The sequence below is a fragment of the Rhinolophus hipposideros genome, assembly GCF_964194185.1.
Source record: "Rhinolophus hipposideros genome assembly, chromosome: 22".
Classification (NCBI taxonomy): Eukaryota; Metazoa; Chordata; class Mammalia; order Chiroptera; family Rhinolophidae; genus Rhinolophus; species Rhinolophus hipposideros.
The window spans coordinates 24,621,637-24,736,368 of NC_138068.1; the positions used below are offsets into that span (position 1 = coordinate 24,621,637).

Consider the following 114,732-nt stretch of genomic DNA (forward strand, 5'->3'; position numbering starts at 1 on the left):
ACAGACTAAGAACAAAGAAGTTTCATAATCTTCCTCAAACCCCTGCTGGTGTCCAGATAGCTACAGTCATCAACCACCTCTTGCCGTTCCCATTTCTCCCTTCTCTTGATATAAAAGAAGCCTGAATTCTGTACTTTCTTAAGACTTTTTTTAGGATGCTAGTCCACCATCTTCTCGGCTTGCTGGTTTTCCAAATAAACTTGCTTTCCTTACCCCAACAACTTGTCACTCGACTCATTGGCTTTCATGCAGCAAGCAGTACAAACTTGGATTCAGTTACAGTACGGGCACTTTGGAAGACATTTTGGCAGTTTCTTACAAAACTAAATGTACTCTCTTACCATAGGATCTGGCTGTCATGGTTCTTGGTATTTACCCAAAAGAGTTGAAAACTATGTCCACACAAAAGCCTGCACATAGATTTTTATAGCAGCTCTATTCATAATTGCCAAAACTCAGAAGCAACCAAGATGTCCTTCAGTAGGTGATGGATAAACTGTGGTGCATCCAGATAATGGGATATTAACTAAAAATAAATTAATTATCAAGCCATGAAAAGATATGGAGCAATTTTAGATGCATATTATTAAATGAAAGAAGCCAATCTAAAAGGCTACATACTATATGATTCCAACTATGTGACATTCTGTAAAAAGTAAAACTATGGAGACAGTAAAAGGCTCAATGCTCATCAGGGTTTGGGGGAAAGGAGGTATGAATAGGCAGAACACAGAGAATTTTTTAGGGCAGTGAATCTATTCTGTTTGATAGTATACGAGGTAAGATAATTAAGTTCTCAAACTCATCCTAAAAAAAGTGCTATATACCTCATTGTTGAATATCACTATGGTCACCTTCGAAATACTCCCCTTGGGAAGCTATGCACTGATGCCAGCACCTCGTCCACCCTTCAAAGCAATTTTTGAACTTTTTCTGGAATGGCCATCAGAGCTGTCGTCGTATTACCCTTGATGTCCTGAAGTCATCCTTTCAAAATTTCCTTTATCTTTGGGTAAAGAAAGAAGTCATTGGGGGCCAGACCAGGTGAGTAGGGAGGGTGTTCCAATACAGTTATTTGTTTACTGGCAAAACTCCCTCACAGACAGTGCTGTGTGAGCTGGTGCATTGTCATGATGCAAGAGCCATGACTTGTTGGCATAAAGTTCAGGTCATCTAACTTTTTCATGCAGCCTTTTCAGCACTTCCAAATAGTAAACTTGGTTAACTGTGTCCAGTTGGAACAAATTCATAACAAATAATCCCTCTGATATCAAAAAGGTTAGCAACAAGTTTGTAAACTTAATTGTCTGACCTCATATATGAATGGACACATGTCATTATACATTTGTCTAAACACATAAAATGTACTCCAAGAGTGAATATTAATGTAAACTATAGACTTTGGGTGATAATGATGTGTCAATGTAGACTCATTGACTGTAACAAATGTACTACTCTGGTGCAGGATTTTAACAACAGAGGAGACTATGCATGTGTGGGGGCAAAAGGTATATGGGAAATCGCTGGACCTTCCACTCAGTTTTGCTGTGAACCTAAAACTGCTCTTTAAAAATAAAAAGTCTATTTTTTAAATAAAGAAGCAAAAACGGTAGGAAAGCTTTGCAGAGTTTTTACTTGCCCCGTGCCCCATTCCCTTCCCTGGCTCAGTGATGGTCTGGAAGATGGTAGCCTGCATTCAAAGTGTAGAACCCTGGTCTCAGCTTCTAGAGTAAGCAGAGCGGAACTTATTCTTACAGAATTCTAACCTAAAAATGAATTCTCTAAGACTTCTGTCCTAACCTGTATGGAGACTACCTGAAGGACTCACATAGGGCTCCTGTCTTTGTTCCACCTAAGGAACTCACTCAGATCAGAAAAGAAGTTACACAGACAGCATCCCCTCAAACACTGGAAGGCAAATGAGCAAGCAGCTGTCATCTGGGGAAAAGATTACAGCTGAGGCAAACAACAGAATGCTGAAAGCCTGGGAGAAGCTGAGGAGAGAATTTCTTTGGAAAACTAGGGCTAATATTAATAAGCTCCTCTGGATACTGGGTAATTTCAAAAACCAAGCATATGCCCAGGACAGGATACATGTTCAGAAAAGACCTGAGCTAAAAAACAGAGGAACACACATTTTCCTCAACTGCACTTTAAGACCAAACTAAATGCAGCTTCGCGAAGTTTATGAACATGAGTTTGAATCACATACTGTTCTCAAATGAACCTTCGAAAGGATTCAGAAGTACTTGAAAGTCCTCAAAACTTCAAAGATCTCAGAATTTTTCTTTGGGGGAAAAAGTGCTCCCAAATTTTAAAAAAAGTGTTCAAAAGCACTCAAACTCCAATTTCTTTTTTCTTGTTAAAATTGTTACCACAGACTCAAAAGGGGTCCGCTTGTCCGTGTCCATCCAAGTCAAAAGAAAACACGAGCAAGAGTTCACAGCAAAGAAAGTAAAGATTAATTTAAGGAGTTGGTGCCAAGTCGGGACACACAGGTGAGCTAATGCTCTTAAAAACCTGGCTCCCAGATGACCTCTAGAGGCTACATTATATAAGGGGGAAAATCATTAATCATGTTTGCTATGGGAACTGGGGTGGGGGCTCTACTGATTGGTCGGGCTAAGGCAGGGAGCAATAGATCATGGCTTCAGGTTCTGATGCCAGTCAGCATTGTTGTCCTGCGGGGCGGCCTGTGGGGTCTCAGCTCCCGCTCCCCACATAAGAACGCAGAATATGATGAGGCCAAAAAGGAACACCCACGGAGCCATAGGTAGGGGAGTCATACCACTATAGTCTCAAGGGAGGCTGGATTCACACGATGTGCGACCTGCTGTCCGCTTTTCTGCCAACCGACTGACTCCTTCTCCCCAGCACAGCCCCGGCAGTTATATCAGTGGCCAATTGGCTAACCGGCTACAGCTGACGGCCAACTACTAATCGAGCCTGCACCTTTCCAAGTGAGGCCGAGAGCCTGGAAACTGCTCTACCGGGCTTTGTCTCCACAATTGTTCAGTCAGGTTTCCAGGGGATGTGGTCTCTGGGACCATTCTGCTCTCATGAGTCCGGAACTGAAACGTAACTGAGGCCAAGGTGTTAGCTTAGTTGTATTGAACGTTGTTTGAGGTTTAGTTATTACATACTACTTATGGTTGATAGACCTGAAACTTTATTCTCTCATGAAGCTTTATTCTTAAGTGAATTTGGTATTGACCAGAACGCAATGTCCTAAGGGCTTCATGATTAAAAGGAGCAGACATATAGTATAAGCAGAGGTAGGAGGCTCTGGGGAAAGAATGCAAGTGAGTTATAGTTCTGTCAGGATAAACAAAGCTAGCTCGGATTAAAGCAGTATGCATGCTAAAGGAATGAAGCTCATGTATGATTACGGAATTACTACTGCTAACTAAATAACCAGATAAATAGTCATAAGCTGAAAAAAGGTATGTTCTAGAACTTCTCTTTTATATATTCTAATTACTCTAATTATGTCTGGGTGATTCTGGGTTATCTTATTATCTTTACTGGTCACTAGTTCTCACTAGTTATATTAACAAGCAATAAGTTATTGTTTAAGGAACTGTATGCTGAACCTGTATGCTTGACTTTGACCTTGGATGTGTGTGGGGACAAAGCCCCAAAAAGCAGTTTCCAGGCTCTCGGCCTCACATAGAAAGGTGCTGGCTCAGGTAGTAAATGGCCATCAACTGTGACGGATGACCATCAGCTGTGGCTCGTTGGTCATCAGCTGTAACCAGTGAGCCACTGGCCACTAATATAACTGCTGTGGCTACGCTAGCAGGAAAATGCGGACTAGCAAGAGCGGATTGCAGAGAGGCGGATGCGCCGGTGAGAATGTAGTGATATGACTCCCCTACTTATGGCTCCGTGGGTGTTCCTTTTTGGCCTCACCATGTCCTGCGTTCTTATGTGGGGAGCGGGACCAGAGACCCCCCCTGCCGCCCCGCATGACAATGTGGACTTCAACTTTAGATTGTGAGGGTAATGTGAGGGTGACAGACAAGGTCAGCGTGGTAGAGTCAGAGTGAGAAGCACACGGTCAGTAAGATGGTCAGTATCTGGGTCATGGTGAGGATTAACATAAGGGTGTCAAGGTCAATAATTTCATTTATACTGTCAGCGAGCTGTGCTCTGATTCACCCTAACCAGATATCATCGAGAAGAATGCATCTGAACTTGCATAGCTCTAACAATAAGTAAGAAGTTTCATTTGTAGTATGTGAGTGGCATTAAGCTTAATTTTGCATCAAATTCCTAGTGTGAACTCGATTTGCCCTCCTTATAAAAAGTTAGGTTTGGGAAGTGTGGTAGTTAATTTTATGTGTCAAGTTGGAGGGGTTTTTTTTTTTTTTTAGATGAGATTAACATTTAAATCCGCGAATTTTGGGTAAGCATGAATAAGCTCTCCATATTGTGGGTGGGCCTCATCCAATCAGTTGAACAAAAACCATAGAATAAAAAGAACTGGCCTCGCACAGCAAGAGGGAATTCTCCAGCAGACTGCCTTTGGACTGGAACCACACCATCAGCTATCCTGGCTCTCAGCTTGCTGGCCCACACTGCAGATTCTGGATTTGCCAGTCTCCATCATCAATTTCTTATAATAAGTCTCAATATATATGAATACACCCACGCGAGCGCGCGCACACACACACGATTTTGGTGCTATTTCTCTGGAGAACCCTGACTAATACAGGAAGAATGATACATTCTGAGCTGGTTTGACATAATCACTTAATTTCATCTAAACATGCTCTCAGAATAAGACATTGCATTTGAAATGTTCCTGAATCTGAGCCTGGACCTTAGTTGAAAGTGTGGTTTCCTGCCTATTTTCAATTATTTTGCTTAGTTTCATATGGATTTTATCTAAGTCACCAGAGGACGTTACGTTAGATATGAATGCATGATTCTGGTATTGTTGTCACTTAAAGTCATCCTAATTTGCGGCAAGTCCCGAAAATAAGGAAATTTAGAGAACAGTGTGTGATTGTAAGTTTGTTTTCTCTAAAAATGGAGTATGGAAGGGGGGTGCAGCTTCTGGGGCAAGAGGTAAGCTCTGCAGCCAAAAGTGAGACTCAGTCTCTATGAAGGGAAGTGTGCACCTAGGCAGTGGGCATGTGGTGGAGACTTAGCCTACGAATGGAAAAGTGGGGTCTTAGCCTCCGGTGTGGGAGAGTGGGGTGTTTGCCTCTGGAAGGGGAAATCTCCACTCAGCCTCTGGGGGGAAAGCAGGGGCGTAGTTGCTGGTGGCCTCAGTCAGAATCACTTCTGTTTGTTGTCGGGGAAGGAGGGGCTCTTGTGCCAGGCCTCAGGCACTCCCCTTAGCAAGTGAGAAAATTTTGAGATGAATATGTGTTTCTGAGCTTGTTTGCACATGTCAAGTTTACAAAGTCTTATGAAGCTTATAAGATCTGTTTGAAATGAATAAGTGATTTCGAGCTTGATTTCATGTAAACTCTTAGACACATTCTAAGTTACCCTAGTGAAGTAGGAATATGTTTCTGTGAGTCCCCAAATGATGTAGGGAACTTTGGAGTGAGTGAGTGGGTGCCGGGATCGTGTCTCATAAGAATGAAGAATGGAAACACGGACCCAGGAGAGGCAAAGAGTTTTATAAAGAGGATGGTTCATTGAAAACATAGGGTCAGAGCTCTGGAGAAGCAGGGGTCCCGAATGGGGTTGCCCAGTGACTGAGGCAAAAGCTCTTACTTTTATACCTTCCCTTGCCTGTTTGGGGAAGGGGAGCTGTTTGAAGAAGGGAACTGGCGCCTTGTAATGAAATGCATCTACCAGGTTTGTTCTGCTTGCCCATCGTGGAGGAATTAGCAAAATAACCCACTCTTACCAGATCTGCTCCGTTTGTCAGGCCAAAAGGAATTTTATGATTAACCTCAAGGCCTTGTTACATTATGTCCTGGAGCGAAGGAGTGATTTCAAAACCTGGAGTTTTAGGATATGGCTGTCTTTGTTTATTCCACCAGGGACCTCCCTGTCTACCTAGGGACATGCTAGCTAACCTGTCTCTATGGGAAGGTCCTTTTGAGAATGCTTGAGTCTGCACTTGTTTTAATACCAACTGTTACATATGTATTATCTTTAAGGAGCAATAAGAAGTTTCATTTAAAATGGGTGAGTGATTTTGAGCTTGATTTCACCTACAATGCTTAGTATTGACTATATTTAATTTCTCATAACAAGGTAGATTAAGGAATAATGCCATATTCCCTACTACTGATTAGATTTATCTAAATTGGTTTTAAATCATTTTCATTTGCTCTTTCTCACACTAGAAGTTTTCTTAGAGGGAAATGTCTGATTCTTAGCTTGTTTACAAACATACCGCTTGTTTGTAAACATAATTTAGTTTCATCTTCATTGTCACTAACTCGAATAATAAGGTACTTTTAATTTACCTTAATATTAACGTGTGATGTGACACTGTTTTTACTTAACCTACTTAATTTGCTCTAATTTGCTTTACTAAAGTATTTTTGAGTTAACTGTGTTTCTGAGCTTGTTTGTGAGACAGGTTAGCTAGCATGTCCCTAGGTAGACAGGCAGATCCCTGGTGGAATAAACAAGACAGCCATGTCCTAAAACACCAGGTTTTCACATCACTCCAGGACATAATGTAACAAGGCCTTGAGGTTAATCATAAAATTCCTTTTGGCCTGACAAACCAAACAGATCTGATAAGTAAGAGTGGGTTACTTTGCTAATTCCTCCACGATGGGCAAGCAGAACAAACCTGGTAGACACATTTCATTAGAAGGTGCCAGTTCCCTTCTTCAAACAGCTCCCCTTCCCCAGACAGACAAGAGAAGGTATAAAAGGTATAAAAGTAAGAGCTTTTGCCTCAGTCACTGGGCACCCCCACTCGGGACCCTAACCCTGCTTCTCGGGAGCTCTGACCCTATGCTTTCAATGAACCATCCTCTTTTTAAAACTCTTTGACGCTTCTGGGTCCGTGTTTCCATTCTTCGTTCTTATGAGACACGATCCCGGCACCCACTCACTCATTCCAAAGTTCCCTACATCATTTGGGGACTCACAGAGACATATTCCTACTTCATTTGCACATAAAAAATTTCTATAGTACTTTAACGCTCATACATTTTATTTTAAATGAGTAATTTTAAGCTTGATTTCACATAAAATCGATTTGTTCTACTTTCCCATGTGAAGTTAGGTTTAGAACTACTACTTAGATTTATCTTAATTTGCTCTAACTTGCAACAAGACATTTAGATGTATGTGAGATGTGTCTTTTTGAATTAATTTGTTAGTTTGCTTTTCTGAGTTAATATGCTCTAGCTTACCATAAGAAGTCAATATAGCTTAGTTTTCATTTTAACTGCTTAATTACATGTATATTTGCTCTAACTCACGATAAGAAGTTACTTTTGAGATCAAGGATCTGAGCCTGTTTTAATGACACTATCAGATTCATGTAAAGTTGCTCTAACTCACAAAAATGCTTATCTTGGCAAAGAATATGTGATATGAGGTTTTTATTATTTGTTGTTGTTTTCACATATGCTGGTTAGTGTCTACCAGTGCTGCTGTCCACTCAGTCTCCCCTTGCCTCTGCAAAGGCTGTTTCTGGTTCTGGCTCCAGAGTCTATCCCCGGGTTTGCCTCAGTAGCCAAGGACCGATTTGGCAGACAAGGCATGCTGGACCCAACCTCCAGAACTAAAACAGGTCCTGGTTGGGACCCCCACAAAAGAGGCCTCGCCTCTCCCTGCCCTAGAGCTTAACAATTGATCAACCGCCTCCCTGCGGCTTGAGTTTGGAATGTCCCGTCCCAATTCCTGAGCTTAGGATGTCCCCTGTCCCAGTTCTCTGCTTTAGGTAATTATCCTGAAACTTAGCTTGCTTACTAGTCACAATGCCCCCCCAATCCCGCTCCCCCTCAGCCCCCCCACCCCCTCCGGGCTTGTCGATTACAATCTTTATGGCCTGGCATTTTTTCCAGATTACTGTCATCACTGCTCCTGGGTTGGTGACCACGTGGGGGACCACATCACCAGAGGGGAGGCCCCATGCAGACCTCCGAAACCATCACATAGCCTCTGGAGGAACACCCAGGTTTTCCCTTAAAAACCCCAAGGTGGTCTGAGAATATTAAGGCAGTTTTTGAAGGTGTTAACCCACTGCCTTCTCAGACCACCGGTGCTCTGATAATAACCACTTATTCTATGACCCAACTCCTATGTTTGTCTATTGGCTGAGTGATGCAGGCAGCAGGAGCCCCAGACTGGTTTGGCCTCTGGTTTCAGGACCAGGGCAGGTAAGCAAGCTTCCCTGCACAATTTCTCAGGTTAGGGGGTTGGGGGTTGGACAGCTGTAGGGACAGCTGTGGAAGCCACAGGGAAGGCCCCAAGGGCTTATGCAGAGGGTGTGTAGCCTATCAGGCGGGAAGCACCGGGTCCCACTGACAGCAACAGGCCAGCCCCCTCTGCCACCTGGTCCCTTCCTGGCCCCAGTTCTAAGGTGGGGAGGATGGAAAGCTGCAGGTCTGACATGCGAGCCTTGGGGGACACGCGAGGCCATTTACAAGGGACCCTCTGCACAACTGGCCCCAGAGGCCAAATTCCGTGTTCTCCGTTCAGAAGCTGAGTTCCTCTCTCAGAGTCTACCTGGATCCCGGATGCCCACACAGATGTTTCGTGCCCCCTCTCCCTCCAGGGACTAAGGCCCGACTGTTCCCTCATGAGTCTCGAATTGTTCACCCCAGAAGCTGAACCCAGAATTTTTGACCCAAGGCCTAAGTCCCGACCTTTCGCTCCTGAGACCCCCAGACAATAAAAACAAACGTCAAAAGAGTGATGAATGATGAAAGGTGACCCAAATGACTGAGGGAGGTAAATATTGTCCCTGACAGACATACACATCTCAGTAAGTGAAGTCCCCTGCATCCTTCCCAGCTTCCTTTGTGGTGGTCCACGCTTACCAGGCAGAGTTCCAACCACAGGTCTGGTGGTTTCCCAGCGGTCTTAAAACAAGGGGATCGACAGCTCAGTTAAGGTATTTTTCACCACTTCAAACTGTGCGTGATTATCCTGATACGAGTATTCTAGTTTATGGGATGAGTAGTGTCTTGGTAGGAAGAGTGCTAGAAACAAAGCAGCGGGTGAATCCAAAACATGGGGTGGAGGGCTGGGGCGGGGAGTGTCTTGTGGCAGAAATTGCCAAGGAACTTCAAGGTGTTAAGTTGTCCCTGTTTGGGGTTTCTTGCCCTGGGCTCTACTACAGTCACACTGGGTTACCCACAAACTATTGATGGCAAGTGATTGCACACCACAGCGGAGAATTCGTGTTGCTCTGTGGAATAGAGTAGAAGCTGCTCTCCTAGACAGCACAGTAGATGCCAGAGGTGGGGCAGCAACAGGGTAAGTTTGCCCCTCCCATCCCCCCACCCCCGCCACCACCACCATGTGGCCACACCGGGGTAAAGCAATTACACACCATAAAGAGCTTGGTGACAGCTCTGTGGAGGAGCAGAGGAAAAGGGGCTGGTCTGTGCCCTGGTTAAAGTGAGGCCTGAGATGCACCACAGGCCCCAGGCCAGGACTGTGAGCAAAGTGACAGTAAACAAGAATTCCGCAGAGACCCCTCTGAACTCTGCAGGCCTTCGGGTGTTCCCATATAACCACATTATCTCCCTCACTTCCCAAAGGACCCTTTTAGGAGTCAGAGCAGAAGGACCTCCATCCACCAAGCTTGTGAAGAAATGGAGGCATACAAGTTTTCAGTATCTTGCTTATGGCCCATACATCGTGGGGAGCTGAAGAAGGATTTGTCACCTGTCTGATCAGGTGACATTTATAAATGTGGTTTGACTTTACTCATTTAACACATGTGCTTGTGAGGTGCATTCCAGTTATCAATTGTCCTTATCCACTATGGGAAGAAGTAACAGAATCCTTGCTCCCAGCCCCTTTTCCCATACTGCCTCCTGGGAGAGAGGGGGTAGAAGTAGACACATAAAACCATGGCTTGTAGACACCCCCAGCTGCAGGTTTCCTCGTGGGCTGTTTAGGATATGGCCAGCCAGGTCTCTTGGTCTGGCTTATCTCTGGCAGGAGCTGCCCCTTGCCCTGGTGATAATGCTCCCTCAGGTCGCAAATACCTGGGTGTGGGTCTCCCTGACTTAGAGCCAAAATGGCAGAGACAACGCCAGCAGTTCCTTGCAAACAAGACTCTCTGCTCCAGCTTCAATAATGATGGAGAAAAAGTTGGGCACTAAGGAGCCTTAGAAACACCCTGTTCATAATACACACCCCCAAGGCTTGCGGGGGACACGTGGCTGCCATCCAGAACTCATGGCCACTCTGCCTCCCTGCATCACAAACCACCCCAGCAGTGAGCTCTTTGGTACAGGTTAGTAGGTGATGGGCAGCAGTCTGGTCACAATAGCAGCTCGTGTTATCCAGCTAGTGTGTTACCTTCTGTCACAGGATCCTCTCCATTGTGCTGGTTTACAAGGTTCTGTGAGCGACACTGGATGTTTTGTAAGCAGATACACATAGCTAATTATATATATGTATTTTTAATTAGAGAGATAAATTAACAAGATGGCCCAAGAAGCTTCCCCATTAACAAGGGGTTTTTAGACAAAAGCACCACTGGATTTGGATGCCCTACAACTTTTAGTTGAAATTGCATGTGTTATTCCGTCATCATATTGAATTTTAGGGTTTTATTTTCTCAGATCAAGCCACACCCATGAGAGAATTACTACAGTTTACCATCTTCAACCCTAGCAATAGAAATGTTCACCATGCTGATAAAATATTAAGAGCACACCAGTCTGATATTATGACTCTTTGGAGCAATGTTTATTTATGTTGGGTTGAACACCCAATAAATGTAACTCAAGTATTAATTAGCTAAAGCCTGTGTTAAGCAGAATGAAAAAAAATAATATTTTATGAAAAGTTAAAAGATGTGTTTTTGTGCCACCTAATTTGGCTTCACTGTCCTCAAACTAGATTACGTTTTCTTAAAACTTGCAAATACTGGGGGTGCCAAAAAAATGTACACAAGTGGACACTTACGTGAACGTTGCTCAAGCAGTACTTCGCCATAATCAGAAGTGCCTGGACGCTGATGGTAACCACTTTGAGCACCTCTTGTAATTGCAGATGTCAAACGTGTCTTGTATTCATCTTTTGTTATTGGTATATATTGAGTATTACAATTTTAATAGTTTTTCCTTAACAAAATGTGTATACATTTTTTTGGCACCCTCTGTATGTGAAGTCAAGAGGTTTCACATTACAGACGTGGTGAAATCACCACAAAGACACACAGAGGCATAGATAGGGAACATAGAGTGGGTGGAGATAAATGAGGTCCGGAAGGACCCAGAACATGCAGCTGGCACCTCCCAAGGGTGGACAGTGGGACATAATGTCCATTTATGGTGTTCTCTGGCCTGTGCAGTTTCCTTTCCGTTTATCCCTCACAAGTCCCAAAGAGGATCCTCCTATCCTCATTTTCCAGATGAGGAAACAGAGGCTCAGGAAGAATAAGTAACATGAAAAAGGTCGTGCCAAACTAGACTCTGATTTCCAAGCTCACGTTTTAAATTGCTTCTATAGGCTGCCCTTGCTGAGCGCCCAGAAAACTCTTTTGGGAAACATCATTCCAAAACATAGTTTTTAATGTTTCGTGGCCAGTGTGCCCAAGGCTCTGCCACAAGTCCTGACCGCAGCATCCTACAGAGTTGTGGCCCCGGTAAAGAAGACAACAGAAACAAAAACAAAGGAAAACAATAGTACAAAGCGAAAGCAAGTTGCATTAGTAGGTTGGAATGGCTGGACTGAAATGGAGAGGCAAGTGGGGGCCAAAGAGGCCTGGAGCCCTCGGGGGCCTTAGAAGCCACAGTCTGAGTTTTATCCTGATATCATGGGGTTCCACGGAAGGGCTTGAAGTAGAGGAGAGATGAGATCCGACTTCTGCTCAGGGGCTCCTGGGGTTGTTGTGTCGGAGAGACTAAAGGCCCAGGACCAGAAGCCAGGTGCCCAAGTGGGAAGCAAATGCAGGGACTTTTGGAAAGGAGGAAATGGTGTGGTCCAGACGTTTCCCAAGAGGTCAGAAGAGTGTAGAGAATAAAAACCTGGGCCCTGGAGTGAGAGCAGCCAACAAACAGGGTTATCCCTGTCTCTGGGGACTGTGGAGACTTATCTCAGCCTCAGTTTTCTCATCAATAACATATATATATATATATATATATATATATATATATATATATATATACACATATATATGTATGTATATATATGTATATGTATATATATATATATATATATATATATATATATAGAGAGAGAGAGAGAGAGAGAGAGAGAGAGAGAGAGAGACTGTCTGCCTCAAATGGTTGTTGTGGTGATTAAATAAGTCATTTCAAGGGCTTGACAAGTGCTTAACAGAAAGGAATAGGAGGTCTTCCAGTGAGCTCCCAGGCAGGACCTAGCACAGAGCAGTGTACAACACATGTGCAACGTGGATAAGAGTTGTGGGGTTTTTTTCCTTTTCTTCCGCCTCCCCTCCCACTCCGGTTCAAGCCATTATTTCTCAGTCTAGTTGTGTAGGACACAGCTCCCTGGCCCATGCTGGTATAATGAGCCTTGTGCTCCCCACCGGCTGAGGAAGTCGGTCAACGGTTTCCTTTCAGCCGCTCACAGCAGCTCATGATAGTTCTTGCCGCCTGCATGCCACTCACACTGGCTGCCAGCCACCGGCCGCTCCTGGCAGCACACAGTAGCCGGCGGCAGCACACCCCAACCTCCAGCTGCTCACGGCAGCCCAGCTCCAGGGAGAGCCGTTGTTCACAATCTTAGCTGTAGAGGGTGCAGCTCACTGACCCATGTGGGAATCGAACCAGCGACCTCGGCGTTAGGAGCATAGTGCTCCAAGCACCTGAATCACTGAGCCGGTCCTGTTGTTGTTGTTTTTCTAATTAGAGTTTATTGGGGTGACAATTGTTAGTAAAGTTACATAGATCTCAGGTGTACAATTCTGTAATACATCATCTATATATCACATTGTGTGTTCACCACCCAGAGTCACTTCTTTTCCAGCGTTTTTAAATATCAATGTCATTCTGTTTTTCTTACTCCTTGAACAAGTGGCTCAGACCCAGGTCTCTGTGCCTTGCAAGACCCCGTCTGCTTTCTCTGTCCTCTGCTGCTGCCCAGAAACCCTGTGGGTGCGCCCCACAGAGATAGGACCAACCCACCTTCCTCCTTTGTGCAGAGACCTCACTATTCCCTGAAGGTGTGTGTACCTCAGGAAGCACTAGAGATGATATCAGGGTGTGCACCAATAAAGCAAAACACTCCGTGTTCAGCGTTTGACTCCTAGACTTGGATTTTGAATTCCATAGCAATAATTGTCACAGGCTTTGTTGTGAGTGAGAAGAAATTTCTAAATTCCCACATGGCCCCTTCAGACACCACAGATTAAACCTAGCCACCTCAGATGGCAGAAATTAATCAGGGGTTTCTGCTTTACTCACTGATGGGTCCCCGGTGTCTGGAACTGAGTCTGGCCCTGGGGTGCTCTTTGTTCTCTGTAGAAGGAGAGAAGTGGTGTATTCCAGTTTGAAGACAGGACAGGTGCTGGAACATGAGGGGATCCCTCGGGAGATGAAAGTAAGATAGAAAGTCTTCTTCCCCTGACAAAAGAGAACAAGGAAGGGAGGGCAAAGGGCTGCTGTGAGGGCCCTCACTCATCAGGGGACAGCGAAAGGGTGGGAGAGCTGGGAGCTGACCCTCATTTCTCTGGGCAGGTGGCCTGTTGCTGCCCAGTCAGCACGCAGGTGGGGGTGGGGCCCTGCAGTAGGGTCACCCCTGCTAGGAAGGGGCTAGCTGCAGGCACCCCAGGGCCCAAGTGCTAGAGCTGGAGGACAGAGAATGCAACTGAGGGTCCCCTCATTGCCCTTGTACTCTGGGGTTAGGGAGGTGCGGCAGGAACCATCAGATCAGAAAGATGAGGTCACATTTAAAGCTTGAGCTGAACTGCCATGTATGCATTTTAGACAAAACGTGGGGGTTATTTTGCTCCTTCCCTTCGCCAAAGTTGCCAGAGGGTCCAAGGCTGAGTCGGGTCCAAGGCTGAGTCTGTCGGGACACCTACGTGAGATTTACCTTGGGGTAGGTCCTTAATCCTACAGTGTCACAGAATCCTGATGACATCCATAGACCTCTTCTTAGAACATTAATTTAAAACTCTAAAGATAAAATACTGGGGTTACAAAGAAGGCCTACGATCCTGAAATAGGTATCAAAGTCATTTTTAAAACGTGTCACATAATGACACGTATGCTTCCTAATAATTAATAACATCTAGAGGTAGCATAAGTGATATTTTGAGATATCCCCAACAGCTTACTGTGCTGTGAAAAGAGCCATGACTTCTGCTGGGGACAAAACTCACACCTTTTTAGGGAAATGCTAAATTTCACTTAAAGGCTAGGAAAAATAAAAATATACTATTTTCCCCCATGTTAAGAACCCCACTCTCTGGGGCCTGACTGCTTTCTAGATGGTCAACTTTGAAACTCTGCTCATGGTTTTCAAAGCAACCAAAGGTGTCCTTTTTGAAGCCGGCAGCAGTGGGCAGAGCTTCCAATAGGGTGAGCAGGCAGCAGGAGCTGGAACACTTCTTCAGCGTGGGCTCAGGGCTCCTACATCGGGGTTCAGAGTGCAGAGTCCGGGGGCCCTGCCTACACCTACTGATTCAAATGCCCAGTGGTAGTCCTGGGAATCTGCATTTTAAACAGCCCCTGGTGATAACTTTCACAAATGTCCTAAAACTTCCCTGGTGCTTGTCCCAACCAAGGACAAGATAGAGGGAAAGGGCCCTGGGATGCTCCTCACACCTCGTCTGGCCAGGGTGCAAGTGGAGATGAGCTGACAGCTCCTGGCCCCTCGGGGCCCCTCTGTTGTAAGTGATGCCTGAAACATGAGGCCACACCAGCCTCTCTGCAGGGAAACCTGAGCTGAGGAGTGTGCAGCCGGATTGAAGGACTGGGAACTCATCGCCTCACCTTCTTCCTGTCTGTCCCCACACTTCACTCACTTCTGCATTCAATCTCAAACAAGCCACGGAGCCCTGGCTGCTGGCAGCTCGGAAGGGAGGCCAGCCACCATGCGGGCAGAAAAGCACGCCAGGCTGAAGGTCCATGTGTTCCAGCAAGCCGCGTGAGTCCACGTGGGGGCCGAGCTAGTCCTACTGACCATGAGCTGTCAACCAAAGGGCCGGGGGGAAGAAGGTAAGTCGGTCCCCATCTCCGCGGGGCCCACCCATAGAGTTACTGGGCAGCAGCCCGAGACAGGGAAGCAGAGGGGTCTTACGAGGCACAGGGACCCGGGTTTCAGTCCCTCCCACTTGCCCACTGAGCCACCTCAGTCTGGTTATCCAACCTCTTCTTGCCTCGCGAGATGAAGGCAGCCATTGTTCCTTGCAGGGCCTTTGGAGGGATTAAAAACAATGTGTACAAAGTGCCTGCGTGAATGTTGAGGGCAGAGACTGTCAGAGCCACTGGGGTCTTTCAGCCTCTGGCTGCCTGGGTTAGAATCACCTTTCCTTAGCAATCCCTTCCGTTGATTTCTCTGTCTGTCTGTCTATCTCTGGCAGGGAGTTGTGGGGATGTTCTCACCTCATGACTTTGCCAGGGTGTCAGAGAAATGTCAAGACCAGGGACTCTGGAGCTTGTTAGTAAAATCATGGAAACCAGGTTCCCGTCTGAGGCAGCTGTAAACCAGTGGAGGATTCCCACAGTGAAATGGGGTGGTACAGGGAGGGGCACTTTCCAGAGACCAGTCATTCATCCCTGTCCATCTCTTGCAGCAGGAGGTGCAGCAAGAGGAAGCGGGAGGAGCGGCTCTCCAGGTACAGGGTGACACGTTCCTGGGGAGCCTGCAATGCCAGCGCAGGCTGGCAGTCCAGCCACCACGTCTTCCCTTCCTCCTCCCTCCTCCCTCCCTCTCTTTGTAAGGAACCCTCCCAAGCAGGAGGTTTCATTGGGGAAGGGGAGATGCTGCACACGGAGGGCCTGTCTTCAGCCCTGGCTGTCAGGAGAGACGTCCAGAGTTAGTGACACTTTGAGTTGAGTCTCAGGAAACAGTAAACACTTACCAGCCTGGGGGCAGGGATGCGAGATCCAGGCAGCTGGTAGGTGGCAGAGCCAGGACTCACACTCAGGCCACCTGACTCCAGATGGCACACTCTTAACCTCCACAAAGTACCAGCAGTAGTAGGTACTTGACCACCTTCCCATCAGGACTGTGGCCACAGCTCTTCTGTGAGCTGGTGAGGGCTTTACCTGGAGAGGGGCTGACCTGCCCCAGGAAAAGTCAAAGGAAGTCATAGGCAGGAGAGAAGACCCTCACTGCCATTAAGAAGGCAGAAGCCACGCCCACAGGATGAGTATCCTACACTTCATGTCACGAGACGTGTGTATCTGTTGCCATTTTCTCCTCCTCGACTCCCAGGCAGGGCCCTACTTGTAGATGAGGAAAGCAGGATCTCCAGGAGTGATGCACTTCGGGGAAAGGGGGTTGGAAGAGATCCCCCCACCTCCCACCCCATTCTGAAGGGAAGCTGGCTCTAGGATCCACCTCATCTGCCTTCTCTACCAAGCTCTTCCCTCTTGTCACCCACTGCTCCCCCACCACCGAAGGGCCTGAGTCCTTGGGGAGGCAGCTCTGTGACAAGTGGGGAGATCCAAGAGCAGGTCGTGCAGAGGAGCCAGGGCTGTGGGCCGGAGAGAGGCACCACTGGCTATTCAACACTCCTACTGCCCCTTGGTCACAATCCCTACCTCTCTATCCACTCCCACCCCCCTCCCACCTCCCTCCCCCCACCCCCATCCAGTCCTTACTTCCCCCTCCAGGGACATGTAAGCTAGGGTGAGAAAATGAGCCTCTGTGTGGCCAGATGCAAAATCAGTCGTCATGGAAGGTCACCTCTCTTGGTGACAGTTTGCAGAATGCTTGGATCTGGTTCTCCACATTCCATCTCCCCTGTTGTCCTCTAGTCCCTGTCCCTTTTGCACCCATCCTGGCTCCCTCTCCACCTCAGCTGAAGGAGCTGGCCTTGTGGGGGTCACCTATGTGCAAATGGTCCTTGGGCAGTACTGAAATGAAAAGTTGTTTTGCCTAAAGCACAAACTGTCCTACTGAAATGTGACACACACACACACACCCCTCACCCTTTGCCATTTTGCCTTCCCCATGGAAAAGAGGAAATGGGTCAGACTTTTCACTTCAGGGATCCAAATGGTCAAAGGATGTCGTGAAGTTAAGTAACGGGACTCCATTAACTGAAACCCAATTACACAAAGATTTCTGTTTAAAAATCTCTGGCGTCACCACTGAAGGGACCTGATATCCTATTCTTTTAACTTAAGTTCTACAAGAAGCAAAAAATCTCTGAGAAGGCAAAGGGCTTTTTCTCAAAATAAAAACATTTTGCTATTCCATTAGTTGAAAAGGAGGGTCAGAACTCTCCCTTCTCCTGTATCATTTTGTAAATGCACTTAACTATTAAGATCCCGAGTCCGAGGGTGAGCTGGACCTCTTGGGCCTTGCAGCTTCTCCTGCTACATGTAAGAGAGAGCATGTTGGGCCTGGAGGTTTTCTTAATGTGGCAGCTAGCTGTCTTTCTAGCTCCTAAATTATGCATTTTGTGGAGTCTATTCAAAACTGACTATAAAACAGCAACAGCTAAAACAGCAGCTAGTTTTCTGTTCAGGAGAGGTTGGGGAAGATTGAAGGGCAAATTCAGGCTTGCTTTCCATATTCCACATGAATTTTCAGTTGTGAAATGAGATGACAACAGGAATTGTAGCTTGGGGAAAAATGTATGAACCCTCCAAGTTATCTGTATAGTTAACTATACCAAGAGTTCTTGGTACAGTTTGTTACCAAAAAAAAAAAAAAAAAAAAAAAAACCATTTTATTAGCTGACTGAGGAGGATCCCTAGAGTTTAGAAGAGGATGAAAACATATGTTGACTTTCTTATCCAGTCTTTTCAAGCAATATGGAGCTGGGTCTTGGACAGAGGCCCAGAGACTCTTCTCCTTAACCCCTCACCCACTCCCTCTACACCGCTGTGCTCTTTGAGAGCTCAGCTCAGTTCTAGGGCTCTCCCAAGGGTCACAGCTGAAGTGACACACACGATTCCATGTCTTTGGAGGGAGTGGATTTGTTTCTGGACATCCCTCCTCCAAGAGGGGCCAAAGCCTTCCAGAGCCATGGGGAAAAACATTTACAAGACAAACCCATCTCTCAGTGGCTGATACTGACGAGCTTCCTAACTTTGATGAGTTATTATTATGTTTAAATAATCTTTCTCTACATTGTCTTACCAAAAACCCTTTTCCCATAGGAGGTGAAAAGGAGAAGAAAGAGGTTAGGGCAGGACTGGATGAAGAAAACCTGTCTTGTCACACATAGGATTATCTGTTTTTGAATCTGTAAATAGCACTCAATACTTTTCTAAGTGCTTACATCAGTTGTCTCATCAGTTCCTGCAGTAATTGCAGCAATTGGAAACTGAGTCCCAAAGACATGGAGATGGTTAGTGGTGAAGTCAGTCCTCTGACTGGTGCCTCTTCTTTCCTTCACAGCAGTGAAGCAACCATAGCAAACATGCTCACGGGGCTTGCCCCAGTACTTTGTGACTGGGAACCAGTGTCTCCACCCCACAACAGCCTCTTCAGTCCTATTAGTGTTATCCATTAATGCAGACCACATCCTGCAAAACATGCTCCAGGATCACACCCTTGCCCTCTAGATTTCAACCCAACTCTCCATAGGCACGTACTGCTCTCTGGACAGCCTCCTCTTTCCACACTCACGGCCCCAGCACCAGATGGTACACGAGACCCAGCTCTGCTTTTGTCACTCATGCCCCAGACCCTTGGCATTTCCATGGGGACTCTCAATCCCCTGCTTCTACCCAGAATCCCCCCACCTTGTGACTACCATCACCCCTTCTCTAGCTCAACCCCTTTCTTCTCTCGGAAAGCTCCTGTTTGTCCTTCAAGATTCAGAGTAAACATTAGTTCTTTGTGAAACATTTCTAACCATCCCAATTATAATTCATTGCTCTCTGTTTCCATGGTCTTTTTTCTTTAGTTCGCCATTTAGTCCTTCTTTTTTAAAACAAAATACATTCATCTAACTTATTGTCAAAAGATGGCTCCAAAAATTATCAAGAACCCAACGTGTTTATAAGACGAAGCTGATTTATAGCTTACAGGCAAAACTTCAGCAGTCTCATAGAGGGGAAGGTAAGGTCAGAATTGATTGAGAATTGAAAGTTTGATTTAAGGCAGCTCTTTCAAAATGTAAGGAGGAGGGGACTTGATTAGGATTGGGTAAGAATCATAATAACAGTCTACAATAAACAGCAAGGCCAGGATTTGGAGGCAAAACATTCAAAGAATCTTAGGGTGCAAACTGTCTGTGATGCTTTTCATTGAAGAGTTGATGGGTCTTTGGGAAAATCCGATAATGAACAATTAACCCATTTGCTTGGGCAAGAAACTCCTGGAAAAATAATCATGCTAATGAAGACAGGAGCATAGCACAAAGTCATCTTAATATAGACCCTAAAGTGTAGTTTGGATTCTCTACGTCCACACTGAGTGTGGGGTAGATGGTTTCAGTTCTCAGCTTGCCCTTGTGGTCATTCTTCAGGCCAAGCTGAACAGTGTTAGATGTACAGAAAAATTACGCAGAAACCACAGAGTTACCATATACAATCTTCTTTCTTCCCCTCTCTCCTGCCCCACAGCTTCTCCTATAATTAACACTGTGCAGTTGTATATGTGCTGCCGAAGCGAGCACGACACTGTGCATTTGTTACAACTGATGAACCAATATTCATGCATTATTATTAGCTAAAGTCCACAGTTTACATTAGGGCTCACTCTTTGTGTATTGTGTATGAGTTTTGACAAATGCATGAAGTATCTGTTCAGATTTTTTACCCATTTTAAATTGAGTTATTTTCTTATTGTTGAGTTTTACTTATCCTTTTTATACTTTGGATACAGATTTTTTGTCAGATATGTGTTTTGCAAACATTTTCTTCCAGCCTGTGGCTTGTCTTTTCATTTTCTTGAAAGTGTCTTTTGCAGCGCAGAACTTTTTTATTTTAATGAAGTCCAACTTATCAGTTTTTCCTTTCATGGATCATGCTTTTGGTATTGTATCCAAAATGTCAAAAACTCAAGATCTGAGGGCCAAAGGTCTTGAGCAAAGCCCAAGATCACCTAAATTTTCTCTTATATTATCTTCTCAGAATTTTACAGTTGTGCATTTTATATTTAGATCTATGATCCATTTTGAGTTAGTTTTTGTGAAAGCTCTGAGGTCTGTGTCTAGATATTTATTTATTTATTTATTTATTTATTTATTTATTTTGCATGGGATATAATGTCCAATTGTTCCAGCACCATTCTGTGAAACAGACTATCTCTGCTGAATTGTCTTTGCTCTTTTGTCAAAGCTTAATTGGCTGTATTTATGTGGGTCTATTTCTGGGCTCTCTACTCAAGTCCATTGACTTCTTTGTCGATTGTTTCCCTAATGCCACACTGTCTTGATTACTATAGCTCCACAGTAGGTCTTAGAGTTGGACAGCATCCATCTTCCATCTTTGTTGTTCTCCTTCGATATTATGTTAGCTATTCTGGGTCTTTTTGAAATTATTCAAACCAGCCCACTCTAAGCCTGCTTACCTCACTGATTCCTTCCCTCCGAAACTACAATAAAGGCTCTTGCCCACATTGTCCCTTTCTCCTTCTGCCTCATGACTGAACCTGTGGTCCTGCGGAGTTTGGAGGAACAGAACCTGAACTGGCTCTGCTGCTCTTACTTTCTATCCCTTCCCTCATGCCAGCCCGGGACACATGAGGGGGCAGCTCCTGGAGAGTGGAGCCAGCCAGGCCCTTCCTGTCTCAGTGGTCCAGCCTTACCAGAGGCCCATGCTTGGCCTTGACCCTGGGGGTCAAGAGATGACTCAGCTCTGACCCCAAGGGGCTGTAACCCAAGAAGAGGACAGGCATGTGCCTAGATCTCTTACCTCAGGTTAGACAAAGTGTGGGAATGCCAACCAGTCAAAGGAGGGAGACACTAATTTTCATCCCAGACCAGAGACTCCAAAAGAGGTGGCCCTTGGAGCCAAGAAGTTCTAGGAAACATCTTAAACATCTGATTTCTTACAACTAGGGGCACTTTCCTGGGGTTGAGTCCAGTGAGGCCAGAATTGTCCATTTTCTGCCCCTGCAGGTGACAGGTCTGAGAGAAGACCCTCCAGGAAGCAGGCCCCCAAAGCCGAGGGTGCAGCAGGCAGGCGCGGAGCCCTGCCTGGCCAGAAGGAACAGGCCAGGGGCAGCCCACGGGCGGGCTCCCCCCGGAGGAAGCAGGTGGAAAGCAGGAGACACCGAGAGGAGCTGGGGGACCAGGAGCGGAGCATTGTGGAGAGGACCCGAGAGGGGAGGAGGAAGAGAAATGGAAGGACTTCCCTCAGGGAGCAGAGAACACCCCCAAAGAAGGAAAAGGAGGTGCCGAAGAAGGAGGAGACACAGAAGCAGCGGAAGAAACACAGGTGTGTTTTGATTGACTCAGGTTTTGTTTTCAATCATGCTCTCCCTCTCCTGTCAGCCCTTCTCCTTCCTCTGATGAGAGGCCCATGTCCCCTCCCTCATGACTAGGTGGCCCCTGCTCTCTTTTTCCCCTGCCTTTGCCATCTCTCAGCTCTCCTCGCCTGGGGCAGAACCAGGAGGAAGGTCACGACCATCCAGGTGGAGAAGTCCCTGGGCACTCTCGGCTCTAAAGCCCATGTCAAACCAGTGCAAGCAGAAGCTCCAACTGGGGAGGTGACATGGCAGCAGGGAGGGACTGAATGGAAGTCTCCTGAATTCCAGCAGGTAACTCACCACAGGTCTTGCAAAGGAGCTGAGGGAAATGAACAAAATTGGGTTTAGGACTCATCAGAGTGCCTTATGCACAGCAGGTTCCCAATCTGGAGCCATGTCCTCTTCTGTGAAATGAGGCATTGATCTAGAAGAACTTGAAGCGTTCCAGCAGCTCTGAAGTTCTAGGATTTGGGGTTTGCGTTATCTCTTTCCTTTGTTCATTTACATGAGCACACATGGGTTGGTGGACAGAACCAGTTTACGTAATCAGCAAGTTGGGATTTTAGTTCCCTGTTCTGCTCCCAATTTTGGTGGGACATTTCCCTCTCTTTGCCTCCTTCTTTTGCTTTACTCACTTCTCAGGCTGTTTTAAGAATCCCTGTTGGATATGGGTGGGGAGGCTTTTGAAACAGTTGGAGGTATAAGGATGATGGTGAAGTTGAAATTCCTTCTGGGTTCCAACAAACCCTCAGTCATTGCCCACTGTACCGCTCCACCTTTACCCGGACAGATGGGGCCGCGGATTTCTTCTGTCACCCATGCCAGCCCTCCCTGACTTGTGAGGGCTTTTGCCTGCTGTCTGGTTGTCCCTGGACATGAGCTAACAAAGTAAAGGATACATCGTGCCCTTAGTAATTTAGAGAGAACTTGCATGCACCTTCGATGGGTCCCATGGTGTCCTGAATTCTAGAGGGAAGCTGCACCATCCTAAATGGACCACAAGTGTCCGGATGGAGGATGTAAAATAAGGGGTAGGGTCAAGCACTCCTTCATGCTATTTTCGGCTGATGCCATGGCAGGGCACAGAAAGATGAAAAAGATTCAACCCTGTTCCCCAGATGCCTACAGTCTATCGGGGAGATAGAGCATAAGACAAGGCAGGAAGCAACACGCATATGAGAAAGGATTTGACGGGGTGCTGGGCACCAGCGTTCCTCCATGAAGAGAAGCATTTCAGTACGGCTTGTAAAGCACAGGTGGAATTTAAACAAGCAATGACTGAATGACCCCCAGACTGAGGAAACACCCTATGCAAAGACTTAAAGGCAGATATCATGGGGTGTGCATGAGGTGTGGGGAAAAAATCCCTGTGCTCTAGGCCCCCTCCTCTCCACCTCCTTCCTATGACTTCTCCTTTGCTCCTCAGGAGTTCATCAGAAGTTAAAACTCATGGAGGCTGCTGCAAACTGGTCTCTAAAACCTGCAGTAACCAAGCCCGCATCCCGATATTTCCATTTATGATCCTTGCTGAGAAGGCTGTCCTGGCACAACCCTTCTCCAGCCCCTCCTCTCCACCTTCCAACCCCTGGCTGCTGTCAGCTCAGCCGAGAGTCACCATTCTTATGAGTGGAGGAGGCTGTGAGAGGCACACACAAGAACTTGAATTTTGTGGCAGTTGAGCACACAGTCTTGTCTGTGAGATGCTGAGGGTCATCACAGGACAGGGTTTCCAGCTGGAAGTCCTCTACAGCTGTGCTGTCCAACACAGTAGCCACCAGCCACACATCGGGCACTTGAAATGTGGCTAATTTGACCAGGAAACTGAATTTCTAATTTAATTTTTTTTAACACTTCTTTTTTTTTAACTTTTGTTTCTTTTCTTTTTTTTAAAATTTTTATTGGGGAACAGTGTGTTTCTCCAGGGCCCATCAGCTCCAAGTCATTGTCCTTCAATCTAGTTGTGGAGGGCGCAGGTCACTGGCCCATGTGGGAATCGAACCAACAACCCTGTTATTCAGAACTCATGCTCTAACCAACTGAGCCATCCAGCTGCCCCTTCTAATTTAATTTTATTTCGATGTTAATATTACTGCGTTGACACAAGAGTTAGTGAATTTACTTAACGTGGATAGACAGGTGTAGTTTTGAAATCAATTTTACTTTGAAGCCAAAGCATTTCTTCTAAAAAAAATAAAAAGACAAACTAATTTTGCCAATGCAGATGTGAATGCCAAAGGAAAATGATATTCTGCTATTCGAGTCACGTATCAGGAAACTTTTTATTTTTTTAACCTACCTACCTACCATGGCGCTGGTAGTCTGGCGCCTATCAGGAAACCTTTAAGTATGTCTCAAACAACTGGGGTATGTGCATCTACTTTTTCAACTATAAATTTTATGAAATTCAAATATAGATCAAATACATTCACTGAAAATTTGATGTCTGAATTGACACATACTGTGACTGTAAGATGAACACCGAATTTTAAAGACAGTACAAAAAGAACGTAAAATATCTCATTAATAATTTCTATATTGATTACATTTTTAAATTATAGTTTTTAATATATTGGATTAAATGAAATGCATCATTAAAATTCATTTTACCCATTTCCTTTCACCATTTTAATGTGGCTATTAGAAAATTTTAAATTACAGTATGTGGTTCACATTATATTTCTCTTGGGCCGCACTGTGTGATATGTGGGGAGCACCCAAAGAAATACAGTTTGGGAAGCAGCCTTCCCAGTGCCTTGGGCTACTGGACAGAGTTGTGGCCTCCTCTGACAGGCGGTGGGAGTCACCAAGGCGCAGGCTGCGAGGGGTGGTCAGAGCTGTGAGCTTGGGAGCACAGCCCACCTGCCTCACTGCGGGCTCCTGCGCATTCCACACTCACCTCCTTTTCACTCTCCTCTGCTCACCCTGGCTCTGTTCCAGATTGCCCTCCGTAGCCTCCAGCGCCTCTGGAGGGGAGTCTCTGTCTGAGGAGGAACTGGCCCAGATCCTGGAGCAGGTGGAAGAAAAGAAGCGGCTCATTACCACCATGCGCAACAAGCCCTGGCCCATGGCGAAGAAGCTGACGGAGCTCAGGTGAGCAGGTGGTGGTCAGGCGGGTCCTCTTACTGTTCACTCCTTTTGGGCATAGTAGTCCTCTCCTCCTCTCTGCCCCAAGGGGGTTGGACAGGAAGGGGGATTCACCCTCCCACTCTGCCTTGGTCCCGCTCTGTGCCCCCTTGTGTGTGGAGCGCACACAAGAACTTGAATTTTGTGGCCGCTGAGCACACAGTCTTGTCTGTGAGATGCTGAGGGTCATCACAGGACAGGGTTTCCAGCTGGTAGTCCTCTGCAGCTGTCAGAGGACTACTGTCCAACACACCAGCCACCAGCCACACATGCGGGGAGGGGAATTGCTGAGGGAGGGTTGCTGTTACAGCCAAGACAAGCGTGAGCCAGGACTGTTGACTGAGGTCCTGCTGTTGGCCAGCGAGCAAGGTCAGGCGGGAGGCACAGGACTACAGTGCTCCAGCCTCCGCTCGACCCTTCCCCTGCCTGGCCGCTCCTTCTGCCTCATGCCCTATCTCATCTGGTGGCTTCTGCACCTTCCTCATAACCCAACACAGACAAGCCTTCCTCAGGAGCTTTCCACAACCCCCTCCCTCAGCCAGTTCAGACCTCTCTTGTGTTCTTTAAGAACACAAAATCCATGTGTAGCACACTCCCGGTTGTGGAAAGCAGAGAGAGCATCTGTCAGTGACCCTTGTGTCCAAACTGCCTAACACAGAGCCAAGCTTACAAGGATGCTCTGTGTCTATTGCTTCAGCCTCGTACCCAGGCCCCTGACTCGTATTTTCAACTCAGTCGCTTCTCTGATTTCCATATAACAGGCTGGCACACTAAGCATTTTATGATTCTTGAGTCTCCCCTAAGTCTTCCCTGGGTGTTTCTGCCACAAGGTGGGGGTGACACTCCTTTTCCCCTTTACTCTCTGTAAATCCATTTTCCCTGGCTTCTCTAACACCTGAGTGTCCTCATTGCTCCAGTCAAACACCTCCCTCTTCCTTTCGTAGAACAATTTGGCGGACCTATGTTGCACCTCACATTTGCCCCCAAGAGGCACAGCAAAGATGCTGGCTGCACAAACACGGTGCAGACCCTGCCAAGGGATCAGGCAGAGCTTACTCCACTGCCCCACAAATTATTACATTGTTTCCTACTCGGCTGCGGGAGAACTGCCTCCCTGGCGTGCCTCCAGGCCCGTGCTGACCCACAGAACTTTCTGGGATGATGGAAATGCTCTAAATCTGTACTACCAGAGTAGCCAATAGCCACATGTGGCTACTGAGCATTTGAAAAGTCGTCGGTGCGACTTGGTACTGAATTTTTATTTTTATTTAAATTTAAATCATCACACGTGGTGCCAGATAAACTCTGACTTCTGAAGACAGTACAGAAAGAATGTAAAAGTCTCTCATTAGTAATTTTTATGTTGATTACATGTTGACATTATAATCTTTTAAATATATTGCATTAAATGGCTACAGTTTGAGCTGTAGGTACTACTCCAGGCAGTGGCTATCTTCCCTTTGTCTGAGTCTCCTCTCCCTGCTCCCTCTCCCTGCTCCCTCAGGGCCTGCTTCTTCCTCCTATTAGCCAAAGCAGAACTGTCATCTGTCACTCTAACAGAGCCTCACTCCCACTCAGGTGTCACCTGAACACATCTTTTATTAACAGTGGAAAAAGAGCAACCTTGATGCTTATGGAAATGAGATCTCCAGCTGGCTGGAAGTCTCTGGAAGCATGAAAATCCCTCAGCGCTATTCTGCTGCCCAGAGGAGAAGTCTGAATCCCCTCCAGGCCTGAGGAATACAGTTCCTCCCTTGGTGGGAGTGGGAAGTGGCTGAGTCACTGAAAAGACTTGTCTCTGTCACTGGCTCACTGGTGCAGGCCTTCCTGGCAAACAGTGGTCTCCTCCCTCCAGACCTTCCTCTTTCCTCTTCACTCTTGAGACTCCTTTTCCCAGGCTCAAGTCTAAGGTGGTCCTGCATCTGGGGCTCCATTCCAGCTTGTGTCTCTTCCTAGAAGGTGTCTCCTTTCTGCCAGCCTACCTGGCTAATTCCTACACCCCCTTTGCAGGGAAGTCCCCATTGTCCCTCTCCACATTCAGGCTGAGTTCCTTACTGCCCCTCTCATCCCCAAGACACTGACCCCTCACCTGACTGGGTGCTCTTGTCTACAGAACCATGTCTTATTCACTTTCTATTCTTCTTTCCTTTTGGTATATAGCTGAGCGCTCCCTGTGTGTCAGGCACTGTTCTCAGTGTTGTATGTATAACAATTCATTTAATCCTCATAACCACCCTGTGGCGTAGGTACTATTATTGCTGTCCCCATTTTACTGATGAGCAAACAGAGGCACAGAGCAAGCAAGTAATTTGCCCAAGGTCACACAATGAGTTAAGTGGCCTGGCCAGGATTTGAACTCAGGAATTCTGGCTCTAGAACCTGCCCTCTTAATTTGTAACCACCTCTCCAGAATTACTAGACATTCTAGACTGCACCCCTGTGCCTTCTGTATACCATGTTTCCCCAAAAATAAGACCTACCCCGAAAATAAGCCCCAGTTAAGATCATCAGCCAGAGGGATGTATTTAGTTATGACAAAGTTCCAAAAGAAGATGACATGACTGTATTTGAATAAATGTAGATTGTTATACATGAAAAAATAAGACATCCCCTGAAAATACGCCCTAATGTGTCTTTTGGAGCAAAAATTAATATAAGACCCAGTCTTATTTTGGGGGGAATACGGTAATTTCCTCTTCTGGCGGTAAAGTCTTCCACAGCAGATAGTATCCCCAGACTACCTCCTCCTTTTTTAGAAGCAATGGTGTGGGGACCCAGTCTCAGATCCACTCAGGCAGCTGGTTGACCTGGGCACAGTTGTTGTAGACAATAGAAGGATGGCAAGGCATAAAAAGCAGCAGAAGTGAATTGGAGCAAGCCTGCATTCACTCTTCTGCCACATCTGGGTGGCTTTGGGTGGCTGTTTAATCCCTCTCAGTCTGGTTTCCTTCCCCTTAACCTCTCTGACCCTCATACTCCTCATTTGTAAAACAGCAATAATAATACCTACGTTGTACAGTTGTTCGGACAAATTCAAAATATTTTTGTTAAATGCCCAACACATAATATGCAACTGGTAAAGGGTAGTCTTCGCTATTATTATAGTGTGAGCATCTTTTGTGCCCAACACTACGTTGAGCATGGAGAGATGAAGATGGGGAACAGAGATGAATCAGAAAAGACATTATTGATGGACATTATTAATAATGACACAAGGTGGGTTATGATGTTGGCAAAGAGCTTCTAGTGCCCATAAGTCAGGGAGGTTTGCTTTAATCACAGAATTAATCAGGTGTGTCCTTCAGCTTTGTCAGAAGTCTGATGATTAGAAAATTACCCAAACTGCTTGCTTTCTTCCGAGAGATGAAGAATTCCATTTCCAGGAAGGTGGAGTAGACACGTCCACTAATTACAACTAAAACTGGGACATTACATACAAAGTAAATATAAGAAGACTCAGAAGGTAGAGAGAGGAAGGCAGACTAGCTAAGAACCTCAGGATAAAAGGAATGACGGGCATTGAGTTCCGGGGTTTGTTTGTTTCTTTTTGCCCACGGATCCCAGACTAGAGAAGCTGCCAACCTAGAAACACCATCAAGCATAGACAAAAAAAATTCCTGAATAAAAGTCTGCTTTCTCTGGCCCAAGGACCAGGAAAGGGACAGCCTGGCAAGACAGAAAACTTTTAGACAATAACAACCCTCTTCCAGCCAAACCTCACAAACAAAACAGCAGCCCCACGCCCACCCCCCAGCAGAAAAAGCCAAGTGGAGAAGCCTAGATTATTTTCCTTTGCCAGGTTATAACATAGTGCTCCCAACACCCCCACCAGGGTTGAGTCAGAGAAGATTGAGTGGAAAGCAGGGATTTTCATCCCCACGAGGCAGTAATAAGCCCTCTCTCTCCCCGTGGTATCAGGGGCGGCCATGTGCAGAGTCTGGACTTTCACTACCAGCTGGCAAGGTGTCCCTCCTAGTTAGGGTGATGTGAGTGGAAACCTGGCAGTAAGCCTGAACTCCCATTCCTGCTCAGGAGTAACAAGGAGCTCCTGCCCAGCCCTGGGTGTCAAAGGAGGCCAAGTGAGGAACCTGGATTTCCACCTAGAAGTAACCAGGCAGCATCCCCTTTCACCCACTGGAGCAGTGGCAGAAGACGCCTGTTAAAACACAGGATTCAAATAAGATCCAGAGTCTCATAGCATAATATCCCAAATGTCCAGGCTTCCTTCGAAAATGACTCATCATACCAAAAACCAGGAAGATCTCAACCTGAAAAATAAAAAAGATAATCAACAGATGCCAACACCAAGATGAAATAAATGTCAGAATTATCTGACAGACATGACAGATCTATCTACAAAGATTTTAAAGAAACCGTCATTAAAAAAATGCTTCACTAAGCAAGTAGGAAATCGTGACACAAATGAAAAAAGTAAAAAGTCTAAGAAAAGAAGATATAAAGAAGAACAACTAGAAACTTGAGAAGTAAAAAATATACAATAACTGAAAATTTTAAAAACTCAGTGAATGGGCTCAACAGCAGAATGGAGAGAACAGCATAAAGAAACAGTGAAGTTGAAGGTAGAACAAGAGAAATTACCCGATCTGAACAATAGAGAGAAGATAGTCTGGGGGGAAAAGGGAACAGAGCCTCAGGGACCTGTGAAGCTATAATAGATGACCTAACATTAGTGTCTTCTCCAAATTGCTTGCCCTGGATGTGAAGGAGGAAAAGGGAGTCCCAGAAAGTAAAGAGGGTGCACTGAAAGTCTTCAAAGAAATAATGACCGAAAATTTCTCAAATTTGGCTTTTGTCCTTAGTTTGAAAGGACACTTCTGACAAGCAGGGGACAGAAACACCTTACAGAAGTAAGATTTGCAACAATTGGGAAGGGCAGGACCCAGTGTTTCCATAAACCAAATACTATCTCTGGTACGGAATGACATGAAAGTGTAGATCACAGGTAGCATGTTTAAAGGACTTTGATATAAAAAGGTTAATAGTTGTTATTTATATGCCTTCACTGGATCCAAAACAGTGTGCTGTGTCCATCGAAATTCTTCAACCGGGTGGTCTCTTCATAGTGAATGGTCCTTGGAGTTTGTACCCATTGCTGGGCAGGGCCCTCTCTTCTCCTGAGGGCTCTGGGGGGTCTGGACCCAGAGTCTGGGCGTTGAGAAGTGAAGCATTTATTTGCAGCTCAGGCACCCGAGCAGCCTTACTTTTCAGAATTCTCATCTGAAGTCCCCAAATCTTAAAAGCTGGCACATGTAAACTCACAAACTCCACGTGATTACAAGTCCCTGCCCACTCATAAAATACAGAAAGAGGACAAAAGTATGAGTTTCATGAAAACATTCTTTGATGTCTCGTTGGTAGTCACTGCCAGGACATATCCTGCCTAGATGGGGAACAGGGAGCTGATCCCATTAGGACGCCTTAATCCCATGCAGCCCAGTTTTAACCCTGGGCTCAGGACCTAGACAGTCGGCCTCACAACACCATGTTTCCCGAAAATAAGACCTAGCCGGACAATTAGCTCTAATGCATCTTTTGGAGCAAAAATTAATATAAGACCCGGTCTTATTTTACTATAATATAAAACCGGGTCCTATATAACATAACGTAACGTAACATAACATAACATCGGGTCTTATATTGATTTTTGCTCCAAAAGACGCATTAGAGCTAATTGTCTGGCTAAGTCTTATTTTCGGGGAAACAGGGTATTGAGACATCCTAATAAAGCCAGCCCCTGGATTGACCCCAGGTTAGAATGTGACTTTGACACATTCCACAGCCCGCACTTATACTTTGGAGGTGGTGTAGGTATTGTGTAGCGAGCAGTGGGGGCGGTAGCAATGACAGTGAGACACAGCAATACCACGCCCCTTCCATCTACCCTGAGATGGTCTTCATTCTTCATCCACTTGTTTGGGTCTATCCCATGGGTGCTGATAAATTGGTCCTCTGGGGGATGAGATGGGGGAGTCCTGCTTTGTAACATTTGCGATTTCCATGGTCTAAATGCTCCCGCCATGGCCAATTTCAAGCTACCATCAATTCAACAACTGGTCAGCCAAGTTCCTGAATAGTTAACAGTAGGTCCTCAGGAGCCCGTCCTTACCAGCTCCGCCACTCCGCCTGAGTATATTTAATTGATTCATGTAATTCTCACCCAACCTGTCCCGACCGGCAGGACAATGCAACGTGGGACGAGGGGAAGAAACCTGTTGAGGATGAAAAAAAGGGGAGACAGGAGACGCGAAGAATGGAGGCAAGACAGGGATCTGATCAAGCCTCAAAATTTTATTACGATGGCGGGTTATATATATAGCTATGTCAGATGGGGGTGGGATATGCTATGTCATAGGGTGGCGAGGTACTTGTCGCGGGCTGATAGGCTAGGACAGGGCGATGCCATATGAGGTACAAGGAAATGGGCAGGCTCTGGGTTTGGCGCGCGCGGGCTCTGGGTTTGGCGCGCGCGGGCTTTGGGTTTTGTGACCAGGAAGTTCTGCCTAGGCAAGGCCTGGGGATTTCTATGGCTTCCGACATCTCCTCCCTTTTTGTTTGTTTTAAGGAGGTGGGCCTTGACCGAGTGAGGGGACAGAGGCCTGGTTCCTCCAACGAGCAGAGCTCGTTATTGGATGGTTTTGGGTATCTTTTGTGGAGGAGAGGTAGAGATTTTTTGATACCAACCTCTATGCAAACCAGGTATGTTCTCAGGAAAGTTAAAGGGAGCCGACCGTTGTGAGTCGAGCCCTTTCCTTGCAAATGCTTTGCTTTGCACTCACCTCGGTGCCCATACCCCTCCCCAACTCGTGGGGGGAGTAGACATACCCTTAGTATTATGTCGTCCCCGTGGGGAGGAAGCCAAGATAGCCTTCTTCGAGGCCGTCCCCTGTTGCTAGCCGCTGATAATGGATTTGGTTTGGTTTGGCCAAAACAGCATCGATTTGGTTTTTAATGAGGTCAGTAATGCGCCTAAAAGCCCATGGCCCGAAGGCTATTAAGAGAAGGATGCATAGGAGGGGGCCAAGGGTGGGGAGCAGGTAGGGGAGAAGTCCGTTGAGACCCGTCCAGAGTGGGTTTTCGAAGAGTTCTTTGCGTCTTTTTACTAGGTCCTCTTGTAGTTTTTTGATCTTGTCTCGGACGATCCCAGACTTGTTAGCATAGAAGCAGCAGCGTTCCTGTAAAGCTAAGCAGATACCTCCCTGTTCTGCAGTGAGAAGATCTAGGCCTCGACGGTTTTGTAAGACTACTTCAGCTAAAGAGTCAATCTGATCTTGGAGATCATTGATGGTCCCAGAAAGTGTTTGGACATCATCTATCAGCTGGCGTGATAGTTTATTGTAGGACTGGACTGCAACACCTACTCCCGCGGTACCCGAGGCTATTCCAGCAGTAATTCCTAGCCCTACGAGTAAGGGAATGGCTGTAATAGCACGCTTGTGGCGCCCGGTGGCAAATTCTAGGCTGGGGAGAGGGACAGGTGTGTCTCCTGGGATAATAGAGATATCAGGGAGGAGACTAGCTGAGACACAAAGTCCAGTCCAGTTGGTGGGTAACGTGGTGTAAGCGAGGCTGTTCCCACATATGAAAACTTGTCCAGGGCTAGAACACAAGGTTCCGTTAACTTGAATGATGTCAGAACAGTTAGTAAAAGTGACAAACCCTAGATCTACATCAAAAGTGTTGTTTTGAAATCGTCCCTGATAGCAGGGGGAGGTATTAAATCCTACAGGTTGAACTCTAAGAGGAAGGGAGAGACGGGAACAGTTAGAGATTTGTGTGTTTACTGTGATATTGGAGGGGATTGCAGTAGGTATGGGAGTTCCCATAGTCATGCAAAGCCAGCAGTCCTGGGCAAGAGAAGGGTTGGAATGATTTAAGGCCCAGAAGGTGGATTCGAGAATGTTGTTGGTTTGTGTGTCTAAATCCATATCCCGGGATTTTGGGAGAGCCAAGGGGTGGTAAGTTAAAGGGGGGAATAGGTGGTGGAGTATTTTTTGAATGTGCTCAGTGACAAGAGTCTCTTTTAATATGTCATTTGGCCCTCCGCCATCTGAAATGTGGACAGGCATTTTAGTTGGCCAACAGACTTTATTTCCAACTGTACCACTGCAGCCCGCCTGACTATATTTGTTATTGTCAGAGAGGGAGGTGGAGTCCCAATCGCCTCCGAATGTGGCGGACCTACGTCTCAATAACATGGCTGTGAGATAAGTTTGGTTGTCTGAGCCAGTACAAATTTGGGTGGTTGTGTAGCAGGAAGAATGCATTTGATCAAAATAGCTGCATTCGCTGGGGCAGGGCGGTGGTAGTCCTGCAATGGGGGGAATAATGTGGGGCTTATTGGTACAGGTCCATTGTGAGGGAACCGACACTTGAGCTGGGAGGATCTGAGGACTTGGTTGTTGGGGAACAAACCTGACAGCCCCTAGGTTGTGTCCCGATGGAGGGGCCAGGGGCTGGCCCCGACTGGGGTTTCCCGGTTTCCTGGAAAGGGGGATACCTTCAATATCTGTTTTAGAATAACAATCAGAGGCCCAATGTTTGCCCCGTCGACATCTTGGGCACACGGTGGAAGGCATTGGTCTGGAGGGTGTCGGTGGGGGCTGTGATGAATTTTGGGGTTGTGGACCTCTATTTTTTATTGGGCAATCTCGACTAAAGTGTCCAGGTTGTTTACAGGAGAAACATAACCTAGATTGTTGATTAGGAGGCTTGTTTGAGGCAAAGTCTCGGAGGGCGGCTCCGATAGCGAGTCCCAAGGTATGGGAGGCTCCAACCCCTGAGCATAGTTTAATGTAGTCAGCAAGGTTGCCTCCACGGTGGGGGCGAATGGTTGCCTGGCAAGTGGGGTTAGCATTTTCATAGGCTAAATGTTTAACAAAGGCGCTGTCGTTCTCGCCTTCTCCGACCAACCGTTCGGCGGCGTCGGTGAGTCTGCTGATAAACTCACAATATGGCTCCTCGGGGCCCTGACGAATCTTTGCCAGGGAGGTGGTAGCGGAGCCTTTTGGGGGTAGGCGGCGCCACGCCTTGAGACCAGCGTTCTGAATTTGAGCTAACAGCCCCGGGGGAAAAGTTGCCTGGATTTCATTGGTATGATAGGGTTTTTCTCCTAGTAATTTATCCCGAGTCCATGATCTTGTTGTTCTATTTTCACTATTGCGCTGTGCTATCTCTCGGCAGTTTTCTTTAAACTCTGTGTGCCAGAGGACGTGGTCCCCCCCAGAAAGGGTGGCACGAGCTAATTTAAACCAATCATTGGGTGTGAGCCAACGGTCACTGAGACCTTCAAGAATTGCCAAGGTGTAGGGCGCTGTCGGGCCATAAGAGCTTACTGCACCTTTTAAATCTTTAATATGTTTGATGCCTAGCCGGTGATATTTTTGGCCAGTGGGATCATTGGAGTTGGGAGTGTTATCTTCTGGGTCTTCTGTGTCAGAGGCCTCATCGGCCGAGGGGGGATTATGAGAGTCGGGGGGTTCATTGTCAGTCTCTTCCATTGTATCCTCTTGAGAGGGTGGGCCACGGTTTTGGCTGCGGGTAACTGGAAAGGTCATTAGGGTCTTTTTATTAAGTATTGGGCCTTTTTGAGGTTTTTCAGGGTTTTGGTTAGGCATTAAGGTTTTAAGTTCTTTTTCAAGGGCATGCAGCTCCTTTAGGAGTTGCATATGTTCGCGTTTTTGTTGGAGTGTCTCTCTAAGAGAAGAAATTTCTTGGGTTAAAGATATTTTTGCCTGCCTAATGGGATCGGTTAAGGATGGGGTGTTTTGAACTAGGGTGTCTTGAGGGAATAGGGGTGGGTTTGGGTTTAAGACTGGGTTATAGAATGTTGGGAGTTCCTGAGGGGGGACATAAGGGGGAGGGGTATGTATTTTTTGTGAAGGGGCGCGCAAGGTTGGCGCGGCGAGGCCCCAGGGATCTTCTTTTTTATTATAGCGGGCAGCTTGTTCCTCTAAATCTATCTGGTCTCTTGGGGAGAGCTGGTCCTGATTATTAAAGGCCAAAAGGGAAGGGTAGATTTTAGGGGGGTCTTTTAATGGGTGATTCTCTAAGGCAGAGGCTTCCTGATTATCAGCTTGTTTTTTAGGTTCCTCTGGCATGTCTATTGAAACAGATTGGCAGACAGAAGGGGGGCGGGAACTCTCTTTTAGGACTGTTTCCCCTGTCTGTAAGATCTCTCTAACATCTGGGTCTGAGGAATGTATTTTTAGGATATCATTAATCAGATTCCAATATGAGAATGCCGATACAGGGACCTTGTTGGGTCCAAAAACCCGATAGTAATCATTAAAACAGTCTCCAACTCTCTTCCAATATTTTTGATCAATCGTTCCTTCTTGGGGGAACCAGGGGCAGATATCAGAGACAAAACTGAAAAACTCACGTAAATCTTTTTTTCTAGCCTTAACTCTCCGCATCTTGAGAGATTCCTTAATACCCTTAAGGAAGAGTTCATGTGAACTCAACTCCTGTCCCATGTCAATCACCTACTCACCAATCTCTCGTCCTTCGCTGGGCGGCTACTCCAACGTCGGGCAAACTTGGAGTCTTTTCTTACGGGTGAATACCTCGTGAACTCCAAACGAGCCTTTTTACTGCCGAGGGGGCTGTCGAGTCTTGTCCCTTACGGGCTCGAAACAAGCCACACTCGCGCCGGGGAGGCCCTCGAGTCTTGTCCCACGAGTGAAAACTGCGTGGGCTCGAAAGAAGCCAGCCCGTGGAGGCTCAGGGAGGGGGGGGCCGCGGCGGTTTCCAGAGTAGGTGTCCTCATAGAATCTTCGTACCTCGGGCCCCACGTTGGGCGCCAAAATGTCCCGACCGGCAGGACAATGCAACGTGGGACGAGGGGAAGAAACCTGTTGAGGATGAAAAAAAGGGGAGACAGGAGACGCGAAGAATGGAGGCAAGACAGGGATCTGATCAAGCCTCAAAATTTTATTACGATGGCGGGTTATATATATAGCTATGTCAGATGGGGGTGGGATATGCTATGTCATAGGGTGGCGAGGTACTTGTCGCGGGCTGATAGGCTAGGACAGGGCGATGCCATATGAGGTACAAGGAAATGGGCAGGCTCTGGGTTTGGCGCGCGCGGGCTCTGGGTTTGGCGCGCGCGGGCTTTGGGTTTTGTGACCAGGAAGTTCTGCCTAGGCAAGGCCTGGGGATTTCTATGGCTTCCGACACCAACCTTCTTTGGATGTTCACTCACTGATTCAACATTCATGCAATCTACAAATATCTACTGAATGTTGTATTCATTTTCTACTGCTGCTGTAACAAATTACCACAAGCTTAACAGGTTAAGACCACACTCACTTGTTAGCTCATAGCTCTGTCTCTCAAAGTCCAGCATCGTGTGGCTGGATTCTCTGCTCAGGGTCTCACTGGACTAAAATCAAGGTATCGGCAGGCTCCCGTTCCCATCTGGGGCTCTGGGTTCCTTTCCAAATTCAGTGATGTTTGGCAGAATTCGTTTCCTTCTCTTATTTTCCATGAGTCCTCTTCCAGAGGGATAGAGGGTCAAGAATTCTTCCGAGCAATAGAGGGTCAAGAATTCTCCTGCTTCTAACTTCCCTGATTTTCCACTCTGCCACATCTCTCTCTGACCCTTCTGCCTTCCTCTTCTCTTTTTAAAGGATCATGTGATTACACTGGGCCCTTCCAGATAATCCAAAATAATCTCCCTATTTTAAAGTCAGCGTTTGCCACGTCCCGTTTGCCATTCACGAGTGTACCACCAGGGGGCGAATGTCATCGGGGGCCAAAATTCCGCCTGCAGGTACCTACCCTGTAGCAAGCACTACACTTGCCTTGGGGAAATTCAGGAACAAAGCAGACAAAATGCCCTTCCTTCATGGGAATGATATTATACTCAACTTGGAGTATAAAAGGCTTTCTAGCCACATAGATAGCCTCATGGTTCAGATTTCGTTTGGTTGGGTGTTAATTGAATTCCTGCCCCTGCCCCCCCCCTTTTTTTTCTGTAACCAGGGAGGCCCAAGAGTTTGTGGAGAAATATGAAGGAGCCTTGGGAAAAGGAAAAGGCAAGCGACTCTACGCCTATAGGATGCAGATGACTAAGGTGGGGTGCAGAGGCTGCAAAGTGTGGAATCTGGGTGACCATCACAGGCACCTCCCAGCCTCACCATTTGTGTCCAGCTCCCCCAGAATCCTGAGCGAGAGGTCCAGTTGACCATTCCAATTCATCCAGGAATGGTAACCAACTGTATCCTGTCAATTCCTTTACATGTGAGGGTTTCGATACATTTGACCCTTGTTTCCTCTCCAGTGAAGAACTAAACTCTCAAAATTAATGATGTTAGAACCACTGGGATCTTCTTTTCCAAACCCTAAATATTGTTTGATGAATCATTTATTTTTATAGAATACTGGATCATTTTTCATGTAGTCCCTGGTTAGTGGTGTATTTGAGTTTTAACTTGTTCTTGGGGCCATTTTGATATTTCATATTTTTCCCCAAACTTGATCATTTCATTAAGATTTTCATATGTATTACTAGAAAGTTGCAGAGGGTGGTCCCATAAGTTTTGTAATTACTTTATGTATTTGGTTTGAATGTTTCTTATTCCTAATATTATTTTTTTTTCTTTTTCAGTTTTAATTGCCTCACAACTAACTATGAGTCATTTTATTAATTTTATCAAGGAACTATTTACCAGTTAACAACTGCACACTCAGATCTTTTTTCCCAGCGGAGAAGTGTGCTCTTCAAATATCTTTGATAAATGATTTTGTTCAATCATGTTTCTATTCAAATATTTCTAACTTATTCTTTAGGAAAAGGATGTCTGCCCTCTATTTACCTTTCCTCATTGTTATTAATTCTTCTCTCTCTCTCTCTCTCCCTGCTCAGACATTTCTCAGGTTTATTCTCAATATCATTTAATCAATTATCTTCTGTCTCAATTATAGTATAATGTTTATTTTCATTCTATTACTGAACTTTTAGCTAGCTACTTTGTAATCCTTCCACACTTCAGATTCTAAATCTCAAATTTTTATCCTTTACTCTAGAAGCCATATTTCTTGTATCTAATTCAGAACACAAAACCATTACTCAAATTTTATTTATGTATCCCAGAGGAAATACTTTTCAAAAATTTCAGAGTGGTGTCCCGTTTTCCTTGTTCTGCCGTATTATTTCTCAGGCCTCACTGGTTGTTTTCCATCATTCATATCCGGATTTCATCCACACACAGGATGTATAGCTTGCCTGTGTCTTATTCAACCACTATTTGAAATCTTTTTTCCTCTATGTAGCTGGAGAGCAAGACAACATGCACAATTAATAACCCAGTCCTGGGGCAGCAGCTACCATCGCACACAGCCTGAGGAAGTGTGTGGGGGTCTTCTCCAGTCTTCTCCCAGCCCAGTTTTCTGATTCTCTAAACCAATAAAGAATAAGTGCTTCCACGCAGAACTTCTCCCAGACTTCCTTCTGCCTCTGCCCCACCTCCATGGCATCACTTTTCAGGCCCAAATGCCCACAGCCTTTAGGAACTGTCAGATGGCTGCCAAGTGATTAATTGCCAGGCTGGGTCTCATAGGCCTCACTTGGCAATGTTCCTTACCCCTGTTGGCCCTCCACCTTGCAAGCTTATATTTTGTACTGATTTTATCAGCATCCTGACAGGAGATCCATCTCTCCAGGAAGGACTCACATTAATAAAAGCTAATGAGACTGATATATAAAACCAGATGCCGGATCATTAATTTACAAGGAGATACAGAACTGATGCAAGAACCGGAAAACGGAAGTCCACATCAGTAGTGCCTTTTATTTTTAGGAGAATTAGTTATAAGGGGAAGCTAAACCATAGTCCCAATTCCAATCTATTAATTTGCAATGAAAAATCACTGCCATAGAAACCAAAATACTCAGAGCACAGGTGATGGGCAAATGTTTTCCTTACAGACAGACCTACATAGGAAGCCAAATAAGCCAAAGATGATTTTGAGCACAAAATCAGAACTAAGAAAAGTAGATGAAGCAATGGGACCAGAGTACCCAATGGCTGCCACCCCACTGTCCCCCACCTCCCTCCCTTCCTTGCTTAGGGATATCTTTGCCATTATTATCAACCAGTCTTTTGCTTATGGGTCCTTCTTCTCCTTTGCACCTGTGACCATCTCCTTCTTCTGACAGGTGGTTTCCCTCCTTATACAGTAATCACCCAATCAGGATGTGGTCAAAGCCCTCGGGTCTGGAAGCCTGTCGTATTCCTTCAGATAAATTTTCCCTTTTGTCCTTTAGTGAATTTATAAGGAACAATCTTATGTCCTTCAGGAACAAGTTATTAGGAGACTTTTGTAATAGAAACTGCTCTTAGGATCTTCTCCATACTGCCAATTTGCTGTTTTCTGTGAGTTTTTAAAATTCCAAATGGATTTATTTCCAGGGGATGGAATTGCTGGAGAGCAGCCCCTTGAAGAGTGGACAAAATTTCACCCAGCCAGCAGACAGGCAGCCACTCAGGTTTCTGATTGGCACCAACTCGGAATCTTAGAGCTGGGAACAGACTGTGGAAAGGGACATGAAGCCTTCCAACTCGTTTCAGAATAAAACCTGGCTTCTGTTTCACCAGGAGAAAAATGGGAAGCCATGGACTGAGGCCTCTATCAGTTCCACAAGTGTCATAACTTAGTAACAACTTTCAGATTTAAGCACTTGGCTATCTGCCAAACATGCTGTGAGAATTGTGAGATTTCTTTTTTCCTTGAATGTTTGTTTTACAGTAAAGGAAGTTGTATCAGACCTTGCTAACCCAATTTGATCTCTCAAACCAGAAATTATACACAGAATTTCTAAGTTCATATACAAAATTTTATCAAAACTGTATCAACCTGAAATTTTATCAAAACTGTAGATAACTACAAGGTATTGTGTTGCCCTGGTTTCTCTCTCACTCCACACCTGACTTTAGAAAGTGAAGATTTAACCATCCACCTTTTAACATCCTGGGCTCAACAACTCCAAGATGGCAGCTTCACCACATGTAGACCTCATGTTGACACATCGTCAGCATGCACCTCCAACATGCCCCTCCCGGCCCCAAGGCAGCATGTTAATGAACTGAGAGTATTACCTGTTTAATTTCAGAAATGGATCAAGTTTAAGAGAGACTTTGATAATTTCAAGAATCAATGTATTCCCTGGGAAATGAAGATCAAGGACATTGAAAGTGAGTATTTTGGTGCCACTATTTTTAGTTGGTTTACTGAAGTTTTCCAAGGGCTGGGATTATGCTCTTGACCCTCTGATTAGATTATTTTGTAGGTCCTGTTGTATTAGAAAAAAGAATGAGCTTTGGACTAGTTAGGCAAAGATTTAAATTGTGCTTCTTCACTTTCTGATTGTGGGAGCTTGGGCAAATCAGCTCAGCCAATAGAGCCTCAGGTTATTTATCTGGAAAAAGAAAATGGAGATCAGGATGTCCACTGCACAGACCGATGTGAAAACCGGATCCATCACACACGTAAAATGCTCGGTAGCATTAACTTCCTTCTTTTCTTCTCTAGGTCACTTTGGTTCTTCAGTGGCATCGTATTTCATCTTTCTCCGATGGATGTATGGAGTTAACCTTGTCCTTTTCGGCTTAATATTTGGTCTAGTCATAATCCCAGAGGTAAGAAAAGAACTTCCTGTATCTTTGAATAGTGTTAAGGCTTATCATTACCACCATCTTCATTTATATTAAATACTTTCTGTTTTACAAAAATGTCAGTCATTCATTTTTAAATTCTATACTCACATCAATTATTCAGATATCTCAGTACAAAAATATGGAAACAAAATATTTGTGAATTAAGAGGTGGACCCTACATTATTCTACCTCTTATTTGACTTTAAGATCAGTGGAGAATTAATATCTCAGTGAGTTGGTTTTTTTTTCCTTTTACCCTGAAAAAAAGGTAGGAGTAGAATTCATTGTATCATAATTTATTACCAAAAACCATTGCATTTGAATAGCGCTCCTCACTATTCTTTCAAAATAATCCTATTCTGGATATAGGTATAGATATATAAGATAGATCCTTACCTATAAATGAGCAATTGAGAGATAAAAACGGAATAAGCGACTTGTGCCAAGTTATACAGTAAATTTGTGGTGAATGAGATTCCGGGTCTCCAGAGTACTGGCCTGGGATCTTTCCAAGGACACCGCTGGTTCATTAAGCACTGAGCACACAAATTGCTATCGTCCTGGCTCAGATGCTTCGTGCTGGGTCTGGGTACACAAGTGGATTTACTGCAAAAGCTTTCCTGGAAACAATAGTCTATATTTGGTATTTTCTTCCTTCTAGGTTTATACATTGGTTCTGTGATAGTTTACTCATTCCTATTTTATTTTAAACAGTTCCATGAGCATATTGGAGTCCATCTAACCATAGTCACATCCTTGGGAAACGTTTCTGCATGTCTGTCTCTCAGGAAATTAAAAGGCTTCCATGTAATGTGAATTAAATTAGATTAGTTGGAAGAGGTTGATGGTGTATTATAGTAACATTTGATGGCAAAGAAGTATTACATTATTTATAAAGCCATTGAATTCTTTTCTACAGTACTTAACAAGTGGACTTACAAATGTGTCATTAACTAGTCTTTATACTCCTTTATATACACACCTGGAAATCCAGGGTTATGATTCCACTTAGTCCTATGTCTACTCTTAAGTCATTATCACTCTCTAACTTAGATGTAAGGATTTTAAATCTTCCAGCAAGTGTGCACAAATGCACTTACACTAAGCCTGGTTCTCCCCAAGGGGAAAATATTGTCAGAAGCTAACTAGAAGTAGCACTTCTTCCCCCCACCCATAGCCAAGGAAGTGTCAGTTTTCCCAGTAGCCACTGAGGAAATTTACTTTTACAAATCCTTTGCTTTCTACCTGGGAGTTTTTATTCCAAATGGATTTATTTCCATGAGAAGAGAGCACATTAAAATGCAGGCCTTTGAGACATGGCTGGAATTTTGTTCAGAAAGGCAATCTTTTGGGGAAGTTGAATAATTTTAAGGACACTGAGTTTTGTTTTTGTTTTCTTAAAGGAAACATTACATTTTATGTAATTTATATAAGTTGGTATAATTTATAAATACTTCATATCAAGGGGGACATTTGTTTGGGACAATGAAAATCTAGTGATTGGTGTATTCCAACGAAGCAGCCAAGACTGAAACTGTCTAAGCAAGAGTACCTTCACTTGATTGGATGATGATTGGGAAAGTGATGTGGGAGTAGGGTGGGGGAAAGGAGAGAGGGGTGGGGCTGGCTGGAATGAGGAGCCCTGGGTAGAGAGGAGGGACAACTATCATGTTTCCCTGAAAATAAGACCTAGCCAGACAATCAAATTAATATAAGAACTGGGTCTTATTTTACTATGAGACTTATATAACATAAGACTGGGTCTTATATTAATTTTTGCTCCAAAAGATGCATTAGAGCTGATTGTCCGGCTAAGTCTTATTTTTGGGGAAACATGGTAAGAGAGGCAAAGACAAGTTAAGAGCCTAATACAATAGCTCAATCCCAGATCAGGGTATTACCAATGGGAATGGATTAAAAGAGAAGAATTAGAGAGAAGCAGAACAGACAAGACTTGATGACAGGTTGGATAACAGCAGTTGAGGATGTCAGTGTCCCAAGATGTCTTCCGAGTTAGGATAATGGGAAATTGGCCACATGGGAATCACACACATCTAAACTCACTGAAAATTGCCCTGTTGGTCAAAGACACGAATAACTTCAGGGCCCAAGGGTTTTCAGCATAAGCCTAATGAACAGATATCCCCAGGGCTCATGGACATCTTAAGGCTAACTGATGAATCAGAGGGTCTGGGAATAAGAATATTGACATCCTCAAATGTTATGCAACTTTAACAGAATTCCTCCTCATATTCGTCTTTCTTTGCCACAAATCATTAACACCATTTTAATGGAATTAAACAGCTCTGAGTGCTAGAATAAATCTTGTTCAGCTTTTATGACCTGAGGCCGCAGAGCCCAGTATGCTTACCTGGTCCCTGGGAAACCTTTAGTTATGCTGCAGGAGCTGGCTGTCAAGGCCATCCTGGATGATGCGTTCATGTACTCCTCATCTCAACATTGGCTGCATGTGGAAATCACTTGGGGAGTTTTGAAAAAGAGTAGGTCTGAGGCCCACCCCAATCAATTAAATCTGAATCTCTGAGACTGTGGTTGTAACATCCCTATAAAAGCTCCTGTGGTAGGCAGATAGCTAAGATTGCCCCCAATGATCCCCACCTCCTGGTATCAAGTCCTTGTATAATCCCCTGCCTTTGAATATAGCCTAAATCTAGTGACTTGCTCTTAACAAACTATAACCAAAGGCTGTCCCTTACATGATCAGGTTATAAAAGACTGACTTTCATCTTGCTGGTATTCTCTTTTGATTCCCTTCTTGGCTTGCATGCTTGGATGAAGCAACCTTCCATACTCAAGAGGCCCACTGGCAAGGAACGTAGTGTGGCCTTCAGACAGCCAGCAAGGTACCGAGATCCTCAGTCTAACAATCCATGAGAAATTAAATCTTGCCAGCAACCACGTGAGTGCATTTAAAATCAGATCCTTCCCCAGCCAAACTTTCAGATGAGACCGCAGTCCTGCAGACATTTGACTGCACTTGTGAGGGACCTTAAGCAGAAGACCCAGCTAAGCCACACCTAGATTCCTGACCCACAGAAACTTCAAGATATAAATGTGGTTGTTTTAAGCTGCTAAGTGTTAAGGTAATTTGTTATACAACAATAGATGACTCATACAAGTCCCCAGGTGATTGTAATATACAGCCAAGGTTGACAATTGCTGGTGTACATTAATTTAATTAACTAAAACCTTATGAGCTCTGCTCAAGAGATCACTTAGACAGCACTTAGTATACCTCATATAGATACTTCCTCTAAAAATAACTATTAAAATATTTCAGACACATGGAAAGGATTAAAGAAGGATCTTATTTGCCCACCACTAGGTTTAAAAATAAAAAATTATATATACACTAAAGTCCTCTAACTACTTCTCCCAATTTTATTACTTACATAACCCTCACATGTAATCACTCTCCTGCACTTTCAAATTCAGCAATACATTTTAAAATATATTGGCTTAAAGTTAAACACAGTCACTTCTTGTTTTTTAAAATCACTCATGTATCTGAAGTTATATCCCCTCTTGCATTACAGTGTAATATTTTTCTCATTTGCATCAAAGCTTTGTTCCTTTTAGTTATTTTATTAAAGAAACAACTTTGGCTTTGTTGATTCTTTCTGATATATCTTTCTTTTAATTCAGGTTTTCTTGGGACATAATTTACGTACTGTAAAGTTAACTCTTTTAAGGTGTACAGTTCAATGAGTTATGACAAATATATACAATCAGATAACAATCACCACAATGGAGATATAGAATATTTCTGTCACCGCAAAAAGTTCCTTTGTGCCTCCTTTACAAGCAAAATCTCTCCTTATCTCCAATCCTTGTCAAGCAATGATCTGATTTCTGTTCCTCAAGTTTTGCCTTTTTCAGAATAGCATATAAATAGAATTATGTAGTATATAGTTTTTTGTGTCTGGCCTCTCTCACCTAACACAATGTCTTTGAGATTTGTCCATGTTGTTGCATGTATCAATAGTTTGTTCCTTTACTGCTGGATAATATTCCATTTTATGAATGTACCATAGTTTGTTATAAGTGTCTATAGACCAGTTCATGGACATTTCGGTTGTTACCAGTTTGAGGCTATTATAAATAAAGTGACAGTAAATATTCACATTCAGGTCTTTGTATCATCATTGTCTACATAATTAATTTTTTACCATCATATTTCTTTCCTGATATTTGGGTGTATATTAGTTATCTATTGCTGTGTCATAAAAAATACCTCATTTTTTTTTGCTGAGAAAACAAGCTTTTATTATCTCACAGTTTCTGTGGATCAGGAGGGGCATACCCAGGGTGTTATAAAGGCCTAGTGATGTTCTGTTTCTTAAACTAGTAATAGTGATACATGGTAGTTAATTTTCTTTTTGTTATGGTCAACTATACATATATGATATATCTATACTATTCTATATGCAACATGTTTCCCAATAAGAATATAAACGTATAAACAATCAAAAATAAATAGGGAATTACCTAAAAATGATAAACTAAATGAAAAACAAAAGAAATGTTACAGTAAATGGTGAAATACCAAAGTCTGTATTACTGAAAATCAACAGCAACATTGTATGCCCCATCCCAACTACTTTTCAACATTATTTTGAAATTTCTACCTAACACAATAAGTCAAGAAAATTAAACTTGTGCATTTGGTACAAAAAATACAAAATCACTTTAGTTTGCAGGTGATACTATTATATATCAAAATAAAGCTCCCAATGAGTCTACCAAAAGTTACTTGAATTAATGAATAGTATATTGAGATGGCTGGAGTCATTTTAAATAAACAAACATCAGTGGCGTTTTCTACACTCTCAATATCCAGTTTGAAATAAAATTTAAAATTCTCACACTTACAGCTTCCAGTCAAGATGACGGAGTAGGTAAACACTGTGCTCGCCTCCTCTCTTGACCACATCAAAATTACAACTAAACTACACAACAACCATCATTGAGAATCACCTGAAATCTAGCTGAAAAGAAGTCCTGTAACTAGGATATACAGAAGAAGCCACATTGATACTGGTAGGAAGGGTGGAGACGCAGAACAGGCTGGTCTCACACCCACATGTGGCAGTTAAAAATCAGGAGGGATATCTCAGCTGCAGAGGTACCTCCTGAGGAGAAAGGGGTCTCAGCCCCACACCAGGCTCCCAGCCCAGGGTTCCAGTGCAAAGTCCAGGGAGCAAAGTCCCACAACTCCTGGCTGTGAAGTAGAGAGTGCAGCTAAGTGAGACAGAGGGCTTCTGGAGTCCTAGGCATTCCTCTTAAAGGGCCCACATAGGACTTAACTTGAAGACAAATTTACTCACTTCAAGCTCCAGTGCTGAGGCAACAGCTCAAAAGGCGCCAGGGACAAACTAGGAGGAACTGATTTTCTGGCTTCAGAGCAAGGGCTGAAGTTCTCCCAAACAGAAGTTCTGGCAGAAGGCATTATTCCTTTGTTTGACAGAAGGCATTATTCCTTTGTTGAGCCCTCCCCACACCCAGCATGATGACACAGGTGGCCTCCATATCTGAGTCTCCATTAGTCTGGCTAACACCATTTGCCCTGCTCTAGTTATCCTGACACCCTGCCCCACATAACTTACGAGCCCACCCAAACTGCTTCCAGTGGCTATTCCATACAAATGGCCTATCTTGGCTCATGCTGTGGACTTTCCTAAAATCACTCAAAGGTTCACAAACCCCAGACAAGCAGTGTCTGGCCTCAGCATGTCCTGTACCTCTTGCTAAGCAGCCCCAAGCCTGGTACTAGCAGCAGCCGGCCTCAGTTCCCAACTTAACCTCTCCCAGGCACCTTCAAGCCCAGAAGAAATGGCAACCATCTGCAGGCCACTTTGTAGCTCATACCAAATGGCCCTGGGCAGGGCAGAGGCAGCAGCTGACCATGGCCTGCAACAGAGCCCCTCCCAAGAGGTCCCAGAACCAACATACCTGGTGGCCAGCTTCAGAACACACCAGAGCACCACCCAACAAGCTCCACAAATGACACACCCAAAGGGCAGACTGGGCAGGAACCAGAGCCCTGCTAAAGCTAATCATGCTCCTTAGGGTCAACCCCTGCAAAATAGCTCCTTCACTAAAATCAAGGCCAGTCCTCACAACCAATCAGCCTGAGGGTCCATTGTCCCATTATGTGCAAACAGCAACCAATGCTCAACTACAACAGGAGCGCACACACAACCCACACAAGGGACACATTTGGAGCACCTGGCTCAGGTGACCAGAGAGACTGTGCCATTGTGTCCCACATGGCACCTACTACACAAGGCCACTCAGCCAAGACTGGGAGACATAGCAGCTCTACCGAAAAAATAGAAACAAAAACAGAAATGCAGCCAAAATGGGGAGACAAAGAAACATGTCCCAAATGAAAGATCAGAACAAAGCTCCAGAAAAGGAACTAAACAAAATGGAGACAAGAAATCTACCAAATGCAGAGTTCAAAACATTGCATCCAATCCAATCATCTCAGTGAGAACTTCAACAAAGAGATGGGAAACATAAAAGTGAAGACAGAAAACATAAAAAAGAAACAGTCAGAAATGAAGAATACAATAACTGAAATAAAGAATACATTAGAGGGAATCAACAGCAGATTAGATGAAGCAGAGGATCAAATCAGAGATTTGGAAGATAAGATAGCAGAAAACACCCACTCAGAACAGCAAACATTAAAAATAAATAAATAGATAGATAGATAGATAGATAGATAGATAGATAGATAGATAGATAGATAAAAATGAGGATAGCTTAAAAGGCCTCTGGGACAACATCAAGCATACCAACATTTGCATCATGGGGGTACCAGAAGAAGAAGAAGAGTAAGAAATTGAAAAATTATTTGAAGAAATAATAACAGAAAAGTTCCCTAACATGGTGAAGGAAATAGACATACAAGCCCAGAAAGCACACAGAGTGCCAAACAAGATGAATCCAAAGAGGCCCACACCACGACACATCATAATTAAAATGACAAAGGTTAAAGACAAAGAGAATCTCAAAAGCATCAAGAGAAAAGCAGTTAGTTACCTACAAGGGAGCTCCCATAAGACTCTCAGCTGATTTTTCAACAAAAACTTTGCAGGCCAGAAGGAATTGGCATGAAACATTCAAAGTGATGAAAAGCAAGATTTTCTACAACTTCTTACCTACAACTAATTTCTTACCTACAACTAAGATTTCTCTATCCAGCAAAACTATTATGTAGAAGTAAAGGACAGATAAAGAGCTTCCCAGACAAGAGAATGTTAAAGGAGTTCATCACCATGAAACCAGTATTACAAAAAATGTTAAAGGGACTTCTCTAAGAAGAAAAGGGGGGAGATCAAAATTATGAATAATAAAGTGACAATAGCAACAATCTATCAACAATTACTTTGAATATAAGTGAGTTAAATGCTCTAATCAAAAGATGGGAGGGCTGAATGCATAAGAAAACAAAATCCTTACACATGCAGCCTACAAGAGAATCACTTCAGATTGAAAGACACAGACAGAAAGTAAAGAGATGGAAAAAGATTTTGTTTTTTGAGAATATCATGTAACATAAGAAATTAGTCATAAAATAACCAGACTTCAATATATATAAAACTCGGAAACAACTGAAAGGATTCACATGACTATCTAACAACCATTATCTTTAGGATGGGAAGGTGATAGGTAAATCTTTAAATGCTCTTCTGTACTTTTTCACATTTTCTACAATGAGTGTATGGTACTTTTAAAATCAGGAATGTGATTAATGTCATTTAAAGAAGAAAATAGGTATATCTGATTCTGAGAAGGAAAATCTCTAACCCAGTATTTGAATGTCTCCATGCATTTGTATTTTCTCCACATATAATTGTGTCATTCTGTCCTTACACTAGGTACTGATGGGCATGCCATATGGAAGTATACCCAGGAAGACAGTGCCTCGGGCTGAGGAAGAAAAAGCCATGGATTTTTCTGTCCTCTGGGATTTTGAGGTACCATTGCCAACATGCCAATGCACTTCTATTTTGTGATTGTGAGTGCTAACGATTGCATGGATATGTGTGAAATGTTGCATTTAACTATTGAAAGACCAGTGCTTTAAATGAATAGAATTCCAACACTATGCAAAATGAGCCAACCAACTATGTCCTCCTAGGGCCCCTTTATAGGTTCCTCTCTCCAGGCACACATGCTGATGGATGTGAGTCCCAATGAAGATACTGTTCCCCTCATTCTGCCAGATCGATGTAAGCTGATCTTACAATATGGGTTTCTCCCCATACCCACATAAAGACCTCAAGTATATTACTACTCCAGCCTTCCCCCAAATGTCACATGGCAACTTCAAGTGAATGTCTTACTGCTTGCTCCTCAAATTCCAACATCTGTCCAACCAAACCCACATATTTATCCCATTTCCTTTATTGGAATCACCATTCATCCAATCATCCAAGTCTGAAACCTGGAAGTCATCCTATGTTTCCTTTTCCCCACTACCACCCCCCACATCCAATCAGCCACTAAGTCTGAGGCTGCCTACTAAACATTTCTTGAATTGGTCCCCTTTTCTCCATCCCTCTTACCTCTCCTTTTAATATGCCCCCACTGTACCAGAACTGCTGTCAGAATTGACTACCTCTGCTCTCTTCCTTGGCTTTGCTCCTACAATCTCCATTCCCTCTGCTACCTGACTGATCTTTCTAAAACGCAAACCTGACCTTGTCATCCCCTACTTCTGATGTTCACTTATTCCCATTCTCAAATGGAATAAAATCCAGTGTTCTGAATTGGGTTTACAAAAGAACTGTTCATGACCTTGCTGTTCCTGACCTCTCCAGTCCCTTGTCTACCTAAGAACTCACACTTTATGCCCCAATATTACCATGTCCATGAATGCATCACACACTTTTAGTGCCTCCCTGCTTTTGCTCAGAGTCCTGTGCCTGGAATGCCCTTCCCTCCTTTTGGAATCCCAACACCCCCGTACCTCTGTGGGACTTGGTCTGCAGGCTCTAAGGAGTTTCTGAGTCTGGGTGTCCTGGCTGTGATGCTTCAAACAACAGGTCGTTGCTGCTGCCATCCTTCTCTCTCAGGGTCAGATTCAAGACCCCTCAAAAATGTGTGAAAGTGAGTTGGAGTATTTTCCCAAGTCATTTGGAACAGGGGTGTTCCAGATAATGACTATACTGCTAAGGATGATATAGTACTATTACAATATATTTCTGCTAAAGATGATATACTACTACTATTCTATGTACTACTGCTAAGGCTTTCCTTTGTTCTTTATTTCACCCAAGGACCCCTGTTGAAACATTCTATCTACCCAAAACAAACTGGATTTATTCAACAATAATCCCGTTTTGTGTTCAGCAAAGACATAAAAGAAATACTAAAATTCTAAGTTAATACTATACCTAAATAATTACACCTAAAAAATGTACTAACTATACCTAAAGCCAATTATACCTAAAAACTAAAACCAAAACAAAACTTGAATTTCAGGTTAGACTGTGAGACTTATCAGATATAGTTTTCTTTAGAAGTTTTGAAATACTGAGCAAGTTCCCAGGCTCCCATCTACTTCCGGAGTGCTAAATTTAAGACCCTGGGAATGGGGAAGGCGGTTGAGAAACTGGAGTTATTTGTGCATGTTTGTTCACACACACACACACACACACACACACACCTTTATCCTTAATTTTATCCTGAATGTTAACAACATTCTCCTCTCCACCCTGTATCTCTATGCATTCTGTATAATGGAGAAATAAAGAGAATGAGGAAAGGAAAGAAAGGGAGACGTGGAGACATGGATAGACTCAGGAGCAACTTGGGGGAAGTGCAGGAAGTGAAGGGAAGTACAAGGACATCCAGAACTCTTCCTTCATCCCCTCAGACTCCCACTAAATCCCTGAGAAAGAAATGCCTAGTACAATGGAAGTGTCTGATGACTGCACTGAGCTTACAAATCCAGAGCATTTGGATTTGCTGTCCCACAGGGCTACATGAAATATTCTGCTCTCTTCTACGGCTACTACAATGACCAGAGGACCATCGGGTGGCTGAGGTACAGATTGCCCATGGCTTACTTTATGGTGGGGATCAGCGTGTTTGGCTATAGCCTGATGATTGTCATTAGATCGTAAGTATGACCATGTTATTTGCACGCTTTTAATTTTCTTCACACAAACAACCCACTCCCATAGCCACTCGGTGCCTACTTACCTTCTTGTGGGGGATTTAGAGAGAGAGAAAAAAAGAGAAAAAGCAGATTGTCATATGGCTATAAAAAACAAACATGGTAATGTGGGAAGTTCTGTGAAATGGGACAGAAACTCCTTTACAGGATACTGAGAACAGCCAGCCATACTGAAAGTCTGGGGCACAGCATTTCAGATAAAGAAGGAGAATGTGCAAAGGCTCTGAGGCAGCAAATATCCTAGTGAGTTCCAGAAACTGTCAAAAGGCCAGAGTGGTTTGAGGGGAAGCCTGGTACCTGGTAAGGTAAGGCTGGGGAAGTTTGCAAGACCTGTTTTTGCTTACTCCAAAGCTCAGCTTTCTCAGAAAAACTCTTCTGTTCCTCTATAACTCTAGCTTGCATATGAGAACCTACCCCAGTACTTGCAAAAATATAAACAATAAGCCTAAATGAATGTATGTGATTAATCATGGTGTCCTCTCTGGCCCCAATTCTACCGGTCTCTGCAGTCAGAAGTGGACTTGGTTCTTAATTGTGTCTTACTTATGTCTGTGGTGCTTAATTCATATTCTCTAAAGAGAAATTTGGCCCAACCCATGACTCACTTTCTTCTAAGTCAGGGGACCCCAGTCAGCAAAGGCTGGAGCAGGATGGGTGGCACAGTCTCCTGCACACACCTGACTACCAGAGCCCACCACCCTTCAGCAGGGCCACAAGGGGTCACTTCTCTCAGAAGAGCAGGGGTAGCTGTGTCTGCAGAAGAGGAGTAGAGAACTCTCGAAGCCTGGTTAGAAGCCCTGAGAGGGTCATGTGTGGGTCCAGCTTGGCTTTCTATCACATCATCTCAGGGGGAAATGCTGCTGTTCACAAAAGCCTGTGTGGCATGCAATAGTGACCATGAGGTGACATGTGGCTGTCCAGCTCTACCAAACAAAAAGAAAAAAACAAGGAGATGGACTTGGTTTTATTCTTAGCCTTCATATAGTTACATTTTCCCCTACTATTATCCCAGGTACACATAGGGATATGGAATGTTTCCTTGATGAACCAAAGAGCTAACTAAGCCTGTCAAGCCCCTGGAACAGCAAATCCCAAAAGCCAATAGATAAGATAAAGTTAGAGAGGAACGCAACTCACCCCCGCACCCCTCCACCCCTTGCCATTGTGTCTGACCAAGCCCCTGCTTGTAATTCTGATTCCTATAGCGCTGAACTCCACAAAGCACAAAGAGAGGATGAGCATAGATAGGATGAAATGGGTGGGTAACAAGGCAAGTTCAAGGTACTTTCAACCAAGTTTGCTTAAGAAAAGAATATGCATGTTACCTGGGTGCAGTAACAACTGCCTCAAGGCTTACTGGATTTTATATCAGAAAAAAATATTTTTTTTTCTATCCAAGAAAATGAGTAAATTAGAAAGGGATGCTCTTCTGTGAGAATAAAGCGTTCTAAAATATTCGCAGGCAAGTCAAACCACAGGAAATCAGACATCAGGGTAGAAAACATGATTAAGTGCCCCATATCCTGCTGGCTGCTTCTTTCCCAACTAACATCATGTGTGTTCACAGGGGACTCTGAATTGGGGGGAAGGATTGTATCAAATCTGTCTTGACCCATGTCCCTGCATGGTTCATTCCCTTCATTGGATGTCTGCTACCTGTGCCCAAGATTGGCACAGGCTGAGGTTCCCTTGGGCTGACATAACAACAGGGCTGTGCACCCCACAGAATGGCCAGCAACACCCAGGGCAGCACGAGCGATGGGGAGAGTGATAACTTCACATTCAGCTTCAAGATGTTCACCAGCTGGGACTACCTGATTGGGAATTCAGAGACAGCTGACAACAAATATGCCTCCATCACCACTAGCTTCAAGGTAACCACCCAGGGTAGTTCCTACTTCGTGGCGGAACTTTGGGTCCCTCTGGTCATTGGGAGACTTCTCCCAGCTGGGGCATGGGAAATAAGATTGCCAAGTAATCTGTGGCAAGAGCTTTACCAGAATCAGGAGCCCAGCTTTCAAGAATTCAAGAAAAATGCTTGCATCTGGTACCTACCATCTATTTCTTAATATGGCAGAGAATCATGGATACTGGGACCTGCTCCTGCCTATTTCCTTGTGGAAACGTTTTCTGTTGGAGGATATGAAAGGATGCATTTGGGGCAGCAGTTTGAATCACCTGAGGAGATTTAAAAATCTTCTCATTCCCACTCCTAGAGATTCTGGTGTAATTGCTGTGGGATGAGGTCCTGGCATCGGATTTTTTAAAAAGCTCCTCAAATGATTAGAACACCAAGAAAGAGTTGAGAACCCTGGTTCGGGGGTGTGGGAATAAAGGAATCAATTAAGTATACACCTCCACACTTAATTATCACATTAATTTGTTCACAAAAGAGATGTGAGGTGACCTACACATCTCATTTTATAATCTATTAGGTTGGTGCAAAAGTAATTCCGGTTTTTGCCATTATTTTTAACCTTTTAAACCTTAATTACTTGTGCACTGTCGTGCGGGATGGCCGGTGGGGTCTCTGCTCCCACTCCCCACATAAGAACGCAGGACATGGTGAGGCCAAAAAGGAACACCCATGGAGTCATAAGTAGGGGAGTAAAACCAATATATTCTTGCTGGCGGCTGGGCTGGAGACACAGGAAGCAGGATCTACATAATCTGCCTAACAGCAGTCCACGCTTGCCAGCCACCATCTTCTTGCTAGCCCCCATTCCTGCTAGCCCCCATTCTTTTCCATTCCTGCTAGCGTAGCCACAGCCGTTATATTAGTGGCCAATGGCCTACGGGTTACAGCTGACGGCCAACTAGCCACAGCTGCTGGCCATCTGATCACAGTTGATGGCCATTTACTACCCGAGCCAGCACCTTTCTATGTGAGGCCGAGAGCCTGGAAACTGCTTTTTGGGGTTCTGTCCCCACAGCACCAACCTAATAAAAACAAACTGGTGGGTAAGCAAATCAGCGAAGGCAGTAGCTGTGACACTGAAACACTACACATCTTATTTTTTTCTTCCAAGACTGTAAAAACCGTTCAGAATTCTTGATAGTTTAGTATTTCTCCTGTCTGATCTGTCAGACTTTCTCCCAGGACCTGACAGAGGTCAGAGGTACAACACAACTGTACTTGGTTGTGTCTTCTTTCTTCTCCTCTCTCCTAGCCCTTCCTGGGAAGAGAAGTGATCTCCTGCCCACTGACCAATGCCTACAGACAGCAGGTACACCCACAGGGCAGGGCGTGGGCTCAGCAACTCACCTACGTGGCTTCCATGAGCCCCAGAGTGCTGTCAGCTTGGCAGCGGGTGGAGCAGGGAGCTGACTCAGTTCTCCTCCCCTTCTCACAGCAATGGGGAGCCTCTGATAGAGTGTCCAAGGGTAGGGTAAGAGTCAACAGGGGCTTTGACTCTTCCTCCAGGCCTATCGGAGAGAGACAGAAAGATTAATATCTATGAAGCACTTTGAATATCTGGGAAGGAGAAGGCTTCTCCTCTGAGCCTATTAAAAACCAAGATAATACACTTACACAACAGAGCACATGTGAGAATTGTGTGTGTTGATATATATTAACTGCCTGATGAATTAGTTAAACCTGAACCTGAACACTGTAACTGTTAATTGATTAGCACTCTCTTTCCAAGTACTTTGGTTTCCAAGACATCTCGCTTTCCACCCCTGTCTGCCACATACTAATTGTGTCTTCATAGAGTTACTGATGCAGGAGACATTTTATTAATAATAAGACAATCTATTGTATTTTTATACAATAGCAGCAAACAATTTGAAAATAATTTTTAATTCCATTTACAATAAAATAACATAAATTACAAAAAAAAATTCCTAAGAATAGATTTAACCAAAAAAATGTGCAAGATTACTACACCAAAAGTACAAAATATTGCTAAAAGAAATTAAGAAACTCTAAATAAATGGAGAGATATACTATGCTCATGGATTAAAACAGGAGTCACCAAACTATGGCCCAGAGTCCAAATCCAGACTGCTGCCTATTTTTGTAAATAAGTTTTATTGAAGCAAAGCTATGCCTATTTATTTATATATTCTCTATGGTTACTTTCATGCTACAGTGGCATAGTTAAGTAGTTGTGAGAGAGACCATATGGTCTGCAAAGCCAAAAATATGTACCATCTGGCTGTTTCTGGAAAAGGTTTGGCCAGAACTTTCTTATAGAAAAGGCTGGCCACTGGATTAGAAGACCCAATAATGAGATTCGATGTTAATCCATTTGATCTATAGATTTAAAACAATCCTCATCAGTTACTGAAATTTCTCTGGTCCTTAATGTGGGGACAAAGCCCCGGAGAGCAGTTTTCAGGCTCTCGGCCTCACGTGAAAAGGTGCTGGCTCCGGTAGTAGATGGCTGTCGGCTGTGGCTAGTTGGCCATCAGCTGTAGCAGGTTAGCTAATTGGCCACTGATATAACTGCTGTGGCTGCGCTGGGGAGGGGAGTCAGTCGGTTGGCAGAAAAGCGGACAGCAGGTCGCACGTCGTGTGAATCCAGCCTCCAGTGAGACTATAGTAGTATGACTCCCCTACCTATGGCTCCGTAGGTTTTCCTTTTTGGCCTCGCCATATCTTGTGTTCTTATGTGGGGAGCGGGAGCTGAGACCCCGCAGGCTGTCCCTCACAACACTTAGTATCTGTGATATGGGTAATAATAATAACTGCTTTATTGGTTTGTTGTGGGGATTAAGAGGGATACTGCATGGGAAGTGTTTAGTACCACATCTGGTACATTGTAAATATTCAATAAATCTAAACTTTTGTTATTTAATGTACCAAACAGTAACAATAACAACAAAATATGTTTTCATAAAGGAAAGAACTAATTCTCCATAGGACCACAGTACTTTATATCACCCCTCTGTATTATTTCATTTATGGAAATATAGAAAATAGTCATCTGAGGAACCCAGCAACCACAGTTCCTGTTGGGTCCTGGACTGACATGATTCACATCTCATTTTCACAAATGAAGGAATCAATAGTGGATGAACAAGAGAGTAGCAAAGAAGAAAATATCCACCTGACAAGATTTCTCCGTGTCCTGGCCAACTTCCTGATCATCTGCTGTTTGTGTGGCAGTGGGTATCTCATTTACTTTGTGGTGAAGCGATCCCAGGAATTCTCCAAAATGCAGAATGTCAGCTGGTATGAAAGGAATGAGGTAAGAAGGCCATTCTGCAGAAGTGAATATTGGGGGCAAATACTGAAATTACACTGGTCCCTGTGCCATTCAGCTGAATAATTGAAAGTCTGGATTATAGGACTTATTTTTAAAAATGAAATTCCATCCCCAGTAAAGTAGTATGAACATGTTGAACAAAGATTCAACTGTTATGAGGCTTTTGCAGCTAGATAAAGGTGGATTTAATTAGCATGTCCATCAACTGGATAGCCAGTTGGGTCACCAATTATTAACAAGGTGATCTTTTCCTCACAGCTCTACAATGTCATGTATCATAAGTCAAGTGTCTAATATTTCATGGCTGTGATTCTGAGCTCCCTTTTCTATTCCATTGGTCTATTTGTCTATTTCTGCACTAATGACACACTCATTAACTATGGCTTTATAGTATGTCTTGCTCTCTGGTAGAATGAGTTTTCTTATCGAGATCCACAATAAAACACAGTAAGATTTTATTGTTATTATACTGAATCCATAAATTTATTTTGGGAGTTTCACATCTGTCATAGTTGGCAAAAATGGCAACAAATTCTTCTCATCCTTGTATGCACATTTCTTTGTAATGTGATATTTTAGCTGCTCACATGAAGAGGTGGAATCTGTTTCCCCATCCCTTGAATCCAGCTGGGCTTGGTCATGTGACTTGCTTTAGCCAGTGGGACAGTGGAAACCATAATACAAGCAGACTTGAAAAGTGCTTGTGTCTCTTGGGAACCCTGAGACCTTCACCATGTGAGCACTCCCTGACTAGCCTGCTGAATGATGAGAGACATGGCCCAGTTACTTCATCACCCCAGGTGATAGTCAGTCAATGCCCAGACATGTGAATGAAGCCATCAACCATCAGCTCACTATAGATTCATGAATGAATACATGAATACATGTGAGACCAGCAGAAGAACCACCTAGCTAAGCTGAGAAACAAACACTGACCCAGAGAATCACAAGCTAAATAAATAATAAGAAAAAAATCCATCTTCCTCCACAAAGAAAGAAAGGATAAAAAAGGAACTGGTAGGACAAATATAAAGCATAAAATTAGATAGATTTAAATCTGTATCAGTGATTACAATACGAAGTCTGACAATTAAGTTCGTGAACTTGTTGCAAAGGTGTTGTTAATCTTTTTTTGATATCAGAGGGATTATTCATTATGAATTTGTACCAATTGCACAAACAGTTAACCAAGTTTACTATTTGGAAGTACTGAAAAGGCTGCATGAAAAAGTTAGATGACCTGAATTTTTCACCAACAATTCATGGCTCTTGCATCACGACAATGCACCAGCTCACACAGCACTGTCTGTGAGGGAGTTTTTAGCCAGTAAACAAATAACTGGATTGGAACATCCTCCCTACTCACCTGATCTGCCCCCCAATGACTTCTTTCTTTACCTGAAGATAAAGGAAATATTGAAAGGAAGACATTTTGATGACATTAAGGACATCAAGGGTAATATGATGACAGCTCTGATGGCCATTCCAGAAAAAGAGTCCTAAAATTGCTTTGAATGGTGGACTAGGCACTGGCATTGGTGCATAGCTTCCTAAGGGGAGTACTTTGAAGGCTAACTAGTGATATTTAGCAATGAGGTATGTAGCACTTTTTCTAGGATGAGTTCACGAACTTAATTGTCCAACCTCATAAATATAAATGGATTAAAGCTACACTTTAAAGTCAATAATAATCAGATTGAATTTTTTTAAAAGATACATGCTTCAAATATATGGTGATGGAAAGAGAACTGACTCTGGGTGGTGAACACACAATGAGATTTATAGATGATGTAATACAGAATTGTACACCTGAAATCTATGTAATTTTACTAACAATTATCACCCCGATAAATTTTTTAAAAACTATTTCAGAAAGCCAAGTTCTGCATAATCTTTCATAATTTAAAAAAAAAAAGAATAGGAAAAGTCTCAAACTTTGAGTGTAGTACTGCATAAGAAAATATAATATAATTGTATAAATAATTATATGCTGTTGTTGATTAGTAAAACATTCTGTGTACATTTAATATAGTCTTTTTTGAATAAAACTGCATTATATTTATGACTTGACAAAAAAAAGATACATGCTATTTACAATTAATTCATCTAAAATATTAAGTCACTAAGCTATGAGGGGTACAAAAGTTGCCCAAATGGATTCTGTCCTTAAGCGATTGCAGTTTTTTTAGGTAGGAAGCAGGCCTAACAAGAACAAACCAGGGCAAAAACAGCAGTAGGCAGGAATAACGTGATCCAATAAGATGTTTTGGGTTACAGATGTGTTGCAGGTGGAAACGTCCATCTGAGCTGGAGAGACAGGGGCATTTTGTGGCGAAGGCAGGAATTAGGCTGAGCATTAGGCAAACATGTAAAGAAGGGCAGTGATGGATGTGGTAAATGGATGGCTCTCCCAGTGGGAAGAACCGGAGTGAGCAGGTGTGCAGGAGCGAAGGTGATGAGAAGCCAGGCCACGTCAGTGTGAGAGAAAGAGGGAGAGTCAGGACCAGCCCAGAAGTGCTGATCAATCTGCAATTTGGTCAGCCGCTCAAGGATTTACCCTCCACTGGGTGAGCAGTTTTAGTTGCAGAGAGAATGTTCAATGTGGTCAGGTTCAGTTATAGTCAGGATTCTCCCGAAACTGGAGGTGAAATTGAGTGCTTACCTCTTACCAGGCTCTGAACTGGAGATCTGTGCTCACGATCTCCTCTGACTCTCACAACAAGGACTGTCCTCACTATTTTACACATGAAGAAACACGAAGTCCTGAGAAGTTAGGTAACTTTTCCTAAGCTTCAAAGCCAGCATGTGATAGAGCTGGGGCTCAAATCAGAGAGCTGACTCCCAATGCCATAGTCTCAACCACATCCCTCTACTATGATCTCTTTCTGTGATCTGAGCTTCCTCTCTTCCCTGTTCCTGAAATGAGGGCTTCCATGGTGACCCTTCCCTAGCTCACAACTTTACAGAACACAAAGCATTGTCCCATAGGTTAACTCATTTACTTCTCAAAGAAAGTTTGCTGTTTTTATCAACACTAATAGCAACAATCATGAGAGCGACCAGTCACAGAGCAATTATGATGTGTGGGACATATGCTGACCGCTCAGGGCATGTTGATACCTTCTCCAGGGTCACACAGCAAGTTTTGGAGACCCAGGGCATCTCCAGAGTCAGAGGAGGGGTCAAAAAGGAGACAGAGATGTATGGCCCTGGGGGTGCAGAGATGGTGACCAACCAAGTGATATTGATGACACAAGTAACCCAGGCTTTCCTGACCTCTCAGGTAGAAATTGTGATGTCCCTGCTTGGGATGTTTTGTCCCCCTCTGTTTGAAACCATCGCTGCCCTGGAGAATTACCACCCACGCATTGGACTGAAGTGGCAGCTGGGACGTATCTTTGCGCTCTTTCTGGGGAACCTCTACACATTTCTCTTGGCCCTGATGGATGATGTCCACCTCAAGGTAAAGACCAACCACAAACATCCCCCAGTCCCTATTGCCCATCATATTTTAAATATGATAATCTCCTTATGCATAATTCATATTAAAGAAATAAATTTTGGAAAGTTCAAAAAGTAAAATCAAGAAAAAAATATCACCAGGATAAGACCCAAAGACAACCATTGTTAACATTTTGCTGCAATTTTTGCTGTATTTTACTTAGGTTGTCTTTTTTCACATCATATCCATGTCTCTTGATACCCTTGATATTTTATCTACAGCCTTTCCCATATTGTTTCATAGCTGCCATAAATGTTTACCAGCGGGTAAGGGGGTGGGGGGTGGGTGATGAGGGTAAAGGGGATCAAATATATGGTGATGGAAGGAGAACTGACTCTGGGTGGTGAACACACAATGGGATTTATAGACAATGTAATACAGAATTGTACACCTGAAATCTATGTAAATTTACTAACAATTGTCACCCCAATAAAATTAATTAAAAAAAAATGTTTACCAGCTAAGTAAGTGTCCACTGAGATGGTATGTCATAGTTGACTTAACCTTTCATCACTACTCCCCAGATGCTTATGGAGCACCCACTCTGTCAGGCCTTGGGGGTACAGCCTAGAGCCAAACACATTCCTGATCCAAGGGTGTTCACACTGGGCTGGGAGACAGACTCATTCATTACAGCATGCTGCAGGATATGTTTCAATGGGGGTAAGCCCAGGGCAGAATGGCAGTGCCCGGGGGGGGGGTTCCAGAACCCCCTGGGGAATCTTAGTTACAGAGGGAAAAGCAGAGGGAGCAGTTGGAGCAAACAGAGAACTGCAGGATGGCTGAGCAACAGAGTAGAGGGAAAGAAGTGGAAAATGAAACTGGGGGAAGGGCCAGATGATGACGCTCCTCTTTCCCTCCTCTCCCTCCTCATTATTGAGCTGCATGAACTTTTCCCTGATTAACAGGAAAGCTATTAAAAGGTTCTAAGCATGGAAGTGACTGGATTTGGCCTTTGCCCACCCCTCCAACTTCATCTCTGGCTTCCCTCCTACCCCAGTACACTGTTCTACCCTGCTAAGCTTCACATTTCTTCCATGGGCAAAATTCTCTCTCCACCCTTCTCCCCATGTTTGACTAGTTGACTAATCCTCCCTGAGGTTTTGGCTCAGATCTCTTTGCCTCCAGGAAGTTTTCTGTGGCCCCCCATTGTCTGATGTGGATTTTCTCAATCCCCAGAGAAAATTTCCCATAGCCCTTATCACTCTGTTCTGTAATTGTCTGTCTGTTCATGTCTGTCACTTACTAGACTATGAATTTTCTGAGGAACGCTCCATCTCTCTTGTTCACTCCTGTGTCACCATTGCCTTATACATCCAGAATAGACCCTGGATAAATTATGCTCAAAAGAAGAATGAATGATTGGATGGATGGATGGATGGATGGATGGATGGATGGATGGATGGATGGATGGATGGCAACTTAGAAAAGATAACTTCATGGGAAAGACCCAAGGACTTCAGCCAATTGCCTCCCTCTTCCATTTAGATTTTTGGGGAGACTCTGTTGAAGGGTAGGGCAGAGTTTAGGTGGTAAGTTTGTGGCATGTGCTGGCTTTAATTGTTGTTCCTGTGGAAACGGTTGTACCATCCCTGGCTCCTTCCAATCCCACATCTCCATCTTGCGTTCCAGCTTTCTAATGAAGAGACAATAAAGAACATCACTCATTGGACTCTGTTTAACTATTACAACGCCTCAGGTTGGAATGAGAGTGTGTCCCGGCCACCCCTGCACCCTGCTGATGTGCCCCGGGGTTCTTGCTGGGAGACAGCCGTGGGCATTGTGAGTAGTTGTGCTCTCCTGAAAAGGTTATCCCTCTTCTCAGTTCTTGTTAGTCCTTCCTTGATGTTTCCATTTTTAAGCCACCAAAATGTCCAGCCAGTATTCCTTAGGAAAGCTCCACCTTTTCACTTTCCCATTTTTTTCCAGCGTCCCACATATTTCTCTAGATGCTCCATTTATGAACCTAATACCACTTGGATTTATTAGTTTTACTGCAGATTTTACAGAAAGCCTGGGGTTCTCCACCAGGAAGTCATGAATAAATACTCCTAAAAATTGGATGCAGGATTTTGTGTGTACATGCATGTGTGTCTTTTTCTGTAAAGAGAATTCATGGTTTTCACTAGAGTCTCAAAAATTAACAACTACCATTTCCCCTTATCTACATTCACCACTGTTCCTGTACGTTGCACAGTGTGGACTTCAAAGCCTTCGTAGGCAGAAACTTGAAGTATTCATGAGTAACAAAGGGATCAGCTGCCCTCTTTTCCTCAACTCCATCTCTTTGCATGGGGTTTCTATTCATCACCCACCCCAGTGAGGTGCAGCGCTTATTACTTTTTTGTGGGTCCCCTAAAGAATCCATGCATGTAGAGCCCTAGACAACAGAGTTTTAACCGAGTATGATGATGTACTGTGGAGGAGGGGAATTACATCACACACTCCATTGAACGCTGCCTACACCACCTGCAAGTCCTGTAGGAAAAAAATACCTGTTCTTTTCCATGCGGTCCTGGGGGCTTTTTCTCCCCACTTCCTTCATGGTGAGCTCAGACTCACCATTTCTTGCCTCCTCCGGTCCAGATTCCCAATACTCTTCAAACCCTCCTCATTTTCAATGTGCAGAGCCACTCAACATCCCCAGCTGCCACATTTCTCAACCCATCACAATGTGTAGCAGAGAAAGAATCTTCAAATCAGTAAAGCCCACCTTTTTAGAACACAGAAGAGAGTTCATGACCTATACGATTCCTTTGGAATATTCTACTATAGAATTTCTCATTTCCTGCCTCACATCCTTGGGAGGCATCTCTCTTGCCCTCCTTCCTGAATACCCGTCACTGTTCCCATCACTGATGAAAGCTTCTTTCTTTCCAAGCTTGTTGGTAATGATGGGTTTGAGGCTTATGTCCTGCTTACCTGTGTCCTCCATCATTTCTACCCCAAGTCCCAGAGTGTCACTCTGAACAGAGCAGAGACCTGAGACATGTTGGGTTGTTTATTAAGTGGGGGCATTAACCTGAATTCTTATAGAGGAATAACCCTGAAAACTCATCAGCTCATCCAGCAAACATTTATTAATCATCATGGAGGGTATACAAATGAATAAAGCAGACCCTGTGCCCCCTAGGAATTCCAAGTCTATTAGATATCTTAAAGGTTATGATGAGATCTGGTAGATCTTTTAATTTTTCAGAAAGAAAAAGTAATAAATTATACATACTCTACAAAGCAGAACAATCTTTATTCCTTTGTTTTGGATCTTCAGCTATGTGCCTCTAAAAAAAACCTGCTTTATTTTCTTTATGTAACAAGAAAAAAATCCAATTAGCAGGAGGTAAAGAAAGCCAGCTGTGGTTCCCAGTGACGTTGGTCACGTTGTCTTAGCTGGGGCTGCAGGCACTTTAGAGCAGGTGGAAGAAACAATGTGGGTGAGCCTTCACATCCTATCTCTGTGTAAGAGTGCTGATAACTACCAAGAACTGTGTATTGCCAGCATGGCAGGAAATTTACATACATAATCACTAAGCTTCTTATTAACCCTGCAAGATTAATATTATCAATGTCAAAAGGTTCAGAGACTATTCCAAAACAATACAATTAGTAATTTGTAGAGGTGAGACAAATATTAGGCATTTTCCAAAGCCTGGGGTCCTTGCTCTGCACCATCATCACACTTCCACCAAGAATCAGAGGGTCCCAGAGAAGAATTCAGGTGGGTGGGGGAGAGTTTGCATGCTTGCAGTCGGTTGGGACAAGTGGAGAAGGTCCAACCCTGACTACCCCCTTTTCTGTGTTCTTCCTTGCAGGAATTCATGAGGCTAACGGTGTCCGACATGCTGGTAACGTACATCACCATCCTGCTGGGGGACTTCCTACGGGCTTGTTTTGTCCGGTTCATGAACTACTGCTGGTGCTGGGACCTAGAAGCTGGATTTGTAGGTCACCATTTCACAGCTATTTTGTGGAAAGTTGTTTCAACCATCCTCCTTGATAGTCAGATGCATTCTTGTGCATTTCTTTCGATGTTTAATATTGTCTCTGCTCAGCATTAAGTATTTAATGTGTATTTACTTTAAGTGCCCTATCTGCCTTTTCCCAATGCAATTAACAATGGCACCTGCTTATCTGGAAATGAAGGCGTTTGGCCTTAGGAAAGGTGGAGCATGCACTTCAGTGCCGAGCAGATGGCTGGTAGAGAAATGCCAAACCAGCATCAACTCTCATTAGGGCCTAAGTCAAAGAACACTAGGCTTCGGAGCCCACACTATACAAGCTACAGGTACTGAGTGAAAGTCATAGGTGTTTGAGACTAATTAAACCCTGGAGGGGGCAGGGCAAATGTGGATGTGAATGTTTCAGAAAGTTCTGGAACACATCAAGAACACAATAACCACTGGTTCTGTCTTCTGGATTACACTTTGAGGAACCTCATTTGACTCATTCCCTCCACCTGGGATACTCCTCCAAGCCACCTACCCAGGAAACTGCTCATTCTACCTGTGTGTCATTTGCTCTCTGTAGTGGCCTTCTAGATCTGGCAGGACCTCTGGCCTCATCTGTCCTCTTGTGTGTCTCTCCCACACCATCTCATTTACCCACACAGGAGTCACTGATAGAGGGGGAGAGGGAGGTTGCCCCGCCCCCCTTAGCTGAGCTCCATGCTTTGTTTATCTGTGTCATCCTCATCCTGGCCTGCAGCAGGGTACCTGGCCCAGGTAAGGGACTCAGTACAGGTCTCTGTCATATTTTTTTCTTTTAGTCACCAGCCATAGTTTTACACAGGCCTACTGACTCAACTCCTCAGCAGCCAGGAAAACTTCGTAATCTTATCTGAGAATAAGGATGGAAGAACCTTATGCTCAAAGAAGATGGTATCTTTACATCACGACATTGCTGAGATGTCATTACCCTCACATTAATTTATCAGTTCAACAAGATCGCAAAATAATACTAAAGTTCATTCAAAATATAAGCATGTGGAAATAGCCAGGAAAATTTTTAAGACAGCAGAATGAAATGGACTGCAGTTAACCTTATGTTAAAACATATTATAAAGCTATCATAACTAAAACTGGTATTAGAGAGTAGACAAACTTAGTGGAACAAACTAGAAAGTCCAGAATTAGGTATGATTTATATGGAAATTTAGTTTATGACAAAAGGAGCCTTTCAAACCAATGGAAAAATAAAGGATTATATAACAAATTGGTCAAAACTGGTTAACCATTGGAAGGGGAGCTATATCTCTCACTCATTTCACTTAAATAAATAAATTGCAGGTGAATCAAAGTTTTAAATGTCAAAATATGAAATATGAAATTCTAAAAGAAAGCATATGTAATGTAGAACTTATAATCTTGGAGAGAGGCAGATGTTTCTAAGCAGTACACAAAACCCAGTAGATAAAAAGATTTTTTTTAATACTTTAAAATGTTAAATTTTAAATTCCCAAGATTTGACCTGCATGAATTGTACATGCTTCTTCCTTGATCCATGCTTGCCTGACCTTTTTTTTTCTCTCTCCTAACTTCTCATTCCTCCTTCCCTCATTCCTGTCACCCTTTATTTCCAATTCTGGAAGACAAATCGGGAAGTAGGGTTAAGCATGCTTCATGAGGACCCCTGACTCCCCAGTGCTCACAAACTTTGTACTCTTTCAAATATTCACAAATATCCCAAACTGAAAATCAGAGTCAGGCTGAAAATATGTATCTGGCTGAGCTCTTTTTTTACCATGAAGGCTCTCAGGCTAGAGGAAGATGAGAAAGAGAAAAGAGAGTTGGAGGAGTGATTTATTTATTTTTGTTTGTTTTTTAAGCTTTCTCTTCATCTGACTTCTCATTTAATTATTTGCATTTCATGGTTTATTTGCGTTACCCCTTGATTATCATTTCAAGGTACATTTCTGATTAGAGCATTTATAAAGTGTTCTCTTAGGGGCCAAGGTCCTCGCAAGAGCACAATGTAAGCCCACGGGCCCTAAGAGGTAAAAACTCTCATGTTTTTCTTGCAAAAGACATTGAAAAATGTTTCAACTTTGAGAACTTCAAAACTTTTCTTTAAAAGGTGAAAACATGTTAAGGAAGCAGAACCTTTCATCTAAGGTTCCTCTGTGGTCAGCAGAACAGACTCTTTGGGATAGAGTGGCCCTGGCTTGACCAGTTGGCAGGTTTGGGGTCTGGTTGACATACCTCCTAACATGTTCTCTCTCTCTCTCTCTCTCTTTCTCTAGCCTTCATATGCTGAGTTTGATATTAGTGGAAATGTGCTGGGTTTGATCTTCAACCAAGGAATGATCTGGTGAGTAATCCATTTCATCTGGGGACCACCTCATTTGGGGAGCCAAAAAACTGAAATCCTCGTCTTTGTCTCTCAACCAGCTGTGCAGAGGCTGGACAAATCATCTGGCTTCCTCCTTTCACATGAAAAATTGAGGGCAGGACTAGATGAGAACCAGGACAGTGTCTGGTCCTCCCCTATGCTATCGTGGACATAGAAAGGGAAGGAGAGAAGAGGTGGAAAAACAGAATGAAAAAAAAGAAAAGAAAAGAAAGAGGGAGGAAAAGAGGGAGGAAAAGAGGGAGGAGAGAGAGAAGAAGGAAGGAAGTAAAAAGTAGGGAGGAAAAAAGGAGAAGAAAGAATGGGAGAGAGGTGAGAGAAAGAGGAGGAAAGGAAAGGAGAAAAGAGGAGGGAGGGAGGGAAAGAGGGAGGTAAATGAACTAAGAAACTTCCTCTTCTGAGAAGGGAGTTAGAGGACGTTGCATAACTTCAGCCTAAGACTTTCGAGACCAAGAGCTCACTGCAAGCCAATGTCCAATTCTCTTAATTTAAGGACTTTTCCAATACTTTTCTGAGCAGCAGTGCTGTTTTAGGGACACCATGGAGAACCAGACAGGAGGCCGTGTAATTTGCTAGGTGCTTGGAGGTGAGTCAGTGGTTAAATTCTGGCCAGAACCCAAGCCAGTAACACTTGGAGTGTCTCCCTGTTCCTGAATGGCTATGGTTTGGTGATAAATGTCCTGATTAAATGGGAGGCCCCTTCCCTCGGGACCTGTGGAGAAAGCAGTGAGGCCTCATGCCCCTAATCCATCCATCCCATTTCCTTGTCATCCTTCCTGGCCTCTCCTGCTCCTGGGCCAACCAGGTGTGTGGTTTCTGCCCTTCCAGGATGGGCTCCTTCTACGCTCCGGGCCTGGTGGGCGTGAACGTGCTGCGTCTGCTGACCTCCATGTACTTCCAGTGCTGGGCCGTGATGAGTAGCAACGTCCCCCACGAACGTGTGTTCAAAGCCTCCCGATCCAACAACTTCTACATGGGTCTCCTGCTGTTGGTGCTCTTCCTCAGCCTCCTGCCGGTGGCCTACACCATCATGTCCCTCCCGCCCTCCTTTGACTGCGGGCCGTTCAGGTGCACAGTCTTGGTTGCATAAGAGAAACTCCCCTTTAGAGGTAGTCTGCTCAGAGAACACTGGCTCAGAATTCCAGTTCTGGTGTCACATCAGCCTGTGAAAGGCCATGTTGCTTTGAGCAAATCATGTGTGCTGGTGAACAGTTTTTCTGCAGGGTGGTAATGGTCTACATTGGCGCTATCCAATATGGTAGCCAACAGCCACATGGGGCTGCGATCACGTGAAATGAGGGCCGAGAAATTGAATTTCTATTTTCTCTCATATGAGTTAATTTTTATTAAAATAACCACACAGGGCAAATGGCTACCATATTGAGCAGCACAGTTCTAACCTTTTAACATATGGATAATCTACTGCTCTGGATTACCTTACCATGGGATGAGTAACAGGGTATTCTGAAGATGACGTGACCATGCATTGACAAGAGCCATTCAAATGGGAAGCAGCTACTGAGACTCTTGACCGAGTCCCCACGATCTGTGGAGCATTTTGCCAGCACTGTGGGTTCAGGGTATAAGTCAGACGAGTTTAGGAGACTGGACATTGTATAAAGAGATAAGTGATTATGAAAGGAGGTAGACGGAGAAACATTGTGCATCTACTGCTTTCTTTCCAAATGGGAGACCCTCTGGAAACAAAGTCCTCTCTCTACTCCATTAAAAAGCGTTCTATGGTTCAAGTAGTGTGCAACATGCAGCCCCTTTTATGTGCCACCTTCTCACTTAGAAATGTTCAATGCAGACTCCTTTATTAAAGGCTCAGAGAATCGTGCAATAAAGTTGCAAGCCAATGTTTCCAACCTTATTGACCGTAGACCTTTTCCTCATGGAACAACCATCCAGGGCCAGGAGTAGAGTGAGGCAAGTAAGGCACTTGCGTGACCCTCAAAGTGAGTACTTCCTTAAATTGTGCACCCCAGGGGCCTTACCAGCCTCACTCTAGTCCTGGTTCTGCTTACCAATGTGGACCAACACACCTCGGGAGATGCTGATCTGGTACTTCTCAGTGTATAAGGGACTTACCTAGATAAAACCCTGTGGCTGGTGCCTCCCAGGGAGTCACATGGCAGCTCAGAGCAGACATTAGCAGGAGTGCTCACAGCAGAATGTGACCTGGATGAACAGGTTCAGACAGAAGGAAAAGTGGAGCTAGATCCAGAGCGGAAGGACATGCTGAGGCTGTAGAAGACCTGGGACACCAGGCTGAAGGGAGAATCACATGGTACGAGTGGTGGAAGCCTCTTTGGGCTTCTTACTGAGCAAGGTTTGGAGGACTGGGCTCTGGGTACAAATGCCAGTGCCCCTTTGCTCAGGCTGCCCACCTACCCTCAGGGAGGAGACAAGTGAGTGGGCCTACACCATGCCTGGCCCTCACTGTCTGCCCCCCCTTGCTTCATCTGCTACCATGAAAGGCCCTGACAGCCTACACCCACATAGCAAGAGAAAGGACCTATAAATGGAAGTCAGAAGGAAACATGGCTGCCATCTCTTTCCTGTCACTCTTCTGATCAAAACCCACTAACAGTTGGAATTTTCACAGCTGTCCTCTCACTTGCTTCAGGTCTTCACACAAAGGTCACCTTTTCAGTGAGGCCTTCCCTGGAGACCCTAACTAAAATGTCACACACACACACACACACTCACACACACTCTTCTTATCGTTTCTGTTTATTATATCTCCTGATCAGCATCTACTATGCCATTCCTTTTGCTTATTTATCTTGTTTGTTGTCTGTCTCCCCCACCAGGACATAAGCTCCATAAGGGTGTGGGTTTTGCTTCCTTTCTCATTGCTTTGTACCCACTGTCTAGAAGAGAACACCTGGTTTGTGGTCAGTGCTCAAACTAGACCCTTCACCTCATAGAAATTCACTTTACAGGGCGAGACTTAAGGTTTGGACCAGATCCAGACAGGCAACATAAATGAATGAGATGGACAGCTTTGCATAACATATAGTTCAAAGTAAGTGTTGGTAAACTATAGCCCATGGACCACCACCTGTTTTTGTAAATAAAGTTTTATTAGAACACAGCCATGCCCACTTGCTTACATGTAATCTGTGGCTGCTGCTTGTTACAACAGTAGGATTGAGCAGTTCTAACAGAGACCATCTCTCTCACAAAGCCTGAAATCTTTATTATCTAGCCTTTTTCAGGAAAAAAAAATTTGCCAACCCCCTGATGTAGAGCATAGACTCTAGAGCCAGCTCTTTCCTTCACCAGCTGGGTCATCTTCATCAAGTTACTTAGCTCCCTACACCACAAGTTCATTGCCTATAAGATGGAAATAACTATAGTGCCTACCTTATAGGGTTGTTTTGAGGATTTGGTATGTTGTTATTTGTAAAGTACTTAGAGGAGAGTGCTAATCCATAGGAAGTCATATATACTAGTTTGTTAGGCCTGAGTCCTGCCAAGTTGGCAGTAGCTCGTATTCATGGCAATGCTATGAAATGGAAAGCATTATCTGCACCAGGGATCAGCTAACCTTGTCTGTAAAGAGCTTGATAATAAATATTTTAGGTTTTGGGTATCAAGAGGTAAAATCGATGATATTATGTAGGTACTTATATAACAAGAAACAAATGCCTACAAAGTTTCTATTGATAAAATACAAAATATGATAATAGTAGAGCACAATTTTTTGTAAGCCAGGTCTACCAATGAGGAAGAATGGAATTCTTTTTGGGGGGAAGGGTGATAATATTTGACATGATAGAGGTTCAAAGTTACTGTTCCCTGTCATCAAAGACCAATTGTGCTGTCCAGATTGCTACCTTTGCTGCCTGGATCCATCATTATACCAAACAAAGCAACACATCCACTACTATAGAAAAAAATTGCCATTTAATTTTACTACTGCTAAGTCACTGAACTGCTATGTGGTAGGACAAGTCAGGATATGCACCTTCTGTTTCTGACATAAATTTACAAGCAAATGAAGTTCACTGTGGACACTATTGGTTCAATTGCACGTGATAGATTCAAATATTTTCTGCAAATTACCTAACTGATAAACAAGGCTGAAGAATAATTGTAGTCTGCAATTTCACAAGCTTTGTAAATTTGTGCAGCTAAGCCTTCTGCTCTACGTAGATGTTAACCATTTTCAGTTGTAACACATCATGGCCAATGCCACTTTGTTCAGTGGTACTGAATTTCATTCCATTCAGTTGCACTGAATTAGTGTTTTCCCAATTTCTTTGAGAAAGTCTCACCCATATTTGTTCCACACAGAATGTTCATAGAAGTTAATTCCTTAGTCACTTCAGACTTGGAATTAACTCCTCATATAGACAACTAAGCAATATCAGTACCATTTATTGATTTATCACAAGGGAAACCACTTGAAATTTTTTGCCTTGTTTTTCAGTAGGACATTACTCCAATGTCCTCAACTCTTCAAGCAGCTGCTCTTGCGGGAAATTCTAAAAGTGTTAAACATGTTTATTCTGTTCTCTGGATACATTTATTCAGCTCCTGCCTTCAAACACAATTTAATTACTTCACTACTGTTCAATGAGGAACACGATCTTTGGAAACTGGAGGAAAGGGGATCCTTGTTATACAGACAGAGAGCTTAGCTGAATTGTGTCCTGCAGTTGTGTGGAAAGCTGCATTTGTAAATGAGGAACACGGATATGTCGCTGAGGAGATTTCTAAGCAAAGTGTTGAAGGTGCAGCCTGGTTTCTTGCTGTTTATGCTAAAATATGAGAAGAAAGAGGTAAATTGAGGGAAGAACTGATAAGCAAAGAAGTACCAGGGCTTAATGATTTTGGAAATTCTCAGCCTATCCAGATTGCAAAAGATATTAAAAAACAGTCACTGTCAGGAACACATGCTCTAAAAAGAAAAAAAAAAAAAAAGCCTAATGGACTTTGGCTAACTGGATTCCAAAATTGCTGGGAACTGGTGATTCCTTTTTTCTTTCCATTTTCTCCCTTTGGGAAATGAATCATCTATAACTGTTATCCTATGGCTTTCCCATCACTGTATTGTGGGAGTAAATAACTAGTTTTTTTAGTTTCACGGTCCACAGAATTTTGCCCCAAGATTCTACTCAGAGTCTCAGCTACACCTGATTTAGATCATGAAATCTGGGACTTTTGAGCTGATGATACTTAGATGACATTTTGGACTTTGAGTTAATGCTGTTATGGATTGAGACTTTGGGGGATGTAGGGATGGCAGTGAATGTATTTTTCAGGTGGGACGAAGGTGAATCTTTGGGGGCCAGGGAGAGGACTGTAGTAGGCTGATAATGGCTCCCAGAGTTATCTAGGTCCTAAAGTGGATGTTACCTTATATAGCAAAAGGTACTTTGTCAGTGTGATTAAGTTAAGGATCTTGAGATGGAGGATTATCCAGGTAGGCCCTAAATCACAAGTGTCCTTATAAGTGTTCTTAAAGGAGAGCAGAAAATAATGTGACCATAGAAGCAGAGAAAGATTTGAAGATTCTAGGCTGCTGGCTTTGAAGATGGAAGAAGGAAGGAACCATGAGCCAAAGAATGAAACTCTAGAAGCTGAAAAAAGGCAAGGAAACATTCTTCCCTAGAGCCTTCCTTTGAAAGGACAGCAGCCCTGACAACACCTTGGTTTCGGTCCAGTAAAACCGTTTCAGACTTTTGGCCTCCAAAACTATAAGAATATAGACTTGTGTTATTTTAAACCACCAATGTATTAATTTATTACAGCAGGCACTGAAAACTAATACATCGTAATCCAATGACAAAAGAATCCGTTGTCTACTGTGACTTAAAAGCATAACATTTGAAGTCCACTTTACTTTTCTTATTTTTACATGATGGGTATGCACTGGGAATAAAAAAAAATGTCGTAATATAGGGATATGCATGGCACATGAAATGCTACCATGTTATCATTGCAATTTGTAGTGTGCTGTGCAACAGTGCTAAGCATTGCAAAGGCCACAAATGGTCTCTGACACAACAATTCATCTGCCATTACAGGACAAAAACAACCATAGAAAATGCGTAAATAAATGGGCATGGCTGTGTTTCAATAACACTTTACTTACAGACACTGAAGTTTGAATTGCGTACTTCCATTTTTATGTGTCACAAAATATTATTCTACTTTTTTTTTTCAACCATCTAAAAACATAAAAACCATTCTTAGCTCACATGTCATATAAAAGCAGGTGGCAAGCCAAATTTGGTCCATAGGCCATTATTTGCCAACCCCTGATCAACAACTTTGCATAAGAGAAAAATGAAGCTTCTAGCTGTGACATTTTAGAAGGCACTTATAATTTGACAGCCCCATAATCAAATGTTTTATATGAATCCATAACAATCTTCTAAGACAAATACTATTATTGTAATACTATATTATATGGATGCAGCCACTGAGACCAAGAAAATTTCAGTATCCTTCCCAAAGATATCAAACTTCTGCAGCACTGTCTGATAGAATTTTCTATATGATGAAAAAATTCCATCTTTGCTCTTCAAATAGAGTAGCTACTAGTCACATGACTATTGAACACTATTGAAATATGTGACGAAGAAACTGATTTTTTAATTTTTATTTTTAATAAACACATTGACAGTACCGCTCTAGTGGGAAGAGCAAGGGTGAGAATACAGGCAGAAAGAGAAAAAGTAAATTGTCCATGGTGTGCCACAGTTACTAAATGGAAGAACAAAGATTTGAACTAGGAATTTCAAATCCAAAAGTCTAGTTCTTAGCATCAAAACTACCAACCAAAAGCCAGCAATGGCCAGTAATCTCTGGGCAGATATTTGTGGAAGTAAGTCGGCATAATGGTTTTTAGGTATTCAAAGAAAATAAAAATTAAGGTTGTAACTATCCAGGAGATTATTATGAATTTATGTAAAACATGGAGTATGGGGCTGTCAAATTATAAGTGCCCTCCAAAATGTCACAGCTAGAAGCTCCATGTTTCTCTTATGTAAAGTGTGGGTCGGGGGCTGCCAATCCAATCTCCTGGAATTATAAAAACTCATTGTAGGCGTTTTTGAGAGGTACCATGAAGTTATCAGCCTCTGGAGAACTATTGCCATGCAAGTGTCCCACAGGAAACTCCGTAGCGGTCATCTAACTACACCACAGGCAATTTTCTCCCATGAGAGTATAGGTGAAAACCCATTTTTCATCTTGCTGAGGCAGATGTCAGACACAGGAAATCAATACAGTTCGAGAAGTTGTGAGATACCAAGAACATGAAGCTGGTGAACCAGGGTGCTGTCCCAGCTATAATCCCTAGCCAAAATGGCAGCCCCTCTTGGGATATTTTTTTTTTTTTTTTTTTTTTTTTTACTTACAGTACATTTGGAGCAGAGCTCTGGTTCTTCCAGGAAAGCAGAGGTGAGTGGCAGCTTTTGACCTGGGGAGCGGGGGCATACACAAAGTCGTGTGTGCTATGTGAGCTTTGCAGTGTGCTGTAACGTGTCCTCTTCTCTTTCCAGTGGGAAAAACAGAATGTATGATGTCGTCCAAGAGACAGTTGAAAATGATTTCCCAACTTTCCTTGGCAAGGTCTTCGCTTTCCTCGCCAACCCGGGCCTGATCATTCCAGCCATCCTGCTGATGTTGTAAGTTAGCCAGGGCCCAAGGCTCTGCCTCATGGAAACCTCCCCCTTGCAGTTGAGACTTCTGTAGCTGGTCCTTCTGATGCCAGGGAGGTGAATCCCCCGGAGTGGAGACTCAAGCCCTGCCTAAGAAGGTGCTTGGCCTCGGTAGAATTTAAATGTGAGCCGATATAGAGCTTAAAGTGAAAGTAAGTTTATTTAGCAAAGAGGAAGTAAGAAAAGAAAGGCCACCTCACAGACAGAGTGGTGGTCTCTAATTGCTGGTGGAAGAGAGACCCCCTCCATCCACCTGCTAGGGTTTATGTGTGTTCCCGTGGAAAATTTCTTAGTATGGGGGAAAGGATGAAAGAAGAACAATTGTAAGTTTAACTTCTGTAAGGTGCAAGAAGAATAGGTTTATCTTTAACTTTTGTAAGACACAACCTGTGGCTTCTTTTGTAGTAGGCTTAACTACAAGAAAGGCCATAATGGAATCTCTTTGTTTAAAAGCCTTTGGATGGTTTATTCTGTGTGATTGATTAACAGCTGCCTGAGTTATCTGTCTTTCAACACGTAGGCAGCAGGCTTGGAATCCAACCTCCTTTTATAAAAATAGTCCTCATGCCCTTTCCCTATACTGCTTCCTTCTTACCCTCTTAGTCTGGATTTCCCAGAAGCAGATCCTGAGACAAAGTTTCAAATGCAAGTAGTAGTTTGTTGGGGAGGGGGATATGGAAGACAGACAGAAGGGACAGTAAGGTGCTTTATTACCACTGGGATGACTTTAGTCCTGCTGGAGAACTCTGGAAACACTGTGCCTCAGACTTACCCCACTCAAGAGTGAGGGGTCTGGGACATTTGTATACAAGCTCCCATCAATCACCGGTTGAGTGATGCTGATAGATGCTGAAGGAGAGAGGGGTCCATTCATTGCCTAGCAATTTGGGCCGGCCGTGTTCCTGGATAGAATGCTTTCTCTGGGGAGGGGTGGGGGCGAGCTGCAGGGAACGCTTCAGGCACAGAGGTGAAGGTGCTGGCAGTTACAAGTCTTCTAGGGAGCACATTGAAAGATAGGGGCCAACGAATATGGATGGGGGAGGACAGTATCTGCAACACTCCTAAATGTTCATGAGAAATATCAAAGATCTCCAGACTCTGAGTCTGAGAGAGGTGAGAGGCTGACTGAGCCTGTGGCTGGCTGGGCCCTTGGGCCTTCTCCACAGAGCACCCTGTGCACTGGAACAGCTGATTCATTCATTCTTCACTATGCCTCTCAATGACTGAAGCCCCTCAGGATACTGGGTGGGTCTGCTAATTTCTTTATCCTCAACACCAGCCCTATGCTTTGGGATAAGGAAACAAACAATGAATGCTCAAGGAAGGAGTGAGGAAAGAAAGAAGAGAAAGAAGGCAGGAAGCGAGTAGTAAATTTGAATTACTGTCATCAAAAATGTACTAGTGAAAATGTTAGGTTTCTTTCTTTATAAATACCTATTTTGGCATGATCTTATTCAAATTATGAAATATTCATAAACTACAGAAAATGACAGACAACCATGTACATAATCACAAGATTAAACAGATGTTAACGTGTAACAATATTTGCTTCAGATCTCTCTTGGTAAGAGAAATAAAATGTTATGGATTCACTTCAAGCCCTACCCGATCCTTCTCTCTTCCTCTGTCTCCAAAGCTAACCACTATTTGGATTCGTTTTAATCACTTCTGTGCATAGTTTGCTACGTTTATCACATGTGTATGTACTATTGTTTACTGAGTTTTAAAATTTTCATGAATGGTTAACTTTCATAGCTTTCCTCATGCAACATTATGTTTGGGGGACTTATCCATGTGGGTACATGAGCACAGATTTTAATGTGTCTCTTGTGTTTCATTGTATGAATGAATAAACCACACTTTATTCATTTCTCTGCATAGGCCTACTTAGGTTCTTTCCACTTTTTTGCTGTTGCATATGTGCTGCTTGTATATATGTCTCCTTGTGCAAATGTGAGACTTTCTCTAAGATAGACCTCTACAAGTGGAACTGCTGGGTCATAGGTACGTGTTTCTTCATTCTTTTTAGGTAGTACTGAATTAGTGCTTTCTAAAATAGGTGTATTTCCTCACATCCTTGATTTCAAACATCCTCTGCTAGTCCTGGCATGAGCAAGGGCTGACGGGAAATGACCACTTGGACTGCCCCGTGACCACCTGAGGAAATTCTGGAACGCAGACACCAAACCTGACCCTTGCAGGCAGCTAAGGGAAGTGCGAAATTTGGAAACAGCGTCTGGAGGATGGCAGCCACCCATAAGCACTTTATCCTCTCTGACCTCCAGTTCCTCCCTACCAAATGGGTTGCTAATTAGAGAGGGCAAAGCCTGGTGCAGAGTCGGTGCCAAAATGGATAGTGGTCCCTTGCCTGTCCTCCCTTCACTCCTCTCTTCAACACAGCCCTTTGAGTCTTTGCTTCAGTAGGTTCACATGACAGCCCTGACCCACACCATCTGCCCCAAAGACAATGTGATTCCTCTTCTCTGTATGGAGAGAGCTTGTAGACTCTACTCAAGTGGCTCTGGGTGGCCCTACCCTGAGGAGAAGACCCAAGCTAGAGTAGCTAAGGCTTGAAATTCATGGAGAAAAGTGACAATTAGGATGAACCTAAAAATCTCCCAGGCAACAGCCTGGCAGGGCATCCAATCCGGGTAGCACCTGACTTTTGTGACCTGTCCGTTCTCAAGTGGTGTAGTCCAGGTCATAGCCCCAGACTGTAGGTCCTATGAATGGGAAGCCCAAGCTACAGCCTCAAAGGACACCCAGTCATGAAGCCAGCCAGTGCAGGTTGGACTCTGAAAGTCACCAGCCCAGGACAGACATTCCCATCAGTGCACCCTGAGCAGGGGACCTCCAGGGCACCTGCAGCTGTGTTCCTGGGCAAACCTGGAGCAGGTACTTAGCACCTCTGTCTCTTCAGCACTTGGAGATTGTGAAAAGGGCTTTGGCTTAAAATGTGGGCTCTGAGGCATATTAATAGATGGGGTGACCTTGGGCAGATTTCTTAACCTCTCTGAATTCCAGGATACTGATCTGTAAAGATGGGAGTCATCCTTTCAGCTTCATGGGGTTTCGTCAAAACCAGTGAGATGTGGGGTGGGATACACATGACACAGAGCCTGGCACAGGGCAGGTGCCCAAGAAACAAAGTAGCTTCTGGTGCAGACAAGAAGCCCTGCCACTGCCCCACCTCTTCAGGTTTCCCAGAAGAGGGATGATTCCTTTAGCCAACCTGTACTGAGCACTCTGAGAGCTAGAAATGTGTAAGTCATTTCTATGTTCGATCAAATAGAGAAACAACAGAGATGTCCCAGAACTTCTCCAGGGTAAGTGGGGAATTGAGGATGGCAGAATCTCCCTGCACCCTGCCCAGAGGCAAAGCCTTGGCACCTGTTGCAGGAAGCAGGCCTTGATTCCTCAGGAAGGCGCCAGCCCTTGTCATTTTCCAAGCTTGCAGCACCACAGGAGTCATGTTTTTCTCTTGCAGCCTGGCCATCTACTACCTGAACTCAGTTTCTAAAAGCCTTTCCCGAGCTAATGCCCAGCTGAGGAAAAAAATCCAAGCGGTGAGTCTATCACAAGTTTCATTCTGGAAGGTAAAAAGATGTCATGATTTTTTCTTTTTCTGCTAATTTGCTCTGTGAACCCAGTTGTATGTTCGAAATGGCATTTTCTAAACCTAGTCCAAAAATATCTGTACGATCGGAAGCAGCCTTATGAGATTCCACAGCGTGCATTTATATTCTGAGGATATTTGGGGGTATATAACAATGACTTAAATTTTGAGAGGCTGAAGAAACACAGAAGAAATTCAATGGATTTAACCAATGTTCATACATAATAAAGCCAGTACCCACACTAATGTCTACACATTAAAACTAATACTATACACAGTAAAGAAAATAATGTTGTTATTTTGGAGCACATGGAATGTATGGCTTGTGCTCCATGGCCTAACAAGTCTTTTAAGCCTCTCTCAATATCAGCTGACTTCCGACTGCTCTCTTCCGCTCTCCCAGCCCCCATCCTGCCTCCTACTCAAGGTAAAGGGTAGACCCAACTATCTCTAAACCCTGTCCTCCTTCTTCCATGCCTCTTCTGGAAGTAATCTCATCTGCCTCAGCCAGTTCCCGGTCCCCATCCCACTTCCTTAATCTTACTGAGCTCCTGCCCAGATAAAGAAAACCATTGACTGAGAGGATTGGAGGACCCCTGGCCAGGTGCTCCCTCAAATGCTCCGCAAACCTGAGTCTCAGGCTGCCCTGTCAGTGGTGAGGACTAATTACAGGCGATTTAAGGTAGTTCCCAAGAACTGAAGACAGAGTCCTTGCCCTCTAGATTTCACCATCCTCACCCTCAAACACCCATTTTCCCGGCCAGGACCAACCGCTAATTTTTTTCCTGCAGCTCCGTGAAGTTGAAAAGAGCCACAAATCTGTCAAAGGCAGAGCCACAGCCAGAGATTCAGAGGACACAGCTAAAGACAGCTCCAAAAATGCCACCCAGCTCCAACTCACCAAAGCGGGTAAATTCTATTTTACGATGATTACTTTTCCCAAGTCCACATGGAAAGGTGTAAAGAGTATATGTTTTGAAATAAGACAGATCTGGGATTAGAATGAGAATTTTGATGAGTATTGGAACGGGCAAATAATGGAACGATGTGTTTGGATGCTGATGGACTTAAGTATGGAAGGAAAAAAATAGGTGTACAAAATGTTTTCCATGAGAAACCAAGAAACTTACACTGGTTTGACAGTGTTCAGTTCATGTCCCCAGGGTCCTAATGTGCCTACCCACCTCACCCATTCCTTTCCCCTCCTCTCTCTATTGGCTGCTGTTTTAAAGTTTGCCCTTCTCCAATTTTTAGTTTTTATTACAGATTTAAAGCTCTTTCAATTTTTTACTGATTAAATCAGTACTGCAATATTTGATTTTTTTTTTAAGTGAAAATGTTATCTGAACACATCAGTGGAACTAGGGTGCAGGGGAGAGTTTAGAAAGATGGTCAACCTTTAGTCTGGAAAATTCCAACAGCCTCTCTTGCTGCCCTTACTTAGCTTCTCTTCTTGAAAGTAAGTACTTCAGGAACCCCAAATAGCTAATGGCTCAAACACAATAAAAGTTTACATCTCACACAACATAAAGTCCAAATTGGATATTTCCACTTGATGGTCACTTTCTTGCTAAATGATGATTCAGGAACCCTGGTTCCTTCCATCCTGTGACTCTGCCTGCATCCAGCTAGTACAAGGGGAAGAGCCTAGAGGTCACACCTGGAAATGCTCCACCTCAGAGCCTGGACTTGTCATGAGCCACACCCATCCACAAGGGAAACTTAATCCATTCCAGCAAAATCTCCCACATCCTCATTCTTGTCTTGGTTCTTTTTCCAGGGACCATGCCTCACTCTGCCAGCCAAATCCAGACCCTGGACATGAAGGCCCAGGGCCCTGGGACCTCCAGTTCTGCAAGCAAAACCACGCTGCCCTCCTCAAGGCACCTCCTGGTATCTCGGCCTCCTAGCATCAGACCAGATTCTGGCCAAGCCCGGCCTCAGACTCATCCTGGGAGGTCAGCCTCTAGAAAGAATACTCAGAGACCTCCCCACTGACAGTTGGGACTCACAGAAACTCCATCCTGGGGCTGATCCTCTGGCCCCACCAGCTCACATGCCCAAACCAGTGCTCTTTTCCTTTCTCCTCTCACACACGTGCACATTCTCTCTCCTCTTACTGAACTTTGATTACTTAATCTCAGGTCCTTGTGGCTACCAAAACAGGAGGACAACAGCTTCATCTGCCTTTAGGGGCACTGAGCCTCCCCATAACTTTCCTTCCCACTATCTTGGTTCAGGTAACTGTGGACCTTGTACTTGTGGTGGTTGCCCTTGGCTCCAGACTTTGGGAGGAGGGAGCAGGGCCGTGACCACCATCATAGACTTTTCTCATGGCACCCATGTTGGAACACAGGTTTCCACCAGCTCTACCAACTGGGAGGAGGGTGCAGAGGGACCCACATTCCTGACCATCACCTCTATCCAAAGGAAGGGAGGTGGTCAAGAAGCCAATGAAAATAAAAGTAAATGAACCAAATCCAGCCATGGTGAGTCAGAAGATGGCGATACCCCAGAATCCAGTCTGAGGGGAGCTGATGCCATTAAGCACCAAAAATGCACTGGAGCCGCCTAGCAGCAAGGCAAGGAGCGAGTGAGTAGCATAGTACTTCTTATCTGATTAAAGGAAACTTAAAAGATTGCTCAGGGAAGAAAAATCTTTCTCATGCACCAAATTCTAAAAGGACTTTGATAGCCTGCTTATGGTATAAGGGATGTTGACGATGGTTTCTTTCAGGAGTTTTGCCAAAGATGCAAAGCCTTGTCTCTGGCGATTCTGTGTTCATTTAGTGTCATCTGTGGTTCTATTCAGAATGACTCCTAAGGGGCATAAGCTGGGGAGGCCAGACCATTGAGAAGACTTTGCCAGGAAGGGCAAAGGCTCAGCACAGTCACGGTCTAGGACTCTTTGGCAGCCCAGGTATCTTGCAGGCAGACTCTTTCTTTCCTCTACTCCGTGCTCACAGACCCAGGTGAGCGTGTGCTTCAAGATCAAGGGACCATCTCACCTTTGTCTTTGCATGTTTGCTCTCACAGTCACCACCCAACCATGTCCCCAGGGGTTCACAGGAGAATTCCCCACACCCTGGAATTCAGGCAAAGTCCTGGTGGAGATTTTACAGGGATTTCAGAAGCTATACAATTAGAATAATTTCTAACTTCCCTTCCAATTCTTTCCCCTTCCCAACCCGGTGCTGAAACTTCAAACACAACCTGAATGGAGTGAGAATGGGGACATGTGACTGGGAGAAATGATAAATTATTTCACCCCATCCATCTCCAGGCAAAGCTAAAGATGTGGCTGATGCCTCATCTCCATGGAACTGAGAGCCAACCCCCAAATCCAAAAATGTTTGTGCATCATATGCCTCCTTCTGGGGGGACACAGCCTGGCCCTGAGCTAACCCCCTGACACCTCAACAGGAGAATCCAGATCTAACCCAATCAATCAGGACTGGAAGGCCGGAAAGATGGCCACCACAGCGACACCTGGCCTTCAAGTCGTCCTGCCTGGGGCTGCCAGCCCCTGGGGAAGCGAGCAAGAAAGGCCTAAGTCACCAGCCTTCTAGTGATTACTTCAGATGGCTATCAGTACACCCACCATAAACACAAACAAATTATCCTGTTTTGATGATGCATAATTTTATGTGCGGGAATATATTTGCTATCTATTACTGCACAACAAACTGTCCCCCAAATTTAACAACTGAAAACAATAAACATTACCTCACACCATTTCTGTGGATCATGAACTTGCGATTGGCTTCAGTGGGCAGTTCTGGTTCTGAATACTGTAGTCAAGGTCTCAGGCAGGGCTATAGTCATTGGCATACTTGACTAGGGCTGGAAGATCTGTTTGCAAGATGGCTCACACATATGGCTGTTGGCAGAAGGCTTCAGTTCCTTGCTGGCTGTTAAAAGGAGACTGATTAACTCCCATGTGAACCTCTCCATAGGGCTTCTGGGGTGTCTTCACAACATAGCAGCTGGTTTCCCCCAGAGCAAGTGATCCTACAGAGAGAGCAAGGAGGAAGGAAGCCACAATGCCTTTTAAAACCTAATCTCAGAAGTTACACCATCAATTCTACCACTTTTTAGTCATTAGAACTGAGTCACTAAGTTTAGCCCACATTCAAAGGGAAAGAAATTAGTTTTTATCTCTTGAAGGGGGTGGTTATCAAACAATTTTTGGATAGATTTTAACAGGAGATATCCTAATTCAAATAGTTACAAGATCTCTATCAAGACAACTCTAAAGCTTTTTTTGAGAGACGTCCATCAGAGGATTAGTTAATGGTGGCTCCCAGGACCCTCAATCAACAGGAAACTTCCAGGGAGCTAAGGAGATGGGTAGAGGTAAGAGAGGAAGGGTGGTACAGCTTTAGGACAGGTTATTAGAGAGCAGTCTAAAGTTTATCATCTCTGCGTTCTTGGGTTTGACATTCCAGGTCATTCCATCTTAAAACCGCTATTCAGCCTGTCCAGGGGCCATCAGGCATGAAGACCATCATCTTTTCTCCCTTCTTTCCTTCCTTCTTTTCTTCCTTCCTTCTTTCCTTCCTTCCTTCCTTCCTTCCTTCCTTCCTTCCTTCCTTCCTTCCTTCCTTTCTTCTTTCTTTCCTTACTCCCTTCACCCTTTCTCTTTATTTCCTCAGGTCACCCAAGAATGGTTTACACTAGAGAGTCTATTTAACAATTTATCTGGAGAATTACAACTGGTGTCTTACTAATATTACCCTAGTTTGTTTGTATACTCCTTACTGTGGGGAAATGAAACAGACACTGAATTTTATCTTTCGGAAGCCATTTTTGCAGATGGATCCTTTCATTTCTAATAATCTACATGCTCAGTGTTAATAAAGAGCTCCATTTCATACAGACTCACATAAGCAGGAACACACTTTCGGTGAAGATCAAGGGGGACCCCTGATCTCCCCGTGACTTGTACACTCACAGAAACTTGAGAGTGATGCACCAGCCAGGGGGACCTGGGCAGGGTACCAACAGCATTCACTACACTGGTGATCCTTAACTTTGTCGAGTCACTTCAGATATGCTCTATAGAGCCCCACCCAACGTGCCAAGCATTATGCTAAGTGATCAATAAATAACAGATATTATCACAGGCATGGATAAGATCAAGCATCCTCAGCCTCAGGTTATGAACACAAACAGCATCAACGACACAAAACTTTTACACTATAATCCTAATCAACTCTGGCCTTCAGAGTCATAACTAAAACATGACTGTGGTTAGCTGCAACGAAAAAGACAAGGAACGCTGGGCTAGATGGTCTTCCTCGGATGCTTTTCATTCTTCTGTGTCTATGGAAAGAAATGTTGCCTATCTGTATAATTCATTGCCAAAGAAGACTGTGGCAGGGTTTCTTTCCATATTTGAGAAAAGGGCTGAGGAATTGCTAGGAGCCTTTCAAATTTGATGGGTTTTCTCATTTGCGAAATGAGGATGAAGTGCTGCCATCTTGTGGTTATTCCATGCAATTTCCTTTCCTGAAGCTCTGCCCAGTACTGGCATTTAAACACAATCATGCTCAGTTTAAAGATGGGGATATGTTCTGAGAAATGCGTCATTAAGCAATTTTAGGCAATTTGATCACTGTGCAAACATCAGAGAGTGCACTTACACAAACTATATGGTATAGCCTACGCTATCTGGTGTACCACATCACATCATATATAAGGTTTGTCCTTGTGTGGCACATGACTGTAGCACACTCCATTTCCATAGGTCTCTATTAGCGTTGCCCATTGCCCAGAGTAAAAATTCTGAGTTAATTTACACCAAAATAACACAGTGAGCCATAGACTGGGCTAAATAAAAGAGGAATAGATGCTACAGTGTCCGTATGATCCTTCCCAATAGGTAAATAGTCCTATCTACCGAGAAAGAAAAGGCACCAGGTGCCACATGGCTTTAAAGTTTGAGTCTGGAACATGCCTGGGAAACCCACAGCTCCCCCTCAGCTCTGCTGCACGTGCAAGTCATTTTCTCAGCTGGAACCTTTTGGGAAATCTGTCTTGTACATCACCTCCAAACTCATCTCTAATCAACCAATGTTTGATGGAAAATAAGACTCTCATTAGACCCAAGCCACTCATCCTGGCCTTCATTCAAGGCTTCCTATGTTCTGGGTCTTACATGTTAGATCCTTCATGTTCTTTGTCCAACTACTGACCAGGATGAACCTTACACCTCTAGCAGGTTCTTATTTCTGGTTTTTGCTTCCACTCTCCTTCCTCCATCAATCTTAATGACCTACGCACTCTTCCATAAATACTTACCATGTTTCCCTGAAAATAAGACCTAGCCAGACAATTAGCTATAATGCATCTTTTGGAGCAAAAATTAATTTAAGACCCAGTCTTATGTTAATAAGTTTTATGTTAATTAACATAAGACTGGGTCCTTAATATAATCCTAATATAATATAAATATAAAACCCAGTCTTGTATTAATTTTTGCTCCAAAAGATACATTAGAGCTGATTGTCCGGCTAGGTCTTATTTTTGGGGAAACAGGGTAAAACCCCTTCTGGCCCTGAAGTCTTCCTCAGGAGCCCAGGCCCCCCCAAAGTGTCTTCCAGTCAGCCTCCCATACTACTACATTTCAGCACTTGATTATGTTCCGTCTCCCTGGATTACAAAATCTCTAAAGTCAGAGGTCAAGAGTTAGTATTACCATTGTCTTTATTATTTCCCTAGATCTCTGCATTGCTTGCTCCCTTGCTTAAGATCTCTGCTCAAATGTCACCTCTTCACTGAGGACCTCTGTAAAACAATGTAAGATTCCTTAACACTTATCAATACCTGATACATGACATATTTACTTGATTTTCCATCTCCCCACAGAATGTACTCTTCATGATGGCAGTGACTTGGTAGATTTACTACTGTATCCCTACACCTAGAATGATAACTGGCATGCAATAGGTATTTGAATTGGTGAACTGAGTAAAACAGCTGGCCTGCTCAAATGTGAGTGGGCATCATCCAATACTTTGAGTGCCAGAACAGAACAAAAGGTGAAGGGAGGGCAGATTAGTTCTATCTCTGCTTGAGCTGAGACATCCGTCTTCGCCCCTTGGACATCAGCCCTCCTGGTTCTTATGCTGAGACTCAGATGCTCATTTATCTAAAATATGATTTGGTTAGCTTTCAGCTATGTGACTTCTCTGGCTTTTTGTATTTAATCCACAGAAATGTGTTTCATAATTTATATACATATGTATATATGTGTGTGTACATGTTTCTACATGCACATACTATGTGTATATTTATACACATGTGTATATGTATGTTTACCTGAGATAAAAGTTTTACAAATCAATACCCTTATTCTATGTGACGTACTATTATTTCCTATTCTCGTTCATCCTGTTTTTTTTTTTTTTAATGCTGGCCAAGAATGTCTAAATTAATTCTGCAATCCCTTAAAGGACTCTGACTTCTTTGAAAACTCCTACCTGAGTAGATAAGCACTGGTAACTCTGGGAATATTTAGGATTAAGTATAGAAATAATGAAGTAAATCAAAGTCATAGCATTAATATTCTCCATCACATTTTGGAACCATCTATTTTTTTTTAATTAAAGTTTATTGGGGTAATTGTTATTAAAGTTACGTAGATTTCAGGTGTACAATTCTGTATGACATTATCTATAAATCCCATTGTATGTTCACCACCCAGAGTCAGTTCTCCTTCCATCACCATATATTTGAGGAAGCGTCTATTTAATTTGGTATTTATAATGTTTAAGAGAATTTAACATTACAGATTATTTTTGCAATTCCATTTTTAAATGTGAAATGAACTGATTCAGACTCATGATTGTAAGTGGATATATATAACAGAATTTAACCATGTTTGCCAGCAATATTGAGATTATGAGATTTTAAGATTTACCAACATATTTTTAAGTTTAATATGTTGGGTTTTAAGAGCTCAGTACTTGGATTTTTGTCAAGTAACTTAATTGCTTAAAAAGAAAGACTATATTACATTTGTAAGTGTACTTTAGTTACAGGAATTTTAAGTTATAAAACAATCCCCTTAAAGATTGTTTTAAATTTACCAGCATACATACTACTTTAGGATAACCATGTTTCAATATTATTAAAGCAAAGGTAATTTCGAAAGTCGCCTGCGTTTCCAAAAGCCACCCTCGTGCACAGGGCAGCAGCTCCAGTTCACTCGGAGAGAACCGGGTGTTCAGATTTAAGGGCCCTTCAACAGGATGAGCAACACGTGGTCCCGGCAAAGGAGCTGGGTTCTGTTCAAGAGGAAGGAGAAACTGACCGAGAAGACGTGGAATCGTCTTTCTTTTCTATTTTATCGCCTGCCACCATCATTTTTAAAAAATAATACATAACATACAACTTAAAAACACAAAATCAGCCACGAGTGACTGCGTCAGCGCACCCCAGGTCCCGCTTCCGTCCCCATGAGGAGGAAAAGGCGCGCGGCCACGGGACTCTGGGAGGGTTGTCCCCGAGTGGCGGGAAGGGGTTCTGGGGGATGCGGGGAGCAGGGTGGGGTCTGGGGCCTGAGGTCACCGGCGCTGCGGAAAGCGGGCTCTCGGCAAGTTTATCTGGGAACAGAGGCCGCGACTAGCGCGGGGCCTCCAGACCGATGTCACCTTAGCCTTGCGGCCCGTGATTGTATCATGAAGAAAATTAGGGCCTGCTATCATCCAGAAAAGCGTTTTTCCAAACCGTCTTGCGGCCTGCAGGGCCCGGCCCCGGCCCGCGCGTCCGCGGCAACCGCGCCAGCTCGCGCCGCGGCTGAGGCCGGAAAAGGCCACCCCGCCCGCGCTCGCGCCACCTCCACTGCCATCCAAGCTAAGGCTATACCATCCCGCGGACCCCTCCGAACAGCCGAAAAGGTATCGTCCCCAGCCTCTGATTGGCCGGCGGCGCGGGGGCGTGGCCTCCGGAGCCTGGTTCTGCGCGCCGGAGCCCGCTCGCCGCATTGCGAGCCGGGCCAGGAGCGGGCGCCATGGTGAGGAGTGGTTGTTGGGTGCGGGAGAGGGCAAGGCCGCGGTTTGGGCCTGGGTTGGGACCATAGCCAGGGCCGGAGCCTGCCCTGGGAGCGGGGCCAGGTGAACGCGGGGACCGCGCTGACGCTGGCGCCCTGACTCCCGTTCCAGGTGCTGCTGCACGTGCTGTTCGAGCACGCGGTTGGCTACGCGCTGCTGGCGCTGAAGGAGGTGGAGGAGATCAGCCTGCTGCTGCCGCAGGTGGGTGGAAGCGGTGGGCTCGCGCGCCACACGGTCCCCAGCATGCACTGCGCGCTCCCACGTGGCCGGCCGCTCGCGTTGTGGGTGCGCTGAGCCTGAAAGCTCCAGAGCAGGTTCCTTACCTGCATTCGAGACTAGAATCGCGTTAGGACCACTTAGAAGTAAGCGTCCGGCCCTCCACCCAGTATCCAAGAAGAAGAACCGGGATTTAGGGCCAAATAATCGATCGGTTCATTCTTCAAGTGTTCAGTTGGTTCTTATGTACGTCCAGGGCTGTGAACCGTTGCTTTACTGCGCCCTAGAGGCGACAGCGAGGGAAGGAACCTCCCTCCCATCCTTTTTCTACCCCCAGGTGGAGGAGTGCGTGCTCAACTTAGGCAAGTTCCACAACCTCGTTCGTCTCGTGGCCTTTAGTCCCTTTGCCTCATCCCAGATTGCCTTAGAAAATGCCAACGCTGTGTCCGAAGGTGAGTCGGCCACCTCCAAGTATTGCAGAGATTTAAGCAGAGATATAGTTCCTCCTACTGTATTGTTCTAGGGAGTTGATGATAGTATTTGCCTTTATTCGGCTAATTTATTCTAAATCTGATTATGTTTTGGATGGTATTTGACGTGTACAGGATGTGATTTAAAATAGTCTTTCAGAGCTCGTGGTCTGAGTGTTAGTTATATTTAAAGCACACAATCCAGCATGCAGTCTTACCTTGTGAACTCTAGTGATAAATGATTCTCAAATGCAATGGGGGGGTACTGGTTCAGTGCTAAACCTTCACAAGTGGTTCTCTGCTACTTGGTTTAATTGATTGGAAAGAGCATTTTTCATACATGAAAAGCCAGAAAAAGGTTTGGTCCCAGAAGGCAAATCTGGAGTTAAATACTTTAGTAGTTGATGGTGCTCAGGGATATGCTTTAAGCTTTCAGTTATGCGTTTCACACTTGTACTATTGGACCTGAGTCCTGTTCTTCCCGTGGCCCATTCACGCTTTGCAGTGATGACTTGAGTCTGTCAATCCCCTGAGTGCAATCACTGATGTCTCTATGTCTCTGAGCAAAGCCTGAAGGGGAGGGGTCTAGGCATGCCTTCCCAGCATGCTCTGCTGGACCAATGTAAGAACAGTCTGTCACTTAATCAGCAGTTGAGACAGGATCCCTTTTATGGTTTAAGCATCCTTCAATCTGTTAGTGGGAGCTCTGTTTTTTGCCCTGAGGTGTTGTTCATGAGGACCTCCGCCTGCTCTTGGAGACTCACCTGCCATCCAAAAAGAAGAAAGTACTCTTGGGGGTTGGGGACCCCAAGATTGGTGCTGCTATACAAGAAGAGTTAGGGTACAACTGCCAGACTGGAGGCGTGATAGCCGAAATCCTTCGAGGTGAGACAATTGTCTGTTAACATTCATGCCATTCTTGATATTTTTGAGGGGGTTCTGGAAACATATGAGGGAGCTTAAGGTTGCTTCTGGTCAGTTCTCCTGCTTGGCTGGTACACATGGGTGCAGGAGCTAGCTCAGAGCCCGTCGTTGCTCATAGTCTTGCCCTCCTCCAGGAGTTCGTCTGCACTTCCACAACCTGGTAAAGGGGCTGACCGATCTGTCTGCTTGTAAAGCCCAGCTGGGGCTGGGACACAGCTATTCTCGTGCCAAAGTTAAGTTTAATGTGAACCGGGTGGACAATATGATTATCCAGTCCATTAGCCTCCTGGACCAGCTAGATAAGGACATCAATACCTTCTCCATGCGTGTCAGGTAAAGTACAGGGGCAACCCTTGAGAACGGGGCTGTGGCCTGTGGTTTAGCTAGTTTTGAATCCTGAGATGAGGACTGGCTCCTAGAACTGTGGGTAGAACTGTGGGGTGGGGCTGGGCCTCCCGGTGCTTACCACAGGCTGTGTTTTTACACTGACTGTACAGAAAGAGGAGGCAGAATAAACCCACCTCATATACACCTCAGCCCAGGCCCTTTACCTGGTCTGTATTGTGAATGGGGAGACATGGAGTTGAGGAGGTTTGGGATCTGACTTGTTCCCACTTCCTCCCAGCAGAGTAGTTGTGAAAACAACGGAGGCTGTGGCTTTATTTGAGACATGGCAGCTGGGTGAGGGAGTGATTGGGCTCTTTGCAGGGAGTGGTATGGATATCACTTTCCCGAGCTGGTGAAGATCATCAGTGACAATGCTACATACTGCCGCGTTGCTCAGTTCATTGGGAACCGAAAAGAGTTGAATGAAGAAAAGTTGGAGAAGCTGGAAGAGCTGACGATGGATGGGGCCAAAGCTAAAGCTATTCTGGATGCCTCACGGTCCTCCATGGGTCAGTACCAAAGCCTGGCAGCCAAAGTAAGATACAGGGCTCTGAATATCTGACTCCTGCGCATTCACATTTGGTGTCCTCCAGGCATGGACATATCAGCCATCGACTTGATAAACATCGAGAGCTTCTCCAGTCGTGTGGTGTCTTTGTCAGAGTACCGCCAGAGCCTGCACACTTACCTGCGATCCAAGATGAGCCAAGTAGCCCCCAGCCTGTCGGCCCTAATTGGGGAAGCGGTGCGTCATGGAGAATGAAAAAACGGGATTGAGGAATGTTTCCATGTATATCTGTACTGCTGTATTTCCTGACCTACCATGTCTTTCACGGTTGCCCTTGAAGGGGGGGGTCAGGGGGAGGTGAAGCAGGATTGTGCAGTTGGTAGGTTGGCCATTCCAGCTTCTGTGACTGATTCCTTGAATCCTTCTCTAGGTAGGCGCACGTCTCATTGCTCATGCTGGCAGCCTCACCAACCTGGCCAAGTATCCAGCATCCACAGTGCAGATCCTTGGGGCTGAAAAGGCCCTGTTCAGGTACCAGTGAGGGCACCTGCCCACACTCAGGTGCCACTTCTGGTGCCCACTGCTTGTTTGGGGATCACAATGATGGCTGATCAGGGCTTCCTGACCTATGCAGGCCTCTGCTATGGGGGTGATGGCCAGTCCTGGTGTCTGAGTGATTCCCAGGGCCCAGCAAAGGGACCAAGTTCCAGGTCAGCGACATTGGATGCCTTCCCTTTGCCTCTGGGAGCTGTGGGTTGGCAAGAGATGGGACAGAGACCCAGCCAAGCCTGAGGCTCACTCTGGAGACTGAGAGCAAAGGGGAGGGGAGGCACTGCCTTGGCGAATAGGGTTGAAATTTCTGATCTTAAACTGTCCACTGAATATTCTTCTCCCAGGGCCCTGAAGACAAGGGGTAACACTCCAAAATATGGACTCATTTTCCACTCCACCTTCATCGGACGAGCAGCTGCCAAGAATAAAGGCCGCATCTCCCGATACCTGGCAAACAAATGCAGTATTGCCTCACGAATTGATTGCTTTTCTGGTATGGGTGGAGGAGTTGGCATTTGTGAGAAGGGGCTTGAAGGGAGGGGAGGCTGAATACCGTAGCTTCTACAATGATGGTAACATTTTTCGTCAACAGCAGTTCACCTAGTGAGTGTTGATATTTTGGGTCTGAGTGAAGCTGATGGTAAAGGAAGTACTTGGCGTGGGGAGTAGTTTGTCTCTTTAGGAGCTGACCGGTTTTGTTTACCCACACACATAACATCCAGAGGTGCCCACAAGTGTCTTTGGGGAGAAGCTTCGAGAACAAGTTGAGGAACGGCTGTCTTTCTATGAGACTGGAGATATTCCACGAAAGAATCTGGAGGTCATGAAGGAGGCAATGGTTCAGGTCAGTTCAGGCTTTGCTAGGTTGGGGGAGAACCATAGCTGACCGTTGGAGGTGATGAACTATCTTAGCCTGACCTTGTAGGTGGAGGCAAAAACTGATTTAATGAGCCTGATCCAATAAAGCCAGGTGGGAGGCCTGGAGGGCCAGAGCTCTTCAGAGCCTTTTCAGCACTTTTCTTTGGCCAGGCTGAGGAAGCGGCTGCTGAGATTACTAGGAAGCTGGAGAAACAGGAGAAAAAACGCTTGAAGAAGGAAAAGAAACGGTTGGCTGCAATTGCCCTCGCATCTTCAGAAAATAGTAGTACGCCGGAGGAGTGTGAGGTCAGTAGGCAGATTGGCCCTATGTGAAGAGCCTGGGTTGTATGGTTTTCAACAGCAGAAAGGATATGTGGCCTCAAAGCCATGGTCTTTAGTTCGGAGTCCAGGCTGAAATAGCTAAAACTGCCTCTTAATTCTATAGGAAGGAGATAGGTGCTGAGAGAACTTGCTCAAGAGCCCAGAGAGCTGGTTGTAGCAAACTGGTTCCCTGGGCAAGTGTGTTGTCCTCGGCTGCCTTCCAGGAGTCCTCAATGGGGGTAGTGTGAATTCCTGCTGTTTGTTCTCCGCGGTGTATTTGGAGGTGGTAGCATTTCGTAGTGAGGATGGGAGCAGGGAGGTCTCCAATGTGCTGTAGGTTAGGATCCTCCTTGGGATTTTAATGCCCAGTTTGCCCAGTAGTGTTTCAGGGTCCCCTCTGGAAGCTGGCATGACAGTTCTATTGTGACTAGCATGGTGGGTTTTTCTGTAAGTTATTTAATGGGTTTAAATAATGTTCTCACCGTCTATGTGGTAGTCATCTTTGGGGTGGACTTCCAGTTTTATTTACGCAATTAAAAATCATCCCAGAAACCTTGTGTAGTTGAACAGCATTTCCATATCTTTCTGCCCTACTTAATTGCTGGCACTTACGACGACACTGTTTCATGCTAATTTCCCTTCTAGGAGACAAGTGAAAGACCGAAAAAGAAGAAAAAGCAAAAGTTCCAGGAGGTTCCTCAGGAAAATGGAATGGAAGACCCACCTGTCTCTTTACCCAAACCCAAGAAAAAAAAATCTTTTTCCAAGGAGGAGCTGGTTAGTAGTGATCTTGAGGAAACAGGTGGCAATGGAAGTCTTCCCAAGAGAAAGAAATCTTTGTCCAAAGAGGAATCAGTTATTGACCCTGAAGAGGCAGGGAATAGGAGTGTCCCCAAGAAAAAGAGGAAATTCTCTTCCAAAGAGGACCCACTCAGCAGTGGACCTGAAGAGACTGCTGGCACCAAGAACAGCAGCTCCAAGAAAAAGAAAAAGCTCCAAAAGCTGGCCCAGGAAGATTAGAATGGACACTAGTACACTGTTGGGTATAACCACCCTTAGTGACACATCCCGACCCCTTCCCTACAATAAAAACAAATTCACAAGAGTAATGATATAACGTGTTTTATTGGACACCTTTACACGGGTGTGGGTGGGACCTATGGGTGGGACAGGGCATCAATGACAGCCTCAGTGAAGTCTCGGCAGGTGGCATAGCCACCCATGTCAGGAGTTCGAACCTGTGGGGGAGAATTGTCATCATCCTGTGGCCTGGGCCCATCCCTAACCCTCCCCTAACATAACAGTCCCTTAAGGAAGCCAGCCCCAGGACAACCTAGGCTCTGCCCAGAAGGTAATTATGGTCTACAGGTTTAAGGGCTCTTGTCTGGTCCACTGTACTGAAGGGAGGTGTAGGTGGTATGGTCCTCATGAGGTTGGAGGGAATAAAGGGCTCTAGCCCCCATAGGGGTGCAGGTGGCCGATGACAGACTTGATGAAGTCGGTTGTGGTGCTGTAGCCGCCCATGTCTCGTGTCCGCACCTACAGCCACCACCGGCAACAGCCGTGGGGAAGAAGAGAAGAGAGCCCATGAAGAAGGGGTAGGGCAGTGTGATGGAAATGGAAATCCAAGAAGGGGTGACAGGCCAGTAGACAATGCAGCAGAGATGCAAGGAAGTGGCCAGGTTGGAAGAGCATGGGCTAGTCCACTCAGGTCTTCTGAGGGCCAGAGCCACTATTAGAGCTATGCTGTGGCCGGAAGAGAATGAATGGGCGGCTGAGTAGGAAGTCAGATGGCAAATGCAGATCAGAGACAGGATGAGGATGCGTTGGAGGAAATAAGGAGACAGACCAAGTGGGAGGAAAGAAACAGGCAGGGGAATGCAAATGAGGATGGGCTTCCAGGGTGGAGGTGACTGACACCCCCATGCCTCATCCTGCCTGCTATCTCCCTCTGCCCGTCCATCCCCCATACTCTCTCCGAGAGAGAGCTACAAGTTCAGCATTAAGATGGCCCATAAAAGAGCCAATGGATGGAGCAGGAAAGAAGGAATAGCAGATGGCAACTAAGAGGCAAAGGAGATCATGATGAAACAGCCAAGAGAAAGGTGAAGAGTAGCCCTGAGGGGTGGGGGAAGATCAGAGAGCAGATGTTCTGGGGACCTAGAGAGAAAGGAGGCCCCAATTCAGGTTACCCAGAGAGCAGAGCCAAGGCCTTGAACCCCACAGCCTTTCTAAACTCACCTTGCCAACTTTGATCACCTTCTTCACTGCATCTGCAATCATGTTGGAGTGATATTCTAGACTGTCAATGTGGACAGGAAGAAACTGAGATTCCCCGCTCGTCGGCACCCGTTTCCCCACCTGTGCTCCCTTTACAACACCCGCCTCCCCCAGCCCGCCACATCCTACCCACAACCTACTTGAGGTGCCGTAACATGTTGGAAGCTGACAGCAGCATGGCTGTGGGGTTGGCTATATTCCTACCCACTGCCTGGGCAAATGGGTGCCGGGCGCCCTGTGGAGAGAGGGGCAGGCCAGAGTCACTGGGAGCAGGTTATGCAGAGGTTAGGGTCAGGGGAAGGCATTAGGGCAGAGAGGGGTCAGGCCAGGAACACTGAGAAGAGGCATGGAGGGAGGGGGCAGAAGCAGGCCAGGGTCACTTAGGAGGGGGTCACATTTAGGGGGAACTACCACGAGGGCCCTCAGGTCAGAAGAAGGCCACAAGGCTAAGAGAGGAGGTGACTTCACTCACCATTTCAAAGACTGCATACTCTGCACTGTAGCTTTCACCAGGGACCACACCAGCTCCCCCAACCAGGCCAGCAGCCAGATTGTCAATAATGTTTCCATAGAGATTGGGCATCACCAGCACATCAAACTGGTAAGGATTCTGCACCAGCTGGGGCGGGGAGAAGAGAAGTAAATTCCACTCCCTGCCTTCCCTCAGCACTGTGAGAGTACAGACACGAGGAGGACCTTACCTGCATGCAGCAGTTGTCTATGATCATTGTGTCAAACTTGATTTTGGGGTACAGTTCAGCAACTTCCTCACAGCACTGCAGGAACAACCCATCCCCAAGTTTCCTGCCCGTGGACCAAAGGAAACAGATTCAGCCAAGAGAGTGCAGGGGTCTACCTTCCCAGGAACCTACACCACACAACCACTTTCCTCACATGATATTGGCCTTGTGGACAGCCGTGACCTTGTCCCGCCCCTTCTTAGTGGCATAGTCGAAGGCAAACTTTGCAATCCGCTGAGATTTGGTTCGAGTGACAATCTTCAAGCACTCGATCACGCCCCTCGCACTCTGGGTAAGAAAAGAGAAACAGCTGAGTGACACTAGAAAGAAGGGAAGAAGGAGCTATGTCTCTCTCCCACCTTCACCCTTGCGCTCCTCAATTTCTAGGGCCTCACCTCATGTTCCAGAGAGCTGTACTCCCCTTCTGTCTGTTCTCGAATGATCACCAGATCGAGATTGTTGTGTCGAGTCATGTACCCAGGAAGTGACTTCACATGGACGACATTGGCAAACAAGTCCAACTTACGCCTAGGGGTGGAGCAGAGCCATCGGAACTGTGCCTGGTGCCCCCGTACCCCTCTGACCCAAGGCCCTCACCACCTACCTTAGTCGCATATCGTAGGAGGCTAGTTCCCCCTTATACTCCATCGGGGTGTGGATCTTTCCTGCATAAACAAAGTTGCAGGGGCAGGGAAATGTCAGGCACAGGCCAAGCCCAAAGAAACCCAAGTCGGTGTCTAATCCCCTCAGTGACATAACGCAACCCAGACTCCCATCTCCAACTCCCAAATCAGTGACCCTTAAATTCCTCTGGAGGCAAGGGGCAAAGAACAATGCAGTTAAAACCAGAGACATTTTGTCTACTGTTTTTATTTTTAGTCACCATATTTAATTTATGTTGAAACCTCAACATGAGCTAAAAAGAAGACAGAAGATTCTTTTCATGTTATCAAAGAGCCTGGGTCTAATATGTTGAGAAACAATGCTAGAGGATCTGTGACCTTTCTTGATATTTCTGTGTCTACGTATATGACATTTTTTCAACCAACAATTACTGAATATCAACCATGTGTAAGGTACTAGGGATACCAACCAAAAACACAACACACAACTCCTGTTCCCAAGGGGCAAACAATGCAGTGGGATAAACAGATAATATAAAATACATGATTAATGACGTACATAAAAACACAGAAAGGAAATTCCCTCTGGTAATATCAGGAAATGTGAGAACAGCTGACACTCCAGCCAGATCTTATGTTTAGTGAGTGTAGGAGGTTGAACAGTGACCCTCAAAATTATATGTCCATGCCCTAAACCCCAGAACACGTATATGTGACCTTATTTAGGAAACTAGTGTTTGCAGATATAATTAAGGATCTTGAGCTGAAATCAACCTGGATTAGGGTAGTCCCAAAATCCAAGTACTCATACAAGAAAAGGAGAAACAGATACATAGGCACAGAGAGGAGAAAGCCATATGAAGACAGAGGCAGAGATTGGAGTGGTGCATCTACAAGCCAAGAAACACCAAGGAATGACGGGAGCCGCCAGGAACTAGCTGGAAGAGCCAAGGAAAGTTTTTCTCTTAAGCCTTCAGAAGTAGCCCTGCCAACACCTTAATTTCGAAATTCTGGCCTCCAGAACTGTGAAAGAGTAAGTTTCTGTTATTTTAAGCCACCAGGTGTATGTTAATTGGTTACAGCAGCCCTAGGAAACTAATACAGTGAGTGAGGAGGATTCTGACAGGTAGCATCAGAACATTCTGGGCAGAAGGAACAGCGTAAGTCAAGATAGTAGTACATGTATTTGAAAACTAACATAGCCTAGTGTGACCAAAGCACAGAACAAGTGTTGGAAAAACAAAGGCAGAAAAGCTGAGGGTCACCATAGAAAGAACTTACTTTCCTATGCTAAAGCAAAGTCATGCTCGTCTTTCCAAGAGAAGAGATGTAGACGACGGACTGCAGGGGCAGAACTGGAAGCCAAAAAATCAAATGAGGATATTCAAGTAGGATAGCAGAGGGCAGACCGAAAAGAGGCGGCTAGAAGTGGGATTCCAGAAACACACTTAACAAGACTTGATGACCCTGTGTAGCCCCGTGGAGCCCTTGGAGCCTTCCTGCAGACAGCTCACATGATCTCTCAACTAGTGGTCCCAACCGGAAGGAACCAATGCCTATGAATCCGGTGGGAGCTTGGAGCAGTGAATATATTAGTATGTGTGAAGGGACGTTTAATGAACATTTGTTCATTTAATTTTACATGACACATGGTCAGGGTAGCAAGGGGGCACACCTACCAATGATGGCCACCTTATTCTCCTTCATGGAACTCAGCACTTGCTCCAACTTCTCCTCAGAAGCCATATTCTGCACCTCGCTCAAGTAATGCTCCTGGAACTCCACTGGGACACTGGCAGCCTGCGGGGACAGGTCCAAAAAATGGTATGGTCAGGATCAAGTAAGGCCTCTCCAACCCAGGCCATGGTCCCTGCTGGCTGGTTCCCCCAGGCCACTTGCCTTGAACACCTCTTTGACAGCGTGCATCAGCTCAGGTCCCACGCCATCTCCCGGCAGCATGGTCACAGGAAAGGCGCCCTCCACCGTCACGTCCTCGGCCTGTGACCGGAGCCGTTAGAGCTAGAGCTGGGGTGGACGCAGGGGTCTTGGGGAACCGGCGACGGGTGGGGGAGAAGGGCAATGGGGGGTGGGCGAGACTCCAGCGAGCCTGCGCTTACTTACCTGGTTCCGCGAGGCGGCGCGCGCCACCGCCGAGGTACAAAGGCTCCTCCATGCCCTGGGGTTCGGGGCGGTGAGCAGCGCCTGCGGCAGAGACACACACAAGCCTGTGAGGTCGGGTCTGGAATCTCCAGACGCCAAATACCACAGCGAGCCCGGTACACACCCGCTGCTCCCCGGCCCGCCCCCGGCCCGGCCCGGCCCGGCCTGCCCCCGGGCCTCACTCGGGTCAACCAGCGGGCACAGCTGAGAGCCGCCATGTTCTCCGCAGGAAGTCGCGAGGGAAGTGACGCGAGAATGCCGAGCAGCCGGCCCCCTGACTTCCGGTCCTGCGCGGGATGCGGGCTGGTTCTGCTTCTCTTCCTTCAACCGGCCCCCGCGCCCACTGCCCTTCCTCCTTCTCTTTCATCCTCTTCTCCTCACCCTGGCGGCTGACGGGACATACAACCATTTTGTCTATTGCTTTAGTTCCAGTCACCGTATTTGATTTATGTTGAAATTTCAACATAACATTAAAGGGGACTATGAGATTTCCTATTTATCCGACGAAGACCTGAGTGTCACAACAGTGGAGACACAAACTGGGGAATCTATCTTAATGTTTTTGTGTCCGCGTGTTTTTCTTTCAACCAGTGCTCGCTGACCATATCGCGGGCTTTAAAGGTGTTCAGGAACACAACAGTCAGTGGGAGAAGGTGTGTGTCTGGTTTCTCCTTCAAGCGAGCCTTGCCAGTTTCTCAGTCTTATTCAAGTTTCCTCGTTGTTTTTTCCTGTGTGCTCTTGTTTTTTGCTCCGACACTTGTTTCTCTTAAGACAGTGTCCCAGGCGTGAACTCCCCTGAGCAAGGACCATAAATGGAGACAGAACTTACTTGCAGCATGTGAGTGTGACTAAAGGAGAATTTCGGACTGGTTTCTAAAATTCTAGTCACATGCTGTTTATAAGTGGCATGCCTAAAAGCAAAATGACAGGAGGATTTGCCTAAGCCAGTATTCTGGAAGTGTGGTTTGGGACCAGGGGCACTTGTTTAAAACGCAGACTTAAGAGTCCCACCCCAGGCTTGCCGAATCTGAATCTCAGGATTGGGGCCCCATAGAATACATGTGTAAGGGGCTCCCCCAGATGATAACACATTGAAATGTAAGAACCACTAGCTAGGTTCTGCGATTTGTATACCTCATTCATCCAAAAAGGTGCAGGGCATTCTCCCAACCCAAGGGAGAGAATGCAGTGGTTCTAACCTTGGGGACCCAAGCAGCGGCTTTGTGCCTCTGTCTCTACATTCCTTTAGGCGTGGTATTCTCTACATTAGTGGAATGAAGAGATTTCTAGATTTAAAGATTAGATAATAAATTTGTAAGAGTCTTGAACAAATAAGGAGTGCTGTGTAACTGTAAGGCTATTATAAATATTATAGTTAATATAATTTATTAATGTATAATATTAATATAACATACTCCTCCATCTCCACTCATATAGCCCATGAAACAAATCAAAACCAGAGAGTATCACCATCTTGTTTCCATAGATTCCCTAGTCCCAACTTCCACCGTATTATTGCCGTCCACCATTTTTCTCCTCCAAATATCACTCGGTCTGATGAAGAAAAAGTGGGAAATTTATTCTTTTTAAAGACTATATTTTCTGTTACTTTAGGAAATTTAGAGTGGGAATGAAGAGAGATGTGCCACCTTAATCCATTCTTTGGTAATAATCTAATTTTATCCCAGAAATACTAATTTTCTTGAGGGTAACTACAACACTATTTCCATACCTAAACTCTGCACAGACCTAAGTACAGATGACAAAACAAAATCTGCTAACTGATGTAATGGTATGCAGCTCTCATCAACCGTTCACAACTAATGAAGGGTACTAATTGACTCAAGCCAAAAAGATGACACCATCGTTGTCTGAAGGCCATTGTGTTCTCCCTGCAAGCTTGGCGAGCTCTCCTGGCCTTTGAGCTCCCATGAAAGCATCTCTCACTGATACTGCCTGAGAATAGGGAAGTTCTTTAACCAGTCTCTTGGGCAGGGGTGGGAGGTTAAACCATCTTGTTCCTTCTAACTGTTGTGGAGCATATATGAGTGTTCAGTGTCAGGCTGGGTGGATTGAATGTCAGTGCCCGAGGCCTACAAATCCTCTAGTACAGGAGTCGTAACTTGGGGTCCACAGAGCCTCCAGGTGTCCATAAATACAAAATCAGTATCATGAACTTGGATGGAAAATATCCAAAAGCTGTATCTTTATTCTCACTAACTTCTAATTGAAATTTAGCCTTTCCTTTCATTATAAATGTAGAATGAAATTACAGTGCTCCTGTAGTACCCTTGACTTTGTCACTAATAGAAATAATATTTCATACCACATTTCAGTTTAGGAAGATATCCTGAAATGTCATTTACTCTCATCCCCACTTTGATATTATTTGACCCAATGCTAGATTTTGTTATTTAATGCATTAATAAAGCAGCACTCATAGTACTACGTTGCAAGGTTACTTATTAGTATTATATGTCAATATAATGAGTTTTCTTTATAATCCTATTTGTTTTATTTTATGCATTTAAAATCCTTTCCAAAGAAGAGGACAGGGAAAGGAACTCGGCAAGATTTGGCCTCAGCTTTACCTGGGGAGCTCTGGAGCATGAATGCCGTCTCAGGGTTGTCCCAATTTGAGGCAAGATTTAATAACCCTGCTTCAGCCCTGCATGGTCTAATCTTCCAGGCATCTCTGGCTCTTAGAGGCTCCATCTGGCCATGGACAATCCTGCAGATAAGTGGGTATCTGAACAATTAACCAACACCTGAAGCAGTTGGGGGAAAGATGCACCAGCTGGCAAAGAGCGTGTGGCTGAGACAGCTACTACCCCGTGGAGGTGAGAAGGAACATGGTGTACGGGGACACAGTGAGGAGAGCAGGTGTATTTGAGAAGGTGAGGTACAGTGAGGAGTCGTGAGTAAGACTGGTGCAAGTTCTAGGACTGAGAGAAATGGAGAGGGATTTATGAGCAGAGCAATACTAAGGACCCTGTTGGGATGGTTGTCGTGATGTAATTGTATGTGATTTTATGGAAAAAGCCAACACTTGGGTTCATCCAAAAGTAGTATTTTGCTAGAGAGAGGTGAAAGTGTCGGCAAAATGGGATTGCGAGGGAAGCGAAGGCAGTCAGAAGAGATGGGTAGGCAGGTGAGAAAAGGCTCAAAGGTCCCAAAGTATTCAAAGAGTAGTGCTCGTGGGATCCATTGAGCACGTAAGGTAGAAGGAGAGGAGGGTGTCACCACCAGCAGTTGTGGATGCCAACGATGATGAAGGCCCAAATGGGGCTATGAGAGTGGCTGCCAAAGAGACCTCGAGGACAAACCTGCAGGGGAGGACTCAGACCCACAGTATTAGATGGGTCACAGCTGTGTCACCGTGGGACTCACCCAAGATAGTGTCATCAGCTGAGGCAGAAGAAAGGCCAGGATCCAGGTGCCAGGCTTACATCCAGGGCTAGGATCCTTCTCTTGGTGAGCAGGAGAGACCAGGAGCTCAGAGACTGAGAAAGGTCATACCCGTGACTGGGAGGAGCCCCCCCCCAAAGTAGAACCTCCCTTTTCTGCTAATTTGAATGTAAAATGTTGCTTGGGTATTTTTAATTAGACAGTAAGTAAGTGATTACATTCCTCTTTTTAAAAAATACTATATGTTATAAATAAGGCCACAGTTTCTTACCACCCCAACCACAGCTCCCAAGCCCCAGAGGCAGTCCCAGAGCAGTCGTCTCCTTCAAAACCTCTATGCTATGCATGTACACGCCCCACACACACATACACAGAATATATAATATTATTTTTAGTGCGTGGGTATGTGCTTCAGAATAAATAGTTTCATACTCTATAGACTTACCGTTCTATCATTTTTTCACTCAACACTGTCTTAGAGACCTAAGATAGCATGTCTTAAAGAATGAGCAGACTCGTTGTTTTATTTTGCTGCATCGTGCTCTATAATGTGACTTTGATGAATTTATTGAGCCTCTCTCAAGTTGATGGATACTTTGGTGGGTTCTAGTTTGGGTCATTACCAGCAATATTGCTGTGTATATCCTTGTGCGATTTTCTTTGTACACATGATACATGTTACAAAATGCCCCCAAAGCACCTGTGCCCATGTGTATTTCAGTTATGAATGTGTTCTGCTGCAATAAACAGAAAAATCATTAAACAAATAAGGGTTAAGTTTTTTTCCCTCACTCCTAAAGGTAAGGAGTTACTGGGATTGGTTTAGATGCTTGGAGATGCCTCCTAAGATGCTCTCTAACTTTCCACTCTGCCAGCCTTAGCGTGTTGTCTGAGATCCTCATCCTTGGTGCCTCCTATACGCCATGCGGCTGCTGCCTCTCTGGATATCACTTCCGCATTCAGAACTGGAAAGGGAAAGAAAGAACAGTCCCAGCCATATCTGCTCCTTCTTATCAGAAATGTAAAAGCTTTCTCAGAAACACTCTCAGCAGATTTTCACTTAGGTATCACAGACCAGAAATAGGTCCATGACCACTCCTACTGCAAGGGAAACTGGAAAAGATGGGAAGAGGTTTGTCTTGATTGGCTTAAACAAATTCTTCATACTCTGGCTGCACATTAGGTTCACTTGGGGAGTTTTTAAAAATACATAGGTATGGCCCCTACCACCAGAGATTTTGATTTTTTTATATAATTTGTCTGGGGTGGACCCAGATACTAGTGTTCTTTAAAAGCTCCCTGGATGACTCTGAAAGTGAGAACCAGTAGCGTATACCAATCATAATCCTTCAGCTGCGGCTGGGCAGGTGTATGTGTGCAGTTAGGATTAGTGAGTGACACCGTACAACATAACAACAGACCTAACAAGAGAGGGATGCATTTCCTGCTCACATAAAAGTTCACTGATAGCCAGCTCAGGGCTGGACTGGTCCTCCCGTGTCCGAGGCTCAGACTGTTATCTTGTTGGTCTACCTTGCAAAGCCTCCATTCCCAAGTTCATTCACGATCCAAGACAGGTATTCTAGTTCCAGCCATCGTGTATGTATTCCAACCAGCAAGAAGGACAGGAAAGGAAAAGAGCAGAGGCCCTCAGCCCTTTAATGGCACTTCCTGGAAGTTACACACACCATTTCTGCTTACATCCCATTTGATACAGAAATGTGTCAACCTTTTTATTCAAAGCTCTAGCTCTCTTTTTAGAAGGCCTCCTCTCCCTTAAGATGATAAGCATGAGCATATTCTCCAATATATTTTTCTAATGCTTTTATGGTTTTGTGTGTTTATATGGTTTAGGTCATTAATTTATATGAGACGTAGTTTAGTTTTGTAAAAGTTGAAAGATAAATACCTAACTTTATTTTTCAAAAGCTTAGCTAATTGGGCCGGCCCAATGGCTCAGGCGGTTAGAGCTCCATGCTCCTAACTCCGAAGGCTGCCGGTTCGATTCCCACATGGGCCAGTGGGCTCTCAACACACACATACACACACACACACACAAAGGCAAAAAAAAAAAAAAGTAAAAAAAAATATGAAAAAAAATAAACCCTTAAAAAAAAAAAAAAAAAAAAGCTTAGCTAATTGCCCCAGTATCATTTATTATCTTTTCCCCCAGATAAGAAATTTTACCTTTAGCAAATATTAAATTCCCATGTATTTATTAGGTCAAACCATGTGAAATCGCTGATATATATCACCTCACCCAGATTTTTTTTAATTAAAGTTTATTGGGGTGACAATTTTTAGCAAAGTTACATAGGTTTTAGGTGTACAATTCTGTAATACATCATCTATATATCACATTATGCTTCACCATCCAGAGTCAGTTCTCTTTCCATCACAATACATTTGATCCCCCTTACCCTCATCTACCACCCCCCTCCCTCCTTACTCTCTGGTAACCACTAAACTATTGTCTGTGTCTATGAGGTTTTTTTCTTCATTTGCTTGTCTTGTTCTTTTGTTGTTTTCAGTTTTATATACCACACATCAGTGAAATCATATGGCTCTCGACTTTTTCTGTCTGACTTATTTTGCATAGCATAATATTCACCCAGCTTTTTATTTTCTCAATGATATTTGTCACTACTAGATATTATATTATGTATTTATTTGGTTTGTTTATTATCTGTGTCTCTCAATTGAATGTAAGTTTAGTGAAGGCTGGGATTTTATAATTTTTGTCAACTACTAGCTGATATCTATCTGCTAATTGAATGAATGAGATTTATCCTTAAAGCTTTTTAATGTTGAGCCATCCTTATATGTTAGAAAAGCCAACTTGGTTGTGGTATATTATTCTTTAAGTATACTGCTCTGTTTGATCAGCCAACATCTGCTTAAGGCATTTGCATCTGTGATCTTAAAAGAGCTTGGATTTCTCTTTGTTTGTGCTGCCATCATCCAGTCTGGGCATCAAGACTGAGACACAGGGCTTTAAAAAAAGAGATGGGCATGACCCGGAAGTGGACAGGGGTTAGGAACTATTGGGAGATACGATTGGCCCTAAGCCCTGAGTATCCCTGCACATTCTCATTGGATGTGCCAAGAATGCAAGGCCCTAGCTTCTCTTTACCCACACCATTTCTCAGACTTCTATTTGCAGTGAGTGACCTTGAGGGATGGGGTAATATCTCCCTCTAGGACAAAGAGCAAGCTTGCTTATTTCCTACTATAAAGAGGTGGGTTCTCCAAACTCCATGTTCTTCAGATGCAACACGAACCTACTACTTGCACAGCGTCTCCTGGGCCTTCTGTGGGACTTGAGGGGAAGGGAGCCGATGTAAACGTTATGCTATGCTGCTTGCTGTGCCATGAGGAAAAAGTCCTTTGTCTCTGACCCCGGAGTCTCATCTTGGCCAGTATTCATGAAATAGTAAGAGGCTTATCAGCAGGGTGAATTCAAATGCCAGACCCTAATAGTTTCGGCAATGAGGATGGGATGCTGGCAGAGACATGACTTTCTGGAAGAGGAAGGACAAGGATCCTGTAGGCCAGATCAGGGGACATGAAAAGATTCCTAGCATATGTTAGTGAAAGCTCTCAACCAAATGGTGGGTGTCAGGGCAAGGGTGGCTAGTGGGAGGGTCTCACACTGTCCTGCTGTTAATGCGGCCAAGCAGTGAGAGGCAGGATGCGAACAAACCACCGGAATGGTGCTTTGTTCCTGCTCACTCCTCCATGCAGGAGGTGGAAGCGGTGCCATGACAATGAGGCAACAAGGCCCACAGCCCCACCCCAAAGGCCGTGGGAATGTGGCTGCTGAATCAAAGGGTCCCCAAAGCTGAAATAAATGGTATCAGACAGGATGTTTGAAATAGAGCTTTAGGTGAACCAAAAACATTTCCAGTTTATTGGGTTGAGCCCCACAGTTGGCCATTCAAACCCAAAGTGAACAAAAGCTTTGCTTACTGTCACAGAGCTGGTCTCTCCCTCTAGCTCCCCATCCCTCTCTCCCCATACTACACCCTCCCCTCAGCTGCTTTGATGAAAAAGCGGAGTGTGCTGGGAACTTCGTGGAGGTGAGGGCTTCAAACGTTTAGCTGTGTAGGACCCAAATGCCCATGTCACCATCTTACCTAGTCCTGTGGATGGACTCAGGCAGGGGTGGCTGAAGGCATCAAGGAATGCAGTAGCCCTGGGCTCGGGTGCCGTCTGGACTGACGCAGGAGGCACACAGGGGAGGGAGTAGTGGCGTGCCAACCCTGAAGCCAGACGCCAAGAGAAAATAAAAGCCTTCCAGCTGCCCCCCGTGAGCTGGCGTCCCCCACCACTCAGCTCTCCCTGCTCTCCTCTCTGGAATAGCATGATGTCCTGCAACTATTTCCATTAAATTCCTTGGTGTGTTTTTCCGTAAGGTAAGAAAATCGCCCAATTTCAACTGATGGGCTTTGAGCAAACTTTGCAGTGGGAAAGGGAAATTAAAGGGGCCCTGTAAGTGGGTCCTTTGGGCCAATTCAATATACTGTATTGTCATTGGGGCTGCCACTGCTGAAAGCATAACTGTTATTGATGTTCTTGTACTGTGAATGCCCATAAGTGTCAGAGGGGATTCACCCAGTCAGAGACTGCTGTGTGTACAGAGGTGATTCCTGAACCCTCTGGGAAGGTCCAGAAGGAACCGTATAGGCTACCAAAAGGAGAGACGTAAAAGGGAGAGAGAGACTCAAGGGCTGCAATTACTCAGAAGCCGTTTTCCTGCACAACAGCGCCACCTGCCGGACACAGTTACCAAGTACATCCCTTTTTAAAAGGAATCTAACTTGTTACTGACCTATGGAGGTCCTGTGACTCTTCAACCTGACATCCCCATTTTGGATTTGGTGGTTATCAATGGAAGGGTACAAAAGGCCTTACTAGTCAGATGGAAATGCTATGTTCAAGGGCACAGCTGGCCTAGCCCTAACATCCGAGTCTTACAAGAAAGAGTGGCAGCAATCCATTTGGGGAAAACTTCATTCCTTCACTTTATTAGCTGAAGCAAAACTGCTGGCTCAGTGGGGCTCTCAATTTACAGAGAGTCCCCTAAGTGTGCCTGCCTGGTTCGCTGCCTGATACCATGCTGACTCCCGATGGTATCCACGTTCAACTTCAGCGCCAGCTATGCAGAATCAAAAAACAGGTATGGTCATTCTGCTTACGGGGTAGAACTCAAGGCAGTGCCAATAGTCCTGGCCAACACTTCCCCTGATGAAACTTGGTACATTTTTACTGCCTTTTGTGCTGTTTTCAATAGCCTATCTGTCTTGTCTGCAAAATTGGCAGACATTCTTCTTGGGAGCAGCAAACTGTGGAAACAAATTCAGCTGCCAATCAGACAGCCTGGGTCATTCATGGAGATGCTTGTGGTAAAATCCCACCTAATAAGACCAACTGGAATCAAGCTTCTGATCCAGCCTGCGCCACCCATATAACCACCACCACTGGATCATTGCACTGCTCATGGCAACACAGCCACCGTGAAGGACTAGGCACAAAATAAAGAACTGTATGTTTCTGGTGCAGAAGCCACCGCTACATACCAGACTTGTGACTCTTCCTGAGAGTTGAACTGTGTGTCTTACATTAAACAGGACACATCGCACAGGCACTGCTCCCACCTGCTCCTGGATGATTGGCTACCTCAGTCCTTTAACCCCCTCTCTGGACTGTCATTGGTGCCTCACTGCTGGAAGCACATTTTCAAGTTATAGTGTTACTGTTCTAGTCTGATCAGGATACTCTGGCCACACCATTTTCACCCTTGTAACTAAGCCATGTCAAGATTTTGGCATTTCAGGCCATCTACAGTCTGACAATGATGTAATCTTTGTTGCAAAGCCACCCAACAATGAGCCAATAGCCAAGGTATTTGGTGACCATGCCATGCTACCAGGCATCCCACATTATTGAGCACTGGAATGGCCTCTTCAAAAATAAATTCAAAAAGTTTCCTTATCTCCTTTTGATCCACACACCTTGGTGAGGCAGTGTGGTCATTGAATGCAGCTGTCCTCAAACAAGAATCATCTCTTCTCAGCAATTTCCTGAGTAATTATCAGGACAAAAGAAATGGAAGGTTATAGAGACTTATTTTGAAAATTTAGGATTTTGACTATTGCTGAGCATGATACTTCTTCCACCCTAACAATAACCCCAGGCCAGCCAAGTTGGTACACCCTCCAGGGTTTAGCCTGGCAAAGGGAGCCTGCGGGGTTCAAACTTCATTCTGGTTTGGTCCCCTGGATTCTCCTGATGGATTTACATGATTCTAGGTCATAAAATGATGAACAATTGGATGAGCACATTGCTTGCCAAGTCCCCCTACGCTGGCCCACACAGGCCAAGGTGGGAGAGATATGATGGGTCTCTGTAAATTTTCTCCCACTCATACCTGGCCCCTCCAGATGAAACATCAGTATATGAGTTAGGAAAAGCCTGGCGAAAAGGTGAAGTTATAGCTACTGGAATGGGATACACTGCTTTCGTGGATGTGTAGGCCTGGTGAGAAGACACCTTAGATGCCAGTTGGTGCAGTAAGGGAAGATGGTTAATGTTCTTTGTCCTCTACATCCAGCACTACAGTCAAGAAAACCATCACCGAGTTATCTGAATCAAGCTACAGCTGGCAACTTGGCCACTCTGGATTTGTCATCCTGTCCTCATGCTATAGAAACAGAAGAACTCATGTGGGCATGGCCATCCTGAACTATTTGTGCCCTTTGCCATCAATGGCAGCTCTTGACTATGGAACGTCACCCACCCCCATACTTGTATAAACACACCATCCAGCACAACCTTGTTTCAGTCTGACTAGTACAAATGCATGTACTTTTCCTGTCACCTGAAGGGCCTTGGCTCATATATGGCAAGCAAGGCTGCAACTGTTTGCTAGCACTGTCCATGTGGCTTAGCCAAACCAGTGTAATGGTGATACAAATCAGATTTAACACCAGATCTTGAACTGGAATGACAAGTGTGTTTGTACGTGACCTTTCAGGGTGTATATTTGCATGTGGGCCGTGAAATGTCTCTCCATTAGGGATGGGGATTGCTTTTTGGCCCATCTGTTGCCTCCTATAATTATTGGCAATGACAGCTAAGATCAGCAGAGTAGTCTAAAATTCACTTGTGAGAATTTTAATGGATAATAAATAACCTGGCTTTAGACTATATCCTGGCTGTCTGAAATAAGATTTACTGATCCCTTTGGAACTTATTCACAGGTGACTGTATGGGGACCCTGGGTGGCATGGTTGAAGTCAACACTTCAGGTTGGCCTCATTTTGCTGCTTGAAGTTCTATTGATAGTAGCCTTAATTAAATTCTGTATGAGACAGATTGAACAGATTTGATCTCAGCCTCTGGTGATCAGATAAATCAGAGTGGCAGATAGAGTGACTTACCCATGTGAATATTCAAGTTCAGCCAAGAATATGTAGGGCCAATTGTTGGGAGAGGGAGGCTGCCATAGGCCCTGTGCATTACTGCTCAGTTTTACTGGGAGTGCCAAGATCATAGAGCCCTGACCACTCTGCCTGGACTATTTCTTTTTCTGTAATTAAAAAAAAAATGTTCAACTACAGTTGATACACAATATTCTGTTAGTTTCCAGAATACAACATAGTGATTAGATAGTTATATAATTTGCAGAGTGATCACCCCAATAAATCTGGTACCCATCTGACACCATTCACAGTTATTACAATATTATTGACTATATTCCCTATGCTGTACTTTACATCCCAATGATTATTTTTTATAACTGCCAATTCGTATTTCTTTTTTTTTTTTTTTTTAAGATTTTTTATTGGGGAAGGGGAACAGTTCTTTATTGGGGAACAATGTGTACTTCCAGGACTTTTCTCCAAGTCAAGTTTTTGTCCTTTCAATCTTAGTTGTGGAGGGTGCCGTTCAGCTTCAAGTTGTTGTCTTTTCAGTCTTAGTTGTGGAGGGCTCAGCTCAGCTCAGGGTCCAGTTGCCTGTTGCTAGTTGCAGGGGGCGCAGCCCACTGGAGGAATTGAACCAGCAACCTTGTGGTTGAGAGCCCACTGGCCCATGTGGGAATCGAACTGGCTGCCTTTGGAGTTAGGAGCACGGAGCTCTAACCGCCTGAGCCACCAGGCCGGCCCCCCAATTCGTATTTCTTAATCCCTTCATCTTTTGCACTAAGCCCCCAACCTCCTTCCCATTTGGTAACCATCAATTTGTTTTGTTCTCTGTATCTATGAGATTCTTTCTGTTTTGTTTGTTGTTTGGACTACTTCTCAAGGTTGTGTGTGCAGCAAGCAGCCTTGAAGAATGAAGTAATGTCTCTCTCCAGGATAAAGACCGTGCTCATTGCCTTCTACACAAGAGGTGGGTTCCCCAGTGCTTGTGTTACTCAGACGCAGCATAAGCTCACTGTATGCACAGCACCTACAGGGCTCTTTCACAGTACCGCTGTGGGACTTGGGAAGGTGGGGCAATAAGACATGATGCTTTTGCTACTTGCTGTGCTGTGAGTAATAAACTTCTTTGTCTCTGTTTCCGGAATCTCATGTCTTCTGCCAACATCCATGAAACAATAACAAGTTAATTTATTAGCTTGAAAGCAGGGCAAAATCAAATCCCAAATACTTATATGTAGTGGAATGAAAGAAAATAAACGGTAACTGCTAGGAAGGGCCTTAGGAGAAAGGCTGTCCTTGGGTGTTGTCTTAGTCTGCTCAGGCTGCCATAACAAAATGCCATAGACTGGGTGGCTTACACAACATTTATTTTCTTACAGTGCTGGAGGCTGGGAAGTCCAAGATCAAGGTACCAGTGGTTCAGTTCCTGGTAAGGACTCTCTTCCCTGTTTATAGATGGCTATCTTCTCTCTGTGTCCTCACAGGGTGGAGAGAGAGAGAAAGAGATAGCTCGCTCTAGTCTTTCTCTTCTTACAGGAGCACTAGCCCTATCGGATTGGGGCCTCGTCCTTATGATCTCATTTAACTTTTATCACCTCCTCATAGGCCCTATCTCCAAATACAGTCACACTGGAGTTTCAAGATCTGGTGTTAAATCTGATTTGTATCACCATTACACTGGTTTGGCTAAGCCACATGGACAGTGCTACCAAACAGTTGCAGCCTTGCTTGCCATATATGAACCAAGGCCCTTCAGGTGACAGGAAAAGTACATGCATTTGTACCAGTCAGATTGAAACAAGGTTGTGCTGGATGGTGTGTTTATACAAGTATGGGGGTGGGTGACGTTCCATATTCAAGAGCTGCCATTGATGGCAAAGGGCACAAATAGTTCAGGATGGCCATGCCCACACGAGTTCTTCTGTTTCTATAGCTTGAGGACAGGATGACAAACCCAGAGTGGCCAGGTTGCCAGCTGCAGCTTGACTCAGATAACTCGGTGATGGTTTTGTTGGGGCTTCAACATATGAATTTCAGGGGGACATAAACATTCAGTCCACAACAGGTGTCATCCAGGTTTCAGTTAAGGCTGGGGGTGAAAGAAAGCTCTAAAAGAAATGTTGAGAATATGAGGAAGTTGGCTAACAATGGAGAAGGGATTCTGAAGGGTATGGCAGAAGTTTTGGGAGATGAAGAAGTGGTGGAGGATGAGTCAGGGCCAAGGATAAACAGAGCCTTATGGGACTGAGTATGTGGCCAGGAGGGCCAAACTTTGGGATCCAGTTTCATAGGTGAGTGAAAAAACAGGCATGAGAAGCACAAAAACAAACTTCTACTTAGTTAAGGTTATTAAACGTCTTCACTAGGAATACTAGACAGAAGTGAAAATAAATGAACTACTCTTACACACAACCCAGATAAATCACACAGATATAATGATGAACATAAGCCAGAAACAAAAAACTGCATAGTATATGATATCATTTATATGAACTCCAAGAATGGGAAAAATCAGTTTACAGTGCTAGAAGTCAGGAGAGGAGTTACCTCTGAGAGGCAGGAATTGACTGAGAAGTATTAGAGGTAGGATGTTGGAAATGACTCGTGTCTTAATCTGGGCAGTGGTTATATGGGTATATATGTGTGTAAAATTTTATCAAGATATACATGTGCAATTTACTGTGTTATGTCATAATAAAAAACATTAAAAAAATAAAATTTGGGCATTGGATCAGATTGACCATCCACATACTCGTACATTTCACCTACATAAAACGATCTTGCTAGTAAAAAGAACTGCCCACATACAGCCTGGCATAGACCCTTCATCCTTTACTCTTGTTCAAATAAGGGGAGACTTCTGTCATTGGGGCCAGCACTGAGGTGTGCTAGAGTCAGCTTGCACAGGCTCTGGAGAACTTATTGTGCACGTCTCTTCCCAACGTGCTCAGTAATAGCACGTTGGTACATAGTTTGAAATCAGCCATGGCGGGAAACACATCCTGAAACACATCCTGAAAATCAGTGAATTCTACAAATCGAGTTTCATTTTTGAGAGGCATTGTTAAACACTTATTGTCATGCCACTGGACCCTTAGTACCCCAGGCTTATGCAGGAAGCAACTGAAACTGAGGGTAATTAGGTGATAATATTTGATTATATTAAATATAATAATAATTAGGCAATGATATCGCCTACTCAAGTCTCCAGACCCCAAATCCTTCTCATCAGGTGGTGCATTCAAAGGACCTGGCTCCAACAGGTCAAGTGGCCACTGAAGGTTAAGAGGGAAAGCCCTTGACACTCTCTATCCCAGGAGTGGGCCTAGGTGACAAAGCAGAGCAGGGCTAGGTGACAGGTAGTAGGTGTGCTGAGCCCAACTATTTGGGGCACCCTGTGGGAGCTCACATACCCAATCGGTCATGAGTTCCTCACCTACACCTCCTAGACAAGTACTAATTCCACAAATATTTTTGTGCTAGGCACTGTTCTGAACACTATGGATATGGAAGAGAAGAAAAGAAAAAAACCTTCTGCAAGAGCTGCAGGCCAGTAAGTGACAGCCCTTTTCTATTAAGACATTTCTATCTTCTGTTCCTTTCACTCTTTGCTTAACCTGCCTTAATGTAGCTCTTTATCATCTCTTACCCAAATTGTTCCTACCCAACTCCAGGTCCTTCCTATTGGAAGATGTAAATTGGGGTGGGAGTTGTCCTAAAGCTTATACATTGGGGGGTGACTTTTTAAGAAGAAAAATGTTATAAAAATATAAAAACATTATGCACACACAATACAGAACCATGGGAATACATTCAAGGAGCTCTGGAAGGGCCTTGGAAGGGGCGTGTATGAATGAGGGTCCCTGAAGCATAAGTTTCCTGGATAATTGGCCTCTGCCAGGTCCTGTCCCCACTTCACCCAGGATAATGTGAACAGTAGTTCCTCCCACCTTTTCCCTCCACTCCCCTCACCTCTACCGTACCCTGCTCCACTTCACAGGTGATAGCTTCCTTTCTTATTGAGCCCACAGCACTCAGAAAAGGAAGTTGATCTTGGCCCATAAATAAAAATTATATACATACTTTTATTTTAGATTCCTGCCACTGCCTGTGGGTAGCTAAAGGGCCGCCCTCCAGGGATAGTTCTGGGTGCTAATACAGCTTTAGGTTAGGAACCTGCAGGTCCTGGACTCTCTCTGAAAGCTGGAGGATGTAGAAAGAGGCCAGCCTTGAGCAGATCTTGCTGTACCAGGAAAAATGTTTCCCTTCATATGCCGCAACGGGTCTTGAGACTGGTTGTCTTTGAGCTGGTTGGTGATTGGCAGGGGTGTGGAAAACCAAGAAAATTCAGGGGACATGCAGCCTTTGCTCCAGCCCGGAAACTGGAGATGGCAGCTCTACTTCCCTGCCAAAGCACCCACCTTTATAGCTCTCACTGTGTTCTTATTCAAGATTGAATAACTCAGCCTAGATGCGCGGAATGGGATGGATCCAAAAGCAAGACTAACACCTGTAGTGCGGACTTTGGCCTGAAAAGTTCGAAGAGACCTCAGGAGTCAACAGAGAGGAAGGCTAAGACCTCGGCATACCCACCCGGAAACCTCTGGAACGGCCCTAGCCATTTTTGTTTCTTCATGGAACTAGGTGAACAGCCATATTTAGTGCATGCTTTCATTGTTTTATTCTTTGTGTATTTTTATTCCCATCAGGGAACTTGACATGAAGTGGATCCAAGTGCCGGGATGACACTCTGTGACCTCCAGGGGGCGCTACGGCCCAACACATAGCCTGTCCGAGGGACCGTCTCCCTAATGCACCACTCTGGATCTCTCTCCTATGGTGTTGCACCCCCTTCTGTAGAAAAAGACGGAGAGAGAGGAGTTCTACCGATTTTTAAAATATTGTTTTAAGGCCCAGGCGTACAGGAAAAATCCCAAGCTCTTCAGTGTGGCATCGTAGGCATGAGCGTGATGCGCCAGGTGCTATAATCAAAGCTTCTACCTTGAAGCAAGTGCAGCCAACCCACTCATTGAGCTCTCCTAGTCTTACGCATGCGGATCCTTCTGCTCAAGACGCCCTTCGCCTCCTCTCAGGCTCAGGCTCTTCTGCTGGTCCCCATACTTGCCCCTGCATCTTTAATAGCCCAAGTCACACTGGAGAGACACTGATTATTTACAAGTCGCCCACTACCACACTGTGGTGTCCATAAAGGCACAGCCTGTATCTTAGTCGTTGCTTATTTTCTAGCACCGGGCACATGACAAAAACCCTTCCCATGGATGTGAGCACAATGTCCATGACAGAGAAGGATGAGGTCAGAGGTTCTCAGCTGGTAGTCTGGGAAGAGCCTCTGCCTGGGCCAGAAAGGACTGGCATTTTCTGTGGGCTTGGACTCGACCTCCTTAATCTGTCATCACCACCCCTCTAGCTTTCTGTGACCACAGCAGCCCCCAAATCCCTTTCTGAGAGAGAAGCTGCAGCAGTTTGAGAGGAGAAATTTGCCAAAGGAACTAGGATAATAACGCAAAATAAAAACACATGTAGAGTTCCAAGAAACTGACTTGCAGAGATGCTTATCTCTGACCCCAAAAGCTGACCCAGAATTTGCTCACTGGCCTTCCACCAGCTGGCCCAGTTGATACCCTCATCACCTAGAGGTCTTGCCCCTTGGTTCAGTGGCTCTAACACCCTGAGAAGCCTCAAACACTATCCTGGTTGGTTTCTTTCTAGTCTGTGTGTTTAGAATAGGATAGAAGCCCACATAAGTCAGGAGCATGTCCAGACAGGCTCTAGCTCAGTACCACTTTCCTGGGTTGACTGACTCGCCTTTCTGCCCCTATCTCCCAAATCTTCCTTGGAAAGAGTCTTCTAGAACCATGAAAGTCTGCAACACCAAAGCCTTTCAACCATCATGAAAAGGAATGTGGACCTTGTTGCCTCCTAGACAAGAAAAGTGTTGCAAAAGTGAGGGCATTGCAAGTATAAGAGACAGCCAGAGTAAAGGCATGATGCTGAGAGTATGGGACCTGTATTTGTGAATTAGTAAGATTTTCCTTATCAGGCAAGTAAGAGTCCCGCAGCAAGGAAATGGAGGCAAGGCTGGTAAGGGACATTTGGATCAGGCATCAAAGGGCCTAGAATATCTCTAAATGTCTACCTAGGGAGCGACAAGAGGCGTTTGGAAGTTTCTAAGTAGGTGATGGCATGCTTTTAAAAACTGACAGGAGGATGGAGGGTGGTTGGGGGCGGGCAGCTGGGGTCAGGGAGACAGCAAAGGAAGCTGTCATCAGACTGGAGCAGATTTCTCCTCCAAGCCAGGGAGGTTGCAGGGGAGGACAAGTAAGAGTCATTGTTAAAGACTGTGGGCACTGGGGTAAGGAGAAGGACGTGGAGGGACAATCCTTAACACCTGACAAAGAGGTGGCTGTGGGCAGGGTGAAGAAAGTGTCAGAGATGAGCTTCTGAGCCCCAAGTTTGGTAGGCATCAGGAGGAGGTGCCATGGGCAAACACAGGAGAGCCAAGAGGAGGAGCTTGTTTGTGGGGAATGGGCAATGTGGCCTGAGCATATAGAGATGAGCAGCTCCAGCCCCGGCCCAGGGGCAGAGCTATTGTGATAGGGACCCTCCATGGAGGCAGGTGCCCCCCTCCTTCCAGAGAATCAAGCCCAGCTCTGTTCTCACCAGCTGCTGTTCAGGACAGAAGCAGGATGGAGGCCCACACTATTTTCCCAAAGATGGTCTCTGAGACTGTGGAAGATTATTTTCCCAAAGATGGTCTCTGAGACTGTGGAAGAGCGTAAGTTCTCTGAGGAAGACTAGGAGAAGAGAGCAAAGCATAGCAGGCTGGGGCACCCAAAGGGGTATGAGGAGAGACAGAGTGCTCTGGTCATCAGGATGGCATTCCCAGGTGGGTGGGGAGCCCAATGCTGCTGGGGATCAGAGGCCTGAGGCTGAGCGAAGAGCAAACAGTGGCAGAGCTGGGAGGGAGCCAGACCACAAGGCAGAGCTGGGAGAGAACCAGACCATCAGGGTTCCGGAGTGGCTTGCTGGGGGCTGGCAAAGCATCCTTGGGGGAAGTGCACCTGTGGACTTTCTCAGAAACAGGAGGGGTGCAAGTTGGAGGAGGAGGTGAAAAACAAGGGAAGGGTTCTTTTCAAAATGGGGAGGTCTGAGCCAAAGAAAGAAGGATCAAGACAAGAACAGATCAGATGGGGCAACATCAGGAGATGCAGAAGATGAAACTGAGCAAAGAGGTCCCAGAGTCCACATGCTTCTCAGGGGTGCAAGGAGAGGAGAGAATGGATGAAGAGACTAAGAAAGGACAAAAAAGATGGACAGCTGAGAGACAGCCAAGATTTCCAGTATCCTCTCCATTAAGTAAGAAGTAGGGTGTCTGCTAGAAATTTTTAAAGCCAGAAGTAGGTTTGACGGTTGGAGAAAGGGGTAGAGAACACATGGAACAGCTTTGAGGGCTTCTCTAGTGCAATGCTGTCCAAATGTAATGTGTATACAAATCACCTGGGATCTTGTTGAAAGGCAGGTTCTGATTCAGCCAGTAGCGGCAAGGTCTAAGATTCTGCATTTCTAACAAGCTCCCGTGTAATGCTGATGGTGTTGGCCCACGGACCACACTGGGAGGAGCAAGGATTTAGAGCCAGATAAGGAGAAAGAGACCTGCATAAGAATTCACCTTGAGGAGAAACCTTTGACAATCTCACTTGGGATAAAAGCT

General features: G+C 44.7%; 3 protein-coding genes across 8 annotated transcripts; 2 read left to right on the forward strand and 1 right to left on the reverse strand.

Annotated features, from left to right (window-relative positions):
• Positions 1-15,274: 15,274 nt before the first annotated feature.
• Positions 15,275-79,068, forward strand: TMC2 (transmembrane channel like 2; the record flags this gene model as incomplete). The annotated part of the gene is given in 21 exon segments (XM_081033257.1): positions 15,275-15,308; positions 15,887-15,933; position 15,935; positions 21,341-21,659; positions 24,628-24,780; positions 36,823-36,913; positions 39,953-40,034; positions 40,372-40,478; positions 48,407-48,505; positions 50,513-50,655; positions 52,439-52,586; positions 55,719-55,907; positions 59,209-59,388; positions 61,060-61,209; positions 63,240-63,368; positions 65,666-65,733; positions 66,601-66,840; positions 73,296-73,421; positions 76,942-77,020; positions 77,862-77,979; positions 78,851-79,068. Coding segments are annotated over 21 exon segments (2,721 nt in total).
• Positions 79,069-86,004: 6,936 nt separating this feature from the next.
• Positions 86,005-91,467, forward strand: NOP56 (NOP56 ribonucleoprotein). Its single transcript, XM_081034063.1, has 12 exons — positions 86,005-86,089; positions 86,238-86,327; positions 86,680-86,794; positions 87,536-87,697; positions 87,871-88,069; positions 88,445-88,632; positions 88,717-88,868; positions 89,062-89,162; positions 89,528-89,676; positions 89,906-90,027; positions 90,213-90,347; positions 91,008-91,467. Exons 1-12 carry the CDS (start codon positions 86,087-86,089, stop codon positions 91,380-91,382), a joined length of 1,791 nt encoding a protein of 596 aa, XP_080890189.1. The 5' UTR covers positions 86,005-86,086; the 3' UTR covers positions 91,383-91,467.
• Position 91,468: 1 nt separating this feature from the next.
• Positions 91,469-96,405, reverse strand: IDH3B (isocitrate dehydrogenase (NAD(+)) 3 non-catalytic subunit beta). 6 transcript variants are annotated; one of them, XR_013992284.1, is made up of 13 exons: positions 96,348-96,397; positions 96,127-96,207; positions 95,905-96,003; positions 95,685-95,805; positions 93,987-94,047; positions 93,778-93,910; positions 93,537-93,670; positions 93,344-93,446; positions 93,115-93,261; positions 92,783-92,877; positions 92,604-92,664; positions 91,696-91,901; positions 91,469-91,600 (listed from the first exon to the last, which is right to left on the reverse strand). XR_013992284.1 is itself a non-coding variant. In XM_081034066.1 (12 exons), the coding sequence occupies exons 1-12, from the start codon at positions 96,381-96,383 to the stop codon at positions 91,520-91,522; spliced, it is 1,152 nt and encodes a 383-aa protein (XP_080890192.1). In that variant the 5' UTR covers positions 96,384-96,405; the 3' UTR covers positions 91,469-91,519. The 6 variants fall into 6 exon arrangements, 5 of the variants coding, with proteins under 5 accessions (XP_080890192.1, XP_080890194.1, XP_080890193.1 ...); XM_081034066.1 differs by lacking the exon at positions 91,696-91,901 and having other exon boundaries at positions 96,348-96,405; XM_081034068.1 differs by lacking the exon at positions 91,696-91,901 and having other exon boundaries at positions 95,905-96,030; positions 96,348-96,402.
• Between the last annotated feature and the right edge of the window lie 18,327 nt (positions 96,406-114,732).

Coding starts and splice junctions, on each gene's coding strand:
- IDH3B (XM_081034065.1), bottom strand. CDS start 96,383: ATGGCGGCTCTCAGCTGTGCCCGCTGGTTGACCCGA. Junction 96,004..96,126: donor GCGCCGCCTCGCGGAACCAG/GTAAGTAAGCGC, acceptor CTCCGGTCACAG/GCCGAGGACGTGACGGTGGA. Junction 95,806..95,904: donor CTGTCAAAGAGGTGTTCAAG/GCAAGTGGCCTG, acceptor CTGTCCCCGCAG/GCTGCCAGTGTCCCAGTGGA.
- NOP56 (XM_081034063.1), top strand. Junction 86,328..86,679: donor TCAGCCTGCTGCTGCCGCAG/GTGGGTGGAAGC, acceptor TTCTACCCCCAG/GTGGAGGAGTGCGTGCTCAA. Junction 88,633..88,716: donor TGCCTCACGGTCCTCCATGG/GTCAGTACCAAA, acceptor GGTGTCCTCCAG/GCATGGACATATCAGCCATC.